The sequence below is a fragment of the Delphinus delphis genome, chromosome 4 (genome assembly GCF_949987515.2).
Source record: "Delphinus delphis chromosome 4, mDelDel1.2, whole genome shotgun sequence".
NCBI lineage: Eukaryota > Metazoa > Chordata > Mammalia > Artiodactyla > Delphinidae > Delphinus > Delphinus delphis.
In genome coordinates this window covers 9,534,881-9,679,059 of record NC_082686.1, presented here as the reverse complement: position 1 = coordinate 9,679,059, position 144,179 = coordinate 9,534,881, and the positions used below count along the sequence as shown (strand labels likewise).

The 144,179-nt window shown below is 39.9% G+C and overlaps 1 long non-coding RNA gene across 1 annotated transcript; it reads right to left on the bottom strand.

Moving 5' to 3' along the window:
• Nucleotides 1-104,288: 104,288 nt before the first annotated feature.
• LOC132424564 (uncharacterized) lies at nucleotides 104,289-124,151 on the bottom strand. Its single transcript, XR_009519222.1, has 3 exons — nucleotides 124,016-124,151; nucleotides 120,200-120,306; nucleotides 104,289-104,488 (listed from the first exon to the last, which is right to left on the bottom strand). It is a non-coding gene; the product is annotated as an uncharacterized lncRNA (long non-coding RNA).
• Between the last annotated feature and the right edge of the window lie 20,028 nt (nucleotides 124,152-144,179).

Below are 144,179 nucleotides of genomic sequence, written 5' to 3'. Positions count from 1 at the left end.
TGCTGAAAACTCGGTTTGAGCTTCTTATTACTTCCAAGGGATAGAACTTGGTTTTAAGGCTCTTGCTATGGACATGATGAAACTTTCAGAGAGATCATTCCAACTTCCTCTTCCCTCGGCAATGGCTGAGTGTGTCCGCATGATCACACCCTTTGTAGAACTGGTGTCACCACCGCCGATCTTTGCTAATGCTATGTACCGAATGCTAGTATAGTTTTAATTTGCATTTCTTTGATATGATTACCTTGATTTTGAGTTAAGAGTGCTGGTTTATTACCATTTGTTATTCCTTATGTGAATGGTCTTCATATCTTTTGCCTATTTTGCTAGTGGGGTTTTCACATCTTTCTTACCAAGTGCTGTAAGTTCCTTAAATAGGATGATTGATAATCATAACTTGATTTGTCCATCACATTTGATGCAAATAATTTTTCTACTTTGTCTGCCTAACAATGTTGTTTAGAGTATTTGTGATACTCAGATGTCTTTGATTTTTTTTTTTATTGTTATCTATTTCGGGGTCATTTTGAAAGTTAATTTATGCTTAGAAAAGTCTTTCCTAATCTGTCTGCCAGATATTCACTTGTGTTTTCTTATACTATTTTTGAAATGGTTTGATAGAGGGTTTCAAGAAATATGGAATTCAGGAATTGTTGGAATTTCAGAAACCAGAACGTGGAAAGTTGCTTAACCATCAGCCACGGAAACAGTGTTAAGGCATTGTGGCTCTTGCTGATAGAATCTCGGAAGCATGGAATTGTCACTGATTCTCGGGCCTTCAGAAGCAGGTGAATTCATACAGTCTCATCCAAGATTGGTTGGAGGGTTTAAAACTGGTTCTCCTGATTGCACCGTCCTGTGACCAAAGAACTATCAGTCTTCTCTCCATTTGAATTTGGAATATAGAAAATGTTTATTCTCAGTATCTATCCATCTTCTTCTCTTCCACATCTGCCTCCCTCTCTCTCCTCTCTCTCATATCTCTATTCATGTCTCTTTTTGTATTGGTTTATAGATCGTCTTCCATATCTACCCAACTTTCTAACTTCCCTATCCATCTTTTGACCAACGGGCTTTCTCTATCTATCCATCTTTCTATCTATCTATCTATCTATCTATCTATCTATTTATCTGTCATCTATCTACCTATCATCAATCTATCATCTATCTACCTACGTATCATCTTCCATTGATATCTGTCTCTTTAGTACCTATGAATTTATCTTCTGCATCTATCTATCCATACATCTACCTCTACTTTATTATTTCATCTCTTTGACTTTTCCCAATAGTCTAAAAAGAAATGTGTCTCAAATTTTATATTATCAGTGCAGGTTCCTACAGTGTTGATCCCGTGTCTTACTTTTCCTAACATGGGTTTTAATTGACCTTTTGCAATTTTTAGCTTTCTTGCAAATCTTTTTCATTTTCTCCTGTCAGGTCTGCCACATCTCAACCAATATCCCTTCCATCTCAGTCTGTTATGTTCTCACCTCACTTTTCAGTTTTATGTTATGAAATTCATAGTCTCTTGCATTATACTGAGAACACAAAACAGATGCTTTCTAAAGTCTTCTTCTGGAGTTAAAATGTTTTATTTTCATATGCTTTAACTCTGTGTTAGGCATTGAATGGTGTCCTCCTAAAATTCATGTGTTGTCATGCTAACCACCAATACCTTAGAATGTGGCCTTATTTGTAAATAGAGTCATTGTAGATGTAATTAGGTGAGATGAAGTCGTACTAGAGCAGGGTGGGCTTCTAATCCAATATCACTGGTGTCATTATAAAAAGAGGAAATTTGGACACAGACACACACAAGGAGAACTCCATGTAAAAATAGGAGTCATGTTGCCACAGGCCAAGGAACTTTATTCATTTCCCTATTTCTAGACTCTTAGTTACTTTACATATTTTCTCTACAAAGAACAACCTTATACACAAATCTTTGCTCACATTGTAGATTGTGTCTTGCAAACAGATTTCTAAAATTCTAGGCAGTGAGACAAAGAAATGAACCCTTTAAGATTCTTAAAATATACTGACAAAGTGCTTTTGAGAAGTTCTTTGCAATTAAAGTTCTTACCAATAGTTTTTCAGAGGGCCTATTGCACTTAATTTCTGATGTTATTAAAATATTTTTCTGATAATATATAGTTGAAAAGCAAGAATTGACCAACACATTTAAAGAGACCAAGGTAGGGGAATGAGCAGAAGAGTGAACTGTGCAGAATCCGTGCCCTTTGGAAGCTTATATTCCAGTGAGGGAGCCATTGGTGCTGCAGAGGCCTTGAAGAAGATAAAGTAAGAAGATAGAGGCTGGTGTTCTGGGATGGCTGTGGAAGACCTCTTTGGGAATACAGCAACTGAACTGAGGCTGGGGCCAGGGCAGGGGGGCAGGTTTATCCAAAAGAAGAGCTTCTAAAGCAGAAGACAGGGTATGCCAAAGCCTAAGGCCAACACAAATACAGAAAGCCTGAGATCAAGAACACCCCGTGAGGCCTGAGGACAGGGTACACAGAGACTTATGGAGAACTTGGATTTTACTTACAATTAGCCACTTTTGGAGAATTTTGTTAAGCAGGGTAACATGCTTCAGTGGATTTTCATGTATTTTATCCGGCACCCAGTCTAGACTAACGGAGATTACACTTATAGAAATGACTCTACTTGCTAAAAAGAGAAAACAAACTGTGATGTGCAAGAATGGAGGCAGGGGGCTTCCCTGGTGGCGCAGTGGTTGAGAGTCCGCCTGCCGATGCAGGGGACGCGGGTTGGTGCCCCGGTCGGGGAAGATCCCACATGCCGCAGAGCCGCTGGGCCTGTGAGCCATGGCCACTGAGCCTGCGTGTCCGGAGCCTGTGCCCCACAATGGGAGAGGCCACAACAGTGAGAGGCCCGTATACCACAAAAAAAAAAAAAAAAAAAAGAATGGAGGCAGGGAGGCCTGCTGGGAGGTTGTTGGACGTCTCAGGAAAGCAGTAAAGGAGTAGAGCTGAGCAGTTACGGTGGTGAGAAAATCCACTAATTTTGACAGGCAAATCGACAGTGAATAATTCCTTAGGATAAGTATTTATCATGTGCAATATCTGGGACCTAATTATGCTTAAAATTTTTTGTTGTGTATCTGAAATTAAAATTTAACCCGTATTTTTATTTTTCCTTTTGCTGTATCTGACACCCCACATGGGACATTTTACTGATTTTGGTGAAGGAGGATTTGGTTAAGGAGACTGAGATGGAACCTTGGCGTGATAGGAAGAAAAGCAGGTATGGTGGCCAATTTTATGTGTCAACTTGGCTGGGCTATTGGTACCCAGATATTTGGTCAAACGTTATTCTAGATGTTCCCGTGAGGGCGTCTTAGATGAGATAAACATTGGAAGTGGTGGACTTTGAGTAAAGTAGATTGTTCTCCATCATGTGGGTGGGTGAGCCTCACCCAATTAACTGAAGGCCTGAGTAGAACAGAAAGACTGACCTCCCTTTGAGCAAGAAAAACTTCCACAGCGTAGGACCTTTGGACTTGAACTACAGCATCTTCTCTTCTCTGGGTCTCCAGCCCGCCAACCTACCCTGCAGATTTTGGGCTTGTCAGCCTCCATAAAACATGAGCCAATCTCTCTCTCTCTCTCTCTCATTTTATAAATGTGCATGTGTGTATGTGTGCATATACATTGTATTGGTTGGTTTCTCTAGTATAGCAGGGATGTGTGGTATCCCGGGAACACAGAGGAGAAAGTTTTGAGGCAACAAAGAATTGACTTGACAGATGTAGCTCGCTAGTGACCTTGATACAAGTCATGCAGAACATGGTATCTTTTTTTTTTTTAATATTTATTTATTTATTTATTTTTGGCTGTGTTGGGTCTTCGTTTCTGTGCGAGGGCTTTCTGTAGTTGCGGCAAGCGGGGGCCATTCTTCATCGCGGTGCGCGGGTCTCTCACTGTCGCGGCCTCTCTTGTTGCGGAGCACAGGCTCCAGACGTGCAGGCTCAGTAGTTGTGGCTCATGGGCCTAGTTGCTCCGTGGCATGTGAAATCTTCCCAGACCGGGGTTCAAAACCTGTGTCCCCTGCATCGGCAGGCAGATTCTCAACCACTGCGCCACCAGGGAAGCCCGAACATGGTATCTTATCCATTTATTTGTGTGTATTGGAAGACTTGTGAGGTTCCCACTTTTTCATAATTATCAATCATTTCTAAGTTTTTTATCACTGCAGCTTTGCAGGAATGTAGCAGGGCCTTTCTTTTCTGGCCTAAATATCTATGATCTCATTTTCGCTGATGCTTTTGGTGCCATTTGGCAAATGACTATAATGCCAGGTAGTAGTAAATGCTATGATGAAAAGCAAGAGAAGCAGAAAGAGGACAGGCAGGGGCTGTTATTGTAGACAGTGTGGTCTCTGAGGAGAGGACATCTGAGCAGAGACCAAAATAAAATGGGTGAATAAGTGACGACAATATCTGGGGGAAGATCTTTGCAGACAGAGAGAACATCACGTGCAAAGACCCTGAGGCAGGAACACAGCAGTCTTCTTGCTGGGGACAGGTAGTGAACTGCAGTGAAGAGTTTGGGAGTCAGACTTGTGTTTAAGTTCTCGTCCCAAGGCTTCAATTAACCAACTGCTTCAAGTGGAACAATTCTCTTCTCTTCTTTCAGTATCAGCTTCTTGATCAGCAGTACAATGAGGGTGGATAAGGGAGTGTTTTAAGTCCTGGCCATCTCTCGTACCTTATAATCCTAAAGGTGGAGGAACGTTGTCATTGCCATTTTTTTCTCTCGATGTTTCATTTTCAATGATCACAGTTTTATATTTCAGCCTATCCATCATGACTTAACTTCCTAACATAGAGAAATAGCTTGTCGATAGAGTGAACATTGGAAAACAACTTTGTGTGATGTAGAATGCTTCATCTGAGATGAATGGAAAAGCTTACTGTCCTCCTGTCACACTGGAGTTTAGCATGTGTTTTTGTACATTCTGTGAAGGGCAAGACCCAGCAGGACACTGTTTTTCCCAGAGAAGTGATTAGACTACGAGCAAAAACTGGAGCCCTGTAATTTATGGCTCTGTGTTAACAGTCAGCGGAGTCCACACGCAAAGCCATCTCCGCCAGATAAGAAGTTGCTCTGGAAACGGACCTTGCACAAATCGTAGACATAACAGCACATACATGGAGACGGCATCCTCCTTTGTTATTAGACAATTAAGAGCTCACAGAGGAAAAGCAAATGTCTGAGCTCTTTTTAATAACTGCTACTCAAAATAAAGGAATACTTTCGCTTTATTCTATCGTAGAATTTGCCAAAAGACTGAACTTTTTTAATTTCACCCTGCCTGAGAAATAATGATCATTGGCACCAAATGAAGGCTTACCACAAACTCTTAATTTTTTTGTTTTCAGGACGAAGAGAAATTTGAGCATGGAGAACAATAGGCAAATGATAAATAAGTGAAAAAGTTCCTTCACATTATGGACCCAGGCAGGGAGGACAGAAGTGTAAGTGTTCGCTTACTTCCTCTGAGCTAAAAGACTGAGAAAACCCTGAAATTATCTCCCACTAAAACCTGGATATTATGGCTAGGGGGAAGGAAATGACCTTTCCAGGTTTCCTCTAGTCTGTTTACAGGCCTAAGGTCAAGACTGGAAGGGCTGGTAGATTCTCAGCATCTCCCCCTGAAAGTGTGGGAAGGTGATTAAAGGATTAAAATTTGCATGCAAAGCAATAGATATTCAAACCCATCCCACCCCCCTCCATGTAACAGAGAAGATAAAAGCTGTTTCCTTTCAAAGCCTCAGGTTAAAGATGGAAGAATTAGCGAACGTGTAACCGTATCTCGAATCGCAGGGCACTCAGCGAGGCCTGAAGGGAGAGAAAGCAATGATATCCAAATATCAATCTGTGCTTGGAAAAAAAAATTAACCCCTGAGAAACTACACTGGAAAACCTCAGGCTATGGTTCTCAAAGGAGGGGGTTGGATTTTGACCCCCTCCCAGGGGACATTGGACAGCATCTGGGGACATTGGGTGGTCACAGCTGGGAGGAGGAGGGATGCTGGTGATGTCTAGTGGGTGGAGGGTACCACGGATACTGCTAAACATCCTACAAGGCACAGTGCTGCCCCGTAACAAAGGACATCCAGCTCCAAATGTCACAGTGCCAAGGCTGAGAATTCCTGGTCTCAGGATTCTATTCTGTTGCTTTACCCAGTTTATCTACTCGGGACGTCTCACCAGCTCATCTTGAGCATTCCCCAGAAACTCCTACCTCCACCCTCAAAGTGAAGCCCCAGGGCTTTTCCTCGTTCAGCTTAGTGCTGGCAACTGCTTGGCCCCGCTGTACACCAAAGAAGGCCCATCCAAGGGATAATCCCAGTCCAGGGCTAATTGATTCCCCCAAGAACCATAGATCTGCTATCTTTGCGGTCAAGGAGAGCCGATTTATGAGGTAGTTAAAACGTATCTTGTCTTTCTTTGTAAATAACTTGTTTAGAGTTCTCAGATTTCCATCTAAATAGTTACAAACTCTATCAGGCTCTGGAGCAGTGTTGTTCAAAATAGGATCCTGCAATTATCACTCAATTGCCGCCTTGGAAATGAGACAGCCAGGCGCCACTGGCATGGCCCCAGGACAGCATTCTGCTCAGAGATACCTATCACGGAGATTCTTTGACTTGATGTTTCCAACAGGGCACATGACATTCTTTTTAATACACTTCTCTGTGTCCCAGGAGGGTTGATGAGATGAACTGACTGCTTCCTATTTGAGGAGCCTTCTGAAAGGCCAGAGTGAGGGGCTTGCAGCCCTGGTCCTGTGTGTCAGCTACAGGTAAGATCACAGACTGCCCCCACCTTGGTGTCCTGGGTACTGGGAGACCCCATAGGGAACCAGAGGATGCTATGCTACTCGGGTCAGCTTGAGACACTTAGCCCAGGGGAGCCTTTTATAAACAACCGCTTACTTGGTATTCCAATTACTTTAGTCTAAGGAAGAAATATAAGGAAGAAAAAAAAAAAAAGAAAAAAGCTAGACCTCAACTTACCAACCATATTCCTAAAAATGTTAGGCCATGCTAGGCCCATGTTTCTCAGTCTTTTTTTTCCATTATCACTCCCCGAAAAGGAGCCTTTTAGACTTTTTATTTTTTCCTTTCTTATAGCCTCTCCTCCTCCTTGAAATTTTGGTAGGACAGATTTACGACATATCTGGTCATGTACAGTGATACTTTGGAAATATCAAAGTATATTATAACCATTGTAATAGCTTGGATTTCTTTGCACCCTAAGAAACAATGGTCTCCCCGTCGGGGAAATACAGCCCCGTTGAGAATGCATGGGCTACCCTCAATCTCCACCTCTGATTTATTCGTCATCAACAGTAGGCACCGTCAAAAAACATTTAAAAGCTTAAAAATTTGGTTTCACTTATTTTTTAAGTTTATTTTTTAGTGTTCTTTGTAGGATTATGAAGAAAATTAATCTGCTAATAACTTAATCCTTTAACATCTGTGTACCTTTTTCTAGGCTTTTCTGTGAACGCATTTATTTATAATATTGATTTATACCACATACACTTTTGAACTTAATGGTTTTACTTATATGGGGAGCAAATTTTCATATACTTACCTAATTTTTTATGACATTCTTTTTATGGATGAACAATATTCCATCAAGTATGTAGGCTATCAGACTTAGTGAACCTGCTTTGTTTGCTATTTAGGCTAATTTTAATGTATCTCTATTATAAAATACTGCAGAGAACAGAGGGAGCTAAACCTCCATTATTTCTCTGGATGCATTCATACAGGAAAATGTTAGGACTTTTTGTCTTTTTTGTCAAAACACACCAGCACCCCGATAAACAATCAGTTATCAAGTAAAACAAAATCTCTCTATAGATTAAACAAAGCAAATAGATTATTTTTTTTGCAACTGTAGACTCTGTTACTTAGCTCAAAGCAATGTATTCCTAAATGCCACCCTAAGAACTTGTACTTACTAATCCTCCCTCTCACCTAACTGAGAAACTTCCCAGAGGAGCCCCACCCTTCCACGGGGTCTCTTTGTGTCTTATATTAACTCTGCTGCCCTGGGTATACCAGAAGTCCCCCAGGGTATGTCTGTACTTGTCCCTGGGGGGACCACATAAAATATTTTTCCCAGTGTGTTGGAGTCAGTTGAGTGAATTGCCATCAGCACTTGCTCTTGGAGTCTTCTCTCCCCTAAGATGCCTCAGTTTCCATGTTGTTGGCACATAACCAGGTTCAACGTCTCCCCCAAACCTATGACTTGATCACTGGCTTTCCAAATGGGAGTCTCGCCTAGAGGCTGCCCCTTCCTTTCTCAGCTTTCTTTTCTCAACTCCATGCCCTGCCACACTTTTCAGGCAAATAACTCTTGAAGATTTGCTCCAAGAGGAGTCATTCCAACGTAAACTCCCTGGACACTATATCCCGGCCCATTTCCTTTGAAAATCATTTGGAAAAATACAGCTGCCAGCATACACATGCTTCATTATTGCTCATATTGAAACCAAGCAGGACCCTGTGGGGCTCCTGAGCACAGAAGCCTTTCTGTCCCCCGTTTCTTATTTGTAGGAAACAGACTCCAGCCTCCATGACCTTCCCTGGGTTCCAAAGGGCAGATTCCAATAGTTGCGAGTCGGGGAAGGGACGTGATGCGGAGACAAGGGAGGAGAAGCACTCAAGAAAACACCTGAGGCAGAACCAGAGAAGATCATCAAGATTAGGAAACCAACCACCTGAGACAAGATTAAAGGAGTACAGGCCCTGCACACACCCTAATCCTATCAGCAACCCCAGTTTTTGCTATAAAACTCATCAAATCCTCCTAGGTTAGGACTTCCCTGGTGGTGCAGTGGTTAAGAATCCCTGGTGGTGCAGTGCTTAAAAATGCAGGGGATGTGAGTTTGATCCCTGGTCTGGGAAGATCCCACATACTGTGGAGCAGCTAAGCTCCTGAACCACAATTACTGAGCCCGCGCTCTAGAGCCCGCGAGCCACAGCTACTGAGTCCGCGTGCCACAACTACTGAAGCCCGCACACCCTAGAGCCCGTGTGCCACAACTACTGAGCCTGTGTGCTGCAACTACTGAAGCCCGTGTGCTTAGAGCCCGTGCTCCGCAACAAGACAAGCCACCGCAATGAGAAGCCCGTGCACCGCAACGAAGAGTAACCCCAGCTCGCCGCAACTAGAAAAAGCCCAGACACAGTAACGAAGACCCAACACAGCCAAAAAAAAAAAAAATCCTCCTGGGTTGGGACATATAGTTTTTCAGTGTGGGAGCCCACTCTGTCCCCCTTGGCCTAACAAAGCAATAAAGCTATTCTTTTCTACTTCACCTAAACTCTGTCTCCGAGATTTGATTCGGCACCGGTGCACAGAGGCCAAGCTTTCGGCACCAGTATCCACTTTATTTCCAGATATTCATCGAATTCTATTCAAATCTGAATAATAGCAATATTACAACTAGACAGCTACCATTTTTCTACTGATCATAAAGAAAGGCACTCTGGGTAATGGCCATATATGATGTGATTAAATTGCTTCACTATCATTGTGTTCATTGTGCACCCCAGTAAAATATATTTAGCTGCCTATTAAAATCTGCCTGGATATTACAACCAATGACTGGCAGCAGAAGTCAAAACAGTTTTGGATTTTAAATCCTGTTGGATATAATTGTTAACATGATAGTCCATCTTGCAATTTACAATCACATCCTCTAAAAAGCTGATTTTTCAGTACGCATATTTGTTTCCTTGCTGTATGAGTTACATGGAAAGGGCAATACTTCTTCAATAAGCTTGTTCACTGACTTCAGAACTGGCAGAAACCTGCACAGGTGTGTGTATCCAGGTCTCTGTACCCAATATTGGGCACCCATTGAGTGCCCCAGCCTCTCACCCAAAGAAACCAGAAGTACCACAAATGTAGGCAAGCAGCCATTTCTTGGGAACTGAGGCAGGGATATTATTGTTATTGATTATTGTGTTTTGATTAGGTTTTCCTTCATGCCATCTCCCCTGGAAGGGAGAGGGGTCAACAGTTAAGAACATCCATCATCCTAGTTAGTTTTGATCTTTGTGTTTACCTCTGTTTTTTTTTTTTTTAATCTTTAAAAAGTATATTTGTTAGAGAAGGGAGTTAAAGTAATGAGGATTCTGGCTTAGCTATGATACCTGAATTATCTCTCACCTGTAGATTTATTGAGCATCCAGCTAACTTTTTTTTTTTTTTTTTTTTTTGCGGTACGTGGGCCTCTCACTGCTGTGGCCTCTCCCATTGCGGAGCACAGGCTCCGGACTCGCAGGCTCAGCGGCCATGGCTCACGGGCCCAGCCGCTCCGTGGCATGTGGGATCTTCCCGGACCGGGGTACGAACCCGTGTCCCCTGCATCAGCAGGCGGACTCTCAACCACTGCGCCACCAGGGAAGCCCCAGCTAACTTTTTAAGCCTCCTTGGGTACCTGTGCTTGTGCCTGGTGTTGGAGATTCAAAGATATATAAGACACAGCTCTTACCTTTTAGGATCTCACTGCCAAAGAGATTGATACCACTGCATAAATGGATAATTAATAATCAATGTGTAATTGAGCATTATGATAAAAACAAAGGACACCACATATAGACATGTTATGTGTAGTTGGGGAAGCGAGGGGCGTGCAAAAATGAGAATGAATGGCCACAAATTGAAAATCAAAAGGAAAGAAAATATAAAACCACCCCCAAATGAGTTAACCTCCCTACCTCTTTTTTACAAAGCTGTTGTCTCTCTCACTTCATAGAATATTGCAGCAAGTAGAACATTAATATAGGCAGTAGAAATTTTAATATATTTAAAAGTCAACATGTTTCATTCAGATAGTCAGTATTCTTAGTATATAAAGTTAGGGGTTGTAAGAGAATCGTGCAAGTGCCCTGGGAGTTGCAGGGAACTGGGACCTAGATATTAATATAGTTCTGTCCTCAGTGCATAAATACCTTTCAAACAAAGTATATCAGAGAAAAAGAACTTCTAAAATATTTCCCCACTCCTTTCCCCACTTTAAGGAAAATATAAATATAAATCCTTAGAAGATAAGCCTTTCTCTGTTAAAATATAAGTATTTGATCTTAGGTAGTATTATGGGCTGAATTATGTGCTCCCAGCGTTCATATGTTGAAGCACTAACCCCACAGGCCCTCAGAATGTGACCGTATTTGGAGATAGAGCCTTTAAGAGGTAAAAAATTAAGGTGAGGTCATAGGGTAGTTGTAATCCAGTAGGACTGGTGTCCAAAGAAGAGATTAAGACGTAGACTCATACGGAGGGAAGACCATGTGAAGACAGTGGGAGAGGATGGCCATTGACAAGCCAGGAAGAGAGGCCTCAGAATGAAACCAACCCTACTGACCCCTTGATCTTGGACTTCTAGACCCCAGGACTGTGAGAAAATAAATGTCTGTTATTGGGTTGGCTAAAAAGTTCGTTCGGATTTTTCCGGAACATCTTACGAAAAACCCGAACAAACTTTCTGGCCAGCCCAATATTTAAGCCTCCCAGTCTGTGGTACTTTGTTATGCCAGCAAACTAGTACAAGCAGTGTTTCAAGAAAAAGAGAATGGAAAATCTCCAGCACAGAGACCTTCAACCTGGAGAGAAAAATAATATATATATTGTAAACCCCAGAGTTTGGATCCGTAACGGCATATCTGTAATATCGGTGTTGGGAGGGGATTGGACCTTCCTTTGGGGGCAATTGCACTGATGCTTATATTAAGCTTATATTATACCTGTTTTCTAAACAGTGGAAGCTAGACAGAAAAGGTAATGAGAGAGCAGTAAGAACAAAGTGTCTAGGTCCAAGGGCACAATTTTCTCAATGAACTCACACCCCTAGACTCCCAGGTCACAGACTCTGAATTCGAAGGCTGGGTCTCAGGTGATGGAGGATGTGAGAGAGAAAGTGGGACTTTTGAGAACAGTGCCTGGGGACGTCTGCTGGGTTGCTGAGCCAGGAAGCTACAGGGATAGCAGATTTGTCCAGATGTCACCAAGCATCAAGCAAAGGGGCCTTTCTGCCTCACAGACCCAAAGGGCCAGGTAGTGATCAGACCTGGAAACAAATCAGAGGGGGCTGCCTGTAGGAAGCCAGGAGCCAAGATGACGTTTTAAGTGCCTCAAATTTGAGTTGAGACAAGATCCCCACGCCTCCCTCAGTGGGCTCTCTTGTTCCCCCGAGACTTCATCCACAGAAACAACTCTGTGCCCTGGACTACACATAATCCGGACGATATTTTGTGAAAGTCCCTTTTAAAGTGACATTGCTGGAACAGGGAAAATAATAATGGGAGAAAGTGTAAGGTCGAGGGTCCTGGTCTTCAGAGGCATCTCCTACTTTCCATCCTTGGGCAGGGGACATAGAGAACTAAGTAGCTTTCCCAGCAGCACTGGTCTGATGACGTCAGAACCCAATCCTCCCAGCGCTCTGTGGATGTATGGGAAGGTGGGAGAAAAAAAAAAATGGCTCTAAGACAGGGCATCTAGTGAACGTTAGGTGCACTAGGGGAAGAGAAAGCCAAGCGTCTTTACAGAACCTTCCTTGGGCCCCAGCACTGTGGCTCTGAGAAGAAGCAGCATTCACTCAGCACAGAAAATGTCAGGAGTCGACTGTGAGGCAGGGAAAGGCGTCTCTCCCAGCAGACTCGGGAAGAGGAAAGGTGCAGGGCAGGCTGAGATGCAGTCTGTGGGCACATTGTACGCCATCCTTTTTTAATCAAAACATCTTACCTTTGCATCTTAAGGGACAATACGAACGCAGCCAAGGGCTTGAAGAAAACTATCTCTTATCTTTTAAAAATCTAAGAATTGTTTATTTCTGAGGGTTGGGAGAATACAACCGTACCATCCTCTCCATGCTTCATTTGTTAACGGATTTAGTGTGATCAAAGAAAAGCCCAGTCTTCCCTGTTTTGAGTCAGAGCCCTTTAGATATGCATGGTGGGAATATCTAGTCCCTGGTCCCAAGTTGCTCAAAGTATCAAACCCTTTCTTTATGCTAAACCTGGACCAAGACCACGAGCTTCTGCATCTGCTCTGCCTCTTCCCTCTCCGTGAATGCTGATGTCCAAAATGCCCCTTTCTTCCAAAGTGGTCTTCCACACACAATAGGAGTTAGAAGGATAAGATACCAACAAGTTGATAAACTTGTACTAGGGTGACCAACTATCCCAGTTTGCCTAGGACTGGGGTTTCTTGGAATGCAGGAGTTTCATTTCCAGGTTAGCCCTAGACAAAGTGGAACAGTGGATTACCCTAACTTTGAATCACTTTTTTAAGTATTGGAAAAATATCATTTGTAAAAAGTCATTAACTATAAAGGTTAAATTAGATTCAAGTTAAGCACTTGTGATAAGAATCCTTTATAAGTGATGCTATGTACTTCATATGCATTTCATTAAGTATACAGAATGTTTGGTTGTCCTACCAAAATATATATATATATATCAACCAGTTGAAAAAAAGAGAAAAATATATATCTACATTTCGGTCCAGAGCCGGACGCGCAATCTCTAATTTGCAGCAGGGCCAGCAATGCGCCGCAGCTTGGTTCAGGTTGAGAGCCTCCTGTCAGGATGTGAATGCTGCTACCCCCGAGAGGGCAGGCACCGCTCAGGGCTCAGCATCATCTCCTCCTCCCACTTGGGCTCATTTACCGAGAACATCTCCAAGAATCAGTCATGGGGAAAGGGGAAATGAGCAGTGACAATCCTAACATGCAGAAAGTTCTCTGCCGCCTCGGGCTTATCAACTTCACAAACAAAGGGAAAAAAAAAAAAAACCTTCCTCCTATGGGGGAAAAAGTCAGTGTAACTCAGCTGAGAGGTGGGCTGCAGGAGGCCTGGTGGCCCCCGCCCTGTGTGTTTTGATTGCAATGCTCTCTTGTAGGCTCTCTTGTAGGTGTGGGTGATGTAGGTTAAATGGGTCTCCAGTGGTCCAGCGCTCCCAGCAAAGGCCAGACCACAACAATCAACGGCTAGTTATTTACCATAACCATATACAAAACCACAAGCGTCAGAGCTCCCTCAAATACATCCGAGACATCGTATATCTCTTTATTAAAGCCTGTCAGGGTTTTGTTATTACACAGCTTTTGCCTTGGAATCCCAACTAAACCAGGCTGCTTGAGCAAAGCACCAGACCAGGCTCCCACACAAAACAAGAGGCATCACCCAGAAACCCGACCCCGAGGCAGGAGAGAAAGTATTTCCCCCCCCAGCCATCTCTCTTTCACTGTCACTTTGAATTGATTTTTAACTACACTTGAGTGTTTGTGCTTATGGTGATAGATGGCTGTAAAATATTTTAATCATTCATAACTGAAATATTCATGGTGGGTGACTTATCCGGTCTCCTCCACTTTAATGAACACAGCATACATCATGGTCATCCATTCCTATTAATCACAGGTTTCCAGTAAGGCAATGTGAGAACTTAGAAGCTTCATGTCTTTCTTCCTAGGCTGTTTGACTAAGATCATGCAGCGTTGCCGTTCTTATTTTCGCTTATTTTTACTTTGCCTTTTCCCCCAACATTTTGTTTTTTTCAAAGCCATTATATAGTCTCTCAAGCAGATGTCATTTCGAGTTTTGATGTCCATTGGTTAAGAAAACAACCCAATACATGGAATTTCAATCTTTCAAAGAGGTCTTTGTTGCAATTCAGAGGGAGAATTTAGCAACGATTACCAAGGCGCCGTGGTGGTGATCGGTATGATTGACAGGTCTTGCTTCCTACTCTGAATAACTCTCCAACTTGAAATTTGACTATGGGCTGACCAACTTGTCCAGGTTTGCCCAGGACTTCCTTGGTTTTAGCACTAAAATTCTCATGTGCCCCCAGACACCGTCTGTCCTGGGCAAGCCGGCATGGCTGGTCACCCTACTATACCAGCTTCAGTCTTTGGCTTAAGTACATGGTTTGAAGACATCAAGAGTAAGACGTAAAAAGACAGTCAACCACGAACCTGTGACATGAATCAGGTGAAGTTGCTCCCCCCGCCCCCCGGTGGAAGACCAGAGAGCTTGCACCAAGGGCAAACTGCCTATGGGACGTCTCCTGCCTGTTGCCACTTTCTCTGGCTTTTGAGTGGTTGGAAAAGGTGTCTGTCTGTGGCTGCTACCGAAGCTACAGGAATCTCTGGGCCATGGCTGCCTTCTTTGGAGCTTTTTCCTGCCCCTGGAGCAATCACAGGCTGGCTCAAGAACGGGACCCTCTCTCTAAAGGACTAGCTGGATGAAAGGGACAAGTCACCCTACACAAAGGTGCAGACCATCAACAGAAGAGGACACCTCTATTCTGTTATCACCCCTGCTACCCTGCTCTGGCTGAGCTGGGGACAGTTGGGGACAGAAGGCTCCCTGGCCTGTGGGCCTGGAATACCTCTGGGACCCTCCCTCTGCCTCTCCTGCCTCTAGGCTTCACTGAGACATCAGCCCCTGAGTGTCCCCTTTAAGGAGCAGGATGGAGGAATCTGTAGAACCTAGATCATGTGGATCATACATTCAGCCTCCTGGACAGCATGACCTCTGAATGCCCTTTGACCCCACCCCTCCCCGGTCATGACCCCTTGGTCCCCTGCATAAGGCAGACAGAAAGCGTATTCTATAAAGAGTTTTCCTTTCACCTCTTTGGCATCTTTCAGACAAAGGTAGAAAAAACTAAAAGGAAAAGCCACAAGAGAAGAGATGAGAGAAAGCTTATCTACATATTAAAACAAGACTTGTTTTGAGAAACACTTTCCCCTTATTTCTTATTGTATTCTGAAGGTACAATTTATTAATTGCTCTTGCTTGCTAAGTTGTTCAAGTAGGTCAGTGAGGAAGAACACTGCAGCCTCCATGTCATCTGGCATCTTCACGTAGATACCCTGACCTTTACCAAATGAATTTCTTTGTTCCTCCCTTAATACACCCCAAACCAGGGAGCAGTCAGCGGAGTGCTTGTAAATGTCTAACAGTAAGTTCTAGGGTGGGGACAGCACAGGGAAGGTGTGTGTGTGGGCGGGGGTGGGGGGGGTGGGGTGGGGGTGGGGGCCTTAATGTGTAGAGTTTGCAGATTTCCACAGTGTAAACCTTCCCACCGTGGCCGATCTCAGGCTGCCAACCTAATCTCGCTGAACCAAGCTGGGAAGAGATGTGCCACAACGTTGTCCAGAGCGGGGTCAGCTGGACAACGGGGTGGGCTCCAGCACAGCACTGGCAGAAAAGGAAGAGCACTGGCTAGAGCCATGGGTCTCAGTCCTCGCTGTGTAGGAGCATCACCTGGGAGTTTTTAAGATTCCGGATGCCCGGGTCACACCCTGAAACAATGAGGTTGGATTCTCTGGGGGTGGGACCCAGAGGCGATTCCAGCCGGCAGTCTTGGTGGAGACCGACCGGGCTGCACAGAGCTTGCACGATGCTCCCTCTTGCAGAGTTCCCGCAAACACTCTTGAGACATCGAACATTTCTTCATTAAAGCCTGTCAGAATCACAGTTTGGAAACTGCAAAACCATGAGCAGGGAGACAGAAGTTCTTGAGTGTCTGCTTGTACCTTTCCATGGTTGCACAACCTTGGGAAATGAAATGAGAACCCAGGGGAGACACAGTGATAACCTCAACGTACAGAAAGTTCTCTGCAGCCTCCCTCCAAAGAGATCAAACATAACCTAGCTGAGAGGTGGGCTGCAGGTCTTGCAGCATCATCTCAGCCATTTGCCTTGACCGCAATGCAAGGCTCCCTGTAGGTGCCAGTGATTTAGGTAAACAGGCCTGTGGTTCTGCAGCTGGTCGGTCTGCACCGTTGAGTAAGGCACTTTGCTTCTTTCATCTTGTCGCCTTCTCTATATCTGTATTTCTTTTTATGTGAAAGACTTTATTTTTTATTGAAATGTAGCTGCTGTACAATATTATATGTTACAGTATTATGGTGATTCACAATTTTTAAAGGTTATACCCCATTTATAGTTATTATCAAATATTGACTATGTTCCCCGTGTTGTACAGTATATCCTTGAGGCTTATTTTATACCTAAGAGTTTGTACCTTTTAATCCCCTACCCCTATATTGCCTCTCCCCCTTTCCTCTCTCCACTGGTAACCACTAGTTTGTTCTTTATATCCGTGAATCTGCTTCCTTTTTGTTATATTCACTCATTTGTTGTGTTTTTTAGATTCTACATATAAGTGATATCATACAGTATTTGTCTTTCTTTGGCTGACTTATTTCACTAAGTATATTGCCCTCCAAGTCCATCCATGTTGCTGCAAATGGCAAAATTTCATCATTTTTATGGCTAAGAAATATTCCATTATGTATACATATATATTATATATATTATATATATATATTTTATATATATATAATGGACACTTGGGTTGATGGACACAGGTTTCTTCCGTATCTTGGCAACTATAAATAATGCTGCTATGAGCCTTGGGGTGCGTGCGTCTTTTCTAATTAGTGTTTTTGTTTTTTTCAGATAAATACCCAGGAGTGGAATTACTGGGTCATATGGTAGCTCTATTTTCAGTTTTTTGAAAAACCTCCATACTGTTTTCCACAGTGACTAAACCAATTTACAATCCCACTGACCGTGTATGAGGGTTCCCTTTTCTCCACACCCTCACCATTTGTTATTTCCATATCTATATTCTAAATACATTTTGTATTTTTCCTTTTATGAAAGGTGGTTTTGGTATGAAACTGAATATTTATTTGAAGTGAGTGAAGACATCCCTATATATTATGAATGTAGAAAAGCTGACAACTGCTGGAAATTGCACGAAATGCAAATTAACGACACGATATTTTATTAATGAAATGTTTGTCACCCCTCTCCAGTCTATTTTTAACTGTATGCTGCAGTGGTGAGTCTATTCCTGGTTGAGAGGACTCCCTTTTTACTAGTCATTTGTGAGAACTGAATCTTCAACTTCCAGTTTTTAAAGAAAATGTTTTTATTGAAGTAAATGCACAGAAGAGTGCAAAAATCATAGCTTAGAGCTTCATGAACTTTCTCAAATTGAACGCACTCATGTAACCCTCACCTGGATCTGGAGATTGTACTCCCCACACCCCAGGAGCACCCCTTGAGCCACCCCCCAAGGCCCTACTGCTCTCCCCTGGATGTAACTACCATCCTGACTGGTCACCACCGATGAGCTCTCCCTGTCTTTGAACTTCATACAAATGGAATCATGCAGAATGCACCCTGTGGTGTGGGCTTCTTTTGCTCAACATTATTTGTGACCTTCATCAATGAGGTTGCTTGTAACAGTAATTCATTCAGTTTCCTTTTTGTATAGTATTCCCTTATATGGATATGCCACAGTTGATTTATACAGTTCACTATTGATCTAGTTTTTGACACTTAAAAAGGGTCTTTGTATCCAATTTCTGTCAAACGAAACTCTGTCCTATGTCTAGTGAAGATGACGTTCAATTTGGATAACACCCAAATTGCCACTCGTGCCCTGTTTTTTTGTTTGTTTGTTTTTTAATCTTCCTACAGGCCAAGTTGTTACATTTTAAAAGCTTAAAAGTTTAGAAGTTGAAAAAGTGCCCCAACACTCAGCCCCTGGCACGGGATAAAGAGTATCTGGAAGGAAATCAGAAAGACTGAGTGATGGGTGAAGGTGTGAAAAGAGACCACACAATCCATTTGTGGATCTTATGTTTGAAAGGGACCCTGGAAAGGAAACATCCTCCTCTTACTGGATAAGGAAACTGAAGCCCAGAGAAAGAGGAACTTGCCCAAGGCCAAGCAGTTAAAAGGCAGCTCAACAGGAACCGTGGAACCTTGGTAACTCCTGGTCAACTTCTTCTACAACGTTGCACTCTCCACATGTTTAGACCTTAAACTGTAAATTCCAGAATGTGTCAACCTAAGTCAAATGTGAATGAGGAGAACCCATTTTAATGATCTGAATTCTATCTCAATAAAGAATTCATAAATACCTCTCACATGGGTCAGCTTGCCTCTGCCCCAGCCCAAGCTGCCACCACCTCCTGCCTGACTCCTGGCTAAGCTTCTTGATGTCACTCAGCATCCACTTTGACCTCCTTCCAATCAGTTCTCCAGGTAGACAGCATAATCTTTGTTTCTGCAAATCTGATCTCTTCATAACAACCCTTTTCGAAACACTGGTTTCTCATTATCCTTAGGATAAAGACCCAAATCCTCCTGGTGCCCCGAAAGGGCCTGGAGAGCCTGGACCCACCTCAGCTCTTCATCCTCTCTCTTGCACGATCAAGTGCTATTCTGCCTTCAACTATGACTCCAGCAAACCCCCCTTATGAAGGCTTCCCTCCCCTTAGTTTAATTATCACTTCCTTGGGAGGTCTTCCCTGAGCTCCTGTCCACGTCCCCTGTTATACCAGGCCCCACCCATTGGCAGCACCCATCACTGTTCTGACTCTACATTTACTTGTGGGGTCTGTCCTTTGATTCAAACTTGTCTCCAGATTCCATGAAGTGTGGGTCACACTTGTTTATGTTCACAGTACCGGCATATGTTAAGTCCTCAATAAATATCTGTTAGGTGAACAAATATGTGAATGGTTGCTTTCTAGTAATTTCTGTTTCATTATTTGCATTTTATAGCCTATCAAGGACAAGCCTGTTGCATTTATTGAAATTTTATAAATATGTAACACTCAATATTTATTTAGATATTGACTATAATCAACTCAGATGAAAATACAGAGGACACGTTAATTACATTCTCAGATAAAAATTGTTGGGAGGGCAACAGGGTAGAAAAGTCAAGATTGCAAAAGTTCACAATGACAAATATATAAATGTAAGGTCTTTTACTGGAAACCAAACAGTCAACTCCACAGTGTACACTGGACACGACAGCTTGTCCAATTCTGAAGTCTGAAGCCGCATAAGCATGGTCCCTGAATTAAAGAGCCAGTGGAAATATAAAATGTGGGTGTGACCTTACCATATGCTCACATCCGGTGTGAAATTATAGTGTCCACATCAGTACCCTTGCTGTGAGTTTTACAAGAACTTCTAAATATTTAGAACTTCTAAATAAACTTCTAAAATTTAGATTTCACCAAATCTAAATATGAGTTGGTGAAACATTTTATCTCCCCAGAAGATGGTATGGGCATTTTTCTCAGTATATTATGACTTCAACAAGAATCGTGCCATATGCATGCATTTAAAACACTATCAAACCCCCTTCTGAGCACACGTATCTCCACAACCACCCCTAGACGTCTCAGGGGCCTTCACCTACCCTAACCGGGCTAGTCCTCGCACCTGACAGTCACCAAGATGCCATCTAGTCATCTCCTGGTGGCCTTCTCCAAAATTGATGCTAGCCACCCATCTATACAGACCCTAGTCCATAGACCTCCAAGCCATCATTTAGTGCCCTGAATTGCCATCTTGACTGATGAAAATACAAAACAAAGAAGACAATGTTTAAAAGATTTTATGAACACTTAATCTTTCATATAAGCAGTAATATAATGCCTGCCTGAAATGCCACTTTTGTTCTATGCATGGATTTCATTAATATCATCTCCACTTGACTGGAATGGACAGGAGTTTTCGAAGCTGTGCTATTAATTATGTCATGAAGGTTGTTATAGCTTAAGTTTGGGCACCCCATTTCCCCCGGCCCCCCAAAAAGACCAAGTCTATTTTATAGAGGGACTTGCATATTTAATCCTGACCAGGCTCTATGGAGAGAAAGTTTTGTTCACGCTGTTCTTTCCCTGTTTTAGATACTCCTCATTGTCTTGGACATGGCTAATTTCCTTGCCTCTGTATCCCACAGTTTGGATAAAATAGACAAACCCAACCTTGAAAAACATTGATACTAGAAATAGAACCAGAACAGCAATTTCTGTGATCAGTTTATTTAAAACGTTAAAAATTATGTTCTAATTTTCAATATATGTTCTCCCCAGGTAAAGCTGAGGCGATTCCATTTGGTGTCATTAGATTAGTAAAAAGGAAATTATGTTTGGCCAATATTTTAGGAGAAGAAGATAGCCTCTTCAAAATCTCTGAAAACAGTAGAAAGGGTGAGGAAAACCAAACCAAAAACCGTATGGCAGAAATATCTTGGAGTTCTTATTGCTTTATATATATATATATACACACACAATGCATTTATTATTCAGAATTGTGTCTATTCTATTCCAGTGCCATCCAATTAGGTTTTCTTCCTGACAGGAGTTGTTTCCATCGAATAAATTCACTAAATTCTGTCCTCACTTACACAACAAGACTTGCAAACTTTTGCTCCGTGCTCCCATCACACCCCGTAGGTCCTCAAGCAGAAGAGAGAACATCAACGAAAATGCAGAGCCAAAAATCCTCCTCATAAGAAAAAGAAGTAAAGGTTTGAAGAGTCAGAAAGATTAATATTTTCTCCTCTTTTGTGGATCTGCTCACACCCTTGGGGCCTCATTTTCAAACTGGCTAAAAATGAAAGGATGAAAGAGTCCAGAAATGTGCAGGATAATTAGTCTGGATATACAGCAGCGAGACATTGAAGGTCAATAATTATGGTTGGGTGGAGTGTCCCTTGTTAGATATTGAAGCATGAAGGCCACGTCCATGGCCCAGTGTACATCATAGCACGGAGAGGCACAGGGTGTAGCAAAGAGGATGCATAAGCACCTTGACCAGTTGTCGTCTGCCGGGGTACTTTAACGTTTCATTGAAAATGAACTTCTATTTGTTGTTAGTAAAGGGATTTCTTCTGACGCAAGATGTGTACTGGGGCCACTGATATTTCTCAGTGAGTTCTAGATCTGAACTTTGAACTGAATTCTTTTTTTTTTTTTTTGCGGTACGCGGGCCTCTCACTGTCGTGGTCTCTCCCGTTGCGGAGCACAGGCTCCGGACGCGCAGACTCAGGGGCCATGGCTCACGGGCCCAGCTGCTCCGCGGCATGTGGGATCTTCCCGGACCGGGGCACGAACCCGTGTCCCCTGCATCGGCAGGCGGACTCTCAACCACTGCGCCACCAGGGAAGCCCTGAATTGAATTCTGAAAGTTCAAACTTGACCCAGTAACTTTGCCCCTTTCCCTTCTCCACGGATTTCCTGTGGTCCTGTTTCTCCACTCCTGTGATGTGCACCAGGGTGCATCACCTGACCTCTGTCAGGTGTGCCTCTGTCTCAGATGCCCATCTGGATCCTGCTTTCTAGACTCTCAAGAGGGTGAAAAACAGTTCATGGGGAGAGGAATCAAAGACATATTCCTGTTTTTTATGTCTAAAGCACAGATATACATACAGTGCATAAACTCATATACAGTACATCTGTGGTATTAAAATTTCACGGAGGGGTGCTATGTTTGGCCAGAGTGTTTGTATCCACCCCAAATTCATATGTTGAAATCCTAATCCCCAAAAGTGATGGTATTAGAAGATGGGGACTTTGGGAGATGAATAGGTCAGGAGGGTGGAGCCCACATGAATGGGATTAGGGCCCCTATAAAAGAGACCTCAGAGAGCTCCCTTGTCCCTTCCACCTTATGAGAACACTACAAGAAGACAGCATTTATGAGCCAGGTGAGTGGCCCCTCACCACCCCTATGCTGGCACCCAGATCTGGGACTTCCAGCCCCCAGACTGTGAACAATTAATGTCTGCTGTCTATAAGCCACCACGTCTGGGGCATTTTGTTATACCAGCTGAATGGTCTAAAACAAAGAGTGAGATTAGTTTAATAAAAATGTCTAAAAAGTTTCCTTAGAGGGACAATAATAATAACTTTAAAAATTGTGAAACACTGGCCTGGACTAAAAGCTGGTTGAGGAAGGGAAGCTTGCCTTCTCCTGCCTTCTCTTTCATATTTTAGGAAAATGATACAATTTCATTAAATAAAATTTCGAAAAGCAAAGAAAGAGGTCACTCCTCAACCTACCACTCTAGACTTGCTTTCTACCTCCAGTAATTTGTGCACAATTTTACATAGTTATGCTCACCGAACACACGATCCACATGCATTTTTTTCCATTTATTTTTTAATACAATTTTTAAAGGTTACACTCCATTCACATTTGCTCTGTTATTACAAAACACTGGCTCTATTTCCCATGTTGTACAATACATCCTATTGTAGCCTATCTTACACTCAGTAGCTTCTACCTCCCACTCCCCACCCCTATACTGTCCGTCCCTCTTCTCCCCACTGGTAACCACCAGTTTGTTCTCTATATCTGTGAGTCCGCTTCTTTTTTGTTGTACTCCCTCCTTTGTTGCATTTTTTAGATTCCACCTATAAGTGATATCACACAGTATTTGTCTTTCTCTGTCTGACTTATTTCACTTAGCACAATGCCCTTCAAGTCCATCTACGTTACTGCAAATGGCAAAATTGCATTCTTTTTATGGCTGAGTAATATTCCATTGTATATAGGTACCACAACTTCTTTATCCATTCATCTGTTGATGGACACTTAGGTGGCTTCCATAACTTGGCAACTGCAAACAGTGCTGCTATGAACATTGGGGTGCATGGATTTTTTCGAATTAGTGTTTTGGTGGGGGTTTTTTTGGATATATACCCGGGAGTGGAATTGCTGGGTCATATGGTAGTTCTGTTTTTAGTTTTTTGAGAATCCTCCATACTGTTTTCCACAGTGCCTGCACCAATTACATTCCCACCAATAGCGTACAAGGGTTTCCTTTTCTCCGCAACCTTGCCAACATTTGTTATTTGTGTTCTTTTTGATGATCTCCATTCTGATTGGTGTGAGGTGATATCTCATTACGGTTTTGATTTGTATTTCCGTGATGGTTAACAATGTTGAGCATCTTTTCATGTGTCTGTTGGCCATCTGCATTTCCTCTTTGGAAAAATGTCTATTCAGTTCTTCTGCCTATTTTTTACTCGGGTTGTTTGTTATTTTGATGTTGAGTTGTACAAGCCGTTTATATATGTTGGATATTAATCCCTTATCGGTCTTATCACTTTTATATTCTAAGTTTTTTATTTATCTTAATCTTATAAACATTTTCATGTCATAACACATCATTATACTCCATGCATGAGAACTCTACATCTGGCCAAGAAATAATTCCTAGTTTCCTTCTGATCTACCTGGGGTCAAGCAAACTCAAAGAGCAGCACAGAAGGACTCTAAAGACAGCATAATTCTCAAATACATGTGTTTGTAGATCGTTTAAGAAGGTAAACAAGCAACAGATGTAAAAGGGTGAGCCCTTCTTAGACAGTCTCTGACTGCTTACCATCACCAGACCCCAGAGGACCCAGCAGAGCAGGGTCAGGCCTCCACTAGGACCTTGACCCAGGAGTCTCCTCCCATTTGGCCTAGCATGAGGGATTTGTACCTTCTCTCCTATAATTTCTGATACCAAACATGAGGAACCAGCTCTCAGTATCACATTGGACAATTTATAAACCCCCCGACCCTTCACTTTTTAAATTTCTTTTTTTGTTCAGTTGATTTTTGTTCAACCTTCCCCAAGTCTCCCCATCCTCCTTTATGTTTGCTTTGCACGAACCTCAACCCCACCTTACTAAACATATTATACTTGGTTATAATTATATGATTGTTCCATGTTTGACTAAGACTGCTCAGAACTTTTAGAAACACCTCAATAGTCCCATAAACAGCAGATAGCAATTTAGGACATAGATTGTACAAGCCAGCAGGTACAGCTTGTGAGTGAGCCCCTCCTCAATCCATTCATTCCCATTTCAAGGAGGTTGACTGGGAGTCTCCTAACTATCCCCCATTTTCTTCTGGCTCAATATTTTCATCATGTCCAATTTTATCTTACTATTAGTAGGATTGCAATGAGCACAGGTAGACATGTAAGGGTTTGCTATTTCCTTTTAGGAAAGGCCTCGGTGTTCTATGACTTGAGGTGACTATGTGGCTCATCACAGGCATTGCTGAATTGCTGGATTACCTATTTGTCTTTGCATCTTTCAAAGTACCTTCTACATCTCCTTGTTATGGTCAATGACCAACATGCAGAGTTTTCAAAGGGCGGGAGTATCTGCGGATGTGTTGAAGAGAGATTTACTTTCACTACTGCTGATGTCACCATGTTTAGGTTTGTGTTGTCTAAGTTTGATGCTGTAATATCTAGTCACTATTAGGAAAGAGTGAGCATCATCTGAAGGGTATTTTTCCCTTTGCCTGCTACCTGGGATAAACAAGGAGATGGTTTCAGTTTGAGGCAGTCACAGGAGTTCTAACATTGGGGGATTGCTTCTGGTTTAATAACCTTCTAAAGACCCAGACCATTCTTGGTTTATCCTGAAAGTTCAGATCATTTCTGATCCCTTTGATGAGGGTTGATAGGCTTGAGATCAGCCTGGGAACCTCTGGAGCTCCCCAAAGACAGTCCTAATTCCCAGCCAGCCCATGAATAAGTATCCACACTGGGACACTTTCCAAGAGAAACTAGTACAGAATTCACCACCAACCTGCCATCCCAGTGGCCACCTGGAAGCAGAGGCCAGAAATGTTGGTGCCGTGGGGCACAGGACTCCTCAGTGATGCACAGTCCAGACAGCTGTGGAATGACTGTATTTACCAGGCTTATTGCTGCTGTTACAGAAATTTTATCAAAATACCTTCCTCTTCAGGGAATTACACTGAATACAATGCTAGAAGAGGTTAAAAAAATCCTCACTTTTATACCTTATTAAAAATATTATATAGATCCCAAATTGTACCCTCCTTCCTGCACATTGCCACACATCTGTTTGCTGTTTATAATAGCAAGACTTTTGCTCTTCCAGTAGGTTAGTGGACAATGGGGAATGTATGGTCCTCAGCTGTTCTACAAGCCATCACCATATTTCCAACCAGGCATTAATTCATGCAGAAGTACCTCAGTCTTAGATGCTTAGAAATTAAATAATGCACACACAGCTCTCTTAACTAGGTCAAATGCACTGCTTTCCCATTCTGGACACAAGAGATGAAGGAGCACAAATTCAATGCAATAGTGATAGACCAAAGAATAAGACAACTTAAGACTTCAGGGTTCCAGTTTACACCAGCCCCACTGGAAACTCAATAACTAGCCAACTTGGTGGACAGTACTGAGCTATGTGGATGTCCATGGAGAGAAAGTACTATTTTCCTTTCAGTGTTACTTAATATCATGTTTTTAAATGCTTAAAATCTAATGTATTAAGTGTTAAATTTTTTTTTAACATCTTTATTGGAGTATAATTGCTTTACAATGGTATGTTAGTTTCAGCTTCACAACAAAATGAATCAGTTATATATATACATATGTTCCCATATCTCTTCCCGCTTGCGTCTCCCTCCCTCCCACCCTCCCTATCCCACCCCTCCAGGCGGTCCCAAAGCACCGAGCTGATCTCCCTGTGCTATGCGGCTGCTTCCCACTAGCTATCTACCTTACGTTTGGTAGTGTATATATGTCCATGCCTCTTTATCGCTTTGTCACTGTTTACCCTTCCCCCTCCCCATAGCCTCAAGTCCATTCTCTAGTAAGTCTGTGTCTTTATTCCTGTTTCACCCCTAGGTTTTTCATGACATTTTTTTTTCTTAGATTCCATATATATGTGTTAGCATACGGTATTTGTCTCTCTCTTTCTGACTTACTTCACTCTGTATGACAGACTCTAGGTCTATCCACCTCATTACAAATAGCTCAATTTCATCTCTTTTTATGGCTGAGTAATATTCCATTGTATATATGTGCCACATCTTCTTTATCCATTCATCCGATGATGGACACTTAGGTTGTTTCCATCTCTGGGCTATTGTAAATAGAGCTGCAATGAACATTTTGGTACATGACTCTTTTTGAATTATGGTTTTCTCAGGGTATATGCCCAGTAGTGGGATTGCTGGGTCATATGGTAGTTCTATTTGTAGCTTTTTAAGGAACCTCCATACTGTTCTCCACAGTGGCTGTATCAATTTACATTCCCATCAACAGTGTAAGAGGGCAGAACACTCTATGACATAAATCACAGCAAGGTCCTTTTTGACCCACCTCCTAGAGAAATGGAAATAAAAACAAGAGTAAACAAATGGGACCTAATGAAACTTAAAAGCTTTTGCGCAGCAAAGGAAACCATAAAGAAGACCAAAAGACAACCCTCAGAATGGGAGAAAATATTTGCAAATGAAGCAACTGACAAAGGATTGATCTCCAAAATTTATAAGCAGCTCATGCAGCTTAATAACAAAAAAACAAACAACCCAATCCAAAAATGGGCAGAAGACCTACATAGACATTTCTCCAAAGAAGATATACAGAGTGCCAACAAACACATGAAAGAATGCTCAACATCACTAATCATGAGAGAAATGCAAATCAAAACTACAATGAGATATCATCTCACACCAGTCAGAATGGCCATCATCAAGAAATCTAGAAACAATAAATGCTGGAGAGGGTGTGGAGATAAGTGTTAAATTTTGAAATGTTAGAAACTTAAAAACTCTACAAAGATTTTATCATAACATTGGACTGAATTCTGTTTTCATGAGGTCAACAGGATTTAGAAGGAAACTACAAAATACAAGTGACATAAAAAGTGTAAATGTAATCAAATTTTAAAGCAGGAAAAGCAAGTTACAACAAGAAGGGGTCTCAGAGTCAGGTGGTTCCATCTTCACCTGTACAGATGAGCATCAGAGGTGAGATGATTTGTGAGGTCACACAGGGGTCAAGGTGAATCTCAGAGTTGTTCCTCAGGCCCAGAGCTTCATGTACAGCAAGTGTCCTCAGGCCCAATCCCTTCCTGAGGGGCATTTGTACCCTCTCTTCTCTCAATTTTGGATATAATCATGACTCTTTCACTCCATCTGAAGTCAAGCTTTCCTGTCCACTTCTTTCCATCCATGTTGCACACACCCATCTGTGTCTTTCATCATCCCCATCCCTTCTTCCCTCAGGTATGTTCAAGCTTGATCCCCATCACTTGCTCTGTGGATCTCATTCTTACTATGTGATGTTTCCAGTCCTACATCTTCTCTTTAACTGACATTTCCCTAATTCTCTTCTTGATTTAATTCTATCCTTCATCTCAATAAAGGTCACCTTTTCCCATGTCCACCCTCTTGTGTCTTTCACTTCTCCTCTTGAGTTCCCGTCTCTCTAATATTCCCCATTTTAACATTGGAAGGTCAGGGTAGTGCAGTGGTTGTAGATACCAGCCCTGATTCTAGCACTGAAGAGCAGCATGACCTTGAGTAAATTACTTAGCCTCTCTGTGCCTCAGTTTCTTCATCTGTAAAATGGGGTTAAGAATAGTACTTACCCCATGAGACTGTGGTGAGAACAATAAAGCAAAATCCATGTGAAGTGCTCAGTGCAGCTCCCAGTAAGCAGAAACCACTGAGGCACTGGTAGCTATCATCCACAGCTTACATTCTGCATGCGTGCTATTTTTTTTTCACTTTCTCCTATTCTCAGGCTCCAGAAAATTCTCATACACACCATCCATTTATACTGACCCTACTATAAAACTTTGTCCTGAACCTTGCCTTACCGTTAAAATATGCCTGCCTGTGATCCATTCTTGAGGAACCGATAGTATAATTATCTTGTTAATATGAAGAGAACATTTTGACCTAAAGCACTGTCAGGTACCAGATTAGTTTCATGTTAGGATCCCTACTACACCTACAACTGTGCCATGTGAACTACATGGGGAGGGAGATGTGGGACAAAGGGAGACACTTTCCAGCTCCTCACAGGTCACACACGCCTCTTTGTAGGTAAAAGTCCTCCACCTGTAAGTCACCAGTTTCTATGACAACATTGGTGTGTTTCTTTGCCTCCTTGAAGTGATCTTAAGTTTAAGGGCAGATATAGTGGTTAAACCAAATGTTGTTACCTCCTTACAGATGATGCCATAAATAACCACCACCACCATCATCATCATCAACTGAAGTGTTTCAATCTGTTCCAACAGCTACAAAATATACTGTAGACTGGGTGACTTACCCAATAAACATTTATTTCTCACATTTCTGAGAGCTGGCTACTGCAAGATCAAGATACTGGCAGGTTCCGTATCTAGCGATGGTCCTCTTCCTGGTTCACAGACAGCGGTCTTCTTACTATGTCCTCAGATAGTGGAAGGGGTGAGGGGGCTCTCTGAAGTCTCCTATATAAGGGCACTAACACCATTCATGAAGCCCTCACCCTCATAACCTAATTGCCTCCCCAAATGCTCCATTTCCAAATACCATCACATCGGGGATTAGGTTTCCATATATGAATTTGGGGGACACACAAACATCCAGTCTATGGCATTTAGCGATAAAAGGTACCCACACTTTTCAAAAACTAGATGATTCCCATGGAAAGCTTGCATAACACTCTGAAACACAGTATGTTTTCTTTGTGAATCACAGAAGAAAGTACTCTGGCCTCCACTAAGCCTTAGAAAAGCCTAGATTGTCAAGTCAGTCTTGCTCATCTCTGGTTTTGTGACACCATGAAGTAGGAAGCTCCAAAACCACATGATGACAAGTAGCAATTCCGGGCCTTATTTGTAGTGACATTAACTTGGTCAGCCTTCCATCCGGGTCTTTAACATGTGAAAGTGCATTAACGCCAGCCATCTGCCATCTGCAGCCTTGTGTACAGTAGCTTTAGTAGCCGGGCTGTGGATGTTTCAACCGTGTAAAATATTGACCTCTCGACAGGCATGATTACTGACCTTACTTGACTCAGAAGGTCAGTTAGATGCTCCCATTGAATTCTAAAATGATAGTTTGGCTGTGTATAAGTCCCCAGAAGGAGCTGATTCCACACATAGCATCGTGATTGAAGGTAGGGAGGGAAGTTTGCATCACCTGAGGTCTAATTCAGAGACCTCTACACTGTAGTGGCTCCATTTTTTAAATTAGGTTTTTTATAATTTTTCACAGAGCAAAAAGCATAAGCAACTCATTAAACAAAAACGTTATTCCACAGAATTCACCAAACTCTACCTGAGGCCCATCTTGCCCAGCAAATTAGACAATAACACATGCCAAGCACTTAGTATAGCAAGTGGTACAAAGTCAGAGCCCGATGAATGTCTGATGTTAGCATCACTTCTCTTCCTCCTCTATCCGCGTATGTGATGGCATTGCCCAAAGCAAATATTCACATGTATGTATAATTAGTTGTATGCTTCTTTGATTTTTTACATCATGTTATATCATCATGATATTTACAAAGGCAGCACCACGGACCAACAACATTCTTACCTGGAGGTGGCAGCTCTGTTGTCAAACCCAAGTTCATGTGCCTGATGCACTGTGAGGTCAAACAAAGCAAAATGTTGGAGTTTATTGCAAGGGCCAAGCAAGGAGTACCAGCAGCTCATGCTCAAAAGACCCCAAACTCCCCCATAGTTTTCAGGGAAGAGTTTTTAAAGGCAAATTTTGGGGGAAGGGCTGCAGGATGCATGACTTTCTTCTGAAAGTGGTGTGGTAACAGGATGATGTTTAGGGAATTTTGTGCTCAGGCTGAAGTTGTCATCCTCCACCTGGGTGGGGCCCTTAGCTCCCATAGAAGAACTCAAAAATTTGTAGCTGATTGTTACGTGTATTCATTGGGAAGGAACTAGGACTCTGCATTTTAGCTGCACTATTGTTCCTTGACTGCTCCTCCTTTGTTTCTTCATTTCCTCACTTTCCTGATGAGTCCTGTTTGAATCTGCCCTTTGGAACTCAGGAAGAGCTTTTATACCCAGGAGCGTCCTGCAGGGTCCTGGTCAGTTTCAGCTGCAGTTAAAATTGGTTCACTCCCACTTATTATGTGCCAAGCTCTACGATAGGCCCGTTTAAAGAATCCCTCACTTAAATTAGCTTATGATTTTTAATTGTAAAAGAAAAGAGAACTTTAGATTAAAACTTTGCCTGAGATTAAATCAGGCTGGTGCTTCCTCTAAGAAACAGCACTTGCACTGTGATACCCTTGTGAAATAAAATTCATATTTTATGGCAAGACAAGAAGAATTTAAACATAAAAATTCTTCTCTGCACTTTGGCCTCCCCACTTTCCCCCACTGTGCACTGTGTATCTGCATTATGCATCGACCTGAGGCAGGAGACAGATAGGGCCCAGGCTGAACTGCTGAAGTTTGTCCCCTATGGACAGATACTCCAACATGAAGATAACAGGAGGATAATAGGAGAGGCTGAGCTCTGCCCAGATAAAAGATAGAGACCACATATTTCTCATTCTTGAGGTCAAGGAGAACTTCCCAACTATACATGCACAGAAAAGCTCCTCAGAGGTCAAAAGGGGAGCGATGTCAACCTACTCATAGACCTCTTCGCTGGAATCCATCTTGGCTAAGAGGTGCTCACACACACATGGGAGGATGCTGAGATATACCAAATACGGACTCAGAACCAGGCAAAGCAAGATGGTCGGCCAAAGGAAACCCAGAAGAAATGCCCCATATAAGTGATTCAAGCTACCACAAGGGTGCAGCTCTCTCTCTCTGAGTCTCCTCTTGTGTCTATCCACACATACTCTTTTTCCTCCTAATAAACACTTTACTTGTTTCACTACTTTCCATCTTTGTGGGAATTCATTTCTGCAAATCCAAAGGGCCAAGACCTTGTCACTGGCCACTGGTCTAGTGGCTAGGATTCAGTGCTCTCGCTGCCTCGGCCTGACTTCAATCTCTGGCCAGGAACCCAAATCCTGCTTCCAGCCACTGCAGGCCAAGGACACTAGAGATCAGACCAAACCTCCCGTATTGGCAGGAATACCTACTCAACCATAAAGAGCAACCTTCTCCCAGCACCAACAAGACAACTCCTTAAAATATAGCATTCCTTCTAGATCTCGTAAGAGGTCACACGACCCACCATGATGAGGCTTAGATCTGGATCGTGTAAACTGTCAATAATACGTCATTTGATGTCCAGCTCTCTGCCTCTAAAAACTTATATGACTGTGCCTTGATTTCTAACTGGTGGAACAGTTCTCAGAGCTTTCTGAGATGCTTTTCCTGGGCATGCTCTTCGAGCCAAATTCTCAAATTTGGCTTGAATAAAATTTTCCTATTCTTACTTAAATCGACTGATTAATTTTTTGTGGACACCCTCTAAAAGGGAGGGCTACACATGGATGTTGAACAGAGCAGCCAAAACTCCACAAGCTCTGCAGAATCTCTCATCTTCATCAGAGCTGCAGAAGGGGAAATGCACACAGGAAGCACACATTTGACTCAGACACAGGCCCAAATGCAGTGCCACTCAGGAGCATTTAACTCGTCTGAAGGCCCCCCAATTATATGAAATTATCATCCCCATTAAATTCCTGGCACTGCCATTAAATATCATTAGGGCTAACTCAGTTCTCTGATCACATCCTGAAGGAGTAGATTTCCCGCATAAGCACCTCCCAATTAAGAAAGGAGTCCTAGATCTTAAAGTGTAAAGGATAGTCCCTCAGTAGTCACTTAATTACCATATCCGCAAAGCTTCCACCAGCCTGAGCACCAATAGCTTGCAAAGCAATGGAATGAATCCAGCAGACAGGCAGAGGGCCTGGGGGTGGGGTGCGGGGAATTCACAGTGATGGGTCTGGGTAACAAGCTCTTCAACAAACAACCTGAGCTCACAGGGTTGTTCTCTTTGTTCTAAATCCTCTTGACAGAATCTTCTCCCATACACAGGTAACACTTAATCCTGAGGCATCTTCATATGCCACTTTCTGAATCAGTACAAAGTCTAAACTCAGCCCCTAGATTTCCTGTCAGTCTTAACCCTCGACAAATATCCTGTATTGTTTTCTCCAAGCAGGGAATTCCTTGGGTGCCTATTACTAATTTCTACACGTAGGCATAGTTCTTATACTTCTCTGCATTAGCCTGGTATCTTGCATAGAGGAAGCACCCAATACTGTATAGGAGTGATCAAATTATGAAGTTGAACTTGAGATTCTAAACCTGAAGATTTAAGAAACGTAAAAGCTAAGTCCCTTTCTAGAGTGGCTTTACCCCAAGGTGATCCTTGGAATGCCAAAAAGTAAAAGGAACTTTCTGGCAAACCTACAGAAGTCTGTTATGAAACAGCTTATTATAATACAGCCTTGGATTTACACGAGTCTAGTAATATCTCCCTAAACAGAACTACTAGGAAAAGCCTAATATAATACAACTAGCTTAAAACTCCTGGGTATCCCACAGGCAAATCAAACTCAAGTCTCTATACCAGGTCACTTTATTTTTCCTTTCAATCCTGTGTCCACTCTTTATTTCCAGCCTCTGTTGATTGAATCACCATTTACCCAGAGTTCCAATGCCAGAAACCTAATTCCTATCATTTTTTCACCTACCACTTTCCTGGTTCCTCCCAACTCCCCTCATCTCCCTCTCCATCTCTTCCCACACGTGGACGCATTGGCCAAAAGTTGTGTGACCGAGCAGGACCCTATGGGGTCTTCCCAGGACAGGCCTTTCCCCATATCCTCTGCTTTAGCTCCTCTCTGAAGTACCTAGATAACAGTATTTGATGCACATTTCCTGAGTTGTTTTACAGATGGGAAAACCCCCCACCAAATGGAAGATGTTAACTACTTGATGACCATGAGCACATGGGCCCAGGCCTCCAGGAGCCTAAGGACTGATAATGTTACCCCCTGTGACACCACCCTGTTACCTCACCATCAGCCAATCAGAGAACTGTGCACGAGCTGATCACATCCCCTGTGACACCCCTCCCTCACCTGGTTTTTGAAAATGCTTTGCCGAAACCCTTCGAGGAGTTCAGGGCTTTTAGGGCATGAGCCACCCATCTCCTGGCATGGCCCTGCAATAAATATTTCTCCGCTCCAAACTGACTTTTCAGTTTGTTTGGCCTCACTGTGGGCCGGGCACACAAACTTGTGTTCACAGTTGCTCTCAATACCACTTCAGAAATTTCCTTCAAGTGCATCCCATCTTTTCCATTCCCACCACCATCTCCGTTTGGAACAAAACTATCTTTCAGCCAGACAGCTCCCAACGGCCCTGCTTGCCTCTGTCTTTCCCTTAACAAAAGCATCCTCCCCACTACTGCCTCCATAATCTTCCTCAGTTAAAAACAAACTAAGCTAAAACAGCCTGATCACATTACTCTCTTGAGCTAAAATCAATCAATCAATCAATCCAGTGCCTACAAGAAAAACTCCACACTACTTAAATTGTCACCAAAGCTCTTGGCAATCCTACCCAGACAAGCTCTGATGCGTGTCTCATCCTGCCAGGGGCCGGGCAGCTCATTCTCTCCACGGTGGTGCCCTGAGCCTGTTTAGGGAGGCCTGACTCCACATCACCTGTGCAATAAGCAGATGCTTTTCTCGCATCTTCTTTTAATTCCAGTAGGAAACTTTTCCCAGACATATTTGTAACATGACGTTCCGTTTCCCTTATTTATGCATATTTTTAATGGGACTTCTGTTGCTCTGTGTGGCTTTTTTCCTAATGGCTCACCCTTAAGCAATAGAAGTCTCCAGACCTGACCTTTGATGGCAGACAGGGTGTGCGTGTTACTTTTGGCCTCATTTCCTGCTCACTTGCCCGCTTGTGTCCTGGACAAATTCCCTTCTTGGATGTGTAGCAAAAGTGCAGGATTGGCATACCCAAGTCCTGGCCCTATCCCCATCCTCTCAGATTTTCCTGTCTTCTCCGCGTTTAAGTCAAATGTATTGAGGTTCAGTTTACATACCATTACACACATTTTAAATGTAAAGTCTGATGAGTTTGGACTAATGCAGAGCCTCACAAAATCCATACCTTAATTAAAATATAGAACAGTTTCACAGTCCCGGAAAGTTTTCTCTGCACTCGATCCTTCCCGTCCCCCACCCCAGGCAACCACTCATCCACCTTCTATCAGAGTTTTGTCCCTTCTAGAACATCATCTGAGTGAAGTCACACAGAATGCAAACTTTTGTACCTGGCTTTCTTTATTCAGCATGTTTTTTGAGATGCATCTATGTGACTATGTACCCTGACAGTTTAATCCTTTTGTTACAGAAAAGCATTTCAATGTACGGATTGTTTATCTATTCACCTGTTGATAGACATTGGGATGCTTCCAGTTTGAAGGGACTAGGAAATATGTATTTTCTAAAAAGAGAAAAATAGAGCATGAGATCATATGATATTTTAAATGACGAAGTGCAGGATTTTTACCTGATTTTATTTTGTATCTCTGTCCTGAAAAATCTGGTCTCCTAATGTCATTACCAACATTATTTCCTTACCCTAAAATGTGTCTACCTGTATATCGACATAATTGTTTTGACATTACAATACCGGTATTATTATCAAAAATAAAACTGTAGAATGTAGTTAAAAATTTTTAATGCTCATTACACATGTGTAATGTGCGTACAGGTAAGTTTCTATGCTATCATATAAAATAATTTTTTTCTATGTGATCTATTTTCAACCACCTGACACAGAATTAGGATCATCTGTGTCTCTAATTTTTTTAAATTTTATTTTATTTTTACTCTGTAATGTTTGATAACATAGAACATTCACCTGGTTCCAAAGTCAAATCTATATATCAAGGCCTGTTCAGAAAGGTCTAGTTTCCATCTTCGTCCCTACCTTATTTCCCCATATCATTCTATTTGCTCCTATAAAAAAATATAAGCACATGTGAACCTCTCTTGGTACTTCTCTTCCTTTCTTACACAAAATACTAACTGCATTCTCCAACCTAACACTCTAAAGAAGCAGTATGTCTTTCTCTTTTCTTTTTACAGCTGCTTCATTTATAGATATACAGTATTACAGTTTGTTCAGTCAACTCACTGGTGGACATCTGGGTTGTTTCCAGGCTTTTGCAATTATCAACCATGCTTCAATAAAAAAATCTAGTGCAAATATCATTTTAGATGATGCCAGTGTCTTTGGGGTTGTCTTCCTGATATGGTACTGCTGCCTCCAAGGGTGAATCCACAAGCCCTTTCTCTAGCTATTGCCAAAGTTCCCTCTTTCAGTGTTGTGTCATGTTCCCACCCAATGGGCTGCGAAGAGGCACTTGCTCCCGTGGCCTCACCCTCAGAGTATGTTGTCATACTTTTCGATGTTTACTAATCTCATAGTTGAGAAATGGTATCTCAGTGTAGTTCGAATTTGCACTTCAGACGGTTACCCTTTTAATTTGCAAGCAAATCATTGTCTTCCCTTGATCTCTCCATCCACAGCAGGCAGATTATTTCTCATTACCTGTTAGCCCCAATCGCCCTTTGATGTTAGTAACTTCAGTCCTCCTCCAGAACCCTCCACTCCCTCTGTCAGGGCTGCACCCTGGGTGAAATTTCACCATGCAGTTCAAGATATCTCTCCCTGGACTTCCCTGGTGGCGCAGTGGTTGAGAGTCCGCCTGCCGATGCAGGGGACACGGGTTCGTGCCCCAGTCCGGGAAGATCCCACATACCGCAGAGCGGCTGGGCCTGTGAGCCATGGCCACTGAGCCTGCGCGTCCGGAGCCTGTGCTCCGCAGCGGGAGAGGCCACAACAGTGAGAGGCCTGCGTACCGCAAAAAAAAAAAAAAAAAAAGATATCTCTCCCTTCCACGATAGAACCAAGCCCGCCTCAAAACCAGTTTTCCTGTATAGAGAACAAACAAATGGTTACCAGTGGGGATGGGGGGAGGGGCAATATAAGGGTAGGGAAGTGAGAGGTACTGACTATTGGGTGTAAGATAGGCTCAAGGATGTATTATACAACGTGGGGAACATAGCCAATAATTTGTAAAACTGTAAATGGAAAGTAACCTTTAAAATTGTATAAAAAACAAAAAAGATGTATGAAAAGGAAAATTGTTAAAAAAAAAATCGTTATACTGTAATGACAATATCCTGGGATGGAAGTAATTTAAAAGGCAACAGATACAGCTCTTTGAAAGTCTCCAGAAACATATTTTTCAGTAATTAATACATGTCATCACTTTCACACTGTATCTTTAATTCTCCCTCCCTTTCTCAGAAGATGCCATTATAATGGACTCAGCTATTACGGAAACAAGTTGTTAAAATAGAACAGATTATCGTATTCAACAATCCCAATACCTAGGTCTAGGCCCTAGGTTGGTAAGCTCTGAAGGATAAAAGCCAGGCTTATCATCGATGTTAGCTCTGCTTGCAAGGACATCTCCTAGCTACATTCTTCTTTCATCCATAGACTCAGATTTGGAGGGAAAAATAAAAGATAAAAATAAGCCATGGAAAAGTTCACTGCAACTCAGGTCATGGTATCAGAACGAGAGTCATTGTGAACGAGGATCTTACCAAAGCATCACTGTGAAATAAATGTCAATCTCTCCCGATTTCTCCTGCCATCTCTTTCTGGGAAGCTCTGTCCACATGGCATGGATCTCCTCGGGAGGAGGACCGAGTCCTGGAAACCCCGTGGAGCTGTCCAGGCACTGACAGGAATTGACCAGGCTGAGCTGATCTCCAAGGACCTCCCCCAGATCCCTCCACCAGGCCAGGGCTTTTGTTCACCACTGTCTCACGCTGTCCTCTCGAGAGGTTTAGGCTCTGGAGCCAAAACCCTCACCCTTTCCACAAACAGGCTTTGTAATATTTTAGTGTAATTGCACCAAGCATGTTGGGAAATGAAATACCAGCCCACACCCAGTGGTCTACTTAAAATGTCAGCAAGAAAGGCAAAAATTCACTCCCAGGGTGGCAAAGAGCCATTCCAATTCTCAGAGACCGGGCTCAGACATCTTCTAAGAATAAACAGGAACATCCACAGAGGGCAGCGGGACTGATGTAGGTTATTCAGTCAAAATGGACACACTGCTTTCCAGAGTTTGGAGGTCTAAGCTCATGTGTGCTTTGGTTGAAAGAAGCAAAAAAGCAGAGGAGGGAAACGGCAATGGAGTCCACATTTAGACCCAGATTACCAGGCAGAGAAGTGCAACCATAAACACTCAGAATCAGACAGCGGGTTGGCAGCGAATGACTTTTTTTTCCCATTAAGTAGTTTGTGGGCAGGGGCAGACCTCCAAATACTCTGTGGCAGTGCCACTGAGCAAAGAATGGTTTGCGCCTTGATTGGTTAAGACCAACAATGACACACTCTCACCCTCCTTCCATGCAGAAACACTTGCACTGAAATGATTTTTAGGTCGATGAGCTGAGACCTTTTATGGTAGAATTGTTGCGTATGAGAGGTTAAACTAGAAAGGATCCACAGACTTGGTATTACTGAGCAGTATGTTCTCATCGGAGGTTTGGCACAAGCCAGCAGGACGTTTATGTATTCAAGCAGCCCTCACCAGATCCCAAAGGCCATTATCAGTGCCAACTATTTGCCTTAATTAGGATATTCTGATAGTGGTTCCTCATAGTGGTAAAGTGGTAGCCCCTGTGGTCAGCTCTATTTGGTGTTATAAGTCATACAAGATAAATACCAGAGGAGCTGGTTAATACCTGGGTTGATGGCAAATGTGCCAAAGAGTCTCATTTGTTGTTAGTAAGTACAGGTAAGAATCAGATCACGTTATCATGAGAGTAATGACTTCAAACCTTTACAGGTGGGGCTTCCCTGGTGGCACAGTGGTTAAGAATCTGCCTGCCAATGCAGGGGACATGGGTTCGAGCCCTGGTCCAGGAAGATCCCACATGCCACGGAGCAACTAAGCCCATGCGCCACAACTACTGAGCCTGCACTCTAGAGCCCACAAGCCACAACTACTGAAGCCCGTGCACCTAGAGCCTGTGCTCTGCAACAAAAGAAGCCACTGCAATGAGAAGCCCATGCACCACAACAAAGAGTAGCCCCCGCTCGCCTCAGCTAGAGAAACACTGCTCACAGCAACGCAGACCCAATGCAGCCAAAGATAAAATTAATTAATTAATTGTAAAAAAACCCTTTACAGGTAAGAATAGGGGCTTAATGTGTCCTGACACTCATGTAGACAGACTGTACAAGAGTGCCTTTCAAACCTTAATATGTGTGCAAATCAGCCAGGGATCTTGTTAAAATGCAAATTCTAATGCAGCAGGTCTGGAGCTGCACCTCAGATTCTGCATTTCTAACAAGCTACCAGGGTATGCAGATGCGTAAGGATATAGAAGGTCCATTGGGACAGCCTTTGAGTAGCAAGACTGTAAAAAAGATGAAACACAGAACTCAAGGATGATAATAATTGTTCCCCCTTCAAAGTGGTTTTGGAAATATGTATTCCAAAATTGTAGCCACTGCTTAAAATAGTTTTTAAAATTTCTCTTTTAAAGTTGCTTTAGAGACAACTTTGTAATGTATTCTAAAGTCAATTCTACTATTTTAAAGTTAATCCTTTGTTTTGACGTAGGAAAACAATGCAGTATTGGTTCATTCAACTCATCCATCAGTCTTGGCATCAAAAATCCATGAATTCGAGAGATGGGTCTGTGAGTTTACAGGCAAGTAAACAGATTTCAAAGCTGTGTGGAGCAGTGGTAGCTGTCCTGAAGGGTCCTATAATGATTTAAAAACTAAAGTCAGATTCGTCGGTTACATGAAAAGATGCTCAACACTGTTAATTATTAGAGAAATGCAAATCAAAACTACAGTGAGGTACCACTTCACACCAATCAGAATGGCCATCATTAAAAAGTCTACAAATAACAAATGCTAGAGAGGGTGTGGAGAAAAGGGAACGCTCCTACACTGTTGGTGAGAATGTAAATTGGTGCAGCCACTATGGAAAACAGTATGGAGGTTCCTTAAAAAACTAAAAATAGAGCTGCCATGTGAGCCAGCAATCACACTCCAGGGCATAGATCTGGAGAAAAATATAATTCAAAAAGATACATGCACCCCAATATTCATTGCAGCACTATCTACAATAGCCAAGACATGGAAGCAAACTAAACGGCCATAGACAGATGAATGGCTAAAGAAGATGTGCTATGTATATACACTATGGAATATTACCCAGCCATTTAAAACAATGAAATAATGCCATTTGCAGCAACAGGGATGGACCTAGAGATTACCATACTAAGTAAAGTCAGAAAGAGAAAGACAAATACCACATGATATCATTTATATGTGGAATCTAAAATATGACACAAATGAACTTATCTACAAAACAGAAACAGACTCACAGCCATAGAGAACAGACTGGCGGTTGCCAAGGGGTGGTGGGGTGTGAGGAGGGATGGACTGGGAGGTTGGGATTAGCAGTTGCAAAATATTCTATAGAGAATGGATAAACAACAAAGTCTTACTGTCTAGCACAGGGAACTCTTGATATATTCAATATCCTGTAATAAACCACAATGGAAAAGAATATGATAAAGAATGTATAAATATATATGTAGAATGGAATCACTTTGCTGTACAGTAGAAATTAACACAAGGTTGTAAATCAACTATACTTCAAGAAATTAAATTTTTTAAAAATTAGCCTGGGTCATTAGCTCTTCTGTGTAAAATAATAATAATAATAATAATAATATAGTTAGTACTTATATGAATTCTTAAAATTCACCTAGCCACTGGCTGTAAGTATGCTATAACAGTGTATTCCCATAACAAGATTCCCCATTATCTCTGAGCAGCATTTGGGGAACTGGGGTGCAAGGTCAACGTAAAACCAGTGAAATAATAAATGATTGTATTTTATATTGAGTGATATTATATGTATGTTCATATGTTATAAATATATAAAATACACTTATGCAGGATTGACTACCTCTGGCACAGTCCTAAGAGCTATTTTACATGTATGAACTCATGTGATCTTCACAAGAACTCAGTGAGAAAGTTATCCCCATGCTGCCGTTAAGGGAACTGGAATACAGAGGGATGGGCTAAGATGGATACTTCCATGCAGCTAGTGAGAAAGCAGAGCCCGTGCTCTCCATCACGCTGCCCTCCTGCACCTTGATGCTCTCATCACTGCAAGTTGGTTTGCTTGATGCAGGTGAGTGGAAGCAAACGCCCACCATGACTTCTGTAGAACGTGGGATCTCAACATCCATTTCCCATCTTTGCAGGTGTCTGAGCACGGCGATCATGCCACAGCAGTGAATGGGGCCTGGCCTTGGCACGTTCAAGTTCAGAAGGGAACACTGAGTTATACTACAAGAGAGATTCCAGGTCACGTGGGTCGACATCATTTGGAAAGTCCTTGTTATAAGTAGCATGTCATGTAACATTTTTACTTGTGTATCATGAAAGAATTGCTTCATATAGGAGTTAAAAAAAATCTGTGAAACCTCTGCATTGGAAATGGTTAAAAATTATTAGGACTGTTTACAGAGAAAGAAGTTGTAGCTGGTTCTCCTGTTAAGTGACATGATCCATCCTGGAACTTCTAAGGTAAGGCAGGAGCTCTGGCCGTGGGTTGAGAAAGACTTCAGATAGCCGTGTTAAAACAGACCTCACGTGGGCAGTTCCTGGTGTTTGTGGGGTACACGTTTTGTTCTGTGAAAAGAGTGGATGGGTTTTATATTGTCAGAGACTTCTTCTGGAAGCCAAGAGGATTCTTGATATGTGTAGATCAGTTTATACTGAATGTACCCCTGATGTACAAGGGGAACATTTCATGGTGAGTTGTCTATAATAATAGCAAATACTTAGACGGTACATGCTTTTTACGTGTATGAACTATGTTAATCCTCCTACTGACCCTATGAGTTAAGTACTAGTAGTATTATTCCTATTTATCAAATGCGTAAACTGGGACAAAGAAGTTTTATGATGTGACCCAGGGGTCACGTGGCAAGTAAGCAGTGGAGACAGAATTTAGGACTAGGCAATGTCTCCAGTATCCCGGCTCCTGACCACTGGCCACTCTGCTTCTTCACAAAATAAGTTCCTCCCCTCCCCTTGCCCTGTGGGGCTTTGCACCAGCTTCTCCCCTCTTCTTGCAGCATAAACGTTGTTCCTCTTGACTTTCAAGGAGTGACTCTTCTGGGTGCCTTCAGGGTTAATGTTGCCAATATAATGTGGAATAAGACATTGCATGAAACATACCTATACTAAAATATTATTGTTTATCTGAAATTCGATTTAATCAGGAGTCGTGCATCTATATTTGCTATACCTGGCAATTCTACTCAGCATTCAGCTTAAACATTCTCTCCTCAGAGGTCCTTTCTAAACACACAGACTTAAGAGACCCCCAGCCATTGCTCCATCCCCACAAATCTCTGCACAGTCCTCATCTAACAATTTCTTTGTTCTTCACTTGTCTACTTGACCTCGTCTGTGTCCTGCTATGAAAACGTCACTCAGAGAGTCAGGAGCCTCATCCGTCTGGTTTACCACTCTATCTGCAAAGCCTAGAACAGTGCCTGTTGAATAATAAAGCATGTGATAACCTTGTGTGGGAAGAGTGAACTCTTCCCTGCTGCAAGGACCTCTGCCTACGTATGTGAGGGATGCTTTGTTTCTGCCAGCAAACCCAGAAGAGCTGATCGGAAGATATGCTGTACATCGTTGCCTTTTCCCTGCTTCATGCAAATAACCTGGGACCAAACACACTGACCCGATTTTCTAATTCAAGGGCGATAACTTTCCTATTGGCTAATGGTTATTCATATTTTTAAAACTGTTAAAGAAATGTCCGTTTCCTTGCAGGCAAAGTGGTAATTTAGTGTATGTCTTTGAAAATAGTGATCAGCACTTCCCCAGTGTATGTGGCAGATGCCCTCAAACACCGAAAGGAGTCAATATAGCTCTGAAAAGCACTACGATGACCACGATGACAGCCAGGGAGAAATAGTTCATTTTTATGCGGTAGCCCTCGCTTTGGGTAAAGCACATGATAAACATCTATTTCACTAACTCTCTTTTAAGGTAGAGCTGTTTTAGTTTTACAACAAAATTGAGAGTTCGAAGGTACAGAGATTTCCCATATACCTCTTCCCCCACCCTTTCTCAACATCATCACCAAAATGGTACATTTGTTACCACAGATGAACCTACACGGACACATCATAATCATCCAAAGTCCATAGTTTGCCTTAGGGTTCACTCTCAGTATTGTACATTCTATAGGTTTGGACAAATGCTATCTAACCTATATCTGTCATTATAATATCATACAGAGTAATGTCACTGCCCTAAAAATCCTCTGTGCTCTGCCTATTCAAGTCTCCTCCCTCCACACCCGTTGCACCCACTTATATTTTTATTGTCTCCACAGTTTTGCTTTTCCCAGAATGTCATATAGTCGGAATTATACCACTAAGTCTTTTTTTACTCACTGCTTCAAGTAAATGAAGTAACAATACATGTAGAACAAGCAAGTGACCCTCTATGGACATACACTTTCCCACTGAAGATCTTGATGTGGTAAGTAAAAGGCTATATAGCACCAATGATTTTTAACCTGGTTTAATACGAACAATGAGGGTTTGACAAAAGATGAACCCGAATGAAGTAAGAACAGAAATCTTGAGAATCTTTGAGCTGTTCAATCAACATCATTTCCAGAATGGGTTAAGTGACGCTGAAGTTCCCTGTGACTGTAACTATGAATTTGTAGAAGGTAGAATTTTCACCACTTTCATTCACTGAAAGAAACTAAGACATTTCTCACATGCAAGTTACAGATGTTTGGCTACTTTTCAAATCCTAATTTCACTGAACCAAAGCTATTGCAAAAGAATCACTAGTTGCTAATTTTTTTTTTAATAAGTAATTTAGTCTTAATATTCCGTATAGTTAGAATAACTAATTATTGATTTTATTTTATAGTTATGACATCTTAAGTTGGAAAGACTCTTCTACTTCAGTAATTTGGGGGAAGAGTTGTAAGAAAATGTTTTAGAACATTAGAAGTGCAAACCCTAGTGTGTGGGCTATGTACTCTACATATACCTCTACAAAGCTCTTATTTCCTGACCTCCTTTTTTATAATCCAAACAAAGTGTAAAAAAAAAAAAAAAAAAAATGCACTTATCAACCAGGACATTTTTTTTTTTTTGCCAAGAATTTTCTCAGAGTGAAAAAAAATCAATAATATACACCCACTTTACCTGCCCACAACTCCCTCTTCTCTCCCGATATCTTTTCAACCTTCTACAACTGATCAACACTTTGCATTAATAAACGTTGAAAGTAAGAAAAATTGATGATGACTACTTCAAATGGGAATCCTATTGGGAAAACCATTGATTCTTTATCAGAAAACTCTAAAATGCCACCCAAGGCAAAATGAACTGATTTTAATATTTTATACTAAATAACAGTGTAGTTTCTCATAAGATGATATTTTTAAAAATAAGAATGAGTGAAAAACAATTTACTCCGAGGTAAAAGAAGTCACTTCTTATTTTATATGGGGGGGGGGTGGAATTTGTGGAACTATTGAGGGATATGAAACCCCTGTCTAAAAAAACAACTTGAACTGATATCCATATAAATCACAGCTTTAGAAATTCAACAATTTTATTTTAAGATATGCTTGTGGCTTAATCTACACGCAAACTTATACCTTTCCCTGAATTGCCATTTCTCTAAAACCGTTGATTAAGGATGAGCCCCTGTCAGGAAATGCAACCTCCCTCTCAATCCACCATGGGGCAGGGGACATGCAATAACTGATAATTTTCTTTTAAGACAGCTTTGCCATGATCTACCTGGCATACTCCTTAACCTCTTTGAACTCAGCTTCCTCACTGTGAGATGCCATAAAAATACCTATTTCATTGAATTGTCATGGGGATTAAATGAGATAATGTATACAAAGTACCCGTTGTATAGTAAGTGCTCAATAAATGTTAGCTTCCCCCCTGCATTTACGTGTATATGTTAGCAAGGTTATGTAATAGCAGATGTGTAAACAAGACTGGATTTTCCAGTTCTTATTTACAGATCTCAATTCATGTTTTTTTTGTTTTTTGGGTTTTTTTTTATACATTATTATTTTTTTAAATAAATTTATTTATTTTTGGCTGCATTGGGTCTTCGTTGTTGCACATGGGCTTTCTCTAGTTGTGGTAAGCAGGGGCTACTCTTTGTTGCGGTGCACAGGCTTCTCATTGCAGTGGCTTCTCTTGTTGCAGAGCACAGGCTCTAGCCACACGGGCTTCAAAAGTTGTGGCATGTGGGCTCAGTAGTTGTGGCTCATGGGCTTAGTTGCTCCGCAGCATGTGGGATCTTCCCGGCCCAGGGCTTGAACCCGAGTCCCCTGCATTGGCAGGCAGATTCTTAACCACTGTGCCACCAAGGAAGCCCTCAATTCATGTTTAATAATTAACATTAATATACACAAATGCAAGCAGAATAAAATAACTTATGCACACAGTCAGATGCCTCACACCCTAATGCGTTGTAAAATGTCCTTGAAGTTTTTCAATCTCTTAGAATGCTGTGTTCTTCAATCTCCCTTTCCCCCTAGGCACCATTTGGGAGTCTCACCATGCCCCTCTCTCCATGAGTCCCTCTAGTTGACTCCACAGGCTACTTGGACCCTGGCTGGCAAAGTTCCGGGGAACGCGGGGGAATTTCACTCGATCAGAACATCACCATAAGCACACCACTTGGGAGCTCCTGGTACAAGTCCAAGTGGATAATTGCTTATAAACGTCATGCGTTCTCTACTAGACATATAGGATACAGTCCACGAGCTTTTCATTACATCAAGACTGTAATATAATGTATTGTAGGTAAGGAAGATATTCATCACTTGGCAATTGCCCTGCATAAGATATTCAGATTTGCAAAGCATTGAAAGACGGCAAATGTCTATGATTCTCCAATGACAGATGATGAAAGATATCAACTATATGGCAGAGGTTGAAATCACTTCTTGGGCATCCCATGACATCTGCAGCAGCTTAGAGCAAAGATCACCAGATTTGGAGTCGAAAGACTTAGATGTGGGTTTTAGCTCCGACACTGGTATTTTTCAGAACCTCAGATGTGTGACCTGGAAGAAGGAGAGTAAAGACTCTCCCAGCGCTATTGTTCATGAATCAGATAGGGTGGAAAGGTGGCTGACTCTATAAAGCCCTACACACGGAAGTTATTGGGGTCGTCTTTGCTTAGTTTGTAAGAAGTGGACTTAAATCATTTCCAGAAATTCTCAATTTCTCCATCTTCAACGCCATGACTATTCCTGCCTTTCACCTGTAACCCTCCTCTGACTGGTGCAAACTGTAAAAAATCATCATCGATACCACAACACCATTGAAGGAGGCGATTTTTCAGATCAGAGTACCAAGACCCACATAAATGCACGTTAATCAAAGTCATGCGTGCTGATTCGTAGACTAATATCCTATCGTTTTACACTCTGCACTTATAAATTTCAGTTAAGAATTTTGCTATTCTATCTCTGTATATTCTCTACAGGGAACATGCTGTTGCTGTTGAATAGTGTTATTGGTTTTTGTTCTATAAAGAGATTCTAGACTTTGTAACTACACAAATTTATCATCAATCTTGAAACTGAAAACTTGGCTGTCGAATCTTTCATGCTCTTTGCTTTTAAAATACAATTTAAACAACCATCAACCTATTTATTGGCATCCTTGCCTGATATATTAAAGAACCATTAGCGGTTTGAGGGGCAGAAATGTAGGTGGTGCTAAAGCATGACACGTGGGATGTATTTGACATTCGAGCAGCTCTCACCGCTGCCTGTCAATTCCTTCCCCTGAAATCACTTACGTCCATGTGGGCACCCTAGACACAGGGGGGTAGTCTCAGGAAATGGTGCTTCCATGCTCCAACGATAGCATTGGAACTTGGAAGCAGAACCTTAAACAAGTGATCATTAGAAGAATTCTCTTTCAACTTTGGAAATTTTTTTAAAAATGGATGTCATTGTCACAGAAAACAAATATGCCATCCAAGCCAGTCCCAGCACTTTGAGATGTCCAAATTAGTCAGAAGTCCATAAAATACACACATGTGTGTGCCAGAGAGAGAATGAGATTACATGTGCATATAGTAAGCTTGATTATAAATGAAATAGTTGTATGTTTGTACATTGTATAGATCCACATATAGATATACATAAACATTCCATTAACAATTAAGCCAAATATTAAAAAATTAACTCCAAACCAAGTTAATGGTCAGTAAGAAAGAAGAACAAAATATAGCCAATCCTCTGTGATTCGTGTTAAAAATGTTAAGACACAGATATGGATACTTTTTATCAAATTCAGATTTTGCTTTGAAATGCAGAATGTGATGATTTTGTACCATATTTATTTGTGCTAAAATTTTCCACTCTAGACAGACAGCAGCTAACTTGGGAGCTACAAGAGGTAGCCTGAGAGTGAGTCAAACAATAGTATTTACCAGGTGCATGGAATTTTAAGAGCTTGAAAATCACAACATCCCCACTTTCTCGATGAGAAAACTGAAACTCAAAGCATAGGGGTCACAGCTAGAATCCTAGTCTGGACTATCATAAAATCTAAACTACCTAAAACTATCATGTATCTTTTGTTTATTTTTATTTAACAAGCTCTTAACTTAGCATTACCATGTACCTGGCACTTCTGTAAATGCTTTTATACCTATTAATTCATTTAATCAGATCCCCTAAAGACCTAACAGGTAGGTACTGATGTTAGCCTCATTGCGCCGATGAGGAAACTTTAGGCTGGAGAGCTTAATTTACCAAAGTTTCGATAGCCAGAATGTGGTGGAGGAGGGTAGGGTGAATCCAGGCTTTGTGTGGCCTGAAGCTTATACAATTTGGGGGACTCTCTTTAAAAAAATAATAATACCAAATTGTAAATACAAAATGGGGTATGAATAGGAAGAAAAATCATAACAAATTATTAGAGATTGGAGATTTGGGGCCTTTCTGATGAGACACCCAAGTGAATGTACTAGAAACATTTCCTGATCACACCTGTCTCCCGCCCCAACTAAAACATTCTGTAGCTTCCTGTGAGTGCTGAGTGCAGGTAGCTTTCTATATGGTACCGCTAATCTTAGTAACAGCCCTGCAGCTGGTCACTGAGGCAGGGAGAATGAAATGACTTGAAGACCTTCTTCAGGAAGCCTAGATGGTTCCAAATCCTGCCCTTTCTGTGAAGCTCCTGCCAACACCTCTCCTAGGAGCTGGCTTTTATAGGACTGAGAATTCCTCCTCCTCTTTCAGGTGATTCCATTGCTTCCTCTAAATGACTGTGCACACTCTTCTTCAATATCTCCTGCTGCTAACACGGAGCACTGTTATCAACAAAGAGGGAGTGCTGTTAATAGAAAAATAAGAAAATCTTAGATTTTTGAGCATTTTACTCAAAACCCACTAAAGACTCTAGTGCATTCTGACTTATACAAGGGTTGCTGGTTTATAAGATGTGCTGTTAGTAATAGTTTAAAAATGAGTATATCCTTTGATAAAGGAGGCAAGACTATACAATGGAGAAAAGACAGCCACTTCAATAAGTGGTGCTGGGAAAACTGGACAGCTACATGTAAAAGAATGAAAGTAGAACACTCCCTAACACCATACACAAAAATAAACTCAAAATGGATTAAAGACCTAAATGTAAGGCCAGACACTATAAAACTCTTAGAAGAAAACATAGGCAGAACACTCCATGATATAAATCACAGCAAGATCCTTTTTGACGCATCTCCTAGAGAAATGGAAATAAAAGCAAAAATAAACAAATGCGACCTAATGAAACTTAAAAGCTTTTGCACAGCAAAGGAAACCATAAACAAAACAAAAAAACAACCCTCAGAATGGGCGAAAAAATTTGCAAACGAAGCAACTGACAAAGGATTAATCTCCAAAATATATAAGCAGTTCATGCAGCTCAATATGAAAAAAATAATAATAATAACCCAATAAAAAATGGGCAGAAGACCAAAATAGACATTTCTGCAAAGAAGATATACAGATCGCCAACAAACACATGAAAGAATGCTCAACATCACTAATCATTAGAGAAATGCAAATCAAAACTACAATGAGGTATCACCTCACACCGGTCAGAATGTCCATCATCAAAAAATCTAGAAACAATAAATGCTGGAGAGGGTGTGGAGAAAAGGGAACCCTCTTGCACTGTTGGTGGGAGTGTAAATTGATACAGCCACTATGGAGAACAGTATGGAGGTTCCTCAAAAAACTAAAAATAGAACTACCATACAACCCAGCAATCCCACTACTGGGCATATACCCTGATAAAACCATAATTCAAAAAGAGTCATGTGGGCTTCCCTGGTGGCACAGTGGTTGAGAGTCTGCCTGCCGATGCAGGGGACGCAGGTTCGTGCCCCGGTCCGGGAGGATCCCACATGCCGCGGAGCGGGTGGGCCCGTGAGCCGTGGCCACTGAGCATGCGTATCCGGAGCCTGTGCTCCACAACGGGAGAGGCCACAGTAGTGGGGGGCCCATGTACCGCAAAAAAAAAAAAAAAAAAAAAGAAATAAAGAGTCACGTACCACAACGTTTATTGCAGCTCTATATACAATAGCCAGGACATGGAAGCAACCTAAGTGTCCATGGACAGATAAGTAGATAAAGAAGATGTGGCACATATATATACAATGGAATATTACTCAGCCATAAAAAGAAATGAAACTGAATTTTTTGTAGTGAGGTGGATGGACCTAGAGACTGTCATACAGAGTGAAGTAAGTCAGAAAGAGAAAAACAAATACTGTATGCTAACACATATATATGGAATCTTAAAAAAAAAAAAGTTTCTGAAGAACCTAGGGGCAGGACAGGAGTAAAGACGCACACACAGAGAATGGACTTGAGGACACAGGGAGGGGGAAGGGTAAGCTGGGACGAAGTGAGAGAGTGGCATGGAGATATATACACTACCAAATGTAAAATAGATAGCTAGTGGGAAGCAGCCGCATAGCACAGGGAGATCAGCTCAGTGCTTTGTGACCACCTAGAGGGGTGGGATAGGGAGGTTTTGAGGGAGATGCAAGAGGGAGGAGATATGGGAACATATGTATATGTATAGCTGATTCAGTTTGTTTTATAGCAGAAACTAACACACCATTGTAAAGCAATTATACTCCAATAAAGATGTTAAAAAAATAAAAACTAAAAGAGTGTATCTGTATTCTATCATATCTTATATATTAGTATTCATTCTAGCAAACGATTGCTTTGTATTTTTTCTTGTCAGGTGCTAGGATCAGATATCTCTACGTCCAAGATAGAAATGGAAAGGCTCACAACACAACCCAGAGAGGATATCTGAGTCAAGAGTTCAAAAGTCAGACAACAGACTAGACTTACCACATTTGTAATAGATGTGCCAATCACCAAGGCAAGCCTTTTACTGGCATAAAAGAGCAGAATCCTGCTCTCCCCTACTTTACTGCTTACTCTAACCAATGGAATCAGTCTGGTCTCTTTTTGTTGTATCTGTCTCCTGCCAGCCTCACCACTTGTCCATAGGAATCACTTTATATGGCTCCACAGAATGCTACACCCAGGACCATCACTGCCAAAAGAAGCAGCCAATTCCCACAGCCCAGGCCCAGCAAGTGGCCCTGCCGAGGCCATGGAGAGTGGATTCACGGGAATTTCAAAGAGGTCCTCCCAGCTCGGTCTCTAGAGCTGAACTTCCTTTGAATAAGGTGGATTCACCAACCTTTCCTTCCTGGACCATGCAATCTTCTCATAGGACCCACGTCTCTAGGGGCTACATGACCATTCACAGAAAGTACTAATTCCAAGGAGGCCTGACCTTGACCTCCTATGGGAGAGGCATCAAGAGTTCGCCTAAGGATAAAGATCCATCCCTTTAAGACAGCAACTGAGTCCAAAGACTAAAGTGTGAAAAGAACAACGGGTCCAAAGATGAGCACATCAACACTTTCATTGCCAACAGCAATTGGTTGCATCTAAAAATAGTTCTGTTTTTGAGGAGAACTGTTTCAAATGACTCTTTAAAAAAAGAATAAGCCCGCGTTACCAAATTTTACACATTCCTATCTCCTAGGAAGAAATTTCTACACTTAAAAATTAAATAAGTAAAACATTCTGACCCCTTAGTTTATGCCCAAGACAAATTCCTTGACTCCACACATTCACAAATTTGCTAACCATGCAGCTGTGGTTAGTCATATGGTTCCTTGGTTAGGTAACTATGGTTTTGTTCTGATCCTTTAAAAAAATACATTTTTAGCATATCTTCCATTTTTTAAAATATATTTTCTCATTCTTGCCATTCAAATCATTTGAAATGCTTCCCTCAAGATCTATATCAATAGTGTTGAAAGAAATGAATGCTTGGGAACAGGAACAAACAATGGAATAGACTTCCGGCTCTAAATATTCTACGAATCTATGTTTCATTTAAAAAATTTAACCCCAGATCTGCCAGTAGAGCACGGATAGGTGTTGAATAATCCCAGATCCCAAAGTCTGTATTAGAATTCAGGTAATTGGTCTTTTTATCATCCTCAGCAGCTGCATCTGTAAGTCTACAATATTATCCTTGATTATTTGTGACACTTTTACTTACCCTTCTAAGTATCACTTGTTTCCATAGCAGACAAACCCAAATATCTCTCAACTAAACTACTTTTTTGCACTATACAGCCCATGTGCAGAAATTCAGTTTGTTTATATTCTGATTTTCTCAAATGTAGATTTGTAATTAAGTGTATTTGTTGCCCTTAGAATAGTGTAAATATTTTGCCTGCAGAACTCAGCATAAACATTCATCCATCTTTTTGAGGCTTCAATTCACTTCTGTGCCTCTGAGGATGTAGTGGTGGGGTTGTTAATCAGCTCTAGACATTGAATTACTGTTCGAATGCCATGTTTCACCTTCGGGCTTGTTCCTCACAAAGCTGGAACCAGTGTCTTTAAAACTGTGCGCAAATAACAGATTAGCAGCAGCAAAAGACTTTTCAGCAGCATCAATAAAATCTCGGCAGTATGCACAGGGAGCCAATGGTCAGAGAGACCCAGGAGGCCTTCCACACAGGATACGTATCTTGTTACAGAATTCCTCAATGCCTTTTTGCTGTCTCCCTAATGACCAGTTAAATGGGCTCCCTCGAGGATGCTTGAGTCAGCGCCAGCTTGAAAACTGCTGAGGAAACATCCTCTTTTACTGGAAATGATTTCCATCAAACTGCCATGTGCCATATTTAGACTCCTGGCTTAGTAACACCCAGCCAAAGGGGCTAAGTTTGCAGGGCAGGAGGCCCTGCACTGTGAGAAAAGAACTTGCTTTTGTCTGGCCCAAGTGACCACAGGGCAGTGAGCTAGTGAGTCTGTGGTGGGCTGTAACCAGAGGCACAGAATCATTTCTTTCTATCTGGAGAGACAGGCTTCCTTCCGCACAGGCAGCTGCTTCATCCCATCCTGCTTGTCCCACAAATCAGAGATGTGAATAGGGAGGTGGCGATTCAAGTTTATGCACATCTACCTGCCAGTGGGACATCACAACCCAGCAATTCTGCTCACCTGAGCTCAGCGGGTGGATGGCGGGCAAATGTCTCTTCTCCCCCATCTAAACTTAAATCACAGAAAAATGATATTAAAATGTCTTGAGTCATAGAATATAATCCTGCTAAAAAGCTGAGTCACAAGATTATAGAACTTTAAGAAATATAAGATGTTATGGAAAAACCTGAAATAACCTTTTGGGCACCCCAATATTTATACATAAACATACACGTATAACTTGACGTAAATGTTTAAGCAAAATTATGTAGACATGGGATTTTAAGTGCAATCATTTCCCCCACCCCAATTTTGTCCTTGGCTTCTCTCCTCTCCCCGTTCTCCCTACTCCCAATATATCACCCCAACTTCCCAGATTAATTTATATTAACAACATATCTTGCATCTTTCCATGTTCCTCCTTATGCTTACATAATTGTACACAAACACACAGACATATATGCATATAGATAGGTCATTTCTGTCACTGTTTGATGTCTACAAAAAGAAGATTCTACTGTAAACACTTTTCTGCATTTTGCTTTTCTCTCAATAAGAAATCTGGGAAATCCCTCCAAGTCAATAGTCAATAGCTCTGATTCAGTCTCCAACAGTGTGTAGTATTCCAGGGTACGGAAGGTTCATCATTCTTTCAATCATTCCCCTCTGAAGGGGCAAAACTTCATGAAACTCTGTCCTGTATTTTTTAATATATGTTTCCACTGGAAAGCCGAACAAAGAATGCTTACCCAAGTCCTAAATATATTTTAACAAAGAACAGGAAAATTTCTCCCTTGAGCCCTAACACAAGCTTATCTTCTATTCAGTGCACAAGGTAATGCTGTTTCAAAGTGTAGGTTTTGTTATTATTCAGGTACTGTAAGGGAACAAATCAGGAAATGACTGTAGGGAAAAGATAGTTTGTTACTCATAGTTCCCAAGAGGAGAGGGCATGCCATGCCATGCAGGGCCACATGCGGAAGCACCAGGGTTAGTCTGGAGAAAGAAGTGTAAGGGGAAAACTTGAGCAAAGAGCCTTTATTGTGGTTTTCCTGGGAAGGAATGGGCAAGATAGTGTAAGCAAGCTAAGCAGTTTTAGGGTTAGCTAGTTTGAATAATTTCAGTGGGATCTGGGTTATAGGCACTGTCCCAAGTTGTCTGGTACTTGGACCTGGAGTGATTAGGGAAGGGTAATATTGGGCCACAGTATAAAAGCCCCAGAGCTCAAAAATGGAGGCGGGTGGGAGGTATGGGCTTTGGATCAGTTGGTTTGCAAATGAAAGTTTCACTCCCAGGCAAATTGATTGCCATCTCTAGGAATTAGCTAGTGCTGGAAAGGAGCAGTCCCACTCCAGCCAGTGAGACCACTACACCCAGGACCAACTCTTTGACCAACTCTCTTCCACTGGAGAATCTCTCCTGCTTTCTGTCTCCATCATCCCTCACTTCCCCTGTTCATGGGAGGAAGGATGGGATTCTCCCTGCCGTGCACAGGGAGGACCCCTTTAGACCTTTACTGGGACCTTTTTGCTGGATATGTCCTATTCCCACACACACTGGAATACAATGACTATCATGTATAGTGATCACTGGTCATTTTTCCATGTGTTTCTGAAGAGGACATTACTTAGGGATTTTTTTCATGTATAGAGGGATACATAGGTGAAACATGGCAAAAGAATTAAGGTGTTTGGGTTTTTTCTTTTCTTCTCCATTGGCCTACTTCCTATATCCTCCCTTTCTACTGGCTGACCCTCAGGTGTTGCTGAGTTTGAGTTAACTGAGGAAGCAAAAACTGTGCTAATGACCAGCCAGGTCAGTTCAGTTCAGGTAAATCAAGAATGTACTGTGTGTCTCTTCTGTACTAGGATTGGAGACTAAAATAAACAACATGGTCCCTTCCTTCCAAACACCTGTCCTCTAGTGAGAGAAGCAAAACAGAACAAATGCTTTGAGTATATATTGAGTGTTGTCAAGAACTGTGAAGGGTCTGAGATTTGATCCTGCTTGGAAGCTAACAAGTGAGTCTGCTACATTTCATGGATGCTGGCAGAAGACACGAGACTCCTGGGTCAGAGACAAAGGACTTAGTGACTCACAGCACAGCAAGCAGCATGAGTGTCACATTCACTTCAGCTCTCTTTGTCCCTCAAACCCCACGGAGTGAGTTTGTGTCACAGCTGAGGAATCTCAAGGTTAGGTAACCCAGACCTTTATAGAGGGCCACAAGCAAACCTGCCCAACCCTTTGCTCCATTGGGAGACACTACCTCTACCATCTGAGGATGGGAGCTATACAAATATCTTCAAAAAGATAGTCCATAAGAAATGGACAGTTAGTATTCTTCTCATAAGACACGCAGAAGCAGACACCTGTGGGGAATACTATCCCCAAGGGCACTTAAGACCAGCCAGGAATTGTCCTAAATGCATGATCTCATTGATCATCATAGCCACTCCAGTTGGCATCACCCTTCCCATCTTGCAGATTAAGAAACAGATGTGTGCCTCAACTTCCAGCTCACCAACACAAAACTAAAAGGTGACAAAAGAAATGGGATTCAGATCTGATGCCTTTGCTGTGTCCTTCTGATTACACCACACTGGTGTCGAGAGGCACCAGCGGTAGAAAAAGAAAATCTCATTCATTGCATATGACTGAGAGTTGGCAGCAAGCAGAAATCCAAGTTGGGATCCCAGAGAGCCGGAAGCCAGGCATGATGTTGAGGGGGGAAGATATTAAGACATCGTCCCTTCCACCACCCACCAGTGCCCCAGGACATTCTGGAAGATGCTGCTTTCACACATGAATAATTACGCTGCTTTCTGTTAAGATAATCCACCCTGTCATGACAATTTGGCAAGTGGATAGATTAACTATCAATCTTTTGAGTTCTTACCTCTTGCTGGACACGGTTCTAAGTGCTGGCAGTAAGTGACTGCCATGAAAAGAAAGAAATTCATCCTCAAGGAGCTTGCCCATCTTCTTGTGGGAGGAGCCAATCTGCTGTCCAAAAGGGGTACATTTTGCAGCTACACGGGTAGTTTTGCCAAAGACAGTGTAATATTTATCACTTACCTCCCCAATACCACCTACTAAAAAAATATCTCAAGAAGGCCCTTGCTAGGTGTTCAGGTGTTATGCCCATCTACAGATAATGATGGAAGTCATGAAACAACTTTCAAATGGACTTAATGATCCAAATGTCACAGGCAATTGTTTTCCTCCATGAAGGCTCAGTCTAGTCAGAGAAGCAAGATGACCAGAACATAACTATGATACTTACCTGACAGGTTAAAAAAATACCATGAAATTTGCAGATTGCAAACATAGGCAATTATGATGCTTAGCTTGTGTATCTCCATTCCAGAAATATTTATTTACGGTTCACCAAAGGCCAAGTTGATATTGCTTGCCCTTGTATCTTAGGCATTTTCCATTCACTGTCAGATCTTCAAAAAGCCAAGTAACTAAATGTTTTAACTTTGGGTTTCTGTTTTTAAACCCTTTGCATGTTTTTAATATTTAATAGAATAATTAACAGCATTGATTCTGATACCTTCCTAAATCTCTAAATTTTTTCTCATCTATCTAATCTGGGTAACAATGGCTTGTTTAATGAATGTACTATTTTTGTTTCATGTTAAACTCAGTGCAATTAAATTAGACTAACCTAGCCTAACTTAAACTCAGTGCCATTAAATTAGACTAACCTAGCAATCACTTAAATCTCCCTCTCCTCTAACTCTTCCTCTTAAAAGAAAATTATGATTCTGCCCAATGATGGCAAGTAGAGTGTGTGCCCAGCTTTCAACATTGTAAGGCAGAACTGCCATTTGGATACCAGGGATATTCGGATGCAGGGACATACTGACAGATCACCAATCCCATCACTCCTTTCCACCAAACAATTAAAATAAAATAAAAACATTTTTTTTCAATTGCCACGTATATAAATTGAAGTGTCTCCTCCCATACCTGACCTTCATCCTAACCTCAACTCCATGATCAACCCCCCCCCCCCCAAGTCCAAGAACACAATTTCAAGTTCTGCTTCAACCAGTGGACAAGACAGGGCTTTGCTATGGGTTGAATTGTATCCCCCCACCCAAAATTCACATGTTGAAGTCCTAACCCCCAGTACCTCAGAGTGTTACCTTATTTGAAAATAAGATTATTGCAGAGGTAATTAGTTAAGATAGGGTCATTAGGGTGGTCCTCAATCCAATAAGACTGGTGTCTTTAAAGAATGGGAAAATTTGGGGACAGACACACATAAGGATGAAATCTATATAAACAATAAATGCTGGAGAGGATGTGGAGAAAAGGGAACCCTCTTGCACTGTTGGTGGGAATGTAAATTGATACAGCCACTGTGGAGAACAGTATGGAGTTTCCTTAAAAAACTAAAAATAGAACTACCATACGACCCAGCAATCCCACTCCTGGGCATATATCTGGAGAAAACCACAATTTGAAAGGATACATGCACCCCAATGTTCATTGCAGTACTATTTACAATAGCCAGGACATGGAATCAACCTAAATGTCCATCAGTGGAGAAATGGATAAAGAAGATGCTGTACATATATACAATGGAATATTACTCGGCCATAATAAAGAACAAAATAATGCCATTTGCAGAAACATGGATGGATCTAGTGATTGTCATTCTGAGTGAAATAATTCAGACAGAGAAAGACAAATATCACATGATATCCCTTATATGTGGAATAGTACAAATGAGCCTATTTACAAAACAGAAGTTGAGTCACAAATGTAGAAAACAAACTTGTGGTTACCAGGGGGGAAGCAGGGGACAGATAAATTGGGAGATTGAGGTTGACATATACACACTACTATATGTAGAATAGATAATTAACACAAACCTACTGAATAGCGCAGGGAACTCTATTCAATACTCTATAATGACCTATATGGGAATAGAATCATAAAAAAAGGGGATATTTGTGTATGTATAACTGACTCACTTTGCTGTACACCTGAAACTAACATGACATTGTAAATCAACTATACTCCAATAAAATTTTTTTTAAAAAATGAAGGCAGAGGGGCTTCCCTGGTGGTGCAGTGGTTGAGAGTCCGTCTGCCAATGCAGGGGACACGGGTTCATGCCCCGGTCCAGGAAGATCCCACATGCCACGGAGCGCCTGGGCCCGTGAGCCATGGCCGCTGAGCCTGCGCATCCGGAGCCTGTGCTCCGCAGCAGGAGAGGCCACAACAGTGAGAGGCCCGCGTACCACCAAAAAAAAAAAAATGAAGGCAAAGATCTAGGTGATGCTTCTACAAGCCAAAGATTGCCATCAAACAACTAGAAGCTGGGAGAGAGGCACAGAGCAGATTCTCCCTCACAGCCTCAGAAGGAAAAAAACCTGAGGCCACCTTGAGTTCAAATTTCTGGTCACCATAACTGAGACAATCAATTTCTGTGGTTTAAGCAATGCTGTATGTGGTGTTTTGTTATGGCAGCCCAGGAAACTAACATAGGTGTCATCATACCTTACTCAGGGAAAGTGATGGGAAAATAAGGACTACTTATTTCCAGGGGCTGCTGCTGAGTCAATTCAGCATTTGTCAGATGCCTTCCTCACCTTCCTGATAACCTCTCCATGCAGGTTGGTTCCCACAAATTTGTGGGGCCCAGGGCAAGATTGGAGAGCTCCCTTGCTTACATCTAAATATCTACATCTTATAAATCAAATTAACAAACTGTTAAATAAAATGTTATCCTTATACCTTTATAATGTCAAAATAAATGATTTTTATATGACTGTCAGCAGGATATAATAATTAATATTACTAGGCAACAATTAATATTATTAGTGTTCTGCTTGTGTGTCAGCATTCTTACCAGAGTAATAAAATTTAAATGTACATAATTAATTAAATATTATATATTTATTCCATAAAATTTAATCCTTTTTTACTTTCCTTTCAAATGTCTCTGTAATCAAAATTGTCACATAATTTGCATTGTGTTGACTATAAGCCAACTGAGTCAATAACATTTTTTAATAATTTTAGTTTCAAAGAATGAAAGTGCTGAGAGTGGGCATCCTTGTCTTGATCCTAATCTTGTAGGAAATGCTATCAGCTTTTCACCATTGATTATGATGTTAGCTGTGGGCTTACCATATAAGGCTTTTAGTGTGTTGAGGTAAGTTCCCTCCATACCCATTTTCTGGGATTTTTATCATAATTGGATGTTGAATTTTGTTAAAAACTTTCCCTGCATCTATGAAGACGATCGTATGATTTTTATCCTTCAATTTGCTAATATGGTGTATTACATTGATTGCTTTGAAGATATTGAAACATCCTTGAATCCCTGGGATAAATCTCACTTGATCATGGTGTATGAACCTGTTAATGTATTGTTGAATTTGGTTTGCTAATATTTTGTTGAGGATATTTGAATCTATGTTAATCAGTGGTATTGGCCTATAATTTTCTTTTTTTGTGATATTTGCCTGGTTTGGGTATAAGGGAAATGCTGGTCTTGTAGAATGAGTTCAGAAGCATTCCTTCCTTTGCAATTTTTGGACTAGTTTGAGAAGGACAGGTATTAACTCTTCTCTAAATATTTGGTAGAAATCACCCATGAAGCCATCTGTTTCTGAGCTTTTGTTTGTTGGAAGTTTTTGTATTACTGATTCAATTTCATTACTGGTAACTGGTCTGTTCATATTTTCTATTTCTTTCTGATTCAGTCTTGGAAAATTGTATATTTCTAGGAATTTGTCCATTTCTTATAGGTTGTCCATTTGATTGGCATATAATTGTTCATAATAATATCTAATGATCCTTTGTATTTCTGTGGTGTTTGTTGTAACTTCTTTTTCGTTTCTGATTTTATTGATTTGGGCCCTTTCTCTTTTTTCTTGATGAGTCTGGCTAAAGTTTTACAATTTTGTTTATCTTTTCAAAGAACAAGCTCTTAGTTTCATTGATCTTTTCTACTGTTTTTTTAGTCTCTATTTCACTTATTTCTGTTCTGATCTTTATAATTTCTTTCCTTATACTAACTTTGGGCTTTGTTTGTCCTTTTTTTCTAGTTTCTTTAGCTGTAAAGTTAAGTTGTTTATTAGAGAATTTTCATGTTTCTAAGGTAGGTGTGTGGCACTATAAACTTCCCCCTTAAAACTGCTTTTCCTGCATCCCATAGATTTCAGTTCCTTGTGTTTTCATTTGTCTTCAGGTATTTTTGATTTCTTTTATTTCTTCAGTGACCCATTGGTTGTTTAGTACCATATTGTTTAGGCTCCATGTGTTTTGGGGTTTTTTGCAGTTTTTTTTTCCTTGTTAATTTCTAGTCTAATAGCATTGTGGTCAGAAAAGATGCTTCATCTCATTTCAATTTTCTTAAAGTGAAATTTCAAATTTCTTAAATTTACTAAGTCTTGTTTTGTGGCCTAGCATGGGATCTGTTCTGGAGAATTATTAATGTGTACTTGAAAAAAATGTGTATTCTGCTGCTTCTGGATGGAATGTTCTATATATATTTATTAAGTCCACTTGGTATGATGTGTCATTTAAGGCTAGGGTTTCCCTACTGATTTTCTGTCTGGATGATCTGTCCATTGATGTAAGTGGGGTGTTAAAGTCCCCTACTATTATTATGTTACTCTCAATTTCTACCTTTATGTCTGTTAATATTTGCTTTATGTATTTAGGTGCTCGTATGTGGGTTCATATATATGTGTGTGTGTGTGTGTGTGTGTGTATATATATATATATGCTATTCTTATATCCTCTTCTTGGATTGATCCCTTCATCATTATGTAATGTCCATCTTTGTCTTATTACAGTCTTAGTTTTAAAGTCTATTTTGTGTGATATAAGTATTGTTACCACACTTACTTTTGATTTCCATTTGCATGGAATATTTTTTTCCATCCCCTCACTTTCAGTCTGAGTGTGTCTTTAGATCTGAGTGAGTCTCTTGTAGGCAGCATATATATGAATCTTTTTTTTTTATCCATTTAGCTACTCTCTATATATTTTTATCTTTTTTAATAGCTGATAAGAATTTTACTTTTATTTTTCTAGGGAATATTCATATTTAAGTGAGCAGAACATTATTATACAAAATGAACTAACAATTATGTATGATAACATTATTTTTGCACTTCTGCTTATTTAATTTGTATTTTTAGCCACAGTTTTTAGAAATTTGTTTGTTTGTTTGTTTTTAACATCTTTTTTATTGGAGTATAATTGCTTTACAATGGTGTGTTAGTTTCTGCTTTACAACAAAGTGAATCAGTTATACATATACATATGTTCCCATATCTCTTCCCTCTTGCATCTCCCTCCCTCCCACCCTCCCTATCCCACCCCTCTAGGTGGTTACAAACCACTGAGCTGATCTCCCTGTGTTATGCGGCTGCTTCCCACTAGCTATCTATTCTATATACCTTTTGATTGGAGCACTTAGTCCATTTATATTTAAAGTAATTATTGATAGGTATGTACTTATTGCCATTTTGTTTATTGTTTTGTGGTTGTTTTGTAGTTCTTTTTACTTCCTTTCTTCTTTTGTTCTCTTCCTTTGTTATTTGATGACTGTCTTTAGTGTTATATTTAGATTCATTTCTCTTTTTTGTATGTGTATTCAACATAGTATTGGAAGTCCTAGCCACAGCAAACAGACAAGAAAAAGAAATAAAGGGAATCTAAATTGGACAGAGAGAAGTAAAACTATCACTGTTTGCAGATGACATGATACTATAAATAGAAAATCCTAAAGACACCACCAAAAAACTACTAGAGCTCATCAATGAATTCAGCAAAGTTGCAGGATACAAAATTAATATTCATAAATTTGTTTCATTTTTACACATTTATAGTGAACTATCAGAAAGAGAAATTAAGAAAACAATACTATTTACCATCACATAAAAAAAGAATAAAATACCTGAGAATAAATCTAAGGAGGTAAAGGACCTGTACTTGGAAAACTATAAGACACTGATAAAAGAAATTGAAGATGACATAAACAGATGGGAAGATACTATGCTCCTGGATTGGAAGAATTAATATTGTGAAAATGACCACGCTACCCAAGGCAACCTACACATTCAAGGCAATTCTTATCAAAATACCAGTGATATTTTCCACAGAACTGAACAAATAATTCACACAGAAGACCCTGAGTAGCCAAAGCAATCTTGAGAAGGAAGAACAAACCTGGAGGTATCACACGCCCTGATTTCAAGCTTTACTACAAACCTTCAGTCATCAAAACAATAAGGTCCTGGCACAAAAACAGACACATAGATCGATGGAACAGAATAGAGATCCCAGAAAGGAGCCCACACTTATATGGGAAATTAATCTATGACAAAGGAGACAAGAATATACAATGGGGAAAAGATAGCCTCTTCAACAAATGGTGTTGAGAAAACTGGACAGCTACATGCAAAAGAATCAAACAGGACTACTCTCTCACACCATATACAAAAATAAACTCAAAATGAATTAAAGACTTAACTGTAAGATCTGAAACCATAAAACTTCTATAAGAAAACATAGGCTATATGCTCTCTGACCTTGGTCTTTGTAAAAAAGTTTTTGGATCTGTCTCTTTAAGCAAGGGAAGCAAAAGCAAAAACAAACACATGGGACTACATGAAACTAAAAAGCTTTGCACAGTGAAGGAAGCTATCAACAAAGCAGAAAGGCCACTTACTGAATGGGAGAAGATATTTGTAAGTGATATATCCAATAAGTTGTTAATATCCAAAATATACAAAGAACTCATATAAATCAACATCATAAAAACCAAACAACCGATTAAAAAATGGGCAGAGGATCTAAATAGACACTTTTCCAAAGAAGACAAACAGATGGCCAACAGGCACGTGAAAAGATGTTCAACATCACTAATCATCAGGGAAATGCAAGGCAAAACCACAATGAGATAACACCTCACACCTGTCAGAATGGCCATCATCAAAAAGACAACAAATAACAAGTGTTGTCAAAGATGTGGAGAGAAGGGAAGACCTGTACATTGTTGGTGGGAATGTATAATAAATTGGTGCAGCCACTAAGGAAAACAGTATGGAGATTCCTCGAAAAATAAAAAAGTACCGTGTGATCCAGCAATACCTCTCCTGGGTATTTATCAAAAGAAAACAAAAGCATTGGCAAGGACATCTTGTGACATTAGAACATCTGCTGTAGTGACTAACACTCTTCAGGTCCCGGGGAAACACTTCTCCACCTCTCATCTCCTTGTGTGGTAACTGAGTCCAAATGCCATGAAGGAGTGTGGGTTTATTATTGGCAAATAAAAATATAGGGCACCCGGGCTTCCCTGGTGGTGCAGTGGTTGAGAGTCTGCCTGCCAATGCAGGGGACACGGGTTCGTGCCCCAGTCGGGGAGGATCCCACATGCCGCGGAGCAGCTGGGCCCGTGAGCCATGGCCGCTGAGCCTGCGCGTCCGGAGCCTGTGCTCCGCAACGGGAGAGGCCACAACAGTGAGAGGCCTGTGTACCGCAAAAAAAAAAAAACAAAAAACAAAAATATAGGGCACCCAGTTAAATTTGAATTTCAGGTAAGCAACAAATATTTTTTAATATAAATATGTCTGCAATACACTGTAATTTATGTTAACCTTATGTTGGAGATGGACACAGCTTTGGAGACACCCCGGGAGAATGAATAAATTAATGAACTTGTTCATCCTTAAAGACAGAGGTGCTCAAGACAGAGGTGCTGATCCGGTCTTTAAGGCAGGGTCTCTTTCTGCCACCACAGGGAACAATTGTTATGCACACACTTCTTGCCAGCTCTCTGTGAGACAACTCCATTCTTCTTTCTTTTATTATTTCATTCATAAATTTCTATTGCGTGCACGCCAGGAGCCAAGCACACCTCCAGGCACAAGAGAGGTGAGGAAGTAGAAGACTACAAAAATGAGTAAGAGAGGAACCTCACACTCTGTTGCCTACAGACTATCAGGAGAGACAAGGCACATCCTTAATAGCAAGAGCATGAACCAAAGATCTTTCCTGTGAAGGTCAGGAGTAATTTCAAAAAGAAGCAGCCTTTAAGTCACCTTACATGCAGATTGGTTTAACAGACAAAGAGAGAAGCAAACAAAGGAGGTTGAATGTCCCATGTGAAGACATACTAGGAAAGAGTGTCATGAGGCAAAACTCATATGTCTTAGAGGTAAAATTTGATAAATCCTAATGTAAGTTACTATTTTTTTCTTAAGTAATAGAAAAGTTGGTCATTTTTCCTTTGGAAAAATTGACCGTAATTATCCTGTAAAGAAACTCATGGATACTAGTCAAGGAGCAGGTTAGTCCCTTTCACAAAGTGAGAGTTCAGGCAGCTATACTTTTCTAGCATCAGGTAATGCGTGAGACCTATTCCTCAGCCCTTGCAGTTAGGGATGCCCTGCAGAGCTCTCTCCACCATGCCGCAGATGGCATACTGTGCTTCTGGCTATTAAGCTGGAAATGCAAACCACCTTTTTGTGGTTCAAATAATCTCCAGGAGATAGTTTCCTGGAAGTTTTAAGTCCTATTTCTCATATCACCTCCATCTAAATTGATGATATCTATGACCTTTTCATCTAATTACACTAGTATTTTGTACCTATTTTTATTAAATGGTTCCATTACATACCCATTATGTGATAGCTGCTTTCTGTTAATAACCTAATGAGCCCACTCTGCTATTTCTCTTTCCTTTCACAATTAGATCAACATACTTAAATACTGAATTTGTCATGTTATCTAAGATTGTCACAGAAACCCTTATTTGACAAGTGATTTTTACTAACACCTGAATAGAAGAGATAGACAACTAAAACTCTACCCAAATCACGTGTACCCCACTTAAAGAAGTACCTAGATTGAGTCACAGGACAAGGAAAAAGTGGAGAGGACTGAAAAGCAGGAGGTAAAGAGACGACATTGCAAAGGAGAAATCGAGGAATGCAAAAAAATAGGTAACAAGTGGGAAAATGATGGGAAGAGCCTGAAGAATTCCCCAATATGTCACCAGTCGTTACAAGATGCACTGTGTAGCCACCATGGGCAGTACAAATCAGCCCTCTACCCACTTTTGAATCAGAAAAATTCACAGTGTAAGGCAATATCCTCCTAATATGTTGTGAAAATTCTACTGGGTCCTAGTTAAAGGTAGAAATTAAATAAACGAAAAGACGTTTATGAGAACACCGTTAGGAAGACCTGCACTTCTTTACTGTGGAGGCTTATCAGTGAATTGTCTATTATTGTGACTCACATATTAACATTGCATGGATTTCCACTTGCTCCTACCCCACAGTATTTGCTATATTTGAGTTCTAAACCACTATTTTTATTTTATTTTCTCCTGTCCAATATTTGGCGTGCATCTAGTCTATTGGGAACATTTGCTATGTTTGCGATAACTATTCAGAAGTTATAAAACGGGATTATATAGCAGCATGTAGCTGTTACATGTGATTAGAGATTACTAAATGCAAGGCAGGGAATCCAGCTAGAAAAGTTAACTCATTGTGTTAGCTAGTCTCACGAAGAGAGCCTGACTTCAGGGAAGACATTTTTACTGAGGGCAGTAAGCCAGTAATGATATGCCTAAACCATATTAATAGCAATTGCACTGCTAATTTCATTAGCATTTGCATTATCATTATGTATTAATTACTACAGTTAGGCCACCAAAGACTAATATCCAAATCTGACAGCACCAATTCCCCAGATGCATTTTGTGGTCGTTGAACGATTATCATTCAACAGTTTGCTGCTTTGACAAATACAAAGCAACACAGGCTCCCCAGCCTTGACAGGGCCGATTGCACAGACATCATTTAAACTAAGCTAAAAATGCCTTCAAACACTTTAAAAAGAGAAGATGCTGCATGAAAAAATGAAGGAATGGATGAGAAAACACCAAGCACAGACGGTTACAAAGTTCTACCTTGACTCCAGGTGGAAGGTTTTTGCTCAAATTCAAATTCCTTCAAGTGGAGTGACATTCTCAGGGCTTTCTCTGATGATCTGTGCTACCGAAAAAAAAGTCAGTGGTCAACTAAGCGCAGGAAACACTGATCTAAAAAGAAACATGGATCCTACTGCAGACCTTCTCAGAGCTTTTAACATGTTATTGCCAGTTGTGACCTTATGAGAGGAGGATAGAATTGGTAGAGTTTCCTAAAATTTACTTGACCATCTAATCTTTCTTCTCACTGCCTATCTCCTAGAATTATTAATCCCAGGAACACATTTTTGAAGAAGCTGAATTAGCAGAATATAACTTTAACCAGAATAGTGAGCATTTCATAAAAGTAAATACCAACGCATATAATAAAAACTTCTGTTGTATTTAAGAGAAATCCATTGTCATTAGAGGCTCCATAATTTCCATATAAACCTCTAGTCTACATTGTGAGCAGAATCTAATATCATTGCCAAGATCTCTGCAAATTATTCTCCTGGATACTCTGTCCCTGAGCCCCAGGTTCTACGGAACTAGGAATCTATGGATCATCTCTGCTCCAGTGCACAGTGTCTCCTTCCAGCCCACATTAACCCAAATAAGGAACGCCAATCCTTTCCTAGATTTCCACCAAAACCAAACAAAAAAAAAACCTCTCACAAGGTCTGTTTTTTATTTTTTGTAGGCTTTGCTAAATCCTGGGGAGGCATTTGGAACTTATACTGCAGCAATGTAGTTGCAAACAACTCAAAATTGAGTAGTAGACACACCTTTGCTTTCTTTTTTAAAAGCTTTATTGAGATGTAATTCACATACCATATAATTCACCTGTTTGAAGTATGACTGAATGGTTTTTAATAGATTTACAATGTTGAGACACACCTCCGCTTAACTTACGCAATTAGTTCACCAAGGTGGTGGTCCTCCCACTCCTCTACCTTCTCTTTTTCTCTCCAACCCTCAAATTCAATTTCTTTCTTTTGCAATTCTTTGGTGTTCTTGCCTGCAGCCAATCCCTTTTAATCCCATCCCTCAACTCCAGATAGCACAGTAGGGTAACTTTCTAAATAAAGATACAGCAGCACTAGTTACAATAGCCAAGACATGGAAGCAATCCAAGTGTCCATCGACAGAGGAATGGATAAAGATGTGATATATATATATATATATATATATATATATATATATGTATATATATGACTCAGCCATAAAAAAAAATGAAATAGTGCCATTTGCAGCAACGTGGATAGACCTGGAGATTATCATATTAAGTGAAGTAAGTCAGAAAGACAAATATCATATGATTTCACTTATTTGTGGAATCTAAAAAAATGATACAAATGAACTTATTAATATTTACAAAACAGAAACAGACTCACAGATATAGAAAACAAACTTGTGGTTACCAAAGGGGAAAGGGGGGTTGGGAGAGGGATAAATTAGGAGTTTGAGATTAACAGGTACACACTACTATATATAAAATAGATAACAAGAACCTACTGTACAGCACACGTAACTATACTCAATGTCTTGTAATAACTTATAATGGAAAAGAATCTGAAGGAGAATACATATATATACATATATGTATACATATATATATTTATAAATATATAAAACTGAATCACTTTGCTGTACACCCAAAACTAACACAACATTGTAAATCAACTATACTTCAATTACAATATTTTTTTAAAAAGATGGATCTCTTCCTGAGTGTCAGCTGTCAGAATTTAAAATCTTGAAATAAATAAATAAAGACTTTATTGCACGAGGCCAATTTTCATCTCCCCTACAGAAGCCTCATGATGAATTCTATCGGATCGCTTCTGGAAAAGCTGTGGCTCTTCCTTTAATATAGTATCATCCTACATGAAAAGAGTTATAGCTGTTTCTCACTTCCCTCAATCCATCTCCTTCACCTAGTTTTGTCCCTCAGATAAACTTGCAGTAAAACCTACACAGAGAGCTGAGTTCAGACTCCCTCGTGGCATCACCATCGCCTCTACCCGAACAAGCCGAGAAGATGCTATTATTCAGTCACAGGCAAACAATTCAATAGAGCAAGTGAGTACAGTGTTTCTGGCTGAAGGCCTAGCCTCCAACAAAAATGGCCCAGACTTTCTTAAGCAAAGAAGAGAGGGAGGGAAAGTAAATGGAGGAGAAAGGGTAGCGGGTTTAAGAGCGCTGCACCATAGGTTTCTGACCGGCCATGTCAGATGTGGGCTGGGGATGAGAGGAGATCTCAAACTCCGTAAAAAGCAATGGGGGCTGCAGAAAGCACAGGAAGACCATGCCCCACCCCGTCCTTAGGGTATTTCCACCCTGGTGCAGGGTAAACAGCTCAGTTGCCGGATTATGAGTTTGGTGTGCAGGGCACACCTAGAATTTTCTTCCCAGAAAGGGAGGCTCTACCAATCTTTTTAACCATTGGGTAATTATTGCAATAAAAGCCCTACACATGTGCACTTGACCCATGTGTTCCCTGTATTCGTTCATTCCCTGTGTGTTCTGTCCAGGCTATACGAAGACACGTCTTCTTCACTCTACCTTGAAGCATTTGGTTTAAGGAATTTCAACTTTCTGTTGTGTTTCATCATAATTCCTATACTTCATATCTTAAATAAATCTTTCTTCAACACTTAGATCAAAGAGCTCAATGCTATGCACATGCAGCCAACTGACATTAAGAGGATGCAGAGGATGGTGTGAGGGACTTCCTGGTCAGTCCATCTGGTACATCACTGCCTCACATCTCAGCAAGTGATGATCAGGTGAATAATTACAACTTTATTTGGGAACCAACGCCAACCAAGACAGGGAACTTGGAAAGGTGTCTGTGTCTAGTGGTCCCCAATCTCCATCTGCTCTCCCCACAGTAATACCATATTTAGATGGGCAGGTGCTGGTCCAGAAGCTATAGATCATCTCTAGACTATATTTCCTTCTATGCAGCTAGGGGGGCTATTCACAAATAAGCCTTTAGATATGCAAATTTGTTACTGAGCTGTTGCTACCTGGGGCAAAGAGGCTTTTTTTCTTTTTTAATTGAATCTGTTGAGAACTGATGCTTTTGTAAAATACAATACAAATTAACTATAAAATGAGCCAGGCATCTGGATCTCCTGGCAATGTCACATTGCTGTTAAAACTTTCCAAGTACTTGACTCTCAATTTCTGTGCTTATCTCAGCGCAGACTGTCCAATAGGATGTGAGAGGAAGGTATGTACACGACATGCAGGTCATGCTTTGAAAGGGAAGGGGCGTGGTCTCCCTTGCTCCTCCATGGTCCCCTTCTTATTGGCTAAAATGCAGCTGGCCCGTGAACTACCTGGGACCACATAGACGTAACCAGTGTGTTAGGAGGATAGAGAAACAAGGCAGAGGAAGTCTGGGCTCCATTGACTTCACTGAGCAAATTGCCTCACCAGCTTGAACTTCTACACTTCTATCTGGTTCAGGAGACATTGGTCACAATGGCAAACCTATACCTTATCAATATATGGACTCAAGGCCAGATTGCTAGTTGGAACATCTCTATACATATGGATGTCTGAGTATATAAACAAGTATTAAAAATCCTCTCAGCAGTGTTCTGCAGTTTTCAATGTAGAGATTTTGCAAGTATTTTGTTAAATTTAAAAGTGTTTTATGTTTTTATGCTATTATAAAAGGAGTTGGTTTAAAAAAAATACATCAAAGTCACAATAAGGTCCTACTGTATAGCACAGGGGACTATATTCAATATCTTGTAATAACTTATAATAGACAAGAATCTGAAAAAGAATAGATATATATGTGTGTGTGTATATATATATATATGTATAACTGAATCACTTTGCTGTACATCTGAAACTAACACATTATAAATCAACTATACTTCAATAAACAAATAATAATAATAACTTGGAAAAAATACATCAAAGTCCAACTGACTCTATGTCTAAATATTTGGGTAACACACCTTGAAATTCTTATTGGTTTGGTCCCTTAGTAAAAACAGAGTCAGAAATTTACCTCCTTTCCCTCCATGTGGAGACAGGCTACTGTCTCCCTTGAGCTCTGACAGCCTCTGCGCAAAGATACACCTTGGTCATAAAAATCAATATATGATTATATGTATCCTAAAAATATCATTCAGCAATGAAATAGTTTGCTATGGAACATATGGTTTTTTTCCTGGGGGTTGAAGGAATTTGATAATGTTTTTGTATTAAATTTTGAAGCAAGTTGACAGAAAGCAGCCCATCTGCAATTGTTCCACACATAATGCACATTGACCACGGACAGGATTTAAAAAGGTGTTGGATTAGGATGCAAAAAACAATAAAGTCAGTTTAAAAGCACTTTACCTGTATTCCTGAATAATGAGCTATTAAAAGAACTGCCTTTAAAAAGACCTTTATTGAGTTGATAATTTAATAATCTTATTAATTTAGAACCGATTGCTATTTATCCCAATGTGTGTGTGTGTGTATGTGTGTGTGTGTGTGTGTGTGTGTGTGTGTGTGTGTGTTTAAAGGTATCTCATTTATTTTAAGCCTTGAGTAGAGCTTTCTGAACTGTCCAGGTTGGAGCTACTGAAAGTGAGTTTTGTGACCAGTGTGGTCCAGGAATTGTTTGTAATCCATCTGTACTAAGAACAGAGATTGGGAGTCAAGTACTTAGAGACATTTATAGCAACATGACATCGCTGTGAGATCCAAACACAAGTTCCACTTTCTAACAACTAATTTTTCTTGTAGAGTATTGATACAAAAGCACCAGTTCTGAACAGACTTGACATTTTAAAAAAATGGCCTTTCACCACAGATAGCAATTGGTCTAGTAACCAATTTGTGGATACGAAGGCCCATTTGCACATTAGCCCTCAGCTTCATATATGCCTTAACTCACACACAGCCAACATAAAAACTTCTTAAGGACAGAGGCACAGAAGTGAGCACCTCCAGTAAAAACAAAACAAAAACTTATCATTCATATATTCTTGCCACTTGGCAACAGAGCAAGACTGTTATAACTGATATTGATTATTATCAGTGGACAAATTTGCAAAGCATAGTTTTATGAGTATAAAAATTACAAAATAATTTACTTTATAAGATAGAACAATTTGTATTCATATGTGTGTCTCAATCATAGAAACAGTAATTGTCCCCATGTCTTCTGGACTTTGTCTTCAATTCTAAAACCATTTCTTAGAATTTGCTCCAGGTGTTGGTAGCTACACCTCTGGAAAGATTCTTTGGTTGATACCAAACGCATTTGACTTATTTCTGTGGAAAGCTTTACTTTGTCCCTGGAGAAATGCAGCCTGGTTAAATGTCTGAACAAATTGTTATTATTATTTTACTGAGCAATAAACTAAAGAGTGATTGAGTGACCAGTGACTCGCAGATATTGTTAAGCCTGGAATCACATGGTTGAATGACCAGCTGGCCCAGAACTTGGGTGATTCAAATGATCCAGACGACAAATGAACCAGGAGTGAGAATGTCTCACACCAGTGCAAACGCAATTAATGTCAACAAAATCCCATTAAATTTATCGGTTGCCTGGCTTCTGAAAATGGTGGAACCAACCCCTTTCCTGTGCCTGCAGGGCAAATTCATTAGATGGAAAACAGCATCTTGTTAACCATGGAGTTCAGCCAGGTAAACATGGGGGGCAGTGCCAAGTCCTTGAGACGCTTACAGAGGGTCAACCTAGAAGGAGGGACCACAGGGAGGAGATGCTGGACTTCCTTTATGACACACAGTAGGTTCTTCCTAAACAGTGTCTTCTTAGAGTCACCTTACAAGATGGAAAGAATATACCTGATTGTCATTCAGTTCATAAAATAATGATTATATATGGTGGGGGGACAGAGACAGAAAGATTGAGATTTTGCCTACAAGTTCATCAAAGACTCCCACTTTTTTGTTTTTTGTCTTAGTTTCTGTCTTAGTTTTTTGTCTTAGTAAGAATGATTCATTTGTGCTGACTCAACTTCAACCATATTCACATCAGATGCTCTTATGCCCACAATTGGCAACTCTGTGGAACAAAACAGAACTCGCTGGCCCCAAAAGTCATCAAACCTACAATTTTGACTTCTGTTCTACGTGCTCACACCAACTGGGTGAACATTGCTGAACTCATCCAACACTAAACACTCTTAAATGATCCATCATTGTGCTATTTGGCAATGGGGTGGTGCTGCTTCTGAGATAACTCATGCCGCAAAACTCAACAACACTCCCCTTGTTCAAAGTAGAGATGATGAACAGTGAAAGGGCCATGTCACAGAGGGCTTTTGTGTGAACAGACTTACCACCCTGGGGTAAGAGAAGTGTAGCCTGGAGAATGGTTTGGCTGGATAAGGCAAAAAAAAAAAAAAAAAAAAAAGCCAAACAATCAAAAAGCATGGATTTTCAAAGAGATCATTTTCCCAGCCATGTCTGATTCTGAATTCAAACCCTTAGATTTCACGGTGTTCTATCAAAAATCTACTGAAATCAATCCAAAACAGAAAAATATTGAGGTGAAATGTTACCAGCATCAGAAAAAATGTCGAAAATACTTCTTTTCTTATAGAGCAAATGTTCTTTGTTGGTTAAGTTGCTAATGCAAGATGTAGCACATTATGGCAGTGGGAAATTAAAAAATTATTACTCATTCATTGAGTCAAAGCTTATGTGTCTGGCATTGCTCAAGGCTCATGGGATAGTATTTCTTTGTGCTCTTGCTTAATTTTTTTTTCCATTTTTAATAGTGATTAGTGCATGAAGAACATCTGGGAGGGTAATGAGACAGAATTACAGAAGGGAATGGCAGAGTAATCCATTTAAGAGAGGGGAATCCCATGAAATCTAAGAAATTTGAGCTACCATAACTCCCAGTGTCCTTTAATTTTTGTATTTTCACTTAGCCCATGGGAGAAATCAAAATTCATACATGATGGCTGATCATGGATCTTTAGGGATAACAAAAGTTGACATGTGATTAACATTCTGAAGAAAACTAGATTCTGGTTATTCTTAACATGCCATGACAAGGCTCTTCTGGAATGCAGAGCAGAGGCCATTAAGGAACAGGGGGAAAAGTGGGATGAGGTCGAAAACATCAATAGAACCAAGAAGCAGCGAGCACAGGGCAAGGGGGAAGGAGGGACAGAGACTATACCTCATGGCCTCCTAGAAGAAGTTCTGAAATGTAATGAAGGAAGTAGAGGGAATATCTGTACATTAAACTGCCTGGAGCCTTCCCCATATTCTCCTAGACTCCTGAGCCTTTCTTTCATAGCATTTTTTCTTCGCTGATTTCGATGTTACCAAAAAAAATTTGTAGAGTTTCACTTCTGATTTTTTCTCCAGACCATTTGCTCATTCTTGCCCTGGGTACCCTAATCCATAACTATTGTCAGCTGAGCCAAAACTAGCTGCTTCACGATTTACCGACTTATGCAGTCTCCACAGCATCGATCCCAGCAGAAATGTAGATCAGCTTTTCCAGGGAGAGCCTCCCTCCTGAAGAAATGACCCTAGGCCAGTGTCCACCACAGAGAGAAATCCCGCAGAACTCACCTGTGTGTGCAGGCAGGAGTTGGGAGGGTCACAGGGTCTCACAGTCCATGTGACACACCACAGGCAGGAGCTCATAACTTGCTGCTCCCAGCAGTAAGACAGTGATGTGTCAGCTCTTTTCCTCTCTCCTTGCCAACTAGAATTCATTTGGATCCTAGAAAATGGAGGAGACCAGAAATCAGTTTCCCTTATTACCCACTATCATATACCGCTATTTTGGCAGAACTGGGCCCTGTAGCTGTGTGGAGGACAAAGTCTATTTCAGTCCTGCCATCAGAATATCCAGCAGCCAATGGACAAGGGGGGTTTGGTGTAAACTGGGGGAGGGAGAGGGAGCGGGTTGGAGGGGTGTATGCAAAAGCTACAGGCACTGAAGGGGTCAGAGGTCTGCTAAATAAAGTGAACCTTTTCTTCCACGATTTGTTTCTCCTTGGATCACCATTGGCAATTGCCCCCCAGATAAGAGGGAGCCCAGCTGGGGCCACTCTGCAAGTTCATGAGGCAGGGGAAACACACAAGCTGGGCATATGCATGATTATTACAGGAAGAGGAAAACACTGGAACTATTTAGCATCTCATGGTTGGACAGGGCTATTGCTGAGACAGTGGTGGGGAAGAGACAAATGGGGTGGGGAAAATTCTCTAATCTTAATAAAATCTGTTTGCCTCTTCCAGTAAGTAAAATATCGAGTGATTACGTGTCTGACCCTTTAATATCATCAGTGGAACGAGAGAGATCTAAAGGAAAATATTTAGAAAAACAGAGTCTATATTTTGCCTTGCCTGTGTTATGCCTTAATAGGTTCTCTCATTAGCAATAAGCCAATTCTATATAAACAATGTTTTCTCAGCAGGCAACAGCAAGTTAATAAGGTACCCTCAACACTCCTTAGAGCTCCCAGGCTTTAAGAACCTACTTAAAGAGATATTGTGGCTTTCCTGGTACTCGGCACACATTTCAGTGGGGAATAAATGGGTGTGTGCGAGGCAGTAAAGAGGAACTTCCCTTAACAAGCTTACTCTTTCTGCCACTGTCCACTAACATGGGGAAGCATGAGCAAAGCAATTATTCAGGCTTTACCTGCAAAAGGGGAAATATCATACAACCATCAGAATATATACTACAAAGGTTAATTCATTTTTTCTTTCTAAATGACTTTTTTTTCTCAATTTGGGAAGATGTTTTTAGTTCTTATTTTAAACAGATGTAACTTCTGAGGCGGGCAGATAAGCCATCTGAGTTTTAAAACCATAAGTCATTATTAATTGACTTTAGTTATCAAATTAAGTTTCTTCAAAGATCTGCTGACTTACTAAACCCCAACTCGGACACAATTGCTTTCCTGCACCTTTCCACTTGTCGATCAGCTGCAAAATCTGATATTTGAGATGGCTTCTATTTGCCTTTGCCCAAAACTTCTTAGAATCAAACTGGATAATTATTTCCCTTTCCTCATCCTATTTAGACTTTGTACTTCCCTGGGAAAATGTAAACAGTATTTGCAAAACAGCTTAAGGAAAACCCAATTCTTTCCCTGGTTTTATTAACATGATATTTGTACCAGTAACTCTGTACTTCCACACATATCAATAAAGTTTATCACTTGTTTCCTTCATGGATTGGCTGACATGGTCAGGGCAAAATTTAATGTCTTAAGGTCAGTATTTTGGAATAATAAAAATGATTATTTTGGACATTCTTTGTAATATTACATATAGTTCAAAAGCCAACATCTAAAAATCTATTCCCCTTTAAGAAATGTCATAATTATCTTCAATTATAAATTTAAACACATATAAATCTGTATTATAATTGGTATACTTTAAATCAGTTACTCACTTGGATCTTTAAGAATACACTTAAAACCAGTATAGTATAGGAATACTTGCTATTGATCAAAAATAGAAAGATTTCACATTATGTGTTAACCTACATCTTACTTACCTTTCTTTTTCTTTATCTTATGAAATAAAAATGTTTTGCAAAATAGGATTGCTACTCCCAAGCCCCCCTAGACAAGCCATTAAAATCAAAATGACAATCTTATTAGCTTTAACTTTAATTGGTTTTATACAATCAGTGCTTTAAGTTGTTAGGTAAATTCACTTCTCAATATATTTTAAGTATTAAAAGATTACCTTGATGTCTAATAAAAATAAAATAGTTGTATTAGCTTTAACTAAATTGCTTTTTCTTTTTAAGCATTACTTCCCCTCTGTCTTTCATTTTATGTTATATGCACTGCGAGTATTCCCAATATTTTTAGAGTTTCAATACCCTACTGTTAACATATTTATGTTTTACTTGAAGAGAATTGAAACATATCTTAAAAGTTGAAAGTTTACCTCATTCCTTCAGAAAACTCAGTACACGTCAATGTGTCACAGTATCAGGATTGATCATCACCTATTTAGGGGCTGAATCATTCATATCCTAACTAGAATTTCTCATCTTTCTTTTAAAAAACTTTAAACAAGTATAAGTAAGTTTTAATACCCTGAAGATTTTAATAGGAAAATCACATTTGTATGGTTATACTTCTAATAATTAAATCATTTTAAAGCTAGAGGAATACGTTAGCTCAAACAGTATTTTGAGGACAAGAAAATGGAGCTCCAGTATATATAATTTATTATGTGGCAAACAAACAAAATGCAATCTTGAACTAATTCACTGACACTATTCCTTGAGTAACAATAACAACAAGACTGTAAACAGTTTCAATGTTTGTTATATTGTTATTTGTAAATCCAGAAGAGTAATCACAACTAAAAAAAAAAAACCAAAAAAAAAACAAAACCTTAAATTTTACATTCTACTCAAAGATACAGGTGCTCTGACTATACCAAATCTGTTCTCACTAATACCCAAAGCAAGGGTTCTTAACATCGTTTTTGTTTTTGTTTTTTTTATATTACATCACATTTCACTGACATTTAAGTTACCAACCAGCTGAAGGGACTAAAACTAGGCCCCCCTTACTACTCAAAAAGATAACATTCACAGTGATAATGTGTCAAGCAACTGTCCTCGAGTGATTTTGATTTTGATTCATTTCTTGTCTTTACAACTTTCATTTTGACCTTTTTCAAATGGACACAGAAATGAGTGAGTGGTGTGATTTCTTTTCATTCATTTATTTGGCCATTCTAAACCTTTCACTGAGTGCCTAATATACGTGAAGCATTATAAAATGGCATGACCACAAATAAAGCAAATATTGCCAAAGCTTCGATTAACAAAAACAGCATGTCTGGAATGAGGTAAGTGCTGGCTCAGATACTACTAGAGTATCATTTTCAGCCATCCTCTAATAAGGATGCACCTGGGGTGCACTAAGAAGCAAGGGACCAGAAATCGTCAGCCTGCAACTTCCGGATGGACTAGGAATGTGTAGCCAGGGAGGAGATACCTTGGTTGTAATAAACTTTGTCTTGGAGTTCCTCAACTGTATCATTTAGTTAAGGCTTCCCCTATTTTTCTGTAGTATTTTTTTTCTCAGACTTAGTTGTGCTTTCTTACTTTTCAAGCATATATAACTATGTTTATTTTACTTCCCCCCAATGGATACGCAAAACTGCAGGATCTCCTAACAAGTCCTCTATGTTGAACACTTTCAGGGCATCATTTACCAGTGGGAAGGAATACTTTCTGCTCGTTTGCCTTTTAGCATTTATGTTTCCTTCTTAACTACACGTCAAGCAAGAACGTTTGAGCTAACCCAAGTCCTGGAATTGGGTAAGGATTCCTCTGTTTACTTAAAATACTTGCTTAAGTTTTGCTTCATTTGTTTAAATACCCAATAAACCAGTAGTAATTTCTTTAGTTCACATTCTATGTTTAAACCAAAAAGAAAGAATAAGTATGATCATATTGTGAAGTATATATGGTAAAGAATAAACTGGACTTTAAATTTATCACAGAGAGAGTTTGATCATCTATCTCCAAGGTTAAGTTCTTTAACTGTTCATAAAATTTGCCAAGCTTTCCTCACATCATTAGGATGTTTCAAATTGTAACCCCCAAAATCATTTGTTTTTACCTCAATAATTTTATCTTGACTCTTTTTAATAGGCATGTGAATGTCTTTCAATCCCTAAGTCTCTCCAAGACCAAACTAAAAAGGAAGACAGAGAGAGAAAATAAAAATCCCTTTCTTTGCCTCCTTCTAACCAATAATCGCTTATGAAGTTCATCAGCTATGAAGGACAGAAAAGGCCGAATCACAGACACAACTGGAAAAGTAACAGGAGGTACATTTCCATCCCACAGACTAACTTTGTGATGTGCTTCATTTAGCAGTTCCCAGGCCCAGGTGGAAATTCTCTAGCATCTTCTTAATAAAGTTTCATGTTGGGAAAGTTTCATGTAACAAGTCATGTTTATTATGTCAGCAGATTTTTTTTTTTAAGCTAAACTAAATTCATAGCACCACGCATGATTTACAATAAAACCTTAATGAAACGCTGAGAACTGTTTAAAAAGTTGCAGCAGGTTTTTGAGGAAATTGGTTGTCTGTATTTACTCTTTGAATTAAGTGTTAAAGAAAAACAGAATAATAATATATAAAACCCTGGTTTCCTGTAACAACAATAATTATGATAACTAACATCTGTATATGGCTTTACAGTTTTCAAAGTGCTTTCTCATACATTACCTCATTTAGTAGAGTGGAAATGTTTAATGATCCCAGTCTTAAACTGCATTTCATTAATAGTATATACATATAATATTAATAAGCACATATATGTAATATTATATATATAATATTAATAAACACATTTAGAAGAAACTATCTTCATAAGCACTCTGCACTAAGCCTGACCAAAGGGAGATAGGGAGAGGTTGAAATCCAATATCAACCCCATAAATCAAATAAATGTCAAATAAAATCTGTCAAACACTTCATAATGTTCTGTGCATGTCATCAAACTCAAGGAGAATCCTGCTGTGTCACCTCAGAATGATAAAGAGATCTAAGGTGTGAAAGCACGCTGTTAGAAGTTTCATTAAAGCCTTATTTACTAGTTCCAAACGAATTTACATTGATCTTTTAAACTATTGCTAACCACAAATGCATTAAACCTAAACAGTCTTCATTTACTGAGAAATAAATGTGTCAGCAGAATCATGACTTTTGTCCAATGTTGTTCCGGCATTTAATTCACAAAGGCTCAGTGTTAAGCTTTTTATTGCTTGTTGTGCTAAAGCCTGTTCATTTAATTGCAAATATATTTCCTTCCTGCATCATTATCAAAATTGTTATCTTAAGGAAATATTGTTTTTAAATAATCTGCTGGAAAACCAGAGCCGTACATGGGCTTATTCCGAATAATTGTTTCCTGCTACAGATGAGTTAGCAATTAAGTGGTAACGTTGCTTAAACAATTTTAAAAGGAGGTGAGGATAAAAGGAATCGGACTGTGCTGATCCAAGTTATGAGAAGCTTTTGGAGTTTTTTGTGGCGTCAACATGCACTCGTGGCTGATTTAATCAATACTTACCTGTTTACATTTTAAAAGAACTTGGTTAATGGTTCCAGGGCCTAATCTAATAAATAAATCATTTCAATGTAGGTTGTAATTTTGTGAGATATGAATTAATTCAAAAGTGACCTTAGTCTTTCTATCCTTGAAATGGAGACAAATGTTCTGCACTTGAGCTTGACCTTGACCTTGATCTTTCCTTATATTAATTTGGGGAAAGGACTTGCAGCCAGGTTTTAAATTAAATGATGCCAGTGACACTATTATGGGCACACCCATACTAAAGAAAAAGATAAAGATGCTATAATAAAATAAGGAAGAAAATGCATTATGTGACTTCAGAATCTACAGTATTTACATGCACTTTTTTAAAAATTACTTTTCCATAGCTAAATACAACAGGCATGGCATGTTTGTTTCAGTGGGTGAAAATGTATCGAGAGCATTCCCAACTCTTCATTAGTTAAACCCACACTAAATAGATTGCATCATATTGTCCATTAAAGGAGACTTACAAAAAAAGGAAGTGCTCTCTAGGAGATGACTCCAGTTCCATAGTATTTAAATTCAAGAAAAGAGCAATTGTTTACTGAGGAGATGACTATGGGGAATACTTTGGAGAGTGTTCATTATTTCTGAGATTAGTTCTATTGCTAACAATGGAGAAAGACACAATTTCTAGAAATTAAAGCAATATAAATCCAATGGGAAGCAACCAAGATAATTCAAATTTGCAGTTAAAAAAAATTGCCGGTAATTGACTGGTGATTATTGCTCTATTTCAAAAGAATTGAGCAACCCTCCATGCACCTGTTACTACATGGGATTATCCAGTTTATTTCAGAGGGAAACAGTAAGAAAATGATTGGCAGAAATGGGTGGACCTCTGCAGTGGACCAATGAGCAATTAGCCATGGCCTGCGTGGCCAAGACTGGGGAGTGACAGGAAGACATAAATGATAAGAGTCTAAGGTAGTAAACACTCACAGCCTACCTTGATTCATCCTGTCCTTTGTCCGCCATGGAGTATCGGGAACATGGGCAAGGGACAACCATTCCCAAGGTACAGAGGGTACCCACCCCAAACTTCGATAATACATCTACATCCCAGCAGCCTGGAAACCAACAGACTTGTCTAGGTATTTTCTGGGTTTCTCCTGCAGAACTCACAGAGCGAAGGGCTCCAGGAGTGTGATGGAAATGGGTAGTAGCTACTAAGTAGTTAGAAAATGGAGTTAGAAAATGGGTAATACGGGAAAGAGATTTCTATTTCTGCAGTCAGCTGAGCCTCTGAAACCTGGCTTCCAAAGAACGAAGGTGTTACCTTGACAAGGCTGTTGATGGGCATCCTCTCACATCTCTGCCCACATGCATCTTTCAACGTGCTCTCCCACCATCACAACCTTCTGCTGCTGTCACCCTCCTCCTCTCCTGGGTCTCACATGGTTATAAATATCGCAGTTCTCGAGCACTTGTGTGCCCTTCCGCCGGTTTCAGAACTCCTCTCCTTGCTTGCTCACCTCCACACACCTCCCACCACTTTGATTTTGACCTAACATTACCTGTGGTTTTCTTGTAGCTTCCACCATCCATTTAGGTACTCCAAAGGATTGGATTATTGTCTTAAATGCCTGCCTTCTTGAAATCAAGACCCAATTCTTTTCTGAGGTCAAAGCTCAGATTTCCTCTTGCTCACAGTCACCTGCTATTTGGCAATCTTCTGCCATCCATAAAAGCATCCTGCATGTGCTAAAGTGTACCGCAACATACTAACTCTTTGCTGCTCCCAAGCCGAAGAGATGCTCAGTGAGGATTTACCTTCTCCTCTCTGGTCTTACCTTAGCCGTCACGGGACGCCAGGTATATGCATGCACTTCATATGTTCTCATTCTCTGAAAATCCAGGAGAATAATGTCAGTATCACCAGCTACCTAATTTTCCCTTAAGAAAATATATGTTTAACAAAACTTTAGGACCTTCTGGAGATCACAGCTGAGGAAAAGTATCTGAGTACTTTGAAACAATTAATTCGAAAACCTGAGACACAGTATACATTCTTTTTATGAACAACAACATGGATGTTTACATTCAAGTTCCTGCCTAGATGTGGACACAGATGTCTCAAGCTGGTAACAGGCAGAGCAAATCAGACTGGAAAGTGTGTTTTAGCCCACACAGGCTAATTCGTATCTTAACCTGGTCTGGATCCAATACATAAAAAGCTGATGACCTGACAACAGAGACCATGTTCCCATACTTTCTGTAGTGACTGGGCAGACATTGTACTCTTCAGATACAACATATGTTTTACAGGACTTGAGGAGCCCAGCCCACTTCTCTCAAACATATAACCTGTGCGACCCCCAGGGAGACTTGAATGGTCCACCCTTGATCGATAAATTTTTTGAAAGTCAAGAAAATTTTGATGAATAAGAAATAAATAGATTTATACTCAGTGTGCTTTTGGGAATCCTCTTAATAGCTTCATTCCAACCACATCCCAATCCAGTGACTATACCTGTTTACTTTTTCTGATGATGAAACAGGGTTGGTCCCTTTGCATATCTGGCATCTAAGAGAAACCACGAGCACCCATCAAGGGCATTAAGTGTTAACCTCACTTTCACTTTATGAGTTTCGGGCCATAGGCTCGCGGACCAACCCAACTGTTGATCCATAAACAGTGTCCCCATCCTGAAGAGTATAAAGTGAGGTTAAGCACAAGAAACCACCAAGAGCATCTCCTTCAAATATTTACAAGGCTGTAATATATGTATGTGTTTTATGTCTTGGTCAATACGTCTGATTGCTGGGAGTTCCATTTTTATGAGTTCCAGGTGCTTTACCTCATGAGCTTTTTATTCACATCTAGAATATAGGTATATATATTTCCAGATATAATCTTATCCAGCCTCTTCAGATGTTAGTACTAACAATTTCAAGAATATTCAAGCAATAGGATGGAACAGATTCCTCTAGAATGAAACCAAAACAATATTAATAACAACCATAAGACCAAGATGAAACATTATGAGAGCCTCATTTGGGAAGCTTATCTAAAGAATAAGCCATTTATTAATGAGTATAAACCCTATTTATACATTCAATCATTCCCATCTTCAACTCATTGCTCTACTTTTTCTTTCAATATTTTATTTCTATATGATGCCCCTTGACCCCTCAGTAGGTTTCATTGGAAGGGTATGCTCTTTGAGAAAATAAGATCAATAATGTTATCACTTTCAACTGCGCTATCATTTTCACAGATCCAAGTTGAAATGAAATCAATTATGAGAACAAGTAGCACTGTTTTATTACTAATGAATGAATTTAGCATTGTTTCCCATATTCCCACCACTTAAAATGGAAGAAATAGAGCAAATGTGGTCCAGAGAAAGCTCAAATAGTCCAGGCTAATGGTGGAAATACTTAAGTATCATCCGTATAGAGCTAATATAAACCAAAGTGGTTTATTACTACTGTTTTGTGATTTATGACTCACATTATGACTTTATTTTGAAATGGTTGCATGAAATATTAATGTGTGGTGAAACAACACACAAGAAGGAGCAGGGATCATGTTCTAGCAGATGTTAGGCTGCTCAGTGATTTATTCCTCATAATACACTGAACTCAAGTCTTAGTATCCTATTTGCTCTCTTATTGTAATCAGCCCCTCATATTCAAACTTTTCAAGGTGAGGTAGCCCTACTTTTGTTCCTAGATTGTAGGTTGTGCACTGTTAATTTTTAAAAGGATGGAGTGGTTTATAACAAATGTGAATAATTTATAGCAAATGTTCTCAGCATTGATTAGTGTTCTTTAGAAATAGAATGTCTTCTTGATATGCATCACTCCTTTAATGCCTTATGAAAAGTCAGAAGACCTATTACTGCACTGCTTAATGGACAAATCAACTTTAATTTTAGTCATATATAATATGAAAGATAAGTACCTATGTTTTTCCCTGTTTGGGATTTGCCAGGCATTAACACTGAACATTAGCTCAAAGCAATCTAAAGAGAAGTTAACAATAGAACACAATTGCTCTCCCTTGGAATTTACATTTGATCTGGTTTCTCCAAACTTTGGGGTGGATGGTTTCTGAAATTTTTCATTTTGCTGCACTTTAAGTCATTCTGAACCTCACTTTGCAAAGCTCGAACTTGGGGACTTAAGTAACAGATTCCACAACAACTTTACTGAACAAGTATATTAATTTATACAGTTTCCTATTTCATTTTAATTTGATCAACTGCATCCAATGCATGAAAAACAGTATCTTTTTGAATCATCATGAAAGTTAACATGGTTTGATTTTTATAGTATTGAATTCACCAACTATGATTTTATCATATATATTTAAATGTCAATTATTGGTAAATAAAGAAAACATAAAATAATAATAGTTGACACTGTTCTTTCTATACAAATGACATACACTGTCCAAGAGCTTTACATATATTAACTGACTTTATTCTCTCAATAACCTGTAACATAAGTACTGTTGTAAGGCCTGATATACAAAGAGGAAACTGAGGCACAGAATCAGTAAGTAACGTGCCCTAGTGACACTGCCAGTAGCGGAATTCGATTTAAGAAATTAGATGGCTTGATTTCAGAATCTATGCTCTTACTACTACACTATTCCTATTGTCCTTTGCTCAGAAACATTTAGCTTCAATGCCCTTTGTATAAACACAGAAAAATGAAAAGATCCAATGATCTGGACCTTAAGAGTACAAAATCTAACTTTATGAAGGACCAATGTTAAGAATTAGGTTCAAATGGTGAAAGGGGAAAAGGACAGATTTTGCTTTTGAAATTCTTCAACATGTCCTTGAACACCCATGGTCATCCAAATGGCAAGATGGCTACCTCCTGCATGCTCCAGGGATAGTAAAATGTATAGCAAGAGCACTAGGTCAGAGAGAACTTGGCTATGAATACACATCACACTGGGCAATCCTGGGGTTATCGCTGAACTTCTCTGAGACAAGATTTCCATTTCCAAACTAGATAATAACACCCACCAGTAAAGCAGTTGTGACAATAAGAGCTAATATAAAGTGTCTGGCATATAGGTACACAGTATGTTATGATATATATCTGTTGTCATTGTTTTTGTTCTATCAATTTTATTCTTTCAGCAAGCCTACCCTCAGACCAAGTCACTGCATGAGTGCAGGGAACTCAGCCCTTTAATGATGTTAACCCCTAAGCTCTTTAGTTACCCTTCCCGCCTTGCTCCTGCCATTCAAACTTACATTGCAACTCACTCAGTTAAATTCACATGCATTCTTAACTTCCAATAGCCATTGGAAAAATGATACAAGAGACACTGAGAAGGCAGAGGGACTACGTGATGTCCTACACAAACACGTCTCCACTCAGGGAAAATCCTTTCAGGGAAGATGCTTTGCCCTTACCTCTGTGGTTCGGTTGGTATATGTGTGACCACTGATATTCCTTGTCTGTGAATTCCTAGTCCTTTCCCAGCAAGATAAGAGCTTGAGAGAATAAATAGAAGAAAATCAAAGAGAAAAGAATCTGTATGATTTGGAAAAAGAAGACAGATGGAAACCAAGAGGGAGAAGAAATGAAGAAACGAGAGAAAGGGAGAAAAGGTTTCTTCCAGAGAGAAAGTAAATCAATAGTAGACATTTCCGCATGGAATAACTGTGATAGAAAGAGGATGCAAACTGAGCCAGGCTCATTTATTGTTTTGTGCATCCAGTTATAGAAAGTAGCGTGAATAGCAAAGGGTTCTGCCACAAATGAAAAAGGGCAATTCCACGGAAGGGAAGCATTGCTGCAGCCTTATTGTATTATTATTATTATTATGAAAAAGCACATCACATGCCGAGGGCTGTTCAACTTTGTAACTTAGCTGCCCTAAGACAAGGGTGTGAGGTCTAAATGCTCCTCCCTCGACCTAACCAGAAGTGGATAGAAATATATAATCCTTTATCCACCTGAGTCTCCAAGGAATGATTTTTAAAGTTGCCTCCATCTCTTTAGATGTATGCATGAGGGGAGAAATGGCCTGCGTAGAGCAGTTTTTTAAATGCTGCTTAATATTTTTCCTTTATATCTACCATCTTTTTCTTTTGACTGTTTTGTGTCATAAGGATCGTGACTACTTTTTTTTTAAACTTTTGCTACCTCCTTTCTCTCATCTTTCTCTCCCAATTTTAATTCTTCCCTGAGAACAGATCAGAACCCCAGGCTTCAGTCTAGACTTCCCATAGCTCCCCCTCCTCCCCCACTGCAATGACCCAATTGCCTGATTGTGAATGAGTAAGTGTCACGGAAAAAAGGTCTATGTACATAACTACTAACCTATGCTCCATAATGGAAAGTTCTAAAGCCAGAAAGACTACTTTGGAAGGGACCTTCAAGATGGTGGAGGAGTAAGACATGGAGATCACCTTCCTCACCACAAATACATCAAAAATACATCAACATGTAGAACAACTCCTACAGAACACCTACTGAATGCTGGCAGAAGACCTCAGACTTCCCAAAAGGCAAGAAATTCCCCGTGTACCTAGGTAAGGCAAAAGAAAAAACAGAGAGAAAAGAATAGGGACAGGACCTTCCCCTATGAGAGGGAGCTGTGAAGGAGGAAAAGCTTCCACACACTGGTGCAGACAAGGGGTGGGAGTGGGGGAAGCTTTGGAGCCACGGAGGAGAGCACAGCAACAGGGATGCAGAGGGCAAAGTGGAGAGATTCCCGCACAGAGGATCGGTGCCGACCAGCACTCACCAGCCCGAGGCTTGTCTGCTCACCTGCTGGGTCGGGCAGGGTCTGAGAGTTGAGGCTTGGGCTTCGGAGGTCAGAGCCCAGGGAGAGGACTGTGGCTGGCTGTGTGAACACATTCTGAAGGGGGCTAGTGCACCACAGCTAGCCTGGAGGGAGTCCGAGAAAAAATCTGGACCTGCTTAAGAGGCAAGAGACCATTGTTTCAGGGTGTGCAGGAGAGGGGATTCAGAGTGTCGCTTAAAGGAGCTCCAGAGATGGGTGTGAGCCGCGGCGATCAGCACAGACCCCAGAGACGGACATGAGACGCTAAGGCTGCTGCTGCCACCACCAAGAAGCCTGTGTGCGAGCACAGGTCACTATCCACACCTCCCCTCCGGGGAACCTGTGCAGCCCGCCACTGCCAGGGTCCCGGGATCCAGGGACAACTTCCCCGGGAGAACACATGGTGTGTCTCATGCTGGTGCAATGTCATGCCCGATCTCTGCCGCTGCAGGCTCGCCCCTCATTCTGTACCCCTCCAAACCCCCAGCCTGAGTCAGCCAGAGCCTCCAAATCAGTTGCTACTTTAACCCTGTCCTGTCTGAGTGAAGAACAGACACCCTCAGGCAACCTACACGCAGAGGCGGGGCCAAATCCAAAGCTGAGCCCTGGGAGCTGTGCAAACAAAGAAGAGAAAGGGAAATTCCTCCCAGCAGCCTCAGGAGCAGCGGATTAAATCTCCACAATCAATTTGATGTACCCTGCCTCTGTGGAATACCTGAATAGACAACGAATCATCCCAAAATTGAGGCAGTGGACTTTGGGAGCTCCAGTAGACTTGGGGTTTGCTTTCTGCATCTAATTTGTTTCTGGTTTTATGTTTATCTTAGTTTAATATTTAGAGCTTATTACCATTGGTAGATTTGTTTATTGATTAGGTTGTGCTCTTCTTTTTTCTTATATATATATTTTTTTCTTTTTTTCTTTTTGTGAGGGTGTATGTGTATGCTTCTTTGTGTGATTTTCTCTGTATAGCTTTGTTTTTACCATTTGTCTTATGCTTCTGTCTGTCCTTTTTTTTTTTTTAGTATAGTTTTTAGTGCTTGTTACTATTGTTGGATTTGTTTATTGGTTTGGTTGCTGTCTTCTGTCTTTTTTTATTACATTTTCATATTTTTATTTTTAATAATTTTATTTATTTTAATTATTTTATTCTTTTTTTTTCTTGCTTTTTTTCAACCCTTTTCTTCTGAGCCATGTAGCTGACAGGGTCTTCGTGCTCCAGCCAGGTGTCAGGCCTGAGCCTTGTAGGTGGGAGAGCCGAGTTCAGAACATTGGTCCAACAGAGACTTCCTGGTCCCATGTAATATCAAATGGCAAAAGTTCTTCCAGAGATCTCCATCTCAACACTAAGACCCAGCTCCACTCAACAACCAGCAAGCTACAGTGCTGGACACCCTATGCCAAACAACTAACAAGGCTGGAACACAACCCCATCCATTAGCAGAGAGGCTGCCTAAAATCCTAATAAGTTCACAGACACCCCAAAACACACCACCAGATGCGGTCCTGCCCACCAGAAAGACAAGAACCAGCCTCATCCACCAAAACACAGGCACCAGTTGCCTCCACCAGGAAGCCTACACAACCCACAGAACCAACTTTAGCCACTGAGGGCAGACACCAAAAACAGTGGGAACCTGCAGCCTGTGAAAAGGAGACCCCAAAGGCAGTAAATTAAGCAAAATGAAAAGACAGAGAAACACACAGCAGATGAAGGAGCAAACTAAAAACCCACCAAACCAAAAAAAAAAAAAAAAAAAAAAATGAAGAGGAAATAGGCAGTCTATTTGAAAAAGAATTCAGAGTAATGATAGTAAAGATGATCCAAAATCATGCAAATAGAATGGAGAAGATACAAGAAACGTTTAACAAGGAACTAGAAGAACTGAAGAACAAACAAACAATGATGAACAATACAATAAATGAACTTAAAAATTCTCTAGAAGGAATCAATAGCAGAATAACTGAGGCAGAAGAATGGAAAAGTGACCTGGAAGATAAATAGTGGAAATAACTACCACAGAGCAAAATAAAGGAAAAAAAATGAAGAGAGTTGAGGACAGTCTCAGAGACCTCTGGGAAAACATTAAATGCACCAACATTCGAATTATAGGCGTCCCAGAAGAAGAAGAGAAAAAGAAAGGGACTGAGAAAATATTTGAAGAGATTATAGTTGAAAACTTCCATAATATGGAAAAGGAAATAGTCAAGTCCAGGAAGTGCAGAGAGTCCCATAAAGAATAAATCTAAGGAGAAACACACCACGACATATATTAATCAAGCTATCAAAAATTAAATACAAAGAAAAAATATTAAAAGCAGCAAGGGAAAAACAACAAATAATATACAAGGGAATCCCCATAAGGTTAACAGCTGATTTCTCAGCAGGAACTCTGCAATCCAGAAGGGTGTAGCAGGACATATTTAAAGTGATGAAAGGGAAAAACCTACAACCAAGATTACTCTACCCAGCAAGGATCTCATTCAGATTCGACGGAGAAATTTAAACCTTTACAGACAAAAGCTAAGAGAATTCAGACACCAAACCAGCTTTACAACAAATGCTAAAGGAACTTCTCTAGGCAGGAAACACAAGAGAAAGAAAAGGCCTACAATAACCAACCCAAAACAATTAAGAAAATGGTAATAGGAACATACATATTGATAATTACCTTAAATGTAAATGGATTAAATGCTCCAACCAAAAGGCATAGACTGGCTGAATGGATACAAAAATGATACCCATATATATGCTGTCTACAAGAGACTCACTTCAGACCTAGGGGCACATACAGATTGAAAGTGAGGGGATGGAAAAAGATATGCCATGCAAACGGAAACCAAAAGAGAGCTGGAGTAGCAATTCTCACATCAGACAAAATAGACTTTAAAATAAAGACTGTTACAAGAGACAAAGAAGGACACTACATAATGATCAAGGGATCAATCCAAGAAGAAGATATAACAATTGTAAATATTTATGCACCCAACATATGAGCACCTCAATACATAGGGCAAATGCTAACAGCCATAAAAGGGGAAATTGACAGTAACGCAATCATACTAGGGGACTTTAACACCCCACTTTCACCAATGGAAAGATCATACAAAATGAAAATAAATAAGGAAACACAAGCTTTAAATGATATATTAAACAAGATGGACTTAATTGATATTTAGAGGACATTCCATCCAAAAACAGAATACACTTTCTTCTCAAGTGCTCATGGAACATTCTCCAGGATAGATCATATCTTGGGACACGAATAAAGCCTTAGTAAATTTTAAAAAATTGAAATTGTATCAAGTATCTTTTCCGACCACAATCTTGTGAGACTAGATATCAATTACAGGAAAAATATCTGTAAAAAATACAAACACATGGTGGCTAAACAATATGCTACTAAATAACCAAGAGATCACTGAAGAAATCAAAGAATAAATCAAAAAATACCTAGAAATAAATGACAATGAAAACACAACCACCCAAAACCTATGGGATGCAGCAAAAGCAGTTCTAAGAGGGAAGGTTAAGCAATACAATCCTACCTCAAGACACAAGAAACATCTCAAATAAACAACCTAACCTTACACCTAAAGCAGTTAGAGAAAGAAGAACCAAAAAACCCCAAAGTTAACAGAAGGAAAGAAATCCTAAAGATCACATCAGAAATAAATGAAAAAGAAATGAAGGAAATGATAGCAAAGATCAATAAAGCTAAAAGCTGGTTCTTTGAGAAGATAAATAAAATTGATAAACCATTAGCCACACCATCAAGAAGAAAAGAGAGAAGACTCAAATCAATAGAATTAGAAATGTAAAAGGAGAAGTAAAAACTGACACTGCAGAAATCCAAAGATGATGAGAGATTACTATAAGCAGCTTTATGCCAATAAAATGGACAACCTGGAAGAAATGGACAAATTCTTAGAAAAGCACAACCTTCCAAGACTTAACTAGGAAGAAATAGAAAATATAAACAGAACTATCACAAGCACTGAAATTGAAACTGTGATTAAAAATCTTCCAACAAACAAAAGCCTAGGACCAGGTGACTTCACAGGATAATTCTATCAAACACTTAGAGAAGAGCTAACATCTATTCCCACACTCTTCCAAAATATAGCAGAGGGAGGAACACTCCCAAACTCATTCTACGAGGCCACCATCACGCTAATACCAAAACCAGACTAACATGTCACAAAAAAAGAAAACTACAGGCCAATATCACTGCTGAACATAGATGCAAAAATCCTCAACAAAATACCAGCAAACAGAATCCAACAGCACATTAAAAGGATCATACACCAGGATCAAGTGGGGTTTATCCCAGGAATGGAAGGATTCTTCAATATATGCAAATCAATCAATGTGATACACCATATTAACAAGCTGAAGGATAAAAACCATATGATAATCTCAATAGATGCAGAAAAAGCTTTTGACAAAATTCAACACCCACTTATGATAAAAACCCTCCAGAAAGTAGGCATACAGGGAAATTACCTCAACATAATAAAGGCCATATATAACAAACCCACAGCCAACATCAGTCTCAATAGTGAAAAACTGAAACCATTTCCACTAAGATCAGGAATAAGACAAGGTTACCCACTCTCACCGCTATTATCCAACATAGTTTTGCAAGTTTTAGCCACAGAAATCAGAGAAGAAAAAGAAATAAAAGGAATCCAAATTAGAAAAGAAGATGTAAAACTGTCACTGTTTGCAGATGACATGTTACTATACATAGAGAATCCTAAAGATGCTACCAGGAAACTACTAGAGCTAATCAATGAATTTGGTAAAGTAGCAGGATACAAAATTAATGCACAGAAATCTCTTGCATTCTTATATGCTAATGACAAAAAATCTGAAAGAGAAATTAAGGAAACACTCCCATTTATCATTGCAATAAAAAGAATAAAATACCTAGGAATAAACCTACCTAAGGAGACAAAAGACCTGTATACAGAAAACTATAAGACACCGATGAAAGAAACTAAAGATGATAGAAACAGATGGAGAGCAAGTCCGTGTTCTTGGATTGGAAGAATCAACATTGTGAAAATGACTATACTACCCAAAGCAATCTACAGATTCAATACAATCCCTATCAAACTACCAATGGCATTTTTCACAGAACTAGAACAAAAAATTTCACAATTTGTATGGAAACAAAGAAGACCCCGAATAGCCAAAGCAATCTTGAGAAAGTAAAAGGGAGCTGGAGGAATCAGGCTCCCTGACTTCACACTATACTACAAAGCTACAGTAATCAAGACAGTATGGTGCTGGCACAAAAACAGAAATATGGATCAATGGAACAGGATAGAAATCCCAGAGATAAGCCCATGCCCATATAGTCACCTTATCTTTGATAAAGGAGGCAAGAATTTACAATGGAGAAAAGACAGCCTCTTCAGTAAGTGGTGCTGGGAAAACTGGACGGGTACATGTAAAAGAATGAAATTAGAACACTCCCTAACCCCAAACACAAAAATACACTCAAAATGGATTAAAGACCTAAATGTAAGGCCAGACACTATAAAACTCTTAGAGGAAAACATAGGCAGAACACTCCATGACATAAATCACAGTAATATCCTTTTTGACCCACCTCCCAGAGAAATGGAAATAAAAACAAAAATAAACAAATGGGATCTAATGAAAATTTAAAGGTTTTGCACAGCAAAGAAAACCATAAACAAGAGGAAAAGGCAACCCCCAGAATGGGAGAAAATATTTGCAAATGAAGTAACTGACAAAGGATTAATCTCCAAAATTTACAAGCAGATCATGCAGCTCAATATCAAAAAAACAAACAACCCAGTCCAAAAATGGGCAGAAGACCTAAATAGACATTTCTCCAAAGAAGAAATACAGATTGCCAACAAACACATGAAAGGATGCTCAACATCACTAATCATTAGAGAAATGCAAATCACAATTACAATGAGTTATCACCTGACACCGGTTGGAATGGCCATCATCAAAATATCTACAAACAATAAATCCTGGAGAGGGTGTTGAGAAAAGGGAACCCTCTTGCACTGTTGGTGGGAATGTAAATTGATACAGTCACTGTGGAGAACTGTATGGAGGTTCCTTAAAAAATGAAAAATAGGACTACCATACGACCCAGCAATCCCACTATAGGGCATATACCCTGAGAAAACCATAATTCAAAAAGAGTCATGTACCAGAATGTTCAGTGCAGCTCTATTTACAGTAGCCAGGACATGAAAGCAACCTAAGTGTCCATTGACAGATGAATGGATAAAGAAGATGTGGCACATAGATACAATGGAATATTACTCAGCCATAAAAAGAAACGAAATTGAGTTATTTGTAGTGAGGTGGATGGACAGTCTGTCATACAGAGTGAAGTAAGTCAGAAAGAGAAAAACAAATACTGTATGCTAACACATATATATGGAATAAAAAAAAATGGTTCTGAAGAACGTAGGGGCAGGACGGGAATAAAGACACAGACATAGAGAATGGACTTGAGGACACGGGGAGGGGGAAGGGTAAGCTGGGATGAAGTAAGAGCGTGGCATGGACTTACGTATACACTACCAAATGTAAAATAGATAGCTAGTGGGAAGCAGCCGCATAGCACAGGGAGATCAGCTCGGTGCTTTGTGACCACCTAGAGGGGTGGGATAGGGAGGGTGGGAGGTGGACGCAAGAAGGAGGGGATATGGGGATATATGTATATGTATAGCTGATTCACTTTGTTATACAGCAGAAAATAACACACCAATATAAAGCAATTATACTCCAATAAAATTGTAAAACAAAAAGACTACTTCGTGTGGTCCACCACACCAGTTAGGAGGAAAGATCCTTTTAAACACAATCACTCATGTGTCATCTCAAATATTAAACCCTGAGAGATGTTTCACAGTGTATGGGTCTAATGCTGTTGACCAGTTGGCCTGTAGACTGTTAAATAAACCACGTTGTCCATGAATTCCCCCCGCACATTAAAAGGCAGAAGTTGACAAATGTATACAATATACTTCAGCTTATTAAGGGTATTTTTAGACTATCCCTTTTGGGTTAATAAAAACAAAAACTGTCTTGTAGAAGGGAAAAACTCTCTGGGGCACTTGGAATATCATGCATTCCAGACTTGGAAAGGAGCTACAATTTCCAGTTTCAACAAAACTTTTCTTACGTAAATAGGAAGCCAGAAAAAAAAAGATAGACGTTTACATCATAACTCAGGTCCGTCTATTCTTCTGATAAGAAAATAAGACCTAAAACAAAAACAAACAAAAACTCATCAGTTATTAAACTTTGTAGGAGGATAAAGAAATGTCATTCTCACTTTCAAATTTCTTTATATATTTCTTGAGAGGTAAATGGGTCCTGTCTTCCCTCCAAATTCTCCTTTAGAAGAAAATTTCCAAAGACTTTTCATTCTGTGAGTAAAATGTACATCCCCATTTATTCAGTGGTATATTTAACAAATATTTTTGGAAGTCCTACTATGTACCAGGCACTGTATCAAACCCCAGGGATCCAGCAGTGAACATGAGATGGTCCTTGATCTCATGAAGTTTACAAACCAGTAAGGGAAGGAGAACATTTGAAAAATTATTGGCAGTATATTTAAGTTTCATGCATTCTTGTATGTGTGATGTATTTCTTATTTTTAAATGAATAAAATAATTAAGCCACCTAATAAATAAAGAGAATTTTTTAAATTGCCATAAGAACAGAAGTTCAGAAGGCTACAGGAGCTAAACTACATAATTAGGGCATGCAAATGAGCTCAGAGAACAGTGCGGGTACATACCTGCTTCTCCCAGGTGACACATAAGCATTTTAGCAATAGTCTTTTCAAAGCAATAACTCTCATGTTTTGTCCAACCTAAGAAGTGAATTTTTTATGGTGGAAATCTCAGACCCAGTAAAGGAACAGTGGCAAACCCATGCAGGGGCTGAAAGAAAATTTACAAAGACTTCTCATTCTGTGAGTAAAAAGTGCATCTACATTTATTCAGTGGTTTATTCAACAAATATTTTTGAATATATGGAAAGGCAAAGTTTTCAGAAATAATGTTGTTTTAGAAATAAGCAGTTATTTTCCCCAAGTATAATTCAGTGACTCCATCTACCTTCTGCCGAAACCACTGTCGTCACCACCAAAGCTTGAGTATATGAAAAAATTTAGAACTCACTTTCAAAAATTGTCCCAGCATAAAGGTAATTAAAATAGAATTATTTTATAATTCTATTATAAAATAGAATTATATAATTCTATTATAAAATAGAATTATATAATTCTATTTTTTACCTCTAATTATATATTAGAGGTAATAAAATAGAATTAAGAACACATAAAATGCCAGACAGGCAAAAGAAATCTAAGGGAACTGGCACTAAAGTTTTCAAAACATGGGGAACTGAGTTTTTCAAATGTCAGCCAAAGCAAAGCAGCTCATCAGGAATTCAAGGAAAAAGAAAGACAAAATCATTATCCCTGGCATCTGACATGACTATTGGGAGAAAAAAGTAAGGAAGTTCTGTTTATGGCCTTAAACATGCCATTATTCGGACCAGAGTCATAACAGAAAAGCGCTGCTTATTTCAGTGAACTGTAAATATCAAACCCAAAGCCCAAGATCTTAGAACTCAGGAAATGTTCACCATTGACTGGTGTTGCCTAGGTAAGAGGGCCGCCGTGGCTGTGGGTGACTCTCTGATATACGTTGTTTCTTTTTCTCCCCCCTGGCTATTCTGTGTCTTTGCACATTCTTTATAACACTCCCTTCTCATTACTATTCAATTAGCTTTCAAATGAGGGAAGAGTACCTAGGCACCACTTTACCAACTATCATCACAAGAATTCACAACCAGCTGCTTTGAAGTAATTGGCATCATAATACGCAGAAAAATTACTTTTCTAATGGTTGCCTGGAAGATTTATATCTTTAAAATGTAATTAAAAAGTAGATTTAGAAATCTGCTCAGCAACCAAAACGATGAAATATTAATGTGGAGTGTAATTAATAAATTATACATCCCTTGATTACTAATGGCTTACTGACTGTAAAAGCATAACATTATGGAATATTAGGGCAAACAAAGGCTTTGGGGGAATATTGCTCAGCTTCAAGGATGAAGCTTCTGCTCTCGAATTTTCAGAAGAAATCCCGATCTTGCAGGTAACATAAAAATGTGCCCGGTTGTTCCCATTATCAGTCTTCATTCTTTACGTTACAAAGTCTGCTGCTCTTTATAAAATGAAAACTTTGTAGTTTCTTGAATCCTTTTTTATTGCATTGAAGCAATTTCTATTGCTTATCCTCTGGGCTTTCCAGCTGAAACTTCAAATCTAGAAGTGTTTCTGTCCTCTTATGTGAAAACAAAAGGTCTAATGCCATTGCAAAGGGCAGCAGTGAAGAGAAACATGTGAAACAAGGCGAGTGTGTGATGGGTAATACTTGCAGGGCACTTCAAACTGAAGCGCAGGATGAAACTATGAATGGAAATAGTGGGCTTTCTAATGGCTTCCGTAGACAACTTTTTGTTTTTGTTTGTTTGTTTGTTTTTGCGGTACGCGAGCCTCTCACTGTTGCGGCCTCTCCAATTGCGGAGCACAGGCTCCGGACGCGCAGGCTCCGCGGCCGCTGCCACGGCTCACCGGCCCAGCGCTCCGTGGCATGTGGGATACTCCCGGACCGGAGCACGAACCCGCGTCCCCTGCACCGGCAGGCGGACTCCCAACCACTGCGCCACCAGGGAAGCCCCGTAGACACCTTTGAGCTCCAATCATCCTAAGTTCCTTTTACAATTTTTCAAGACATTCATCAGAATCTTAGAATGTGAAAGCTGTAACGCATCTTGGAAGTTATCTGGTTGTAAAATTTCTTGGACGTTATCTGGTCTACCAGCTTCATTTTGTATGTGAATTTGGAATTCTCTTATCCAAGGCAGGCACATGATTCATACAAGATTTCAAGGGTACTCAAGGGCAGAATGGGTACAATAACTCGGGTCTCCCCGCAAAACCAGTCCAAAGCTTTTTCCTTTGTTTCATTAGTAACTGAGAAACCAGAATGGTCTTAATTTACAAATCTTAATTTACAAATCTTTTGATATTCAAGTGTTTTTCTAAGAAATGTTATTAACATATACACAGAAACAAGTGATGTCCAAACCACTAGAACCAAACTTCAAATAACTACCTCTTTAGGAGTCCCTCCCAACTCAATCCCCACTAACCTTTGTCTAAGACAATGAATTCTTTCTGCCGGAGAATCTTCCAGTGGAGAAAAATTAGCAGAGTAAGATACAGCCAAGGACCCAGAGTTTCAGTCTCATTTTATTCTTCTGAAATTAGGCAACTCTTTTCACTCCTCAGAAACCAGAACAAATAGCTCTGTAGTCAGCACTTAAGAGCGATGAAGGCAGGACTTTGGCAGGAATAATATTTGGGCAACTGTGCTCAATAAGTTTTGCTCAGGAAATTTCCCAGAGAGAACCTGGTGAGTGCTGAGAAAGTTAATCTGATTCCTAAAGCAGAGTACTTCCTGGGTCAGAGTTCAAAAAGGAGGAGGACTCACCCCCCTGCCCTGGGAAGCCCATGAGCAACCAGACCTTGGCTCTCATCTCAGCTTTGATGTTCCTCCTTCAGGCAGACCCTCCCTCTCTATCCGCACACTTTCTTCATAGCACACATCATAATTATACTTACCTTTTGTCTATTTATCTAATCATCTATTGTATCCATTTATTTATTTGTTTTTCTATGTACACGTTTATCAGTTCATTTTGTCTATTTCATGCTTTTCTCTTTTAGAGTGGACTCTAAGCTCCGTGAGGACAAAATTTTCTTTACTCCTTTAATTCCAGAGTCTAGCACTACACCAGAAAAATGAAAGTTCCATGAATATCTGTTGAGAAATAAATACACCTATAAGAGCAGAAATTTCCAGAAAATCCTCCCAGCTCGCTCTCTCCCTACTTGTCCTTGGCATTATATACACTGTTCTTTCATTTCAACACTGGAGTCTCCTCTATTTTCCCTGTGCAGCGAAAATGTGAGGAGGAAGGTGGAGGGCCTCCATCGTTAGGAGGGTGGCCACCATCAATGTGGAAAACTGTGGGGGCAAGAATGGTGACAATATGCTCTAGACTGGTCCTTTCTCTTAAGTCCAAGTGGATTAAGTTGCAAAGCGTCTCACGCTAGAGGAAAATCAAAGCTCCTTCTAGAATGGATCAAATGGTCTTTCTCCAGTGACAATGAGTGGAACACAGTTAAAGCGTAGCTCTGAACAAGAAATAAAATCAAAGGGGAAAATGTAAATAGGCAAGACTTTTCCAAGCTACGTTAGAAATTCAGGCATTTAACAGGTATATCACTCTACTAATTTCACACGAATGTAGTTCATAAATTCTAGCTTGTAAAATTCTCCTTCTCTTTTTATGAACAATGTCATTCATATGTCCCTACAGATGTCACTCTGTATGATTCCATGGTTGAATTTTTTTTTAATTTCAACAGAAGTCCAAAGATGTCATATTTGTTGACCAAAACAAAAGAAAGATACTTTAACATTTTGAGAGCGTGACACTACCTTTCTTGTTGAACTGAGTTAATCTCAGCTCACTCCACTTCCTCTCAACCATCATTTTGTTCTGTCTCTTCTGTCACTATCAGTTCTGTAGCTGACAATAGCAAAAACACTTGGAAAGTATATGGACAAATTAACATGGGCTCAAAACTCCAAAATACAAACCTAAACTCTAACAGAAATACAAACCTTAGCTCTAACAGAAATTCAATCACCGGAAATTATTATTTTTAAAAAGTTACAAATAATAATATAATCAAAAAATCCTAAGGATACTATATTTCTTCAAGCTGACAATGTTAATTGTCACCAGAATACTATCTATATAACAAAACTTTTTCATTGCTTAACAAGTAATCAATAGGGAGGGTGGGAGGGAGGGAGATGCAAGAGGGAAGAGATATTGGAGACATATGTATATGTATAACTGATTCACTTTGTTATAAAGCAGAAACTGACACACCATTGTAAAGCAATTATACTCCAATAAAGATGTTAAAAATAAAAAAGTAATCAGTGGCTTAGAAACTTCATAAAATTTCTGATTTTACAGAGGTGGAAATTAAGTTCTTGTGAGGTTAAGTGACTTGGTTTAGGTCTGAGTCACTTGCTAAAATAAATGCATAACCTAAATGGTATTCATTTTGATGCAATTATTTTATTTTATAAAACTGTACTCACCATGGCAGAAGTGTACCTGATTAAGATCTTGACAATTATTTTGCATACTATTAACAGCAGTGCTTAAGCCATGTGGCAGGATAGCTACCAATAGTTTCTGTTGTGTTCTCTGTGTTTTTTCTTCCTCCTTCCAAGGTAGCAGTGGAATACTGTGTTCAATTTTACTTCAAAGAAGATTCTTCAAAATGACAGTTATAAAGAAAGTAAAATGCATAGAAAAACACATGTTATAATTTTAAATTTAAAAAAGACGAAAGACTAGTGTCTCCATTGAGTAAATTACATGCACATGTAAGGTCTGAAGGAAAACATGACAAGATTTGCTCTGTTAGAGCATAGATTTTTAAAAGTTTCTACCAGTATATTACTTATTCAAATAAAAATTAAAATTTAACATCATTAAGTACACATTCTAAAACAACAGGTGGAGGTTGATTGTTTCTTCTGGATAGAGATTCCAGATATTTTAGCAAGTGGCGTCTAAAAATACAAAGTCCTTCCTAGGACGGAATTGTGTGGCATTTTATCTAAGATGCTGTGGTTATTGGATTTGATGTTCCTTTGGCAGCATGAACGTCTTGGACCTCAATTATGCTCATCAACAGTCCCTTATGACAATTTCAAGGTCCGAACATTTCTGGAAACTGAAATTCTTGTGCTAACTCATTGGGGACAAAACCTGCCTTGAAGTGACAGGTCGCTATGCATAGTCCCTCTCCCACTGATGAGAATATTAATATATTTGATTAAAGACATAGTTAACAGTTTAGATTATGGACTGATGCTGCAAACCTTGCTAGGGCTCTTATACGATGTGTGATATGCCTATTAAAGTATGGTCCAAAATCTGAAACCTTCCAAATTTCAAGACACGTCTGGCTCAAGTGTTCAAGAAATGGATAGTGAACTGTATTCTGTCTTATTTTACTGTTTAATGTAATCATACGCTAATGACAGCATCAAAATCCCTTTGCAGTCCTGTCCTGCATGATCACAAACCACACACAGCCCCAATCTGACCAGCCCTCAGTGTTGATCAGCTGACAACGTATTAGCAAAATCAGCGAAGGAAACTCATCCTTCATGGTTGTTGACGGCTTGTCAGAAATCCACAGAGAAACTCCGAACCTTAATCTATATAAGTGATGACAAGAGAAATCTTATTCACACCACTTTAAATACTCATCTGCCTAATATATTCTGGAATCTCTCAACAGTACGTGACACTGATAACTCTTAAATGTTTCCTGTTTCAGAATGAAAAGCTGTCTGCGATTTGGGTTTGAAATAAAATTATTTCCTAACAACTTGAGCACCAAAAATGTCAAACGGCCTAACTTTTTAGGCTTATGCCGCCGAGGTGCTCTAGAAGTGGGGAAATAGGGAAAACAATTAAGCTTGTCATATTTCAACTTTTAACAATATTTTTTATGACACACAACATCAGTATAAAGACGTAATTAAATTTTCCAACCCATGGGGATCCACGTGTGCTTGTCATGCACAGGCAACTTAGTATTCAGTTGACTTTTAGTAGAAATCAGGAGTATTTCCGACCATTTTATCACCAAATATTATTCCACTTCTTCCTGTGCAAATTCATCAAATTTGCAAAATGAATAGGCTTCGAAAACAGAGATACTGAACTCTCAGTGAGTAAAGAGTAAAGTACTCCCTGGATAAGTCATGTATTTTGGGTAACATGTTAACTTTTTGAAAGCTTCTCAGGGGCCATTCAGCATATTTAAATAATAAGTAAGGAAATCAACATCAATTAATATTTTCTCTGTGCCTGCGGGGTACTTGGCACTGTCTGTTGGACTCAGTGGGAAACAGTCATTAACTGTCCCTGTTCTCAAAGGGCATTTTCCAAACAGACCGTAACACCAACCTCATTCTTTCACAAACCGCAGAGAGCAAACAGAAAAATGTAACTTTAGCCAATTAAGAGACTTTGTTTTTAATGGATACTTTACTTCAGTTGGCTTAAATCTTTGTCTTTGAGGTGGTGGAGGGAGGATTGGGAAAATAATAGGATAAGACAGAGAAGTGATGACGAGAAGGAAGGAAAGTAGGAAAGTGCTGAGTAGACATGATGTATTTCTTTTCTCTAAATGGCCAGTAAACACAGCTCATTCCTTCATCCGCTCAAGCACTCAACTCTATGTCCCGAGAGCTTCTCTACGTAACCTGGTCCCGGGCTGGGGACAAAAGAGTGAATCATGGAGCCCTTGCCCCCAACTATTCAATGGGGCTACAGGGATCTCGATCTCACTGGGTTCTTGTGAAGATTAAATGAGCTAATATGTGTGACAAGGTTTAAATAATGCCTGGCACATACTATATGGCACAAGTGCTCTAGTATTTTGGGAAACGGGCACATAAACAGAAATGTTCTGTGCAGTGTGGTAAGGGGGGAGTAGAAGACTGTGGGAGGGTGCACGGGTCGGGATGCAGAGGAGGGGCGGGGAGATTAGGTGGCGGCTCCAGAGTCCTGTCCAGGCATCGATGCATCAGAGGGCTGCCCCACGGAGCAGGCAGAAACCCCGCCTGGGCTTCCTCCAGACACCATGTGTCCTGGCCTGGGACTGTACGTGTCAGAATTAAGGGGCATCTCCTCTTTCTCTCGGCAAGTGCTGTGTACTCCAGGAGAGGAACTGCTCAGTCTTTAACAGGTGGAACTGATCAGGTCTGTATTTCCAATCACTCAGCATGGCTGATTCTGCTTTCCCCGGAGGATCAGGCGCTCTGTTGGGTGTAGGTACTGTGTCAGGGCCCTGCCCGTGGCATTTTCTTGTCCCTTTTCAGGACTGCCTCGTGGACTAAGAGAAGGACCCAACTCTCCAGTAAACCCTGACTCTGCCTAGAAAGCCCCCCTGGACAGGGCCCTCCAGTGGGGAGGCTGCAACTGCCTGGCTCCCAGGTATCCAGGTGTGAACCAGCTGTTGGCCAGGTGTCTTCAATAAAGAGGGGAAAACAGGAATCCAGCTCTTACTACCATGTTGAATTTGGTTCAAGTTCCATTTGTTAGAGCCTGGGGAAGAGAAGGGGCGGAGGGCGATCCAAAATGACTCACCTGGGGTGCACCTGTTGAGTGAGGTATCAGCCATGCACTGAGAGGCAGAGCTCACTCCACAGTGGTTCCTGCATCTGTTCGATGAGTGTTGGGAGCCTGCTGGGCCAGGGCGCTGGGGACCCACAGTGAACAGAACACACCTCTAGCCCCCCAGGGTGTGTATTCAGCTGTGCCACACAGATGCACAAGTACTCACAGTAAACGGTTAGAGGGAGTGTGCCCTCAGCATTCAAGAGCCCACGTGGGTCCAAAGAGGGGACCATAGTTGGCCTTTAGCCCAGATGTTGCCAGGCCAGGAGGCTAGAGGCAGATGCTATGAGAGGTGCTGGGTAAGGACCCAGGGTCTGAGCAAGATGGGGACTGAAGGGGGCTGTCATGGGGGATGACTCTGGGCAGGCCACCACTGGTTGAGTAGGACCCTCTAAGCCGTTTGTGAGGGCAGCGGACATCGTAGGCCATCTACCAACTCCACCTAAAAAGGATGTTTGCATTCCTGGAGCACCAGCCGTGGATGATGAACGGAGCGTGTTTAGACCTGAATCTCAGAAGCCTCCTCTAAGTGAGCTGTTGAGAAACTGGAGGTGTGTGTTCTCCTCGGTTCCCCAGAGACTGCCCTAGAATCATCTTCAGAAGATTTTAGATGAAGAAAAAACAAAGCATAACAAAAACCATGTTTTAATCCCTCTGCCATTTCTTAATCGTGAAAATAAATATTCACTTGATTCACAGAGGTGGTGTGAATTAACCTTTGGTTTTTAACTTTCAGGCTTCAGAAGTCTCCTACGTTGGGAAGTTCTCTATGCCACACCAATGGTGGTTTTTCTGTGGAACGACTTGAGGATAATCTTTTGCCCTATAAACTGGAAGCCTGGATAATGCTGTAAGGGGGGTGGGGTTTGTTCTCATTCTTTGGTTCTGTATAATAGAGAAAAATTTACAGAAACCCAAAAGAAAAAAAGTGAAAGATGTTCCTTGTTCATAATAGTCAAACTACTGTCTCCCGAGGATATCAGGGACCCTCAGATCAGATCTCAAATCCCAACTCCTAATGAAGTACTAAATAGATAACTTTGGCTAAATCGTTTAACCTCTGTGAGGCTGCATTTTACTCATTTACAGAAAGGGAGAAACAAGAGCCACCTCTCTTGTACAGGCTCCAGTGTGGTAGCATCAGTGAAGGCGTTGTGCGTACTCAGAAGCAGTGGATGAACGCACAGAACCATATTCAGTCATCAGCTCCTTTCCTGATGGACGAAACTGTAGCAGAAAATCACAAAGGTCCAAGTCCTTGTACGGTTTCCTAAGGCTCTGCCTGCTTAGTGATGTCAGAGTCCAAGTTATAAAAAAGGGAGGAATCCAAAAATCCAGAACTAAGGTTCGAAATCTTGTGAAGAAAGCATCCTGTGGCTTTGGAAGATTCCAGCATTAATCCCTTGCCTGCCATCCCCTTGGTTTACTCTGCCCTTCACAGATCGCAACCTGCAAGGCCAGACCTTCACCAATTTTCTGCAAACACTCACAGAGCTGCACACAGGCAGATAAGGGCGGACCCATGCCGGGTTCATCAGAGAGGGGAGGGGAGGGGTGCCCGATCTCAGCATAGAGGTGACCAAGTTCACATAACTGTCAGGAAATGAACCTGATTCCCAACTGGACTCCGAGTAGAACTCATCGAGGACCAACTATGGGCTTACCTGAACCTCATGGACTCCTCACAGCAGCTCCATGAGGACTTCAGATATGTATCCTCTAGGTCTCTCAAGGGAATGACTACAGAAATGTACAAACTGACTTGTTGATACAAGCCGTGGTTTAAGCCCAAGCTCCTCTTTCTGAGAGTCACGATACCTACTATTTATTAAGCACAGATCACATGCTATAGACACTATATGCCAAGTGTTTTCCATGTACTCTTTCTGTTGTTCCTCACCAGCGCCTACATGTCAAGGATTATTATCATTCCCACTTTACAGATAAGAAAACTGACTCTCAGGAAAGTAGTCACTTGCTCAAAGACACAGAGCTTGTGTGATGTAAGCCAGAACTTGCCTTTTCCTCTGCTCTACCATCTCCTCAGGAAAAAAAGGTCCATACACTAAGCATTGGTGAGGCAGGGCATTACTGAAATAACCTAAAATTATTGATCTACACAGGCATTGGGAATGTCCCAGGCAGCCACTTCCTAGCCTACAGACCCTGATTTTGTTCGGGCACCAATGTGTCACTCTGGATGATTTAGTTGGTGTAACTGAATGGTGACAATCCCAATCGATTTAGCCAGTGATTGGTGGTTGCCACTTGACCTTGTTCTGACCAAAGAGATGTAAGAAATCTCTTCTGGATTTCCAGAAAAGATTCTTTCCTCCCTGACAAATAAGACTTGCAGAGGAGAAAGCCCTTCTGCGCCAGCTCCTCCTGTCACAACACCTGACAGCCACAACACTGTCAGATGCGTGAGGACCCAATGGTTGGAGCAGTGGCAGCCGTCTTGCAAGCAAGAGTGGAAGGTGAGGGGCATTGCTCTCACTGTAAGGGTGTCAGAATGAAAAAGAAAACAAGTTCAGGATTTGGAGTCATTGTTATGCCATCAAACCTACCCTGGGACCACCTACTTCCAGAGTTTTTGTAACGTAAATACGAGTTGTTATGATCGAAACCTCTGTTAGTAAGTTTCCTATTGCTCCAGACGCACCCCAACCGATAGAGTTATGAAGTCAAATCAAAATGCAATGTTGGGCTTCCCTGGTGGCGCAGTGGTTGAGAGTCCGCCTGCCGATGCAGGGGACACGGGTTCATGCCCCAGTCCAGGAAGATCCCACATGCCGGGCCCGTGAGCCATGGCTGCTGAGCCTGTGTGTCTGGAGCCTGTGTTTCACAACGGGAGAGGCCACAGCAGTGAGAGGCCCGTGTACCGAAAAAAAAAAAATGCAATGTTGACTTATTCTGAAAAGGCAATTTGAGTGTGTTCAGGAAGTCAATGAGTCACCTATTCTGTATATGGTCCTAGTTATCAGTCACCTAGAAGAGCAGTTAGTGACTTGGAGTTCTTTGCCTCTGGAGGGGAGGAAAAACTCTTCCTCTACCCTCTTATGTTTTCTGACTGGGACATGCAGATTAAACTAACAGCAGTCAGATTCACAAAAGAAAAGCATACAAAGTTTATATGATGTTAACATTGCTTATGTGACACAGAGGGCTTCATGGATAAGAAGCAAAAACTCCAAAGAACTTGTTAGACTCAGGAGCTTATAAACAACTTAACAAAAGATGATAAATTTGTGGAGAAGTGGCAAGGCGAAGGAAAGGGATTTGGGCTTCTAGGGGTGAAGCATTGTGGGAATGTGGCCAGGAAGTACATGAGGGAAATTAATGGAAGATGAGGGTTGTTTCAGTAAGGTTTGTGCTTATGATGAGTTGACTCATCTTGGTGTCAACTTCCTATCCCCCAGGATAAGAACGTTCTCTTCTTCCTGGTACCAGGAGGGCACCTTTCTCATGGGAAATTTATGTCCTGCTTTTAGGCAGAAAGGGTGAGGATAGAGAGCAGTTTCTCAGTTGCTGGCAGCTCAGAATAATCAATATGCCAAAGCAGCATATTTTGGGGTGGCATGTTTTGATCCCTTCCACTTCCAAATAAATAAGATATCCATTATTTTACTTTATATTTAAATATAAATAACTTATATTTGATATTTGAGCTATAAATATAATTAAAATATTTAATTTTGGGCTTCCCTGGTGGCGCAGTGGTTGAGAGTCCGCCTGCCGATGCAGGGGACGCGGGTTCGTGCCCCGGTCCGGGAGGGTCCCGCGTGCCGCGGAGCGGCTGGGCCCGTGGGCCATGGCCGCTGAGCCTGCGCGTCCGGAGCCTGTGCTCCGCAACAGGAGAGGCCACAACAGTTAGAGGCCCGCGTACTGCAAAAAAAAAAAAAAAAAAAAAAAAATTATTAAAAAAAAAATTTAATTGTATAATATTACAACAAAAGCTACTAACTTTAATCACAAGGCTTACTGCATTTTATTTTTAAATTTTTAATATTAATATGTAATTATTATAATAAGTTAACCACTACAGAAATGCGTAAAGCAAAAGTGAAACTTGTCCCAGAATTAAAATGTGCTGAAACTTCTTTTAATAATTAGAAACTTAATTTGTGTTTGAGCTTCATCCATGTTGTGTGTAGCAATAGTTCATTCCTTTTTATTAATGCAATAATTCATTCGTTTTTATTAATGAGTGGTATTTCATTGCACAAATATACCATAGTTTGTTTATTTTCCTGTTGATGGACATTTAGGATGTTTCCAGTTTGGGGCTGTTATGAATAATGTTTTTATCACTGTTCTTGGACAGATTATTTTAGTGGGACTTTTTCTTTTCCTCATTTCTCTGGGGTAGAAAACAGGCAAAATTAAGTTATCAGGTTGGAAATCAGAGCAGTGCCCCTAGGGGTGGCACAAAAGAACTTTCTGAGGTCATGGATATGTTCTATATTGTGACTGGTGTGGTAACTATGAAACTATATACATTTATCAAAACTCATCAAACTGTGCACTTTAATGTACATAAATCATACCTCATTTATAAAACTCATGAAAAAGAAAAAAGAGAAAACAACACAAAACAGTATGACGTTGCAGTGGATAAAGAGAATCCATTACATCAGCATCAATTACAGCCACTTTCCTTCTTTTTTCCTTATGCTTTGCAATATCTTTATTTTACTAGCAAGCACTTAATGTATTCATATAGATACATATCTCCTAAAGTATATACTTTATTTTATTTTTTTAATTTTTATTGGAGTACAGTTGATTTAAAATGTTGTGTTATAGACAACTAATGAGAACATACTGTATAGCACTACTTAACGCACTGTGGTGACCTAAATGGGAAGGGAATCCAAAAAAGAGGGGATATACGTATATGCATAGCTGATTCATTTTGCTGTACAGTAGAAACGAACACAACATTGTAAAGCAACTATACTCCAATAAAAATTATCTTTTTAAATGTTGTGTTAGTTTCAGGTGTACAGTAAAGTGGATCAGGTATACATATATCCACTCTTTTTTAGATTCTTTTCCCATATAGGTCATCACAGAGTACTGAGTAGAGTTCCCTGTGCTATACAGTAGGTCCTTATTAGTTATCTATTTTAGACTTTTTTTTTTTTGCGGTATGCGGGCCTCTCACTGTTGTGGCCTCTCCCATTGCGGAGCACAGGCTCCGGACGCGCAGGCTCAGCGGCCATGGCTCACGGGCCCAGCCACTCCGTGGCATGTGGGATCCCCCCGGACCAGGGCACGAACCCGTGTCCCCTGCATCAGCAGACAGACTCTCAACCACTGCACCACCAGGGAAGCCCTAGTTATCTATTTTACACATAGTAGTGTGTATATGTCAATCCCAATCTCCCAATTTATCCCTCCCTCCCTTTCCCCCTGGTAATCATAAGTTTGTTTTCTACATCTGTGACTCTATTTCTGTTTTGTAAATAGGTTCATCTGTACCATTTTTTAAGATTCTACATACAAGGAATATCATATATTTGTCTTTCTCTGTCTGACCTACTTCCCTCAGTATGATTTTCTTCTGTTCAACCCTAAACTGTAGACACCTGGAAGCTAAGAACCATGATTCTCAGATTTTCTTGAATCAAGGAGTCAAACTAAGTTCTTAAAATTAAAAGCACACTTACTGCAAATGGACCGGCGCACGAACCCACGTCCCCTGCCTCCGCAGGCAGACTCTCAACCACTGCACCACCAGGGAAGCCCTGTTTTTGTTTTTTAATTGGAGTATAATTGCTTTACAATGTTGTGTTAGTTTCTGCTGTACAGTGAAGTGTATCAGCTATATGTATGCATATATCCCCTCCCTTCTGGACCTCCCTCCCCCATCCCACCCATCTAGGTCACCACAGAGCACGGAGCTGAGTTCCCTGTACTATACAGTAGGTTCCCACTAGCTAGCTATTTTATACATGGTAGTGTATTTATGTCAAACCTAATCTCTCAATTCATCCCACCCTCTCCTTCCTGCCCTGTGTCCACACGTCCATTCTCTATGTCTGCATTTCTATTCCTGCCCTGCAGATAGGTTCATCTGTACCAGTTTTCTAGAGTCCACATATATAATGGAATATTACTCAGCCATAAAAAGAAATGAAATTGGGTCATTTGTAGAGATGTGGATGGGACCTAGAGTCTGTCATACAGAGTAAGTCAGAAAGAGAAAAACATGTCTTTTTTCTGTTAGTTTGTTTTGTTTTGGTTAATTATGAACCTTTTCAAGGATACATAATAGTTGAAAGTATTGTAGAGTGAACACCCATATAGCCGCCATCTAGATCCTACCGTTGTTCACATGTTAATTTTCCTTCATCACATATCCACAACACATTCACACACAACTCCTTATTTTTCAGATGCATTGACAGTGCATGTTTTAACTCAGCAGTTCCACTGGTGGTCTCTTAGTCCCCTCCAGTACCAGGTAGTGGCTCCCCTAGAGGGCCAGTGCCCCAACTTTTTCTTGGAGTCCTCCAGATGACCACCCTAGAGCCCCTCCTCCAGCCCTCTGACAATTCTGTAAGCCCCTCACTCCACAGTCTGTTCTGCCACAAGGCCTCTTCCTAAGACTCCAAAATAGCTCATGTAGGACTGGGAGTCAGGGGATGATGTGACAGTAACATGACAATTGTCTTGATTCATACACAGTTTTTTCTGAGCAAGAGGAACAGGAAAAGAAAAACCTTCAGCTCCACAACAGAATGCTTCTCAACTCTACCCTAAGAAAATTAGAGGATTGCCTGCACCCGCGGCTCCCTCCCCCAAGAAGAGATGCCTCCAGCCTTGCAAAGCTTTGCACAGAATAGGTTGCTCTTCCTTCCAGGTTTGGAGTTTCCATCTGCATTTTCTCAGCCCAAAAGCCAGCATTTTCATTCGTCTTTATTCATTTTAAACATCCCAAGGCTAACTCCGGACATGTTCGGTCACCTGTCCAAGTGCCCTCTGAGGTTCAAATCATTGTTTTTGCTGGTGCCCTAGATGCAAAATGACATAAGTTTTGAGTGATCTGCACGGAACCTATATATTCTGTAATTATTAATTTTGAAGAACATAAAGTTGTGGGGTATTTTTTTAAGAACACAAAGTTTTTAAGGAACACAAATACTGGGTTATAGAAGAAATAACTAATTTTTAAAATTTTTTATTTTCTTTTAATTGAAGTATAGTTGATTTATAATGTTTTGTTAGTTTCTGGTGTACAACAAAGTGATTCAGTCTTTTTTTTTTAACATCTTTATTGGAGTATAATTGCTTCACAATGGTGTGTTAGTTTCTGCTGTATAACAAAGTGAATCAGCTATAAATATACATATATCCCCATATCTCCTCCCTCTTGTGTCTCCCTCCCACCCTCCCTATCCCACCCCACTAGGTGGTCACAAAGCACCGAGATTCAGTCTTATATATATGACTTTTTCTTCTTTTTAATATTCTTTTCCATTATGGTTTATTGCAGGGTATTGAATGTAGGTCCCTGTGCTATAAAGTAGGACCTCGTTGTTTATTTATTTTATATATAGTAGTGTATGACTGCTCATCCCAAACTCCTAATTTATCCCTGCCCCACCTTTCACTTCTGGTAAACAAAAGTTTGTTTGTTTTCTATGTCTGTGAGTGTGTTTCTATTCTGTAAATAAGTTCATTTTATCATATTTTAGATTCCACATATAAGTGAAATCACATGGTATTTGTCTTTCTCTGGCTTATTCCACTTAGTATAATAATCTCTAGGTCCATCCATGTTGCTGCAAATGGCATTATTTCATTCTTTTTATGCCTAAGTAATATTCTATTGTGTGTGTGTGTGTGTGTATATATGTGTATATATGTGTGTATATATATATATATATATACACCACATCTTCTTTATCCATTCATCTGTCAAAGGACACTTAGGAAGCTTCTATGTTTTGGCTATTGTAAATAGTGCTGCAGTGAACATTGGGGTGCACGTATCTTTTCGAATTAGATTTTTCTCTGGATATATGTCCAGGAGTGGATTGCTGGATTATATGGTAACTCTATTTTTAGTTTTTTGAAGAACCTCCAACTGTTTTCCGCAGTGGCTGCACCAACCCTCCCACCAACAGTGCAAGAGGGTTCCCCTTTCTCCACACCCTCTCCAGCATTTATTAAGAAATAACTACTAAATCAATCTCTGCTTAACACAACTAGAGTCACTCCTGTCATCTGCAATTGAAATCCAACTGATACAGAAATAAAACCAGATCTCCCAACCCACTCCAGGCCCCAGAAATAATCACCAAAAATAGGTTTTTGGACCCTTCCATCTATGAGATCATATAGTACATGTTGTCTTACATGGGACTCCACTTAACAGCATTAGTTGAGCAGTCTCTCCAACACCAGGACTTGTAGCCTACCTCACTGTCTGGATTTATCGTGATTTACTTAAACAAAATACCACCTGTGGACACTTAAGATATTTCAACTGTTTGCTATCATTAAAAATGCTATAATGAACATCTTTCAACACACCACTTTATGTACCCAGGAGAACATGGATGCAGGATACATTCCTAAATTCCAAAAGGAATGTTCACTGTGGCCCGGCAGAGAGGATCCTCCATTGTATTCCCATCAAGCCAGTGTGTATACAAGCATCATCACGGGGCAATTTCAAATATGCTTTTGTTGTTGACTGTCTGATAAATGAGAAAAACTGGCATCTTGTTTTAATTTGAGATTCCTAATATTGAGAAATGTTGAATAGTTTTTGTTTACCAGGCATTTACCACTTCTTTTCCTCTGTGGATTGCTTGCTCTTTTATTATAAATTGATTTGTAAGTATTTTACATAGCAATGACATTTACCTTTTGTCCTATATATTTGAAAATGCTTTTGCTAGCTCACCATTTGTCCTATAGTATGTTTTTCATGCAGAAGTTTTCAACTTTTAAGTAAATTCATCAGTCTTTCCCATTATTTACCTCTGATTATTGTATCATGTTTATAAATTCCTCTTCCTTCCTAAGAATGGATATAGATAGGGATAGAGATTTAAAATTCTTTAGTAATAAAATGGTTTTGTGGTTAAATCTTTAGTTCATCTGAAATTTGTTTGATATTTAGGAGTGGGATATTTTTAACCAAATGGGTAGTAAATTGAGCAAATGTAATTTATTGAATTATCTTATTCTGCTGATAAAACGTTGCCTTAATGTACTTAGGGTTTTGTGTATTTGTGCTCCCCATAAATTATGAGCTATTTCTGGAATATTCTGTTCAATTGACATGTCTGTTCTCATTCCAGTGCCAACTATATAGATATTGTAGGTAATGCTATAAAAAATTTCAATATTTAGTGGAGATAGTCTTACCCTCCAAATACTCTCCCCCAATCCCATTTTTAAAGAATTTTCAGGACTATTCTTAGATACTTATTTTTCCAGTTGAACGTTAGTATTAATATTCAAGTTCCTGGGGCCGGGGTGGCGAGGGGGGGAGGGGGAAGAAGCTTGATTTAATTTTTAAAGGATTGACATCTTTAGACTACTGAATAATACTGAGTCTCCTTAACCAGTGACAAGCTGTGTCCTCTATTCATGAGTCTTAATTTTTTTAATGTTCCTTAATGAGGCTTTTCTAGGGGTTTTTTTCCCATAAGCATTAAACAGGTCTTAAAAAGTTTATTCCTAGATAATTTATATTTTGCTGCAATTCCGAGTGTGATATTTTTCACTGTATTTTCTAATGGCTCGTATGGTTCCTAATAGTTTCCATGAAGAGGTCAGTGTGACTCAGCTTAATTTAAGTTTACATATCTCTGTTAAGAATGCATCAAGGTTGGGCTTTGGCCTTGATATTCAAGAAAAATCTTTTCAGCCATTTGAGGTCCAAATGGCTGTATGACTGCAGTATCATTTCTGGCATCTCTAATCTTGTCTATGATCCATAAACCTGGGAGTGTAGTCATGTGCATCCTATCTAACCAGTGTTACAACATCAATGATATCAACATGCCATGTGTGATGCTTAATTTTACGTGTCACCTTGACTGGGCTACGGGATGCCCAAATAGCTGGCAAACCATTATTTCTGGGTGCATCTGTGAGGGTGTTTCCAGAAGACATTAGCAGCTCAATCAGTAGCCTAAGTAAAGCACACTATGTCTCTCTTCCAGTGGGCATCATACAATCCACGGAGGGCTTGAATAGAACAAAAGGCAGAAGAAGGGTGAATTTGCCCTCTGCTTGAGCTGAGACATTTATCTTCTCTTTTCCTGGTTCTCAGGGCTTTAGTCTCTGGGACTTACACCATCGGTTCCCCTAGTTCTCAGGCCGTTGGGTTTGTAACCATACCTCTAGTCTTTCTGGGCCTCCAGCTTGCAGACAGCAGACGGTGGGACTTCCCACCCTCTATGATTGTAAGCCTCAGTCTCTCCCAATAAAAGTCTTTGTATATATCTATATATATCTTATTGGTTCTGTTTCTCAGAAGAACCCTGACTCATACACCATGCTGTTTGGATTTGGATTCAATATCTGACAATTTACTTAATATAGGTAGGAGAAGAAAAAATTTCCTTACAGGCTTTATATGTTAAAATTCCATCAGCCAGTTTAAGGATAAATGAATATTTATTTTTTCAAGAGCACCTGCTATAAAGATTAATTATGACATTAAAAATGCATATTTTATGTTAAAATAATTATTAAGAATGTACTAATAGGGCTTCCCTGGTGGCGCAGTGGTTAAGAATCTGCCTGCCAATACAGGGGCATGGGTTCGAGCCCTGGTCTGGGAAGATCTCACATGCCATGGAGCAACTAAGCCCCTGTGCCACAACTACTGAGACTGCACTCTAGAGCCCATGCTCCACAGCAAGAGGAGCTACAATGAGAAGCCCACATGCCGCAACAAAGAGTAGCCACTGCTCACCGCAACTAGAGAAAGCCCACACGTGGCCAAAAAGACCCAACGCAGCCAAAAATAAATAAATAAAATAAATACATTTTTTAAAAAAAGAATGTACTAATAGTTAAATTAATGTGGAGAGGGGAAGATATCATGATACAACTATTAAGAGAATGTGTTACATAACATTCTAAAATCAAGAAACATTTATAGAAATTTAAAGAAACATAGAATACAGAAATTAGATTATATTGCAATTATAATCCGTGTACAATTGTTTGGTATGCTAGCCTTCATAGCATTAAGTAAAATATCTATTAGTGACTGTATTGAATTTTTAGTTATTTAGCACCATTTAGGCCATGAATCTTTCAAGAAAAGTCCACTTAAAAATTCTTAATATCTCATCAGAATGAAATGCATAATGTCGATTTTGCTGGCTCAGAATTTCATAAGGGAAAAGAATCACACACATAATATTCATGAATAATTATCTGTGACTCAAAATAAAGAGTTTAAGAATAGTTTTTAAAAAGAGAAAATATCACAGGAGAAAAGTCTCCTCTCTGAACCTTAATCGAAAGTAAACATCTGCTTTATTTGATAAATATGCCTTCAGGGACTTTGCACTATGTCAAACTTTTAAAATATGACTAAAACTTTTATATTTTTTAAAATTTTTATTTTGAAAAAACATTTCAGACCTAGAGAAAAGTTTCAAGAATAGTACAGTAAATACTGATACAACCTTTACCCAGCCCCTCATTCTCTCTCTCATCCTCTCCCTCTCCCTCTGTCTTCCCATCCCTTCCTCTTTCTCTCAGGGAGTGGACCATGCTGGGGAAAAGGTCCAGACTAGGGGTAAGGGATTCAAGGGTTCTTATTCTGGATCTGCCTGAAATAAGCAGCAAAACTTAGATGACTCTGTTTACCTCTACAGATCTCTATTTCTTCATCCTGATGATCAAGAGTTTGTACTGAAATCTCAAGTTTCATTTATCATCATTTGCTATGATCTGTAATGATTGTATAAGTACAGTTGTCCCTCTGTATCCATGGGGGTTCCAGAACCCCCAAGAATACCAAAATTCACATAGGAAATGGTGTAGTATTTGAGTATAACCTACGCACATCTCCTGTACACTTTAAGTCATTTCTAGATTCCTTATAATACTTAATACAATGTAAATGCTACATCAATACTTGTAGATACAGTGTATTTGGTAGGTAAATAGTTGCCAGCACACAGCAAATTCAAGTTTTGCTTTGGGGAACTTTCTGGAATGTTTTGGTAATATTTTTGACCTGTGGTTGGTCGAATCCATGGATGCAGGATCCATGGATATGGAAGGAAGCCCATACTGTGAGAGAATAAATGATAGAGTGCAAGACTTGGAACCCTTCAGGGAAGTATGAAGAAAGCAAGCTGAAAGGTGGAAAGTGGTAGATGCTTAGAATAATAAGAAACAATCTTTCTAGAATAGTGTTTTCCTAATCTTTGGGAAAGTTAAGAAAACAACTCCTTGCTTTCAAACACTAACTTGGGAGGAACAAAGTCCCATCTGTCTGCCAGTGACTAAATATCAACACAAAGTACAGTAAACCTCATTAATTTTCCCTAATTGGGTGGAAAGTTTTGAAAAAGTCTGAAGTAGAGAAACATTTTCACAAAATTCAGCTTAATTTCAAGTTCATATGGCAACAAGGATGACAGGGCCCCCAAGGAAAGGAAAGAGCATACTGTCTTAGAGAATTTTTAATAACAGATTTTTAAAGAAACATTAGGAATTAGAACATTCATTGTTTCACAGAAGCGTTCAATTTCAAAGAGGGTTTACAAGTGTTTAGAAACATTTGTTGGCCTTCAGCCTTATAAAAACTATATATTTCCCCTGTTTGTACTTTTAATTTGCTTGGCAAACCCTTCCTCTACTTCTAGCCCTAATGTATCAATGCATTTCACCAGCATTTTAAATTTATCCCTGATTCTGAGTTAGTGGATTTCTCATTGGCCAGGGTCATATAGCTCTTTTCTAAAAATCCTCAATACTTTTAAGCTCCCAGGAAACGCACCTGTCAATATGGCATGTGCGTTCTCTCATTTTCTTAAAAGCAGGAACTAGGTTTCATTTTTCACCCTTGATTCTAAAGCAGTTGGAGAGCTTGAAAGAGAAGGGGGCCGTCAACAGAGCGCAAATAAATCTAATCGTGGTGAAAAGGTGATGAAAGACTTGTGCTTACATTTCCTCAATTTGTTCTTAAAATAATCCTTGACACACTCTTTGATTAAGGACCAACTCTTGCTTTTCCAAGGCTGGGGTCACAGAGATCAGGAACAAAAGACACAGTAATTTTAAAACACATATTTGAGCAATTAGCTCCCACCTTTTCCTCTCCATATTTCCAAAGATTTAATAAGTAGCTAAATTGACCTCTTTGAATTCTGCTTCTGCTCCTTTCCCCAGCCCACTCTCTAACAGGTACACTGTTGAGTAGTAGACTGGTTAAGAGGAATGACTTGAGAAAAGTCTAACTGAAAATACCACCACCAGCCACTTAAGGCCTATGAGTGTTTCTAGCAGAACTAACAGATCAGGCATGGATTGAAAGGGAAAATAATATATATGAGTAATATTGGGAGGAGGAAGGACTAAAACTGGCGAGTGTGACAGAGGCTATCAATGTCACACCAGAGTCCCGAGACACTCACTGTCCATACCATGATCCATACCTGCAACTCACCTCCTCCACCATGGATTTCTCTCTCACAGTGTAAGGAAGACCGGAAGTGGTAGAGAATTAATGCCCCTGGATCAGCTCTCAGCCCATAACAAATGGGAATTAGAGGATAAATAGTCAACTGTCTCCCCTGTAGGGTGGGACAGCTCTGAAAGCACACTCTACTCTGTCTCTCAAAGACAAATCTTGCAAACAAGGCATTGACCACTCTTTGTTCTGGAGTACCTTGTCATGAATGTTTGTATAGCAAACAGCCTTGGAAGATAGAGATAATATCTTCTTCTGGAACAAAGGGTTAGAATGCTTGCTGCTCATTATGTAAGATTTGGGTTCCTTAAGTACAAGGTTTCAACCCACTGATTGCATAAACAAAATCTAGGCCCATCTGCACTATACCAATGGTATAAGGGGACAAGGAGAACCAACACAGTGATGCTCACACTGCTTGCTGCGCCATATGTAATGAAGTCATTTGTCTCTGATATAGGGGTCTCATACCTTCTGCCAGCATCCATGAAACTGTGTTAGGCCAACATGCTAGCTTGAAAGTATGGTGGAGCTCTCAGACCCCATTGATCTCACACCATAGAACATGACCAACTGCAGGACTGAATTTGAATTTGGTCTAAATTTGAATTTGGTCTAAATTAGAATAATCATTTTCTGAGAAAATGTATTTTAAAAAATTTATTTTGCTATATTGTTCAGACAGGATCCTAATGAAAGTTGAATATTTTGAGAAATAGATCTCCAGGGTTTCTCTGGTCACCAAACTTGAAGGTTGCTGGCAGATATACTAGAGGCTACAGAGTGAGTACACTCATTCTCTCAAATAGTGAAGTTGTTCAAAGATCCAGGAGACAAGTACAGCTCCTTCCTCTGAGACTTAAAAGACAGAATATTGGGAATTCCAAGTGTAACAGTCAAACACAATGAATTCATCACTTTTGCTTCTTGCTTGTGGAACTGTGGGTCAATATATATTTTGTTGGTTTGTTCACTTATTTGTTACACCATACAAAAGTCAATCTCCTTAAGCGTATGCATTAAAATGACAATGGAGAAAAAAAGTACAATTAATGGTGAAAAGAAGAAAAGTTATTGAGGCATTTGCAGGTTGGGAGGGAAGGAAAAGCATGTGGCTAACACTGGGATTAGCAATAAGTTTGAAGTCCAAAGGGTTTTCATATTCATTCACGGGTGGATAAAAGGGTATGAGTATCCCCATGTACAGAAGAGAAAGAGGAACTGTTGCCAAGTTCATCAGCTCTCTGCAGCTCCATGGAGAATAGTAAGCTTTATTTTACAGATCACTGAGAATGAATCAGGACTTGTCATAGCTTAAGAACCCTGGTTTGCTTTAACTAAATATGTATATATTGTATATTACATATATAAATTATAATGTAACATCATATTGTTACATTATTATGTAATGATAAACATTAGAATTATGTTAGAATTATATATGTAGCATACATATTTTAGTAACATATGTAGCTAACTTTAGTAACTTCAGTATAGTAATTTCAGAAAAAGCTCTTTCTAGACTAGTCATAAAAATAAAGGCTTACTTTACTATTACTGGTTCTCTGTATTGTACTTAAACTTCTACAGTTGTGTGTCAGTTATAAAACATACCGTTAAGATAACATTGAAAAGGTTATATTAGTAAACTGCACTATAAGTATGATAACCTTCAGTTCAAATCAGAGACCAAAAAGATCCAAAGCTAGGGAAATAATTTCACCCTTACTTAATATGTTTTTCAGATTAATCTAAGAATGACACCAAAAGGCCAAGATAAGAAATGCAGGCAGTGAATGCAAGCAAAATATTTTTTTAAAAGACCATTTTAATATTGGAAATCAACATACCCATGTAAGTGATCAAATAGTAGGAATTAATGATGTCCTAAAAAACTTCCATTTTCCATCATTTTATTGGTTTGAGGGCTTTTAGTTTCAAGCAGAAATAAAATGAGCTTCCTTCCCTGAAGATATAATAGTTGTTGTCTGGCCTGATTTTGACACTGATTTTATAAGTTATTTGTAGAAGAACAAACATCTTCAAACAGACAGTTCCTTACTGAGCACCTGTGATACAGGCGTTGTGCTCAGGGGTGGATTCAAAGAAGAAAAATGTCCTTGAAGGGCTCAAAATCAGACACATATTTTTTTAAGCTAAAAAATAAACATGTGACTTAGATTTTTTCCAAAGGGCCTGCAAATTGGAATTTATCCAAATTCCCTGAAAAATAGAAACCTAGGGAGAAATTAAGACAAGGTTTTATCCAGCATGTTATCTACACATTCTTAACTATGGTAGGAGCCTCCATTTTCCCCACTAGCATGGGAAGAGAAAAGATACTAAAAGTTCTTACTTCCACACACTTCTTTTTGTGTCTCTCCCTAATATAGTTGCTTCATTTCTTGAAATTCCTGCTATTTTATTAGTCCCATGTGAGGAAAATGGAGGTCAAAGCCAAGAGTCTCTCAAGATGAGGTAAAAGGAGGGAGTTGGACTCCATGTAGCCCAGTCCAGAGCTTGAGGACAGAAGACTGAGCTAACAATAGAGTGGGTCCCTTTGCCTGGAGGGTCCTTAATGCTAAAGACAGACTGTGAAGAGCTAGATGATTTTGCAGGTATATTCCACAAACTGTCCTCTTTTATACAAATGATTCCAGGGAGGGCTCCCCACTTAAATTTATGAGGCTGGTATAACCTAGGCACCAAAACTGGACAAGGACATTAAAAGAAAAAAGTGCTATAGGTCAATCCATCTTATGATCATTAATGCAAGAATTCTAAGTAAAACAATGGTAACCTAAATCCAGCAGGCTATTAAATAATTACATCATGGCCATGTATGGCTTATCACAGGACTACAGATTAGATTAACATTAGAAAATCTACAAATATAATTCACAACATATTACAGGAGAAAAGCTATATGATTATCAAAATATTCAGAAAAACACAAAAGTAAAATTCAATACCTTTCTGGATAACAAAACAAATACCCTAAACAAGTTAAGGATGGAAGGAACCCCTTTAACTTGATCAATGGAATCAACATAAATCATACACAATGGTGAAGAATTAATAACATTCCCTTAAAAGAACCAAAACAAGTCAGGAACAAGAAACAATGCCTACTCTCACTGCTTTTATTTAAAATTGTACCAGCAATCCTAGCCAGCACAATAAGGCACGAAAAAGAAATAATCGATATAAGCATTGGAAATGAAGAAATAAAATTGTCATTATTTGTAGACTAAAGAATTATTTACGTAAAAAAAAGTTCAAGAGAGCTTACAACTTATTAGAGAAAAGAAATATTGGTAGAAAAATAGACCAAATGAACAGATTAGGGAAATTTACAACAGACCAACATATCCATGTGCACTTCATATATGAGAGAGGTGCTAATATAAACCAGAAAGAAAGAATGAACTATTCAAAAAATGTTCTGGGCTGACTGACTACACATTCGTAAAAACATCTTTGCCTCATGCCAGATTCAAAAATAAATTCCAGATGTATTTAAAATCTAAAGATTTTTTTAACTTAACATTTATGGAAGAAAAAATAGAGAATAGTTTTAGAACCTCAGGATAGAGAATCACTTCTAAACCAAGACAAAAGATGACAAGGAAAGAAGGAATGATACATTTTTTGCTACATTAAAATTAAAAACCTTCGTATGACACCATAAACAGAGTGAAATCTATAAGCCAAATACTGGAAAAGACAGCACAAATACCTGCAAAGGAGATTTTCCTGTAGGTCCTATTGGCCAGAAATGGGACAGATGACCAATCATTGCTTATCTGTAGGAGCTTAGGGAAGACCTGCCGTCATTTCTTGGGACATTGCCACCTCACACCTCAACCAAATCAGGACACTTTTAATAAGAAAGAAAGGAGGGAAATGTTGGTTGGGTAAGCAAACTATTACGTCTGCTAAAGACAGCTCACAGGCAGCTGACAGAAGAGTAAACCAGAATGATTAATAAACCAATGAAAAGTTCTGGGCTTCACTAGCAATCAGAGGAATACAATTTAATGGTTGGGGGAGGAAGAGAGAGACAGAATATCATAAAACCATCAGATTGAAAAAATTATAAAACATGTAATAACACCACAATATTGGGGTTTGAAGAGGCCCATCTCCACTTAGATGCCTTGTAAGCCTCTCAGTATTCAAACCCAAACTGCTTCCTACAAACCCTTCTTTCCCCCAGCCAATGGCACCACCAACAACTTAAGGGGAAGACTTGAGTCATCCTTAACTACTATCACAGCTTCATGGCTCATATCCAGTCACCCTGACATACTTGTAGGTCCTTCTTTTCTGTTTCCACAGTGCTAAAACCCATTTCCACTACGTGGTGGATGTCCTCATCACTTCCTGTATGAAAATCCTCTACACCCTCTTAACCCATCTTTTTGCTTCCTATCTTGCTGTCTTCCAACCACTATTCAGCAGGTAGTGGAGCTGTCTCTCCATGCTTAAATGCTCCCAATAGCCATTGTTATAAAGATCAAGATGAAATGCCAGATGGGACGTCCCTTAAAGATCTTTCTATACCTCTTCCAGCCCCATCTACAGGCCTCTCTAGGAGTCCACACCTTCCTATTGGGTTCAATTTTCTTTTCCCCAAGTACATTCATTAAGAGTTATTTTAGTGAGGATCTCTGAACAGTAAATTCATCTAGCATTTGTATTAAATTGTTTTTATTTGCTTTCATCTTTGAATGATTATTTATTCCATGTTCATTGTTATTATCCCTCAGCACTTTGAGGGCCAAGGAAGGCCACTAATGATGGCACCCAGGACACAGACCAATGATGCAGAGTCAAAAAGAAAAGAAATGACTTGACTTCCTTCTAATTTCTGTCTGACCAGCCTTACTTACAAAACAGAGTGTACTTCCCAAAGAGAACTTCTCCATACTCTAATCAACAACTTTGCTTTGCTTATCTCTGACAACACAAGGCTCTTCCCAAAAAAACCAAAAAAAACAAAAAACAAAAAAAGAAAACAGCAAGGGGGACACCATCCTGACGATCTTTGTAAGGTAAGAAAAGTTCAGAAATACTCTTGCACCTTTCCATACTTTAGAGGCTGTGATGCCTAGCTTTCTATGATTATAAAAAAGAAATTTGTAAGTTAAAAAAATGTTAAACTTTCTATTTTAATTCTAGATGTAAGATCCAGACATGAGATTCAATGCTCAGGACACTGAGGCTAACTTATTTCTGTAAAATAAATCATTTCCTTTCAGCTAGTAAGCTGAAAGGAAATGTATGTTATTCATTAGATTACCAGTACCCCCATATCAGCACTACTGGGTAATTCTTTTTCATCTCTAAAACACCAATATTTGTGCCTAATTTAATTGATTTATGCCAAAGATGCAGGTGAAAATTGTTTTGAGTTTTATTACATTACTAAACTATTAGCTTAGTGTTTCAGAGAGGAAGAAAAAAGGTTTTGAAAAAATAAAAAGAGATCCAGGTGCCCACTGGCCAAAAGAAAACACACCAAGGAGTGGCATGCACATACAGGCTTCTGGGTACAAGTTTAAATCAAATTTTCTTAGGAGAGGCAGACATTGCTTATATTTTACAAAGGATATATTTGACCTAAACATGCATAAAACATAGGTGATCATATTCTAAACAACCTAAAAATATTAACTCATTTCCCCCTTATTTGGCATTTCCTTTGGCACTTTTGTACGCAATCTGAAATCCACTGCAAAGCACTTGACATACATACATACAGTCTCATATGTGCCCTCTTGAAATGCGAATATATATAAGCCATGTCTCAATGTAAGCTGACAACAAATTCTTTTCAGGCAAAGACCATGATTTTTGTCGTTATTCTTTCCTAATTATTAAAAATATCTCAAAATACCCACTCTGGTGCTGTGTTTAGATTCATATGATAGATTTGCTTTCCCCAAATGCTGTACTTCTTTTACCACCAGGACTTTGCATGTGGTTTATCTGGAACATTCATCTCATCCTTCAAGAAATAGACATTAAAAATATGGTTAAAAGATATTATGAGAAACTTTATGACAGTAAACTTGACAATTTATATGAAATGAACACATTCCTTGACAATCATGTCTTACCAAAGCTGACACAAAAAGAAAGAGAAAATATGAATAGCTCTATATTTATCTAAGAAATTGAATCTGTAAATAAAAATATTTCCACAAAGAAAATTCTAGGTCCAGATGGCTGCACCTGTGATCTCTTTTAACTATGTAAGGAAGAAATGACATCCATCATACACAAAACCTTTCAGAGAACAGAAAAAGTCCAGCTTAATCATGATATCAAAATCTTCAAGGGCATTACAAAATAAAGAAATGATACATCAAATTCACTTATCAGGTACAAAATCCTGAACAAACTATTTGCAAACTAAATTTAGTAATGTATAGAAATGGAAAATACATTATGGTAAATTTGGGTTTATCCTAGGAAGGCAAGGTTGGATTAATATTAGAAAATTCATATAATTAACTGCATTAACAGATTAAACATGAAATCATCATATGGTCCTTCCAATAGATGCAGAAAAAATGATTAGATAAACTTCAATGCTCATTTATGTGAAAAAAAACCACAAACCTTTAACAAACTAGGAATACGAAGGGACTTTCATAACCTGTAAAGAAAATTCGTAGCAAATATACTTTATGATGAAAGTTAAAAACTCTCCTTGGGAGTCAGGAACAAGAATCAAATGCATGTTATAATTTCTATCAAAATTTTAGTGGAAATTCTAGCAAGTACAAGGAAATATAAGCTAAATGCATAAAGACTGTTATGAAAGAAAAAAACTTTCATAATTCACAAATGATATGTTATTATGATTTTAGCATCTATGTTCGTGAGTACATTTGCATTGTCATTTTTCATCCTCATTCCTGTGAGGTTTGCTCAAGCTTATGCTAGTTTCATAAACTTTTTCAATACTCTGGTATACATTTTGTATGTATTAGCTGTGTCTCTTGTTTTCTGATGCTTTGACATTAGGAGGTCTTGCTGCTCCCAGAGGGACTGCCCCACCCCACAGGGTTAGCTAATTCCCAAAGATAGTAAACAACTCATCCCTGAGGGTGCCTTCCAAACGTAAACCAATCCAGAGCCCACACACCTAACTCCTTCTTTATCAGGCTTTCACATATCAGGACACTATCCACCTGCCCCAATCGCTCCAGGGTCACATTCCAAACACCTAAGGACAGCTCCTATGCCCCAGAGCCTCCTGAAATTATTCAAAGTAATCAATCTTAAACCTGTTTACCCTGCCTCACCCATTCTTTTGTCCATTGTGGCAAGAAGTCGGGCCATGTTCCTTCTGCTTGCATCCTCGAGTATAACAACCTGTCTTTACAATGGTAATATTCTCCTAATCAGTTGACCTTGCCGGAACTAAGCAATAATAAAACCTCTTATTTTAAAATATATAAAATTAGAGTTATTCATGAGAACCGGCCCTCGTCCACCTCCCCTTGCATTACTGGTCCCTCTCTTTTCAGGTTTCAGTGGCACTGGACTTCTTCCTTTTCCTCTACAAGCCTTAGGGTTTTTGCTCCCATGATTCCCCCCACCCAGAATTCTCCTTCCCCAGAACCCTGCTGGTTCCCTTATCACCATCTCAGGCAAGCCTTCCCTGGCCATGTGGTCTAAAGTAAACCCCTCTCCTGCTGCCCCCTTTCTTTATTATCAATACATTACTATATTTATTTTATTTTATTTTATTTTATTTTATTTTATTTTATCTTGTTATTCCATTGTCCTTATTGCAACCTGAAATTTTCTTTGTCTCTTCTTGGTTTACTTTCCTAAGTCTGTTTCCTCGAAAGCCAGAAATCCATCTGATTTTCACTGCTTTAGCCTAGGAGAGTACTTGACACACAATAGGGGCTCATCATCATTGTTTGAATGAAGAATTAATAAATGGACACAAGAATAGGCCACAAGCCATGGCAGGTATTTGAGAAAATAGTTTGGGAAAATAGTGAGGAGACCCTATCCCTTAGAGCCAAGGTCATTTAGGGGATGGTGGGGAAGCGAGTCCGTAGGGAGCCCTGAGCACCCAGTGTTGGAGCATAAACACCATCCACACTCTGTACTGCCCCAGCTCTTGATACTCAGTATCCCTCTGTACTGCCCCAGCTCTTGAATTGAGACTCAGTATCTGGCTGAAGGCTTACAATGAATTCGCCTCTTGTGTCACCTAGACTATAGGCTTCAAATAATCGACAGGGAATATTGTAATCAGTGACTAGTTTTAATTCTAGAGAGACCCAAACATGCAATTCTATTCTTCCTTAAAATAAGAGAAGACATCTTAGAAAATGAGACGTTTAAAACACAGATCGCTAAGCATCAATTTGGGCATTATCTGAATTCTGACATCATAAGTGAAAACAGTTTTAACTCCACTTAAAAGGATGTCAGATTCAGGTAGTTTTACAACAGGAAATGGGAAAAGGTTAAGGCCTTAACATGATTCAGGTGTCATTTGATATATATACATAGGAAATAAGGTCAGTTAAAATAATTTTTTTCATCAAGAAATTTACAGCTCAGAATAAAATGATGTTTCAATCCATTTTAACCAGCATTCCGACTCATTCATGTTTCTTAACATTACTCCTCTGCATTGACCACTTCAAAGCTACAAACAATGGAAAGTTCAAAGAAGACCTCTGTGCTTATTTCACTAACATTTTAATTCCGGTAAAGTTTAAACTACTGAATGCAGCTATTTTCATGACAAAAAAAAAGGAGTCTGCCATTAAAATGTGGGTGACTGGAATAAAATGGAGAAATTCATTAGCATCAAAGTTTCTTGGTTCATAAAACAAACCGGTTCAAGGGAGGAAGCCAGAAAAGTGTGAATAAACCTCAACGGTTTTGCTGTTTGTTTATAAATATCTATGCACATATTCAAGACCCAACTCAAATATCACTTCCAGGTGACTACTTACCTTTTCCTCTCCTGTTTTCCAGTGTATAAATATTCTTATGCATATTTCCTTAGATAATAGATATCTCCTCTACTCAACTTTTGGCTTCATAAAAACAGAAGTCCTTGTTTTGTCGATTTTGAAACCCCAGGCCCTGGCATAGTGTCATACTTTCAAGAAAGGTTTATTGACAAAGTAAGAGTATTTTAATCAAGGGCCTCCTATATATGTACTAGGTGCTGGTCATTGTTGCTCTAATAGTAATTTTTTTAAAAAAACCCTGATCTGCCCCTGTCCTCAAGAACCTTATGTTCTGATTGTGGAATTTAAAGAGGCAGAGGGTTTGTTTACTAGTTACCACTCTGTCTTCACCCAACCAGTTCGTGAGGAGTTTAATAGCAACCTGCCTGTATTTTTTTCACAAAGGATTTATACTCCAAATATAGTCATCATCACAAAAAATCAGGGAGTTGTGTCACACCATCTTAACACTATCCTTAATGGTCTCTTCAAAATTAAGGAAAAAGATCTATAAGATTCCAAATTGTTTATTAAAGAAAAGTCCTGACTGATGACATGTTTCAGACCACGACTGCCATAGTTTTTAAAGAAAGGAAAATTTTAAATGTAACATGTGGAAGTCACTATATTAATTTAGCTATAAAATATATCTAGTAAAGAGCTGCTTCTAGGTATAATTTATACGGTTAATACGTCCAACTATAAATCAAAAGCACTCACCGTGGGGTGTTTCTAGTGAAATTGTCCCACTCTCCATTAATTTTACTGACTGGTATTTCATTCGAAGATTAAGCAGTTGATTTTTCCAAGTAGTAACACAAATTCTCTTTTCTCTTAATGGAAGATGGTGAGAAAGGGTGTTTTCCACATTTCTGGCCTATGAGGAGAGACAAAGAAGTTTTATTGTACTGGATTGGAAAGACAATGCCCCGTTGGGATAGGTTGGGTTTCTTTGTTGGTTTTTTTGTTTTTTTTAGTCACCTATACACATAGTGTAGAGGTTGAGAATTTTTTTATTCAAGGGAATTATAAAATATATTTTTTTAATGGGGAAAATCTGCTATACTAAAAATATCAAAGCTATGTCGTCCCAATGTGTGAAATAATTGTGATTTGAAGTATTAGGGTCCATTATTCCCATAGAAACCTGCACACCTGTCACAGGTTGGGCTTTGGTTTTTGGTTTGGATAATATGGACCCTATAATTGTCCATCGCACTCTGTCACCCAAAATGTCCCACAATAAAAGTGTGTGGTAACTCAATCTTCCCCATGGGAATTAGCCAACTCTGATGTTATGAGCAGGCCTCAGTCTAATTTTTTAAAGAGCTACTTGCCGTATATTTCCCACCAGACAGTCTTAAAATTTATTGTGAGCTTATACACCACATGAAAATTCAGGGTAGTATTGGTAGATCTTTCTTAATTCCAATAATCATCAAGCACCTTTTAAACACTGTTGACTAAATTATTAATCTCCTATTTTTTTCAACATCTTTATTGGAGTATAATTGCTTTACAATGGTGTGTCAGTTTCTGCTTTATAACAAAGTGAATCAGTTATACATGTACATATGTCCCCATATCTCCTCCCTCTTGCATCTCCCTCCCACCCTCCCTATCCCACCCCTCCAGGTGGTCACAAAGCACCAGCTGATCTCCCTGTGCTATGCAGCTGCTTCCCACTAGCTACCTATTTTACATTTGGTAGTGTATCTCCTATTTTTAACATGGGCTTTTCTAAATTGTTTTCCTAAATCCTGGGAAAAGCATTCCAAAATGATATCTTGTGGAAAGAGCACAAACGTACAGCATACACACAAAATAAGTATTTGTAGTCCTTTCAATTTATTCAAAATATACTCTTCTCTCCCAGTTAAAGGAGAAAATGATTACATATTCAGTTATCTTGAAATAATTAAAAGGTCATCAATTTCCTGTCACGGAAGTGATATGGTTTAATTACATTGTATAAATGTATTGACCAGGCCATGGGGGAGAGTATCCCCATGAGAGGTTATTATCCTAACAACAATCTGACCTCCACTGAGTGGGATATAAGTGTGTACTTAGAGATTTGTGTATATGTGTGGATTTTAAAATAACTGTAGATTTGGGATTAGCAGATACAAACTACCATATATAAAATAGTTAAATATAAGGTCCTACTGTATAGCACAGAGAACTATATTGAACATCTTGTAATAACCTATAATGAAAAAGAATATGAAATATGAAAAAAATATGAAAAAGAATATAACTATATGTATGACTGAATCACTTTACTGTACACCTGAAACTAACACAATATTGTAAATCAACTCCTTCAGTTTAAAAAAAAAGAATCAAATAAATATAGCAGGATTTTATCTGAAACAACAATAGAAAGTAAAAAATAAAATGGAGTTTAGGGCAATTGTATTGAGATTAATTAAGGTTTGGTTTACTACCCAGAGTCCATAAGTCAAATGTCATCCAGACTGACAATTCAGGGTGAAAAGTAAGGACTCAAGAGTTCAAAATATAGGGAAGTCAGTTGAAAATAACAAAGGATTATAGTAAAAAAATAATGACTATAGAGTCTCTGAATGGTAAAGCTGGTTGGAACCAGAGAGAGTTTAAGATTTGTTCATATTTTTCTATAGAAAATAAAATACTTATTCATATAAATACAGAATTCCCTTATATTAATTTATACAAACTTTCCTTTTGCAAGGACTTTCATCCCATCAGACTAACTATTGAAATTGGGCAAAGAAAATGGCAATTAGGGGCTTCCCTAGTGGCGCAGTGGTTGAGAGTCGGCCTGCCGATGCAGGGGACACGGGTTCATGCCCCGGTCCGGGAAGATCCCACATGCCACGGAGCGGCTGGGCCCGTGAGCCATGGCCGCTGAGCCTGTGTGTCCGGAGCCTGTGCTCTGCAACGGGAGAGGCCACAACGGTGAGAGGCCCGCGTACCGCAAAAAAAAAAAAAAAAAAGGCAATTAAATAGAACATCCCTCAAGGTAATCATATTTGCAGTTTCCCCTAATCTACCCTAAAATAGTTAAAAGGAACAAGTCTCTAAGCTGAAGGGTTCATTCTGATATCACCCAGTCACGAGTCTACATGAGCTAGGGAAAACCTACATAGTAAGTCGTGTGGAAAAACTCTGTTGACTAGCTAGAATATCAAAATGTAGTATTTCTACCCAAAAGTTTTGTTACAACAAGTGGTAGCATACAATAGTTTCCAATACAGAGAATTTCTTCAAAGTGAGGTCAATTAGAGTCTTAACACACTGTTATTAACACATGGATTAATAATTCACAAAACAGATTTTTCTCCTCTCTTCCCCTCACATCACTCCATGCTTGAGGCTTAACAGATTGTTTGGATACCTCTACAAAGGCCGTTTCTGCTTCATTCATTTGAGCCTGTGCACTGGTTGTCTGTTTCCTGGATGCCACTCCCCACCTCTCTCCCATCCCCAACGGGTAAACAGACTCAACTTGAAGATCAAAGTTCCTAGTAAAGCCCCCAGAGCTGGAGCTGGGCATTTCTTCCACTATTTACCATATTTACCTCTAGCCATGCCTCAATTATGCAAAGCGCACAGTAAATGGAAACAACACTGCATCAGGAGTCAGCTCCCTGTTTTGTCACTTACCACCTCTGTGATCCTGAGGAAGCTTCCCAATCACCCAAGCCTTGGACTCCTTATGTGTAAAATTGGGATAATGACACATAACTAAAAAGTCTTACAACAACGAGAAGAGAATTTGTGAAAAGCCCAGCACAGCGCATGGCACACAGGGGCACTCAGCAAATGGTACACCTTCCACAAATCCCATCTCCCTTCCACAAATCCCTTCTCCAGGGTTCCTTCCAATAACCCTGCAGCCCACCAGAGTGGGGACCCCGGGGACGATGCACCCTATGTTAAGTCAGCACCCTGCTTGCTGCCCCCTGAAGCCCTATGTATACATGAAGTTTCCTCTGGGTTACAGGCTTCTCCTCCTCTGTCTCCCCAGCTGATCCCAGCTTCCAACACAGATTGTGATTCACATCATCTGGGGTGAGGTCTGCAGTTGAATAGTTTTTATTTTTTTTTAAACTTTAAAAACTTTTATTTTATATTGGAGTATAGTTGATTACAATGTTGTATTAGTTTCAGGTGTACAGCAAAGTGATTCAGCTATACATATACATGTATCGATTCTTTTCCTATATAGGTTATTAAAGTACATTGAGTAGAGTTCCCTGTGCTATACAGTAGGTCCTTGTTGATTATTTTATATATAGTAGTGTGTATCTGCTAATCCCAAGTTCTTAATTTATCACTCCCCCCAACCTTTCCCCTTTGGTAAACATGTTTGTTTTCTATGTCTGTGAGTCTGTTTCTGTTTTGTTTTTTTTTTGGGGGGGGGGGGCTGGGATATTAATTTTCTTTTTTTAATTTCTATTTTATATTGGAGTATAGTTCATTTGCAATGTTGTGTTAGTTTCAGGTGTACAGCAAAGTGATTCAGTTATATATATACATATATCTATTATTTTTCAGTTTCTTTTCCCATATATGTTATTACAGAGTATTGAGTAGAGTTCCCTGTGCTATACAGTAGGCCCTTGTTGATTATCTATTTTATATATAGTAGTGTGCGTATGTTAATCCCAACCCCTTAAAGCTTAAAGAAGTTTCCTCTGTGTTACAGCTTTCTCCTCCTTATCTGTCTCCCCAACGGATTCCAGTTTCTGACACAAAGGTGTGATTCACATCATCTGGGGTGAGGTCTGCAGCTGAGTATTTTTTATACTCCTAGGAGTTATTCTAATGTGCAACCAGGATTGAAACCCAACACATCCTTCCGTGATCCCTCCAGCTAACGGAGTCCCTCTCCAAATGTACTGTAATTGTTTGTTTCCTAGATGGCAACACCCTTCAAGGTCAGCACTGTGTTTCACTCAACTTCAAATCACTAAAAACTTAACACAATGTCGAGCATCTTGCAGACCCTCAAAATCTTAATAAATAAAAGGGTAAAATGTTGGATAAATGGCCCACCTTGCTAGTCCTCTTTTCTTTTCTGGAGAATGTGTATAATATTTCTCCTACTCACAAAGACACTGAAAAATTAAATCAAGTTTTTTTAAAAAAGCGTATGTTTGGGTGGGATGAATTGGGAGCTTGGGATTGGCATATATACACTACTATGTATAAAATAGATAAACTAATGAGAACCTACTGTATAGCACATGGAACTCTACTCGGTGCTCTGTGGTGACCCAAATGGGAAGGAAATCCAAAAAAGAGGGGATATATGCACACATACAGCTGATTCACTTTGCTGTACAGCAAAAACTGACACAACAGTGTAAAGCAAGTATACTCCAATAAAAAAATAAAAAGCCTATGTTTAAATAAATATGTACTGTATAAAGCAATACCATTGCCGAACTCCAATAATATATGTTCATATTCACTTTATACAATAAGAAAGCTGAAAGTAGGAATGTTTGTGAAAACATATCAATTTAGTCATTCAAACGTCTCTCTTGAACTCATTTCTTTTTCATTTGTGGCTTTCATCAGTAACCCTGGAAATAACTTCTTTAAAGTAGAATTCATGGCCGCAGTGACTTTGAACTCAGCTCACAGAGACTGATAGATGCTGAGCTAAACAGCATCTCCCTTGAAACAAGACTGACATGTGAAGCTACGGCCCCAGAAGAAGAAGGATCACGTGTGCAGTCAGTGCCGCTCCTGGCCCCGGAGCTGGATCAAATTCGAAAAAGCAGAACACAACCAGAATCCACTCTCTAAGCATCGTTCCTCAGGTAAGGCTTGGACACCTCCAGCTCTGATCCCCCCACAGGGGACAATTCGTCCACTTGAACAGTGCCCTTGGGTGAGTCTATTACTGCCTTTAGGATGTGGGGAATAGCAGTATTCACTTGCAACTGGGTTCTTGACAAATTACCACAAACTTAGAGGCTCAAAAACTGATAGCAAAAACAGTCCACAGATTTATTCTCTAACAGTTCTGGAGGTCAGACATCCAGAATGAGTCTTAAGGGACTAAAATCAAGGTGTCAGCAGGGCCAGTTCCTTCTGGAGTCTCCAGGGGATAAGCTGTCCCTTGTCTCTTCCAGCTGCTGGTGGCTCCTGACAGCATCACTCCAATCTCTGCCTCTGTGGTCTCATCACATCCTCCTCCACAGTGGTCAAGTCCCCTTCTGCCTCCCCCTTAGGTTTACATTTGGGGCCACCTGGATAATTCAGGATAATCTCTGAATCTCCAGGTCCTTAACTTAATCACATCTACAAAGTCCTTCTTGCCATGGAGGACGACATTCACAGGTTCTGGAGATTAGGACGTGTACATCTTTAGGGGCCATTATTCAGCCCGTACAGACATATAACTAGATGAAAGTAAGATCTGTCCACAAATAATTAGAATACAAGGCAGCACATAAAGATGCTGTAAGAGAAGGACAGGTGAAGATATACAGAAGTAAGAGAGGAAATAATTCCTTCCCACTAAGAAGGGTCAGGAAAGGCCCTGTGGGCTGTAGGATTTGACCTGGTCTTGAGAGATGGGAAGACTTTGGAAAAAGTAAAACTCAAAATATGTCAGTAAAAAAGTCAATAATCGATACTCATTCTTCCTGTGATGTGCACATATACATACACGCACACAGTAAAATAAAGCAAAACAGTTTTTTGAAAAAGAATGACCGGGAGTATTCTGGACCTGTCAGCCAATGGTATAAATTGATACCAATGGTATCAATTGTGACCAAGGGTATAAATCGATAGTATATAAAATATTGAAATTCTGGAAATCTACAGAACACAATAGTCAAGGAACTGGCTATCTTACTGCATATATATTTAACATGTATGGTAAAAGAAATATTTTAAATAAATGAGAAAGGGGTAAGTTATTTCATAAATAAATCCCCCTGGAACAATTGATTATTTGATGAAAAAAATCTATTTAGATTCTCACCTAAAATCATTCACCAAACAATATAAATTCCAAGGGAACTTTAAAATTAAATATAAAGTATCAATATGTAAGAAATCAAGAAGAAAAAACTTTTTTAATTTACCATCATTGGAGGAGGTACAATTTACTAAAAGTAAGATGAAAACATTATTATATGTTGCTAAGTTTAAATTTTAAGCTTCTCTTCAATCAAAATAAATAAATAGAACAAAATTAAAAGGCAAACATCATATTTGGGGAAAAACAGTCACAGGAAATACTATCTAGACAAAGTATTAATATCATTATATATATAAAAAGCTTAATCAAATTGAATTTTAAAATACTGAAGCTCCAATGGATAAACTGACAGAGGATGTGAATAGGCAATTTCCAAAAAGGAAATATAACTAATCAACAAATGTGTGGAAAATGTTTTCCTTCACTAGTAATCAAGGAATGGGGCATTAAAACAACAATGAAGTAACCTTTGACCCCTATCAAATTAGCAAAGATTTTTTTAAAAATAATAATTTCCACTGCTGATAAGGGGACTGTGAAAAAGGTACTCTCGAATATTGCTGATATTTTGGTATAATCCTTTTGGAAAGCAATTTGGCAAAGAGCCTTGCAATGTTTATACTCTAACTCAGTAAGTCCACTTTTGAGAATGGAGCCTAAGAAAATAATTCTGAATATTCAGAAGCACTATTTATAAAAGGAAAAGAAAAAAAATCAGAAGTAATCTAAATACCAGATACAAACACAGTTTTTACATAAATTGTGTATATTCACTTCATTAATTATAATGTAACTTTTAAAAATTATATTTTTAAAGAATATGCAATCTATGGAAAATATAAGCATTACAACGTTAAATGAAAAAAGAGTAGGATAGAAATAGTATATACATGATCTTTCCCTTTAGAATGAAAACAAATAGAATAAAGATTAGATATAAATACAAAAAAATATTCACAGTGTCTGTCTTTGGATAGTGAAACCATGGCTGAAATAGATAGATAATAGATAGATGGATAGATATTTGTTTGTTTTAATTATAAGATATCCTTTTGTTGTCATTGTCAAACTCTTACAGTTTGTCACATAAAGCTTCATTAAAAACTAATTTTTAAATGCCCCCAATTAAACTCTTTTCCTACTGAAAATTTTCAGGAAATAAATTTTTTCCATTTTTTTAAAATAAAAACTGGCTTTTGTTTTTAATTTTTTTTGTTGTCAGTATGTAAATAACACAAGAATTACAAATTTAGAATACCCAGACCACTTTCCTTCTAAGACAATAGTTATCTGGTACAGCATTTTATTTTATTTTATATTATTGGTTTTTTTTTTACCGGTACACGGTTCTCTCACTGTTGTGGCCTCTCCCGTTGCGGAGCACAGGCTCCGGACGCACAGGCTCAGCGGCCATGGCTCACAGGCCCAGCCGCTTCGCGGCATGTGGGATCTTCCCGGACCGGGGCACGAACCTGCGTCCCCTGCATCGGCAGGCAGACTCTCAACCACTGCGCCACCAGGGAAGCCCTGGTAAAGCATTTTAAATCTCCATGGATCACCCCATAACCCTCATAAAGTGTTTCTACTTGCTCATAACTTCTCCCATAAGCTCTGAAATTCAAATAAGTGATACAGTTTTTTAAAAATTCTAATTTAGGTTTTGATATATATCTGCCTAGAGATAAAAGCTAAGTTGATTTCATGTTTTTAAAAAGACCCCCCAATATTATATGTTCTTCTAATCTCATTAGCAATTAGTTTTTAAACTGTTTGCTCATTGAACGTAACATTTGCAGATAATTTTAAGAAATGATTTTTCAAATTGCTCTAATAAATTCATCAAATGACTCCCCACTGTTGGATTTGGCAAAAATGGAGTTTGAGGTTGAGGGAAAGAAGGGATGCAGGCCCAAGAGCCCAGACAATCTGGGAGCCAGAAAACAGTGGCTCCCTGGTCACATCCAGAACCCAGGAGCCACTTGGCACTGGGAACGAAATGCACCCTTCTGTCTTGGACACCAGACCTGGGATGCCGCCGAGAACGGGGCTTGCCTTGGGGGACTTTTAGGAGCCTTCCTGCACCAGTCCTGCACCTTCTCTTGCTGGAGCTCTCCCCTCTGCTGGGGAGTAGCCAGCCATGCAGAGCAGCTTCCAGGCCCTCTTGGGAGCCCTGCTCCCATGGACCAGGCAAGGAGCCCTGGTCAAACATGACGTTGCCTTTAGGACACAAGGAAGACTTGAATATCTCCCTGAACTTCTCTTGCCTGGTTTGTAGCCGTGTTGGATCAGGCCAGAAACTGTGACCTCCTGATACACAGTGTCTAGACAGTATGACATCCAAACCACATCAGCAGACCTCATCTCATCATAAAAAATGTCAACATTCTGGAATTGCACCATCCAGAATTGTAGCCACTAGCCACATAAAGCCATTTAACGTTAACTTTAAATTTATTAAAATTAAATAAAACTTAAAATACAGTTCCTCTTTTGCACAAGCCATAGTTCAAGTTCAGCCAGAGGTGTCTGGTGGCCGCCACCTCGGACAACACAGGTCTAGACCATTCCCACCATCACAGAAAGGCCCACGGGGCAGCACTGTTCCAGAACATACTGGTTCTAGCAGGGAGTCAACGGGCCCACTTCCCCCATTTCTAAGACAGTAAAACTTAGAGGATCTGACTCGAAAAAACAATAAAAAAACAGGGAAGAAGCTCAAATGTTGTTACCATTTAATTAATTAATTAAAATTTGCCTTCAGCCCCATCCATATAAAATAAACTCCTGGGCTTCCCTGGTGGCGCAGTGGTTGAGAGTCCGCCTGCCGATGCAGGGGACACGGGTTCGTGCCCCGGTCCGGGAGGATCCCACATGCCGTGGAGCGGCTGGGTCCGTGAGCCATGGCCGCTGAGCCTGCGCATCCGGAGCCTGTGCTCCGCAACGGGAGAGGCCCACGTACCGCAAAAATAAAAAATAAAAAAATAAATAAACTCCTGACTGTGGCCAGCGGTTACATGCAGACTTTGTCATTTTGCTTACTGACTACACATTTTCATTGATCAATTCTAAATTGGATTATTGTTAGTTTTAAAAGCGCCTGAGCAGCAGAAAGTGGCCACGTGGCAGGCAAAGGGGAGATTGATAGCAGAATAAACAGGGAAAGTGACAAGATTCGAGGCTGAATTGATCACTGTCAGCGGGTCCGTGGTCAGCTGTCTGCCCTTTAGTGCCCAAAGTAAACATCAGAATAATGTTTAGACAAACACATTTGATTTTTGAGGTAATGGGTATGTCAACTAAATGACAAACCTTAGAAAGGTCAAAGGGATAGCCATTTTTCAGACTCTTTCAACCATTAATCGTTGATTTTGGTAACAGAGCTCTGGTAGGCAGAGCGGGGAGAGAACGTCGGCTTGTGTGCGCCGTGTGATGCTCCAGACAGACCTCCCCAGGATTCACCTGGTCGTCAAAATAAAATGCTGTTGTAAGCGAAGAGTTCCTCCTTTAAAAATGGCACTCAGCATCTCAGTCGTCTAAAGACAATCCAAAAGGCAACAATCTTATTAATCCTTTGAAGGGACTCAGTCCATTAGTACCCACTAAAATCATATTTCTGTGGCCTGTTATCTACAATAAAACAAAGCACAGCAAATCCTTTCCTAATCATCCGTTAGCCTCTGAGAAATTTATAACATTGTTCCAAACACAGGAAATCACTGGTGAATCACAAGTACCCGAAATTATAGTTTGGTACAATTCACCACTTGCTGGGTCATTTTTAATGTGATTTTTTTCCCCTTGAAATATCATACGTTAACGATGACTCACAAGGCCAATCAGCACTGATGGTGACTATTGCTGAGCGTCCCAAATTCACCTGGTTTATCTAAGCACACAAAGCATTTTTTTTCTTTTGCCTAGAGGGATGTGACCGATGAGACTGGATGGGAATGGAATGTAGGTAGAGATGTTCCTGCCTCCAGAAGGAGCTGAGCATGACTCTGCTTCTCACAGAAGAATGTCATGGTGTTCTTGTGTGCTGACAGTTGCTGCAGGCAAATCATAATTTATCGATCTGTTGAAATCATGTCATTTGCCAAAATGTTAGGACTCTCTAAACTCATCAAGCACATCAATGTACATAGGAAGTCAGAGAAATGTGAAGTGTGTATTTGAGTCCTACCTGTAAACACACGTGCCACGGCATGGAGTGCACATCCCTCAGATAAAATAGTGTCACGAGTAGGAAGCATAAACCATATAGAGGTCTATAGTTTTGCTGTGTAAAACTCCAGCAAACTCACTGTGCAGCTTGGGTACTTAGGAAATAAGTCTTTGAATATATCTGCAGTGTGGGAGTGTCTTAGTCAGCTTCAGTGCCATAACAAAATACCTAGAGTGAGTGGCTTGAACAATAAAACTTTATTTTCTCACAGCTCTCGAGTCTAGAAGTCCAAGATCAAGGAGCCAGCATGGTCAGTTTCTGGTGGGAGCTCTCTTCCTGGATTGTAGACAGCTGCCTTCCTGCTATGTCCTCACAGGGCAGGGAGAGAGAGGGGGAGAGAAGGAGAAAGGGAGAAAGCAAGTTCTTTAGAGTCTCTTTTAATAAGGTCACTAATCCTACCATAAAGGCCCCATCCTCACGACCTCATCTAAACCTAATGACCTCCCAAAGGCCCCACCTCTGAATACCATCATGTTGGAGGTTAGGGCTTCAACATATGAATGTGGGGGGCACACAATCAGTCCATAGCAGGAGGCATGAGGTTATCAGCTATGGAGGTGGATGTTACTGATGTTCACCAATTTCTAGTTCTTGTCTATTTCTAGTGACGTCTTCATTACACTTCTCCATACCCTTGGAATTAAGTTTGGCCATGTCATTAGTCATGGCTAATGAAATATGAGGCTTCATATATGTCACTTCCAGGCTAAAACATGTCACTGCTGTTGCTCAGGTCTCCTGTCATCTCTTACACTATCAAGGTAAGTCCTGAGCCCCTTGTGATGGTGTCATAGGTGGTATTCTAGTTACCATGCTGCAGAAGAGCTGAGCAGCTTAAAAAAAGCATTGACTTACATTCATGGATGCTGTGGGTCAAGAATTTGAACAGGGTAAAAAGAGGATGACTTGTCAATGCTCCATTATATCTGAGGCTGGGAAGTCAATGGCTAATGTCTAGAATCATCTGAAGGCTTGTTCATTCACATATCTGGTGCTGGGGAAGATGATTCAAAGGTTAAGACTGCCACCTTGAGTGCCCACTGTAGACTCTCTAAGTGGTGGGGACTTGCTCACAAACGGCAACATCAAGGCAGTCAGATTTCATACATGGTGGCCCAGGGCTCCAGCAAAGAAGGGAGAAACCAAATGGTCTTTTGAAGCCAGCTTGGAAGGCACACATATTACATCAGGTATACGCTATTAGCTGAAGTATCAATAAGCTGGCCCAGGTTCAAGGAGAGGGGACACAGATACCATCTCTCCATCAGAGGAGTGTCAAAGAACGTGTGTGCATGGCTGGAGTCGGTGGGGAGGGGACTTTTTAAGACCACTACTGAGGGTGTGGAATGCCTGTTTGGAGCAGAGCTCCACTGCCCTTCCACAAAGCTATGTGGAATAATAATAAACCCTTACTGTGTTAAGCCACTGAGGTTTTGGTGGCATCTGTCCATGCCCAACCCAAATAGAATATCTCCTTAAGTTCTCAAAGAGTTAATGAGCTTCCTCCATAAATATCAAATTAACCAAAACAGGAAAGGCTTCTACTTTAGAGGAGTATAGCTCCAGTACTAAATTCATGCTTCAAAAGCAATCAGGTTGGAGTGTATAACTGAGTTACTTTGTTGTACAACAGAGATTGGCACAGAACTGTAAATCAATTGTACTTCAATAAAAAAAATTTTATAAAAAAAAAAGAAGCAATCGGGTTACACGACTTTAAACCAACATCCCCCAAACTGTGTTTGGAGGAACACAATATATATGTCCAATTATTTTAGCAAGAAAACAGAGGTTCCCAATAAAGACACAATAGCATGTACCTGCCCCAGGTATCTGCCCCCAACTGCCTGCTAAGTGGCCGTGTCAAACATCGCAGATCATCCTCAACACTAACCATCAAACAATCTTCTCCTGAGTCCCCAAAACTACTTTCTCTAAGATTCATTCTAGTATAGCTCCTCTCCAAACCCACATTATGTTTGTATCTTTGCGTATTTAAATTCCTGTCTTTGGTCTACTTTGGTACAGAGGAGAGAGTATGGGTTTGAATTCTACTATTTGACCAGTTATTTCCAATAAGTATGTCAAAGTATAATTCTATGTCTAAACTTGAACTAAAAGCTGGATTGGGGGGGTGGAGAGTGAGGGATCTACTGAAGACTTGTTAGTGAAGGCTAAGATCTGAAGTAGCATTTCGTCTCCTGGGGAGGCAAGATGGGCACACAAAACCATATTAGTCATCTGATCGTGTATGATAAGGACATTATCAGAGTCATGAGAAAGGAGATGAGAATTGGTTAAAGTAGAAGGAGACAGCTTTACAGAGGGAACTGGATTCAGCTTGTCTTTGCAAGGAAGACAGATTGGACTGTAAGGGGAGGAGAAAGAATGCACAGAATGTGTAGAGGCAAGAATGCTCAGGGGAGGATCTAGTGCAAGGAAGAAACCAGACAGCTGGACTATGGACAGTGTCCTCATAAAGCATCAAGTCATCAAAGTTATTGATAGTTCCAACGTCATTGTGATCCACTGGAGAACCTGACTCAGCCCACTTCCCAAGGGCTTCAGACCAGATGGAAAACTAGGTTCCTCTTATTTTATTCTATGACCTGGAGCAGATTGAAAAAAGCACGAAAAGTCAAGAGCCTGAGAGGAGGTGGGCTGTGAAACAGAAGGTCCTGGGCACAAATCCAAGTCTGCTTCTCAATCGCAGATGAGGACTTAACTCATCCACACCTCAGCTTCCCCTTTTGCCACATGAGTATGAAATTCTCATTAACATGACTTCTCTGTGGATTAGTTTGACACTGTGTGTAAAGTTCCCAGCACTGTTACGGTTACATGGTAGATGCTCAAAAGAAGGTGCGTCTCATCATCACCATCATCATGGTAGATGCTCAAAAGAAGGTGTGTGTTATCATCACCATCCTCATCATTATCATCACCATCACCTCATTAACAAAATGAAAGATCCCAAGGATAAATTCCAAGCTATGCTTTGGAAAGAAATAGACTAGAAAGATAGAGATTTGTAGAGAACACAGGGCTCATGAGTCCTGAGTCAGCAATAGAATGTGCTTCAACTAAAAAGTTAACTGAAGAATATTTTCTATCCGCGGTTTGTTGAACCTGCAGGTGCGGAACCCACAGGTATGGAGGCCGTGTCAAACATCGTAGTAATGAAACTGTAGTAATGAAACAAGGAAGGAGCAGCATTATAAAATCCCAATGCCAGTTAGTGTTGACTTCTCAGGAGGAGGGGGGAGGACGGATGTCAATGAACATTATTGGCAGTATTCTAGTTCTTGTGCAGACGATTGATGCCTGTAACGTATCATTAATAAATGAATAAGTAAAATGGGAGAGGGCCATGCACGAATGGATTATGATAGCTCAAGTATCGAGTAAAATCAAATACTGCCCAGTGCTGTACCTGGTCATGTGAATGATGAGAAAATGTCCTCACGTCTTCCATCCTCTGAACACGGAAGCAACATAATTATACTCATTAAAGAAAAAAAAGTTAATTTAAGAATATCATTTTAGGGCTTCCCTGGTGGCTCAGTGGTTGAGAGTCCGCCTGCCGATGCAGGGGACACGGGTTCGTGCCCCGGTCCGGGAAAATCCCACATGCAGCAGAGCAGCTGCGCCCGTGAGCCATGGCCGCTGAGCCTGCGCATCCGGAGCCTGTTGCTCCACAACAGGAGAGGCCACAACAGTGAGAGGCCCACGTACAGGAAAAAAAATAAATAAATAAAATAAAAAAGAATATCATTTTAAAAAAAGGAAGTACTAATGTCTGCTGCAACATGCAACGTGGATGAACATTGGAAACACTATGCTAAGTCAAAGAAACCAGATGCAAAAGCCATATTGTAAACTAGAGATGATCATACTAAGTAAGTCATAAAGAGAAAGACAAATAGCATATGACATGATTTATATGTGGAATCTAAAATATGACACAAATGAACTTACCTATGAAACAGAAACAGACTCACAGACATAGAGAACAGACTTGTAGTTGCCAAGGGGGAGGGGTGTGGAGGGAGGGATGGAGTGGGAGTTTGGGGTTGGTAGATGCAAACTATCAGTGTTATATATAGAATGGATAAACAAGTCCCTACTGTGTAGCACAGGGAACTATATTCAATATCCTGTGATAAACCGTAACAGAAAAGAATGGGAAAAAGAATGTATATATGTGTATAACTGAGTGACCTTGCTATATGGTAGAATTTAGCACAACATTGTAAATCAACTATACTTCAATAAAAGGAAATTAGAAAAAGACCGTATTGTATGAGTCCATTGATATGAAATGTCCAGAACAGACAAATCTATAAAGACAGAGAACAGATTAGGGTTTTCCAGGGGTTCTGGAGAAGAGGCAATGGGAGTAACTGCTTAAGGGGTTCGAGGTTTCCATTCGGGGTGATGAAAAGTTCTGGAACGAGACAGTAATGATGGTTGCAAAACATCATGAATGTACCTAATGCCACTGAATTGTACACTTTACAGTGGTTAAAATGGTAAATTTTAAATTATGTGTATTTTAACACAATAAAAAAGTGGCATCCAAATATATTAGCAGAAAAGTACCATTAAAAGTCAGGGAACTAGTGGGAAGCAGCCGCATAGCACAGGGAGATCAGCTTGGTGTTTTGTGACCACCTGGAGGGGTGGGATAGGGAGGGTGGGAGGGAGACACAAGAGGGAGGAGATATGGGGATATATGTATATGTATAGTTGACTCACTTTGTTATAAAGCAGAAACTAACACACCATTGTAAAGCAATTATACTCCAATAAAGATGTTAAAAAAAAAAAGAAAAAAGCAGGGAACTAACTCTCTCCTAACACTCAGAATTTAAGATCCTAGTGAGATGACAGTACGGTATGGATGCATGACGTTAAAAATGACTGATAGAGAAACTGAAGAGCACTAAAAATAATAAAAAGCATAGAAAAGAGTGTACCAAAGAGCGGTCAGAGATGGAATGACTAAAACAGACAGAGGAGACAGCAATAACGTGTAGAAATAGGAGCGGTTATCTGAGATTATCTGACTGTCCATGTGCGCTCTATTAAAATAACAAGATTGTCCTTGCATAATTCCCCACTCTAATTCATTTCAGCAAAAGTCCCACCCCAGAACCACTGGGGCACTGAATGCCAACTATAACTAAACTGTGTACAGTGAAACAATACTGTATTGTAATCATTTTTCATATTTTCCCAAATGTCAACGCACAGAGAAACTCGAATCTTGGTGTAATATTTTCCCCACGAATAGGGAAAGCTGATACTTTCACCATTTGGAAGATAGGGAGAGAAGGACGCTTTCTGGAGAAGGAGCTAAAAGATGTTAAACTGAGTAGAAGGCGGACCATTGTGCACAAGTCTCCCCTCACTACAGCTGGTCATCTGCTGGAACCAGCGAGCAGAGTGGTACTTGCAGTCTGAGAGGGAAGTGGCTGAATTAGGGAAGCCCTTTATTTGGAGGAAAGCTTTGTTAGCAAGGACAGCTAAGGGGCTGCGGTCAGAATGCCCAGCTGAGGCTACCCCAGGAGTTCTGTAAGAGAAAGGCCTGAGCTCGTGCTGTCAGGCTCAGCTCTGAGTCAGCAAACAAATATACAGTTTTTGAGTTAAAGTTTCATGTAGTGCTGTCATAATTAATCTTGCTTCGATGTTTATAAGGTCATCATTTTGGAATCTGTGGACTAACAGACAGTAATAACTCCACGGATCAGGCTGCCTGAATCCAATTACAAATATCTCATCTATAGTGGCAGCAACTTGGAGTGAGGTGAAACTTGGAAGAAAGGCTGGAAGGGTTCCATCAGGACCGCTAGCCTGAAAAAATGCTGATAAACATGAAACTTATCAACAATTCTGACATTTCTTTCCCAGATAGAAACATTTTATGCTACGAGCTTTTTGAGGACTCTTTTTCGGAGAAGCCTTACTGCACACCATGGGTTCAGAATGCAAATCACCACCTACATTGGAAGAAAGAGATAAATTTAAAAAGCAGATTTTCAGAGAAAGACCCAAAGGAAGAGAAACAAATGGACAACTGGGGTGGGGGAGGTGAGATAAAGGGACAGAGTGAGATGAGGAGGGACAGAAATGAAAATAAGAAAGATCCCAAGAAGGAGACTCACTTCTTTTCAAATTTCCTGGTGTCCTGATGGAGTAATGGGAGATTCCAACATAGATGGGAGGATCTAAGTAAAGGATCAGGGGACATCAGCTGGCTTTCTATTTGTTCCCAGACCCGAGGGTTGTCCACCTCTCAGCTGACACCTCTCTCACCCACGGGTGGCCCCTGATCTGCTCCAGCTAAGTTTGTTTCCTTGTTGACCAGCACGCCAACACATCACAACAAGAAGTTGGCATGGAAAATGACTTAAAACATGCATCATGCTCATAGGAAGAGAGTCAGTCTTCTTATCTGCCCCTGCAAAATATGAATTGCACAAAAGGACACTCTGTCATCATGAAAGAACGGTGGTCAGCCATGCTGCTGACCCATATACCTAGGGCTTGGAGAACAAGGAGGCCAGTCAAGGCTCTATCTCCCCTGACACCAGGGTGCAGGGTCATACTCCCACCTACTCACTTAGTGAATGCCAAAAGTTCTGCAATCCTTTCTAGACTTTAGAACCATGAGGATGACAGTGTCCCATCTCAAGAAGAAAGGAAGTGCCTTTTTTTTGGGGATTAGGTTTGGTTTGTTGTTTGTTTTGCTCTGTTTCCACTGGCTCTCAGGTCAGCTACCCACTCTTCAGAACGGAACCAGACTTCCTCTGCACCATGAACAGGACCCTGGCTTTTTCCCAGGCCTCCTGCAGAACTTCTAGCACCTTCCTCACACAGACTGCAGGTAGGAGATTAGAAGCACAGAGCTCTGGAATTGTAAGGATGGAAAAGAGGATGTAAATAAAGGTCCACCTTTCAATCTCCTGGGCCTCCAGTTCAAATTTAAGTGCTCAAAACAGTGACTCTCGGGCTTCCCTGGTGGCGCAGTGGTTAAGAGTCCGCCTGCCGATGCAGGGGACACAGGTTCGTGCCCCGGTCTGGGAAGATCCCACATGCCGCTGAGCGGCTGGTCCCGAGAGCCATGGCCGCTGAGCCTGCGCGTCCGGAGCCTGTGCTCTGCAATGGGAGAGGCCACAACAGTGAGAGGCCTGTGTACCGCCAAAAAAAAAAACAAAAAAAAAAAAACAGTGACTCTCTCCTAGAGAAAGGGAGCTGCTGCACCCACAGTGCAACAAGCTGTTTCCTGGCTGGTGCAGCCCATCTCTGGGCTGAAGCCAGAGTGCCCACTGCATGAGCTGTGAGCACACATGGTCCAGCAGAAACCCCTTCGTTTTCCACGTCTGTCCCTTTAAAATGTCAGTAAGGTCCACTTTCTCCCTGCACTGCATCTGTTTCCCTGGCATCCCACGTTTCTGTTACAGAGAGCTAAATCCTCGATTTATTGCTTTTTCTTTTTCAAAGTAAGACAATGTAGATTCAAGACATTTAGCAAAGGTCTCCAGCTAAGCCCCAAATTTAAAGATGAGGAAGGATTTGGAATTCCCTATACTATTCTCCTGTGACCAGGTTGTATGCTGTTTGTTTCCGGGGCATGTTGTGATACGAGGCTCTTTGACTACATATTAAGATGTCTTAATTGATCTCAGTGATTTCCAGCTTGCAAGACATCACCTAGAGCTAGACTGGTGCAAATTTTTTAAATTTTTAATTAGCATTTTAAAAATAAACCTTAGAGTTAGATCAGTCCATATTCAAATGCTTTGGGCATCAGTCCCAGCTACTCACCAGCTGGTGACTTGAGACCAGTTACCTAACTTCCCCATGCCTCAGTTTCCCGCATCTACAAAACTCTGATGAGAATTCCTGCCCTACCTAATTGGCAATACTAAAATGGGAAAATGCTATGAATTATAAAGCATTCAAAGGTGCTGTCTTATGACTGAGAATACCAACTTGTTCATAATAATTACTGGGGGACTTGCAGGTTATGCTCAAGTCATTGGAGAGTAAGACACAAGTAACTTCCTACTAAACTACTGAACTACAGGGCTTCTTCTAGAACCCATCCATGTGAGTGCTAGTAGCTACCTTTCCATCTACGGTATGGAACACCTGTTCTTACAGAATGATCATCTGAGTGCAGCTGTTTCCAAATCTAAAAATAAGTCAAGGTATAAGCAATCTTTTCATTTTTAAATTATATGGTAAAGTCAACTTTTTCCCCTTTGGTGTACAGGTCTACGAATTTTCATACGTACAGACTGGCCTAACCACCACCCCAATCAGCGTACTGTCCAGCTCCATCACCTAAAACATTCCCTTAATGGACACATTCTTTCTCCCTCTCCCCACCTCACAGCACCTGCAAGCATGGATCTGTTCTCCAGGTCTATTCTGACCTTTTTGGAAAACGTCATCTCAATGGAACCATACAGTATTCAGCTGTCTGAAACTGGCTGTTTTTCACTCAGCATAGCATCTTTGAGAATCATCATCAAAGTTATTGTCTGTTTCTTTTCATTACTAAATAGTATTCCCTGGTACTGATGTACCACAGTTGGTTTAACCATTCACCTGGTAAAGGACATCTGGTTTATTTCCACATCTTAGCGATTATTAATAGAGCGGCATAAACATTCACGTGTAAGTTGTTGCGTGAACCTAAGTTTTCATCTCTCTAGGGTAAACACCTAGGAGTGGGATGGCTGGGTCATCCAAGTCGTTCTTTTATAGTGACAGGTAAATTTCAACATCACATTAAATCTCCAGATTTTTTTTTCAAGTCAATCTCTTAAAATAAGAGACTAAAAACACTATTAAACAACACTTAAAAAACTCATGTACTCTACCCTCTCTCAAAATTTGAGGTTTTGATATTTTTGTGCTATTTTTGAGTGTTTTCCATAGATATTTAAAATGTCATTTTAGCACATTGTAAATAATTTTCAGTGAGTCTATCAAGAGTTATTTTTATCAGCTAAGAAACATCCATTTGACTTTCTGAAATAAAGACAAAATAAAGCTAAGTAGAAAGGGGGTTCAACGTCAGAGTTTGAGTTAACACAGACCGGATCTAGCATAATTTTGAAGCCACTAAGGCTAAACATTATGAAGAACACTCCTTCAACACTACTCATCAAGTAACCCTTGGGATGTTTGAAGATACTTTTTAGGAGTGCCTCCAAAGGCCTGGATTTAGCATTTGTTAAGCAGTCCTGAAGAAGCCACAGTCACTGGAGTTTTGTGAGCCAGTCTCTACGTGGTATCTCTTGCCCTGAGCCTCATGGGTCCCACGGGCCCCAGAACAATCTTCATTCCCATGGTTGAAGATGACAGCATAATGTCAGTGTACTTAAAATTCAGTTTCATTCTTCCTAATCTATGCTCCATTATGCAGGCCTTTGAAACAGTCTCCAAAGAAGGTAAGCCTTCTATTGATTCCCATTCTCCTACATAGCAACTGGTGTGTAGCAACCCATCGTATATTACGAGGGGGAGAAAATATTGATTCTAGGAAACTTAATATTATTAAAAGACAGTTGTATTAAATCTCTTTCCTGGACTTAGCTGAGCGCTTTTTTTTTTTTTCTTTCCCATTTTCAGAAAATCAATGAAGCTAA